The sequence below is a fragment of the Rissa tridactyla genome, chromosome 3 (genome assembly GCF_028500815.1).
Source record: "Rissa tridactyla isolate bRisTri1 chromosome 3, bRisTri1.patW.cur.20221130, whole genome shotgun sequence".
NCBI lineage: Eukaryota > Metazoa > Chordata > Aves > Charadriiformes > Laridae > Rissa > Rissa tridactyla.
In genome coordinates, this window is record NC_071468.1 from 120,396,890 (window position 1) to 120,501,276 (window position 104,387).

At 46.1% G+C, this 104,387-nt stretch overlaps 3 protein-coding genes across 5 annotated transcripts in view; 1 reads left to right on the forward strand and 2 right to left on the reverse strand.

The window, feature by feature from the left end:
* The first annotated feature begins 38,952 nt into the window (after positions 1-38,952).
* Positions 38,953-90,410, forward strand: ADGRF5 (adhesion G protein-coupled receptor F5). Of its 2 annotated transcripts, XM_054196105.1 has the most exons (22): positions 38,953-39,343; positions 58,272-58,413; positions 59,914-60,044; positions 62,260-62,320; positions 63,506-63,676; positions 65,001-65,213; positions 67,729-67,856; positions 68,326-68,384; positions 69,090-69,232; positions 70,026-70,226; positions 71,523-71,759; positions 73,112-73,276; positions 73,412-73,630; positions 73,887-74,105; positions 75,328-75,480; positions 76,782-76,978; positions 78,707-78,883; positions 80,303-81,673; positions 82,613-82,654; positions 82,753-82,812; positions 86,762-86,846; positions 88,009-90,409. In XM_054196105.1, exons 3-22 carry the CDS (start codon positions 59,940-59,942, stop codon positions 88,086-88,088), a joined length of 4,086 nt encoding a protein of 1,361 aa, XP_054052080.1. In that variant the 5' UTR covers positions 38,953-39,343; positions 58,272-58,413; positions 59,914-59,939; the 3' UTR covers positions 88,089-90,409. The 2 variants fall into 2 exon arrangements, with proteins under 2 accessions (XP_054052080.1, XP_054052081.1); XM_054196106.1 differs by lacking the exons at positions 38,953-39,343; positions 58,272-58,413 and having other exon boundaries at positions 58,476-60,044; positions 88,009-90,410.
* LOC128907340 (mitochondrial import inner membrane translocase subunit Tim9-like) lies at positions 53,200-53,467 on the reverse strand. The gene has a single exon (XM_054196107.1). The coding sequence runs from the start codon at positions 53,465-53,467 to the stop codon at positions 53,240-53,242; it is 228 nt and encodes a 75-aa protein (XP_054052082.1). The 3' UTR covers positions 53,200-53,239.
* A 6,828-nt stretch (positions 90,411-97,238) lies between the features above and the next one.
* The window catches only part of MEP1A (meprin A subunit alpha), a 16,452-nt gene continuing 9,303 nt past the window's right edge, over positions 97,239-104,387 (reverse strand). For both annotated transcript variants that reach the window (XM_054197297.1, XM_054197298.1), the window contains 5 exons: positions 101,447-101,662; positions 100,082-100,540; positions 98,720-98,893; positions 97,929-98,136; positions 97,239-97,563 (listed from right to left, as the gene is read on the reverse strand). In XM_054197297.1, the coding sequence (XP_054053272.1) occupies positions 97,416-97,563; positions 97,929-98,136; positions 98,720-98,893; positions 100,082-100,540; positions 101,447-101,662 (1,205 nt within the window). In that variant the 3' untranslated portion in view covers positions 97,239-97,415. The remainder of the gene's footprint in view (positions 97,564-97,928; positions 98,137-98,719; positions 98,894-100,081; positions 100,541-101,446; positions 101,663-104,387) is intronic.

Here is a 104,387-nt window from a genome sequence, read left to right on the forward strand (position 1 = left end):
AACAAACAAACAAACAAACAAAAAAAGGGGTGGGAGGGGGTGGGGGTGGGAAAAAAGCTGCATCGTAAGAAGTCTGTCTGATTATACTTGCAACTACTATGCTCCCGTAATGAACAGTCTGTACTATGCTCAATTTGAAGAAATCATGAGGGTGGCATGTGCTGCCCCGTGGGAAAGGGTGGGAGTGGGGGAAGAGGGGGGAATGAATTGAAAAATTGCCTTCCAGTGTACTAATTTATTAATAAATACTAGGTGTTTGTTACTTGACATGATTCTGTGTTAACCTCCTTAACAGCTGCCTCCGCACGGGGACACCTGGCTCGGAGCAAGGGCTGCTCAGGGTGGCTGTGGGGAGTGAAGGGGGAGATTTTGGGGTTTAGGGGTGGTGACGGGGTTGTCTGCTATAGTTTTGAGGCCAAAATGTGATTGCTTTCTGTTGACAAAGCAATCAGGACAAGGGGTAACGGGCACAAACTTGTGCATAGGGAGTTCCACCTAAACATGAGGAGGAACCTCTTTACCCTGAGGGTGGCAGAGCCCTGGCACAGGCTGCCCAGAGAGGTGGTGGAGTCTCCGACTCTGGAGACGTTCCAACCCCGCCTGGACGCGTTCCTGTGCCACCTGCTCTGGGTGACCCTGCTCTGGCAGGGGGTTGGACGAGATGATCTCCAGAGGTCCCTTCCAACCCTACCGTTCTGTCGTTCTGTGTGACGGTGCTGCCCTGAGTCCCCAGCGGCGCTGCCGGAGCTCTCTGCAGCCGGGGGTGGGCGGGGGGGGGCGATGCTTCCCCGCGGGGCAGGTCGCCGCGCTGAGCCGGGGTGGGGGACGTGTGTTAATCCCCATAGCGGTGAGCGGATCGGATGGCTGCTGGGGCTTCCAGGGTTGGTTTTCACGCGCTCTGAAAGGCTGTGCAGGCATTTTTTTGAGGGGGCTGAAATATTACTTTTGCAGGATGCAGCTGCTGTGCTGAGTCACTCCTGAGTGAAGGTCTTGCAGTCGCAGCGTTTCTCTTGCCCTGTTACATTACTGATGTCCTTAAAATCTCCGCTTCCAAATAACTCATCCCTTGTTATTCTGTCTATGAATGGAAACTTTAATGGGACAAAATGCTTCTGGTTTATAACGCTGTCATTTTGTATACTTAGCTCTGGAGCGTTTTCCATTAACTGTACTGTGTTTTCTTTCTGGCTGGCGCTGAAAATTGCTGTTACGGGACTATACATAGGTACAGGATTAAAACTTTTCAACACATGGACAGATAAAATATAGCGCAAAATAGCAAGAGCCGTTACCGGGGGCGCTGGGTTTTCCCTCGCTGGCAATGGAGCATTGAGCCCTGGGTGGCTGCAGCGTGCCTTCAGAGCATCACGAAGAAGTAGTGAGCGTGGCTCGTGTGCCTGGCATAGACCAGGTTGCTAAATGCAATATTTGGAGCTGGAGCCCAGGACCACCCTGTTGGCCAGTGGGTGGTTTGTTGTCTCTGTGTTGGGAGGGGTGGTGGTTGCTGTCGATCAGCTCGGGCGGGAGCTGGCGAGCGGAGGGGAGGTGTGCCATCCTGAGCTCGATCGATAGCTTAAGGCAAGCGCAAACCGCCGGCTTTAAATCATCTTTAAGCGGGTCCTCGGAGTGAGTCTGGCTGGGAAACTGGGGATTTGTCCTTTTCTGATGGTCCAGGCGTTCCCAGCCAAACCCAGGTGTTGTAAAAGCTGGAACCATCCCGACACCCTCCCAGGGCACCGCCGGACCCGTCCCGCAGCTCCGCTTCCCATCGTGGCACCCACTTATGTTTTCTGATGGGGTTTGAAGGTAAAGCAGAAAACCAAATGGGTCCTGGAAAGAGGATTTAACAGCCAGATGAGGAAACACCGCGAAGTGGGCATGTCGTGGGGGTTCCTTGGCCGGGAGATGCCAAGGAGACACGAGGAAGCTGTAGAAGCGGAGGCGGGTGGGTCCCCGGGGCCGTTCGGACACATTTTACTCATCTTGGTGGCAGGTCGTGGGACAGGCCAGGATTCGGGCAACCCTTGGCTCCTCCATGTGTGCTGTGCACGCTTCCAGCATCGCTCCCTCCTTTGCGCCTGGATGTCGGTCTTGTCCCCGGCTCCATCGCTGCCTATTTCCTAGCCGTGACCTCTAAGCAGCCCTTTGCTGTGTGCATGTTTGTGTGTGTGCAATATGTTTATTTATTGCATATATTCAATATATATACAAATTCTATGTATTAATATATGCTACATAAATATTTTGTATATTTCATGTCCTTCATATATTTTAAATTAATTTTATTATGTATTTATATATGCACATAATACATATATAATTATTCTGTGTATCTGGGGGCGTGCGGGGGAAATGTCTGAGAGCAGCTGAGCCACGGGGTATTTCCTGGCCGTGTGGGAGGTGTGAGGAGCCGCAAGCCCAGCGCTCCCACCCTTCCTCTGAGCCAGCTCTCTTACACCTTAAGAAAATAAACCAGGCATAGATGGGTTCGTGGCCTGGAGGCATAACTCCAGGGGGAGGAGGGGTTGTCCTTGTCCTCATACGTGATTTATTTGAGGCTTTGGGGGCAATGCACAAATCTTGCACGCTGCAACAGGGACTCTTCATCAGGGCGTGTAGCGATAGGACGAGGGGTAACAGTTTTAAACTGAAAGAGGGGAGATTTAGATTAGATATTAGGAAGAAATTTTTCACTATGAGGGTGGCGAGGTGCTGGAACAGGTTGCCCAGGGAGGTTGTGGCTGCCCCATCGCCGGAGGGGTTCAAGGCCAGGCTGGATGGGGCTTTGAGCAGCCTGGTCTGGTGGGAGGTGTCCCTGCCCGTGGGAGGCGTCCCTGCCCATGGGAGGAGGGTTGGAACGAGATGGTCTTTAAGGTCCTTTCCAATCTAAACCATTCTGAGATTTTTACGAACGCCGGTTGTGTGCAACTCGAATGGATGAAGCTTTTTGGCTAAATGGGTTTAGCAAGGCAAAGCTGTGCATATAAAGACTTTGATACGTACAAAAATGCATTTTGCCTTTTATGCAAAACATGCATTAAAAAAAGTACTCTCAGGTCTGCGTCGTAGGTGGGAGGTGCAGGTTTGAAGCGTGTGGCTTGGCTTTGCCCCCTGTCCGGCCTTGCTCACTCAGTCACAGAATCATAGAACGTGTTGGGCTGGAAGGGACCTCTAAAGTCCATCTAGTCCAACCCCCCTGCAGTCAGCAGGGACATCTTCAACTAGATCAGGTTGCTCAGAGCCTCATCCAGCCTGGCCTTGAATGTCTCCAGGGATGGGGCCTCCATCACCTCTCTGGGCAACCTGGGCCAGTGTCTCACCACCCTCATTGTAAAGAACTTCTTCCTAATGTCTAATCTAAACCCACCCTGCTCTAGTTTAAAACCATTGCCCCTCGTCCTATCGCTACGTGCCCTTGCAAACAGCCCCTCCCCATCTTTCCTGTAGGCCCCCTTCAGGGACTGGAAGGGGCTCTAAGGTCTCCTCAGAGCCTTCTCTCCTCCAGGCTGAACAACCCCAACTCTCTCAGCCTGTCCTCACAGCAGAGGTGCTTCAGCCCTTGGATAATCTTCGTGGCCCTCCGCTGGACCGGCTCCAACAGGTCCATGTCCTTCTTGTGCTGAGGGCTCTAGAGCTGGACATAGTCATGCTGTTTCTCCTTGTGTGCTGTCCTCCAGCTGGAGACAGCTGGGAGGAGGGGGATTTGGGTGCTGGGGTGGCCGTCTTGGTCGGCAGAGCCTGCTAAACCTAGAGGGGACAGAAAGCAAGAGGAGAGTGCAGCCGTGCTCTCCTCCTCTGCCTGCCGTGGGCATCTTGTGAGCATCAAAATTTCTTATGTCAATCACACAAAGCATCACTGCTCCACTCCTGCTTGCTGCGGGCTTGGACACGAGGCATGAAAATTGCGTCTCCCCCCAAGGTCACAGTGTTTGCTGGGACAAAACCCTCCAGAGATGCCTCCAGCGTGGCCTGGCCTCCTCAGGACTGGATGGCTCTGCTGTTCCAGGGTCTTCTAATTCCTCCAGTGCAAATGAGGTTCAGGATTTTTATTTTTTTTATTATTCTCTTTCCTTTCTTTTCCCCATGAATTGCAGGTGCTCCCTCCAGAAGAACAAAGTGTCCGGTGCACTTCCCTCCTACCCCAGCCCAATTGGAGTTTATCCTGAGGGGGAATTAATGGCAACCCTCCGGCTTGGCTGCTCAAATTCCCGGTTGGAAAAGCACCCGGGGTCTCGTGGGAGGTTTTTCAGCCCTCCGGCTCCTTTTACGTCAGGTAATTGCTGGTGAATTGCAACACGGTCTGCGTGTAGGAGGAGTCGCCTGTGCGGCCTTTGTGTGAGTAACCTGCGGGGAGGTGGGTGGCGATGCCGCCCGAGGGTGCCCTGCGGGCTCGGCGTGGGATGCGGGGCTTATTTGAGGGGGTCCGTGCCCATCCCTGGGGGTGCGGAGCCAAGCCCTGCAGTGTGTGGGAGGGAGGCAGGTCGGCACAGGGATGGCTGACACCGAAACCTTCCTCCATCATCGCCTGGCCGTGAGCTCTAAGTCACGAAGGCTTTGCGGTTGGGTTGGCTTCTCTTGGGCTTTGCTCCTGCGAGTACAGCGGCGGGGAAGTTTCCAGAGCAACTGGGTAGGAAATGGGAAGATGGAGGAGAAGTAAGAGGAGCCGTCGCTTCTGTGTTCATCGAGAACATGCCGAGTGGTGGCACCCCCTGACGCGTTTATCAAACCAGCCTTCAGGGCACGGCTGCTGCTTCACCCTGTGAGCATTTATGAGGTTTACAGTTCCTCCCGCTGTAATTTAACTTTGCCTTCCAGCTTCCCTCCCTTTCTCAAGCATTTTCTTAACCAATATAATCCAGAAAAAGGGAAACACACCCCCCTCTCAAAATGAAACCAGAAGCATCTGAATAACATTGTTGATGAAGATGCTGACCAGCAGCTCCAGCAGGGACTTTGTGGGGTTTCCTAAACTCGCACCAACCTTTCTGTGGATTTAGGTGCCGTTACAGCCGGGCAAGGTTCTCCTCTGTTCTTTAGGTGCCTAAAATCCTCTGAAGTCACTTAGGCGATGTTAGAGATGTTCCTCTCTGCTTCTCATATTTGCTTTGGCTGCGTGATTAACCCATAACGGTGATCTAATTCCAAATCAGAAGGTAGCCTTTCCTCTGATATTTTTTGGGAGGAAAAATATTGATAAGTTTATAAAATGTTGCAACCCTGCGAGTTTTCTTTTTTCTTTAATTTCTTTTTAATTTTTCTTTATTCCTTTTTTGTTTTTTTTTTTTTTTATTCATGTTTTCCTGATGCTGAAGAAGGAAATCTCTTGCTTGGGGCATGACTGAAATCATAATAATGATTAATAATCATAATGATGATTAATAATCCCCACGTTAACTCACAGCCGGTGACTTACAGACACAAATGCACAAATTGCAGCACTTTCCCTTTGGGTTTTTCTTCCCTGGATGCGCATGAGTCCCTAATTTGGGGATCTCACTCTGGGAATGGCTGGGAGAGGTGTGGAGGTGGAGAAGATCTCTAGGTTTGACCCTTTTTAGTCCTAACATTGGGAGTAAGCTGCCCTGCACAGGCAGGATCTCCTTGATCAGCAGCAGCAGGTCTTGGTGGGGAGCTGAGCCAGGAAGGGCTCCTGCCCAATTTTTTGTATAAAAATCAGGTGGTTAGACCACGGGGAAGGATGGGGGAGATGTACATTTAGGTCCTCCTTAGCCCAAGGGGAATGACTCAATAACATCCAGGCCAGGCATCCTCTTGTTTTCCTCTGGCAATCTTCTACTCTTGCAGGTCCATGGATCCAGCTTCAGAGTCAGGAGGGGAAAATGCCCTTTTTATTGTTGGAAATGTCACTCTTTGGCTCACCTCATCCTTAACCTCAAAGCACCTTGTGTCCAAGATGAAAGACTTTATGTTTCACTGCAAAAATCAGGCATGTTGTCTTGGTTTCTTCCCTTCTTCTTCAATAGCAGGTTTGGAGGGGGTTGAGGTTGTTCACCAGGAGCTTGGGGTCTTTATTAAACTGTACGGAGGCCCTAAGTTGAAACAGGAGAGGTTCCAGGTGGGTATAAGAAGAAACTTTTCCACCCTGAGGTCAGTGGAGCAGGTCAAACAGAGAAGTTGTGACCAGATAAAGCCATGAGCAACCTGGTCTGACCGCAGAGCTGGCTCTGCCTGAGCAGGAGGTTGGACTGGAGACCCATGAGGTCCTTTTCAATCCCAGTTATCTATGGGCCTGAAAGTTACAGTGGAAAGTGATGAAGTTGGTTTTGTTTGTTGGTTTGTTTGAAATGTTTATTATTTAAAATTGTGTGACTATTGAATGTTACTACGAGAGAGCAGAAAGCATTTGCACCTTCCTCAAAGACAGCTTTCTCTGGGTTCCTACCTACCTACCAGCTTGGACATCAGCAGTGAGCTTGTGCTTCACTCTGTGATGGATGTTTATCAAGAGTGCTCTGCTAAATATCAGGAACGTATTTCGATGGGCCCCCAATAGTGCAAAAGGTGCAACCCAAACCCAGTAGCTGCCTTGGGCTTTGCCCAGCACTGTCCAGATCCTCTGGGCAGCAAAATGGCTCCACACCTTGGGCAGACCACTGGCACGTGAGATTTGTGCCCTGCACAATAAAAGCAATTTCCAATTAAACAGTTAAGAGGATTTAGGAAGAGATGAGCAGCCGTATCTGAGAAGAGTGTTTCTGGAAGGCATTTTCTGAAGTGGTAGTTTCACAACACAGTGACTTGGATGGCAAAACCATCCAAAGGACCTCCTTTTCCTGGCTGTACCGCTCCACCTCCGTGGTGTGGTTCACCTCCATGGTGCCAGGCCAAGCTGTGTGGATGCCACAGGAAAGCCCAGACTAGTCCATGGAGCTGCAGAAGGAATGAGAAGCAGTGGTGAAGCTGGTGTCAATCCATAAATCTCTGAGGTCAAGGTATGGTGAACCAGTATAAATAACCAGGAGAATAACTCCACAGGATCTCAAAATGTTCCAATGGTCTACTTTAGGATCATTGGATAATTTAGAGCCATAAAATTAACTTAAGCTGGGAGGGACCTTTTAAAATCGCCTGGTCCAGCCCTCTTTTCAATGCGGGGACAGCTTCAAAATTGAACCTGCTCTCAGACCAAGACCAGGTTGCTCAGGGATGTGTTCAGTTGAGTTTTGAGCACCTCCAGAAATGGAGACCCCATATCTTCTCTGGGCAACCATCCACAGAAAAGGTAGAATTTTCCATTTTTCCCCCCCATTTTTGCTACGGGAGAACTAGGAGGTTTATGTATCACTTCACATGAAATGGTCTCAGGGAAGGGTCCCCTGCATGAAACTCCATGTTTTGGAGTGGTCCTGGGCACAGCCTGGGCTTCCCAGCAATTCCCAAGCACAATGCTGGAGCTCGCTCTGGCCACAGATCCCTGCCAACAGCAGCCTGGATGTGGCCACCCTGTCTTTGATGACTAAGAGGGTCAAACGGTATGGAGGTTGCCAAACCATGCCAGCTGGCCTTAGTTGGACCCCGTGGAGCACCTTTCTGCCACCTCACGCAGGCTGTTAGACGCAGATTTGTGGAGATACCCAGTACGCATACACTGAAAGTTTGCTCTGCCTCCCGCTCCGCCCCTCTCCCAGCTGGAGGACCCAGCCCAGCCTTCCCTCTTGCACCAGTTCTCGCTTCCATCGCACCTTTGGCTGAACCAGTTTAACACACTGAAACTGCAGATCGCGGCCTCCTTTCTTGCTGGGGTGGTTGGGAGCAGAGGGACCCGGGGGGGATGATGGGGGATCTTGCTTCTTTTGGCAGCTGTGGGTATTTCTGGCAGCTCACGGTTGTTGCACGTACCCCAAAGCCCTTGAGCTTGCTGGGGCCAGGACAAGGCACTCATATATCTTTGTGCTCCTGCTGCCCCATTTCTGCTCCCAGCCCTGCAGGGACTTCTTGGCTGTTACACCAGCTTCACCTGTCTGCTCCCTTCCCAGTACAGATGAGAATAACCTCACTTTAATTTAATTTGAAGGGAATGAGTTACTCTGCGAGCATGCTGGTCTCAAAATACATTTCTGGGTGCAGGAGCTTTTGCCAGGACCTGTCAGGCTCGGCAGGAAAGCAGGGCTGTGGGCAGGACAGTCATCTGCCTGGCCTGGTTTCTGGCAGCTCAGATCTTTCCAGGCTAACACTTGGCAAGAATTAGATTGATTAAATCATCGGTCTTCCAGGATGCTTCGATCGGCTGATGGGTGCTTCTCGTGGTAGCTGCTGCTTCTCTTTTACTGATAATATTAATTTATTGTGAGAATAGCTCGTGAGTTGTCTTACAGTTCTCCCAGTGAGCAGAGCTCTGGCTGCTGTACAGCTTAGGCTGGCAGCTTTATTGTTATTTTACAGGTGGGGAAACTTGAAGGATGGAGATGAAACTCCCCATCAGCAAACCGATAAAATCAGGGTGAAATTCAGAAAAAAGTCTTGCCCCTTCGGACCCCACACCACCCTCCATCAAGGTTTGAAGCCCCAGCAAGCAGGGAGGGTTGGAGACAGTGTTCCCAAACCATGCTCTCCATTAATTATATTTGCCTGTTAAACTAGTTTTTGAGCTGGAAATAAATCTGTGGCTGTGCTGTCTCCCCGGTTAGACCGTCTGCCTTCCTCTTGCCCCACCTCGCCGTATGCAGCTGGGAGGAAGGGCCGGCTCTGGAGCTGAGCCAACGAGCCTGTCCTCCGTCCTCTGTCCCTCTTCCCCCAGAGAAAACCACTCGCTCCTGCCTTTTGCCCCAGCCCGTCCTGTCTCCCCGGAGCAGGGATGCTCCTTCTCTCTGCCCCATGCGGGGGCACGGCGTGGCGGTGATGTGCCCGTATGGCTGTCGATGGAAGAAAGATGTGAAATCGGTGAGAAGACCTCTTGGCTTTACAAGTGAAGGGATTCCATGTAGCGTGGGGATTCAGAGCTGGAAATCACAGCTGGCCACAAGCTCCCTCAAGGGAGGGAAAAGAATCAAAGCCGTCGAAATGCAACGTCGCAAACAAAGATTTCAGCTGAGCATTAACAATCTTTTTCCTCCTTTTGGTTTTTTTCCTCCTTTTCTTCCTTCCCCAAGGACCTCCTCCCCTGCATCTGGCCATCATTTCTGCAGTGGGAGGATGCAGGAGCAGGGACTGGCAGTGATGGGAAGAGGCTGGTCTGGCTCTCTGCCCGCCCCGGGATGGGGGGCACCTCCAAACCCCCCTGCAGGGAGGGAAGTGGGTGCCCTCAACCCCCTGAATGGGCCCTGAGAGCTGGCTGTCAGCCTGCGAGTTGGCCTGGGCCAAAATTTGGCTTGGGGACCTCTTGAAAAATTCAACAGCCTGGACAGTAAAGATGAATTAACCAGCCCAGATGCAGTCAGACCACCTAAAGGAGGTGTCAGGACACGGCATCAACCCTTTTGCCCACCCCTGCTGTTGCCATCTTATAAAATTTCCTTTTTTAAAATGCCATTTAATCTTGAAAACAGCTTTCCTTTTTTTTTTTTTTTTTCCCCTCACCTCTGCTTTTTTCTGCCCTAATAGCTGGGAAGTTTCCTCTAATTAAATGTATCCATGGACAGATAATCCGGTTTTGCTCTTGTGTCAATATGGCCCTTTAGCTAAATTAAATATTTTCCCTGCCTGATGTTTATCCTTCCCTGTCCGCCCCTTGGCTCCCTCCTGGAGGCGTCTGAAGACCGTGATCTGAAGACTTTTAAAATATATCCTAGGTTGGGCTGTGGTTTCAGATTAATACATTCCCTGATGGCTGGGATAAAAAAAAAAAGAAAAAAAACTAAACCAGAACACAGTTCTGCTGTAATCATTCAAGTTTGAATGGAGTTTGTGGTGAGTGAAGGGCTTTTTTTCTCTGTCTGTTGCTTTGCAGAATGAAAAACAACAAGAAATGAAGGAAGATCTCTCTACAACTACCTGAAAGGAGCTTGTGGTGAGGGGGGGGTCAGTCTCTTCTCCCAAGGAACAGGTGATAGGACAACAGGAAACGGCCTCAGGTTGCGCCAGGGGAGGTTTAGATTGGATATTAGGAAAAACTTCTTCACCAACAGGGTTATCAAGCGTTGGAACAGGCTGCCCAGGGAAGTGGTGGAGTCACCATCCCTGGAGGTATTTAAAAGATGGGCAGACATAGTGCTTAGAGATACGGTTTAGTGATGGTTTCTGTCAGAGTTAGGTTGATGGTTGGACTAGATGATCTGAAAGGTCCCTTCCAACCTAGGCGATTCTATGATTCTATGATCCCATTGTCTCTCTTTTCTTTATTCTGGGCTCAGGAAGTCAGCTTTTCTCAGGGTTTTGACTCATCCCTGGTCATTTAAGGGGTTCCCATCCTCAAGCATCTGCTCTCCCTCTCTGGATGCTTTCACCCCTGTAGCAGAGGTGGGAAGAAGGAGACAGGCATCTCCCCCACTTGCCACAGCTAAACCCAGCAGAAACCACAAGCCAGAGCCCCCTTTCCTTGGGTGAGTGAGTCTCTCCTTCCCTGTCGGACCCCATCCAGCTCAGCCCAGCTGCAGTGTGGGAAATCAGGGCTGAGGCCGGCACTGCTGCTGCTCCGGAGCTCAGAGTCATCCTCGGTACCTCCAATGCATGGAGACAGGCACGCGCCACCAGCACACGTCACTAATGAAAGGTGAGATAACATCCACCTCTGCACTAACCTTGGGGATCTTCCTGCAGCTTCCCTTCAGATTTCCTCCTCGCTTTTGCCTGGCTTGGGGCAATGGGTGGCAATTTAAGAAGTTAAGTATTTGTCGAGTGGCCGCCCCTGTTTTGGGGCTGCACTCGTGCTCATCTGGAGCCCCACATTTCTGCATGGCATGGTGGGTCTTCCTCCTTGCAGCTCTTTGACATTTGATGAGCTTGGTTCCTGGCTTCTCCCCTCTCCCCTCCCATTGTGGACATCCAAGGGAGGGTTCTTGCCACGGGGAAACCCTGGTTACTGTAATTCTTCACAGTCATGTTTATTCCTTGTATCCTTGAGATGGTGAGTAAACTCAACAGGACCAGGGCCAGCTAGTACGGTGTGACACCAGCCAAAACATTAACTCTTACCCTCTTGCATGGGATGACTCCATCCAAATTTCCCCCAGGGACAAGGTGATATCCCTGTCTCATTACCCCAAGCAGACCTTTGGGAGGGTGTGAGCTCTCCAAAAGCATACCAGGGATGGTCCTCACACTGGTGGCATTTGGAGCCAGGTTCTGGCGATGCTCAGTTTGTGAAATCAGGAGCCTTCACCATGCCCCTGCATTTGCTTACGCTTTCACTTCACTTCCATCAACCGCCTTGTCTGGACTAATTCAGCTTTCCACTCCTCTAACTTTCCCTGATTGTGATAAATAATTTATGCAACAGGCTGAGTCAGGATTTGTTGCCTGGGATAAAGCGCACAGGCTTCTGCAAAACATGCCTTGGTCTTGCTGTTCGCCTAGAAATAGGGCCACTAATATAATAAACACGTAATAGTCCTGGCTCTTCTCCCTTCTACAGTGACATAAATTGGAGGTGACACTCGCTCGGTAACTGCAGCTTCTCAGTTGCGCCATGAGCATGCGGGATGAAGTGTCAAAGAGACAAACCTAAGAGGTTTTCTGGATCTGGCAGGGAAATAAAAGCTGATCCAGCAGGGACCAAATCCTGGCAGGTCACCGGCAGACGTAATCTTTGAACTCATGAGCATGGGCACGTGCTGTGGAAGAAGCTCAGTGTGCCCCTAGGGTACCTGAGCAATTCCATACTGTGGGGGAAAAAAAAGCTGTTTTGATGGGAAAAATAAAAGTAACCTGGTTTCCTGCACTTCATACTGAATTTTCCCTTCTTCGTCACTGTCCTTTCCCACTCCCTCTGTTTTGCTCCGCTTTCCCCTGCTCTGTGTCCTACAGCTGCATCCCTGGAGGACCTCAGTGGGGAAGGATGTTGGGGTGGGAAGGGCTGGTGAGGGGGGCTGTTTTCCTGCATCCACCCCCGAGGTGATGCACTCCTGTACATGATCCCTGTGGACAAATAATGCCAACAGTGCTTTGCTGACATGGGTGGCCATGCGGGGCTCAGTCTGAGCCTGACAACCAGAGCCACAGGTGCTCTGGCCCATTCGAGACCCCTCTGGAGGAACCAAACTAGAATGGGATGCCAGATTTTAAATGAGCACACACGCATCTGTGGAAGAGTGATACAGCATCTGGCTTGCATCCTAAAATAGCATTCAGTTTCCCTAATTTTGGCACACTTGACCCAATGTACAAGAGCCACGGTGGACTTGACCCTCCAGTTTTGAGTCTGGGTCTTCAAAGAGGTGAAAATGCTTCTCCTGAGGGCAGAAAACCTTTCCTTTGGGGTTAATGCTTCTAATGCTGCGCTGGCACTTGGTGCTGCCCTGGGGCTGGGGGTGGGTCCCCAGGCCAGGTCCCAGCTCCCTTGTCAAGTGCCACCCACTGGGGTCTCCATACGAAGCCCACAGGACCATGTTTCAAACTCTACGAGTGTTTCCCCAATCAGACTAATTGGGTACTCGCTGTAAAAATCCAGCGCTGCCGTTACAGGGCAAACCTGCGCTCAGTGGGGATGGACGGACCTGGGGAAACTGCATGATGGACGAGCCACCCGAAATAACCCCCGGGTTGTCTGGCGTCCCAGCAGCTCCTGGAAAAGGATCTGCGAGATTAACACTGCGGCATCAACACACGCTGACGCGGCACTGCTAATTATAGAGCCGTGGCTCAAGCAAGCGCCGCACAATTAGCATTTCTTAGACGAGGATGCAAAGAGGCGTGAGTGCTGCTTGGTGGCCCAAAACCTCCTCCAGGCTGAAGGTGACAGCAGGATGCCCACCAAGAGCTGCCCCACCATGGTGATAGTCCCATGGTGAGCGGCACGGATTTACACCCCACGGCTCCGGGGGTGATTTGAGGGCTCAGAGTCCAACCTTTAATATTGGAGCAATAAATTGCACGTGGTTTTTAGAGGAAGGCCAGATGCTCCCCACTGCTCACTGAAGCAGGAGGGAGGGAAGTGGCCAGAGCGTGATATTAAGGCTTGCAGTGCCCGTCCTCTGCGTCATTCGTTCGCATCGTTCCCCGAGGCTCTGTTAAAAAGAACAAGGTGTAATTTTCAGCGCTGAAATGCCAGCGTCTTACCACCGCCCATCTCTAAATGTACGGCCATTTCCTTCCAGAGGAGACATTTTTCTGAGCATAAAAAAGAAATGCGTATTTTTTTCCAGAGTAAGCAGTGATTTTCCTGTGCTTGCTGGTTTTTTGGAACATTTGACAAGCCGACGTTACCACATTAAAATCCTATTTAACATAATCCTTACTTCAGCGCCCCATAGAACGCCCCCATCCTCAAGCTCTGGGAAACCCCCATGACCAGCACCACTAAAGCACCCAAAATTCCTCATTAAAGGCCAGGGACGGTCCCTGTGCCCCAACACACGATTCCCAACACTGCTATGACCTAGGCAGCAAATCCAGGCTGGAGTTTGAGGAGATTAAGTGACCCTTTTTAGCAGGGCTTGTTGTGCTACGACAAGGGGTAATGGTCTTAAACTAAAGGACAGTAGATTCAGACTAGATATCAGGAAGAAATTTTTTACAATGAGGGTGGTGAAACACTGGCCCAGGTTGCCCAGAGAGGTGGTAGATGCCCTATCCCAGGAAACATTCCAGGTCAGGTTGGACGGGGCTCTGAGCGACCCGATCTAGTTGAAGATGTCCCTGCTCATTGCAGAGGGGTTGGACTAGATGACCTTTAAAGGTCCCTTCCAACCCAAACTATTCTATGATTCTGTGATTTCTGATCAAAGGTTTGAGCAAGACTTGCAGGACCTCCTTGTGGGATGTAGGTGCTTAAGTCCCATGCCAAGGACCTGCACCTGCTGTCAGCTGGGGAGATGGTGCAGGAGAAGCACCATCAAGCACCATGTGCCTCTCCTGGGACACGTGGTGCTTTGGAGGTCACCCATCCCCATTGCCGCAGTGAGCAGGCTCTCTGCTGGTCCCCATCTTGCAGACCTGGTCCCCATCTTGCAGACCTGGTCCCCACGGGGTTTTGCTGGGGGTTTCGGATGAGCTCAATGCCCAGCACATCTCTGCATCGCATCCCACACCTGCACGTTTTTCCACTGCTTCCACGCCGGTGGCTCGCAGCAGCGCCGGAGCTGGTTAATCAGTTCAGCTGAAGAGTGTGATATTTAACTCGTTTCCGTGGCCAGGCGGAGGCGGGAGACGTGACCCAACGAGGTCTCGCCCTATTTCAGCCGGGAAAATCACGTCCTGTTCTTTCGGCGGGGAAGAAAGTTTGGCCACAAACACATTGCGTCTGGTGCACTGGAGGCATCTGCTCCTCACCCGGGCTGGTGTCACCTCCCCTGACCCCTGCTGCGGCGGGCTAAAAGCTGGCACAAACCCACCAGCACAGCACCGTATTGACGAGCGTAACTGCCGGGGCTGTTGCGACTTTAAAGGGTGGCCGGCACGGTGCTCGTATAACTTAAAAACAACTCGCCCTGCGCCTGGGGTTGGGCTTGCTCCATCTCACCCCAGCGACGGTGTTGGGTTCGTGCCTGCCCGCGTGCGCGATGGCACATCCCCCCATCACAGGCGGTTTAATGACTCCGAGCAAACGAGCACAAAAACATCGCGCTGTACCGATTTTATGTCACTGCCCGGTTCTGCACTCAGCTTGGGTGGCGGGAGCCAGGGAGATAAAATACAGCTCATTTTGTTGATGTCAGTGAGGTTTAAAATTCAAGACAAATTAATTGCGTCTGTATTTTTTGATCGGCGAAGGCAATTTCGTGAAGCGTTTGTTAAAGATGCCACTTAAGGAGGAATTTCCTAACTGCAGAAGTTAATAACTTTAAAACTGCTGCAGGCTCCCTGCAAAGGGGGCTTTGTGCTGCAAATCTCTTTGAGACTCATAATTCAATCCTATTTAGAAGCAAATTTCTTAGATTTAGAGCAATGAATATTTAAATACTACCAGTTGAAACGTTTTCAATTTTGAGATCATTTCAAAGCCAGGCGAGTTTATAGCATTCGGCTACTCCGCAATCCTTTAGCGTCTGAATCGATCTGAACTGTGGCTGAATCTTAAACAGCTTAAACAGCTATAAAGCGTTAGAGTAGTTTAAAGGGTAGTTTAAGCAAAATATCATGTTTTCAGAGCTTTGGTTAAAGAAATGGGAGTTCACAGGCTGTCAAGCCGAGCAGCTCCAGATGAAGGACCTGACAAGCGTCGTTAGAGACTCTCTGAAGCACTCGGCGTGTTCTCTGCTTTCAAACCTTGTCTGCTTTATTTTTTCTAAGGAAAAGAAAAAAAAAAAAAAGAAAAAGGAAACGAGCAGCTTGAACATTCACACAAAATGCAGAATAAAGGCAAAACGCTTGGGAAATCCTGTGAAGGTGGGTTTGCTCTGACAGCAGGCTTGTTGCTGCTCCCTGTATTTGACGCTCGTTTTTCTTCAGTACAAACCACTTCAAAACCCGGTAACGCTCTGAAAAGTGGCAACGACAGAAGCACATGGGCTTGGCGGTGCTCACGCTTAGCCCCCTCGGTGTCAGATACATGCAAATTAAAAATTGAAAGATGGAGCTTTTAAAAACTCTTTTGCGAGCCCAAGCCGGTTCTGTATGAGCGTTTGGGCAGGATGATTATTCCAGATGGGAAAGAAGACAAGGGGAGGGGGAGGTCTTTTTTTTTGGTAAGATATATTTACGCCGGTCCTAGCCATAGTAAAAAGCCCCTGTGTACCATCATAATGTATTCCTCTCGACTAAAAGCCATGCATATTCCAGTACCGTTGCTCCATCTGTGCTGTTAATGCTGGACTGTGCAAAAAAACCAAATCGGGATTCATTGGATATGAGAGGCAGCTGGGGCAAAGGGAAGGCTCTTAGCTTGCTGTAGGGAAGACGGATGAAGGCGGGGGATCCATTTGCAGGTGTTTCTCCAACTGGACTGGCATAAGGACAGCGTCTGTGCTCCAAAAGCAAGGCGAGAAACGGCGCAGCCGAGATGAGCCCCCAGAGGCTCTGCCCAGGGTTGGTTCTGCTGCAGCTTCTTCCCGTCGGTCGCAGGGGTGATAAGAACGGGACGGGACCGCTGCACCGGGTCACCCGCACGTCCCCGTCACCCGCTGCCCTGTCGCTCGCCAGAAGCAGATGTCTGGGAAAGGCATATTAACAGGTGATGACATTTCCTCCGCAAACCCTCCTGTCTCTGACCATTTGTGGCCTGGGGACGCCTGCAGCAGCTGGGGTCTCTGCCTGCTGGGTGACCCTCCATGGTGTCTCTCCCCTGGCCACCCGGGCTCCTCCGGAGAGAGCAGGACCAGCCTTTGCCACCCCAAACCTCCCTCGCCAGACTTTGTACCAAACACCTGCTGATTTGTCTGTTTCGAGCCTGACAACCTCAGCCGATGCCTTATTTATTTTATTTTATTTTATTTGAATTTTTCATTGGATGAAGCAGTGAACAGCCTGTCCTCTCCCCATTTCGTAAGTCTCATCATGCTTCCCCTCCAGCCATCTCTTTGCAAAGACAAGGAGCCCTCACCTACTCCTTGCAGGAGCTGCGTGATCTTCCCTGTGTCCCTTCTCCCAAATTCTCCCCTGCTGCCCGTGGTGCGCTGTGACAGCAGACGAGGCAGGACCACATCCACACCAGGATTATACCCTGACAGCATTATTGCTGCAGAAGAAAGTGCCAGCCTTGACCAAATGTCCCCTTTGAGGCTATTTCCAGGGATTTCATCAGGGATGGGATATCTAGCACCACCACGGTAGAATCCAGGCAATCACTCAAGCGTAAAAATAACTCAGGTGCCATGTAATGAGATCTGACAGAAACATAGCAGTAAATGATTTAATTACCCAGCCTATTTCAGTGATGGTGCCAGGATGGACGCAGAGGTGCTGGGTCCCTCCAGCTGACGGCAGCATCCTCCCGCCTCCCTCCAGCCTCCCATCTCACCATAAATATACTATAGAATTGAATTGTACTATATAGAGTGAGTATACTAATGGTATAACTGATATGTATGTGTATATACACTGAAATATTCCTTACACTGAGGCCCCCAGCAGCCTCATTTCTCCTTCAGTCACTTTCCACAGACCCATTTCCCATCTCCTCACCCCCAAACTGCTCCTATGTCATTCCATCTTGTCTCCATACCCTCTCAAAACAGTGTTTTTTTCAGCTGGGAGTGAGCAATATCCTCTCTGTCCATGAGTGTGATATTCCCCTCAATTCTTGCTTTTCCAGTTCCTTTGGAGACACATGCCAATGACGTGTTTTTCAGAGCAGACACTCAGCGTTTCCCAAGAGCTGGGGCTCTTCAACATGTGGCAATGTCTGTGTTGTCCTCAAGAGCATCCAACCCCTGTTTTAATACTGGCTCTCCTGGGACCCATTTCTCCATCACTTTGGGCTCTGGGTTAGGGTTAGGGAGGGGCGTGCTCTGATCTGGTAGGATTTTCTGCCCCCTCTGAAGCTGGCTAGTGGCAGATCCCCTTCTTTCCTAAAGCACTTTGCAAAGAAGTCGCTTGTATGTCATACGGAAAAGGAGCATAACGTCGGCATCGGTAGCATTAGGACTTTCCTGCATGGCCCAGGATTTCTGGCTTGGGAACCAGCTCTTGCGGCAAGCCACTGAAAAACTTCCCACTTGATGTAAAGCACCAGCCGATTTCATCATCCCAATGGTTTTCCAGGAAGCCCTGAGTCAGGAGTTCGTGTTCCCCTTCTCTCACCCAGCCCATCACCCCGACCTCCGCAACAGTGGTCAGGCTTGGGGGCCGGAGACGTCATCACAGAAAAGGGCCGGGAAACGCCCGATCTGGGGGGAATTCCTTATCACGGGTCTTTCTGCTGTGGTTTTGTGAGCAGATCGCTTCCAGCTTGGCTGTAGCTCTTCTCAGAGTCTTTTTGAAGGGTGTTCGCCCTCTGGAGGCTAAAATTAGGAAAGAAAAGGCGAGAGAGAAAAAGAAGAAAAATGGCTCAAATCTTACATTTGCAGAAATGCAGGCCCATGAGAATAAACCTGCAAAGAACTGGTGGGCTTCAAAGTGCTTCTCCTGAAAAAATGACAATGGGCAAGGACAACTCTTGCATAGCATTGAAAGCCTTAGTGGGACCAGGAGGTGTTGTGCTCAGCCTCAGGCTTCCCATTCCTGCCATGACAGCACCAAAAAGTGTCCAGACAACGTTGAATCATCCTGCCTTGACAATTCTGGATGAGATTTTCTGATCTTGCTCATTTTACAATGATTTTATTCCCCTTTTTTCTCCCCCATCTTTGCCATAGGTTGTGCACCATAAAGGATCACACAGGGGCTGAAATCATAGAATCATAGAATCATAGGGTTGGAAGGCACCTCTGGAGATCATCTAGTCCAACCCCCTGCCACAGCAGGGTCACCCAGAGCAGGTGGCACAGGAATGCGTCCGGGCGGGTTTCGAATGTCTCCAGAGTCGGAGATTCCACCACCTCTCTGGGCAGCCTCTGCCAGGGCTCTGCCACCCTCAAAGGAAAGAAGTTCCTCCTCATGTTTAGGTGGAACTTCCTATGCTCAAGTTTGTGCCCATTACCTCTTGTCCTGTTGCCGGGCACCACTGAAAAGATCCTGGCCCCATCCTCCTGACACCCACCCTTTAAGTATTGATAATTGTTGATAAGATCCCCCCTCAGCCGTCTTTTTTCCAGACTGAAGAGACCCAAATCCCTCAGCCTTTCTTCATAAGAGAGGTGTTCCAGTCCCCTCATCATCTTCATAGCCCTTTGTTGTCCCCTCTCCAGCAGTTCCCTGTCCTTCTTGAACCAGGGAGCCCAGAACTGGACACAGTACTCCAGATGCGGCCTCACCAAGGCAGAGTAGAGGGGGAGGATGACCTCCCTCGACCTGCTGGCCACACTCTTGCTAGCTAGCAAGTGCTAGTGCTAGTGCTAGCTAGCTAGCACTCTTGATGCACTCCAGGATTCCATTGGCCTTTTTGGCCACAAGGGCACATTGCTGGCTCACGGCCATCCTGTTGTCCACCAGGACTCCCAGGTCTCTTTCCACTGAGCCACTCTCAATGCACATGACATTTCCAAATTTTCGAAATTGAATGTTTGGATATCCTTCAAAATTCCTATAGTTTGTCCTCATAAGACACAGCTCTGCTCTTTTGCCTGCAATTAGAAGTAGGGGAGAAAAAAAGTAGTTTTTTCCTTGATAAATAAATACTAGGGGGGAAAGGCTGGCACTGAAAGCCAAGGCTCAGGTTTGGTTCGCATTGGGCTTGGTCTAGCAGTATCTATACATCTGTTTGATTTTATTTCCCTGTGTCTTTCTGCCATGACTCAGTCCCAGTTCCTTGGAGACCCTGATAGCCTGTGAGGTCCTCCTGTTCCTCTGCATTTTTCCTGCCAGCCTCTAGCACATCCCCTGTCAAGCTAACTAACACGCAGCTCAGCCTCATGAGTCTCAGCAAGAACACCAAAAGTGCTGTTCATGGAGGCACGATGCCAAGAACATGCCCGGTGAAGGCCATTTTCCAGGCGTGGGTGATGTGATTCAGTGAGCTGGAAACAGAGATGCAGAACGTCCCCTCCCGACCGATGCTCCCACGCAGGACATCCTGTGTGTTGTGTTTGCACTCTTCCAGCCAGGCCAGGTCCTTGCACGTCTGACAAAATGACAGCTTGAAGCCAGATGTAGGAAAGACCTGCGGGCACCCAGCTCCTACCAGTGGCATGAACACCTGCAGGTGCTGACACAGATTAGGAGCTTATACAGCAACGTCTGTGTGGACCTATGTCTTGTTTGCAGAACACAAAAGACATGACAGATGTGAGTGGAAGCAAGGAATATTAGATTTCCATAGCTGCAAAAGCATTCACCCACTGCTTCTTACACCTACTGTCCGTTCATCAGTAAGAAGGAGTTGCCCACCTATGACCACCTTAAGAGCTCAAAAAATTCCCATATTCTGCCAATATGTCACAGGTCTATATCACCACTCATGGTTGGAAGAGAAGACGTGCAACACCATGAAGCAGACAAGGGCCCCACTCTTACCCCGTCCAATCTCAACGAGGTGCCCACCTCCACCTCCACAACATTCATGTGTAGTCCATGAGACTTCAGGGGAACTCATAGCCATTGTAGAATCATAGAATCATAGAATGTGTTGGAAGGGACCTCTAAAGGTCATCTAGTCCAACCCCTTGCAGTCAGCAGGGACATCTTCAACTAGATCAGGTTGCTCAGAGCCTTATCAAGCCTGGCCTTGAATGTCTCCAGGGGTGGGGTAGCCAGGTACTGGGGTAGCCAGGTACTGGTGGCAGGTAGGTCCTCCATGGGATCTCTTTGAGAGTGTAAACAACTATTTGGTGTGAGGAAGCGTGCTACTTAACTGCGTTTGCTCCCAGCAATTCCCAGTAAAAGAACTGTGGGGGTGGGAACGTGGAGGTGGAAGCAGCCCCAGTTCCCATTTTATGGGGCTTGGGGGAGACTTTGACAGGACAGCTCTCTGGGCATGGCACTGGTTGTGGGTGAGTGGTGAGAAAAGAGATTTCCCCCTTTTTTCAGGGATATTGCGTAGTGTCAATGAACCAAGTTACATTTTAGCAAAAGATTTCACGTATTTCGATGCTGTTGGACATCTGACCAGAGAGACCTGTCACCACACAGCAGAGGGACAAAGCTGGGACAGGAGACACTTGTCGCAAAAACCCCACCAGTTCTGGGTGCCAGTAGAACAGGGGGCAGGACGACAACAGTTAAACCTAACTGTCGCAATACCCGTGCAGCCCAGCACCTCCTAATGCAAGCAGTACCATTTCCAACTCCTGTAGGCAGTAAATTACTTAATAATTTAATACTGTGCTCTACAGCAGAGGTAAGTACATTTTGGTGGAGGCGTGGAGGTAAATGCGTTTTGGTGGCGGAGTACATCTGATGTGCACTGAAGTTATTAAGTGGCAGCAGAAGCCCGAAGGGCGCTTTCGTAGCGTGCGGTGAGAGCGGCGCAGTCCCGGGGCTGTGATCATTTCTGCAGATTCGGGGTCGGCTTTTTCAGCGCTTCACAGGGAACCCAGGAAGGCGCCAGCGATGTTTTGAATTCTGTCTGCAGGGTTGGGATTTGTACAGCTGAACAAGTTTTAATGGGATGTTTACCGAGGCGATAGATGTGGAAGCCCAAAGTGCCACGATTACGAAACTCCAGTCCAAGCAGAGGCACATTTTAAATAAGCAATAAAGATGCGAGAGCAAGTCAGTACCAAATAGCAATTCCGCTGAAAGATCACAAAGCCATGACCAGGCACAACCTGATTTTTTTATGCCTGTTAAAGTAATTGGAAACTTGCCTTGTACCTGTTCCTCATCTTATTAAAAGATCTGTTGCTATGAGGACACGTGGAGTCATTTTTCGATGTTGCTAGCACTCTGTACAATTTCTTGGCTGGGTTTCACTGTGTGCCAGTAAACAGTTACCTGCTTGTTTACTGGAAAAGCAAAGATTTCAGACCTTCTTTGGAAGATGATTTAATCTTTTTGCACATAGTTTTGCACTTGGATAAGCAGGTCAGCAACCCAGGCTTGAACTGATAGTAGGGTCTACCTTCTGCCTGCGTCAGCACCGGTATGCAGGAACAAGGAAACCAAGGAGTGCGCACACATGGCTGAGCCTCTGCAGCTTTTGCGTGTTTCCTCATGCCTGGTGTGCACATGCCGTGTTAGCAAAATGCGAAAATTTGACTCAGCTTGGCCTACGCTGAAGATGAGTCGGAGCCCCAGCAAGTAAACAAACCCATAAGTCATTCTCCAGCCGAGCTGCCAAGAGGCTCTTCAATACCCGGGCAGAATTTAGTGGGTGCCAGGATGCCAGACGGCGTCCGCAGTCCACCGCTGGTAAGGAAGAATCATTGCAGTTGAGCTCTCCTTGGGTTCACCTCAGTGTACATGGAGACCTAATTCTCAGCTGGCCCAGCCACAGGAGAAAGAACGGGAAGGTCATTTTAGAAAAAGCAGCACAACTTTGCCTTGCTCAGCCTGTGGTTGCTCACGAGGCTGAATTGCACCATCTCACCGTGACCCCAACGGGTTGCTCCAGCGATGCTGACATGCCGCGCGACGTCCAACACATTTCAGGAAGCAGCTGGTACTTCCACTTAGTCCCAAGAACCTACTTTTGCCGTGCTCGTGATGAACACTGAGTTGTGCCTGCTCGAGTCATCACCCGCTGGGTAAGAAAATTGGTATCTCTGAAGTCAACAATTGCTTGTGAATAACTCGAAACCCAGCCTTTCCCAGCTGGGCAGCTCGTTGCCTGTGCAGGAATAAGAGGAACCGGCTCTGTGTAAGAAGTGAAATCCAAAACTAGGAGAAAGAAATGATGCTTTTCACCATTTCTGAGCTGGCTCTGAACCATCACCAGTTTCCAGCTCAGCCCTTACGTGTCTGCTGTGAGAGTTGAGTGAAGGCAGCTGCCTTTGCCTCTGCTGGGGTGTCACGGCTAACCCAGCTGCCGTCACCCCTTGGCTGGGAGCTGCAAGAGTCAATACAGCTGGGCAAATGGGATTTTTTTTTTTTTTGTGAATGTTTTACCCATACCTCCCGTCCTGCATAGCACCTGCACATCACGTGTTGCGCTGTTTGCCTGGCCCGTGAATGGGGCATGTGTGGTACTTCACACCGCTTGAGCAAGAACAGGGACAGGAGGAAAACGGCATAAGGAGGGTGGAAAGGCTGATGGTGAAAAAAAGAGAAATACGAAAAAAACTGTGAAAGAATGGAGAAATATAAGAGAACCTCTGTAGAAAGCTACAGCAGGGCTCAGCAAGATGATGGCACGGCTCCCCCTGGGTTCATTAACCACTAATAGGATTTATGACAAAAATTTGTCACACACTTAGGAGTATTTAGAAAAGTGAAAAAAATAATCTGGAAAGAATCTTACACCCTATAAACATCTATCCTTTCTAATGAACACTTTATGCTTGTTAAGAGTGGAGGAAGTAAAAGGAGCCAAGTGGAAGTCAAGCAGGGTCCAGTTTGAGATGAAGCCCCTGGGCTGTGTGAGAACCTGGAGTTCTTGGCTCACACAGGTGTTTAGGGCTGTATGAGGTGCCCTGAGCATCTGGCCTGGCCTACAGACACCACTCAGTGGCTGTTGATGTCCCACGTGTTGCACCTGGAGCCCATATCTATGTCTCCGATGCCCATGAGCACCTCAGTGATGCTTGGGGCCTTCAGTGAAGCAAAGCAATGGAGCTTCCATGGGCAAAAAAGGTATGGGTGCTGCAAATTATGGGCCAGGCTCAAGGGCAAGAAAGGTCACATCCAGTTGCAGGGGGATACCACAACCTGAATGGACCAAAATCCTCCACTGTAGAAGGGACAGTCCAAAATGGCTGCTGGGGTCCCAGGAGTTGCTCGCCCTTGCTTGGGAAGAGAAGCACCAGGCAATGACCTACCTGAAAGCAACTGTGCCACCAAAGCCAGGACTGGGAACACTTAGGCAATTTCTGTTGTGCCCCTGACTCCCCCACAAAGCCGAGCTTCTTGTGGTCGTCTTCTTTTCTTCTGGCCTTTAGGAGTCCTAAACACAAACCAGTAAGTAATGCCTGACGCATTTTCAATGCCCTGAGCAAAATCAATCTGATAATCCTTAGCTTTCAACACAAGGTGGCAGGCTGTCCCCAAGATGAGGAGCAGCCAGGCTGTTTGAAGTGACCAGAAATGGTCCTTTGTCACCACAGAAAGGAAAATGCTGCTCCTTTTTGTCATGTCTTAGAGGAGGGAGGAAGGACACAAGGTTTCTGTGGGACTTCTGGTGACTTAGGGAGAGCTGTATGTGGTGAATGAAGACTTATTGCTCTGAAAGGCTTCCTCTGAGCCTGAGCTCTCGTCCAAAACCACCTACCAGCTTGGGAGGAAGGTGACTGAGGGGTGCCCGCAGTCTGGTTGTGGTGACAGTGGGATGCTGCTGTGGGTGCATCTCTCTGCCTGTAAATTAGGTAATGGCAGCACCCTCAGCACACCCCACTTAGTGGTTTGGTTACCAGGACTTGGAACCAGGCTGGAGCGCTTGGGACTAGTGCTGGAGTGTGTCCAGAGGAGAGCTACCAGGCTGGTGAGGGGTCTGGAGACCAGGGCATATGAGGAGAGGCTGAGGGAGCTGGGCATGTTTAGCTTGGAGAAGAGGAGGCTGAGGGGAGACCTCATTGCCCTCTACAACTCCCTGAAAGGAGGGTGGAGAGAGGTGGGTGTTGGCCTCTTCTCCCAGGTGAATAATGACAGGACCAGAGGAAATGGTCTGAAGTTGGGGCAGGGGAGGTTTAGGTTAGATATTAGGAAGAATTCCTTTACTGCAAGAGTGGTCAGGCACTGGAACAGCCTGCCCACGGAGGTGGTTGAGTGACCATCCCTAGAGGTGTTTAAGAAACGTCTAGATGTGGCACTTCAGGGCATGCTCTAGTGGCAGAGATTGTAGGTTTTTTGGTTGGACTCGATGATCTCAAAGGTCCTTTCCAGCAATGAAGATTCTATGATTCTATGGAGATGGCACAGCTGAGGGCTGTTTCCCATCGTTTACACCTGCCTTGCCCATATGGATTTGTCTGGTGACCACCAGGCTGTGTCTGTGATTAGGCCTGGTTACCTCACTAAGCCTAATCCTGATGCTGACCCTGACCTGTAGCTTAACCTTGGACCTGCCTCATCACTTAAACTTGCCTGAGGACCTGGACTCTTGACTGATCCTATCCAAGTCACCACCATCTCAGGACCTGCAGCAAAATTGCACTGGCCATTTTGCTAGGGGAGAAATGAGAGATAGGGAGGTGCCTTTGGAGACTGCCCAGGATTACCCCAGGGGTTCACATCCCTATGAGAGTGGGGCACTCTCAGGGGCTTCTCCCTGCTCCCCACCATCCACTGATGGAGGAACGCAGCACCCACATGGAGCACAGAGCTCCCTGTAGAGCAGAAGCTTTCCATGGCTCCTGGCGCTCCTTGCCCTGAAGTTCATTCAGTGGGCAATTTAAATTATATTGCACAGAGTGACTAAGCATGGTAGGACTGTGGAAAGAGCAGTCTAATCCACCGAGTCTTGCATCTACAGTAGCTGTTGGCACTAGGTGACTGGCGTGCCACCTTTGACACTGGCGTCAGAGCCTGAATACACCACACTAAAGTCTGGATGCTCTGCCTTCCCCACATCCAGCTGGGAGCATCCCCAGTTCATTAAGCCGATTTGCATACATCTATATATGAAGTCATTAAAAAGTGCTAGATGCAAGAGCGAAACTGGATGAAGGCTTCACCGGTGGGAACAATCAAAGGAAATCCCAGTGCTCGAGCTCCAGTTTGCTCAACAGAGGGGAATTCAATTAAGGGCTGATTTGATTTGTGTAGCTCAGAGAAAAGCCAGCTGACTGGGTGTTGGACATATTTTTGGCTCTGAATCAGCCATAAATACCAAGGATTGTTTTAAGCAGACTGGAACAAACATGCTGGACCAAGCCCATCTCCGGCTGCCAGCTGGGCAGCCAGGGTGGGCAGCACAGGAGGCAGAATTGCCCCTCACTGATGGAGAGCTGATGTGTAACTGCTCGCAGAGGTCGTCTTCTCCATGTACCCCTCTCTAGGAAGAGACCCTGCAGATTTCGGCTGTGCTGGGTCTGTCCTTCCCTCCCCCACAGCTTGCTCATGCCCCCCAGCCCCGCGTGCCGCTCCACCGTTAGTCCTCAGAGACCTGCACGGTTCATTGCACTAGAAATGCACTTTCTCACTTCAAGAGCTTTTGATCTCGCAATTGCCTCCCTGGGGACACCGAGATAAGGACAGTAACCAGTTATGATCAAGCCTTGCAGAAGTGATTCGGTATCCTGTGTTACTCTTTATCTTCCTGTTATCCTTTTCTTTTCTTCCTTTGAAAAACTCCTGTTTGTTAAATCACCCGATTCATCCTTTGCCAACGCACTGGATGAGCAGAGCCCAGTTTGGTTTCCTTCTCCCAGGTTTCTGTCTGGGCAGACTCAAGATGGGTGGTTTCTTAGTGATCCCCCTCGTCTAAGCCCACCTCTGGTGGGTACCTATTAAATCCTATTAAGTGCTGACTACTCAAAGCCTGGAGGAACTCACGCTCCCTGCGAAGGCATAGTTCCTGCTCACGTTGGGAGCAGAAAAGCTGCGCTGAGCTGCCTGCAGCTCCCCAGGAGCTACATCCATGGAGCAGGGTGAGGTCTGGAGGTGCAGCCGGAGCTGCTGCTTGATCCCTGCAAAAAGCACGGGGCAAATGGAGCAGCCCTGGGTAGCAGGCAGCAAGCACCGCTCAAAGACTAGTGCGAGCAAGACGTTAATTAACTCCCTTAATACTTCACTTGTGCATGGGGAATTAGAGGGTCCTTCTTGAAGGAAAATTCTTTTGCAGTACAAAGTAGTCCCTTGGGTTGACAACGCGGAGCGTTTTTTTATTTGCTCAGGGAGCAAAATGGAATTTTGCTCCAAAAGGGAGCAATGAACTGATTTAAAAGGATTTGTCCTTCACATCTGAAGAAGGTAATTGGTGGTGTGCCTGTGGCCACACGAGAAGTGTCTATGTGAACCTCTCGCTGGTCTGCATAAAACAAGGACTTCTTGGTAGGACTGGGCAAAATTCCTCTCTGAATAAAATATTTAACTGGGGAAGATACAAATAACTGGGGATGGGGTCCAGGAAGCACCGAGGAGTGATTGTGCTGTTTGGAAGAGCCGCGTCCCCCAAAGACTTGTGATATTGCTGGTAGCTTAGTGCTCCATGCCTTAGTTTCCCCAATTAGAAAAGATGCCAAAGGCTGGCTGGGGTTGTCTGGGCAAATTTTGAGTCTGGTACAATCCTCTCAGGATTTCTGTAGTAATTCTGATACAAAAGTGGACAGACAGGCTTATCGCTAGCCAACAAAAGCAAAAGCTAAACCTATCTTTTTCAATACTTGGCAAAGACTGCATTTAATACTAAGTAAATATTGCATTCTTGGAACCATTTCCCTTTAAAATGAGCAGGCTGGATGAAAGGCTTCCCTGGCTCTCCCAACCGCATAAAAAGGCAAGATTTATTTTCTCGCTCAGCTGAGCGATGCTGGTGGACAACCATACCTCAGGCTTTCCTTCCTGCTTCTATCATGTCTGCTTATCATAAAGTATCACCTGTTTACTCAAGATAAGACAAACAGAGTTTGCTCATCTGAAGCCTCTTAGAGACACCCTACAAGTATCGTTTGCAGTCTGAATCGGACAATCTGCAACCGACAGCCCCATGGGCACGCAGCTCAGGCTCGTCAGATTTGCCGGTGTTTTGAGCTAGATCAATGTGTGATTTTGAGCAGAACCAACGTGAAAGCTGGGCTGTGCTCCACAGGGAGCATCTGACCAACTGTAAAGCTTTGAAACAGAAGGAGAAAGCAAAATCTTCTCTTCTCAGAAAGCAGTGGCAGCTGGCGCCCGTCCCATCTGACCTTGATTTTTGGCCATGGGAATGGGCGCTGTGGTCATGTGTACACTGATCGGCGTTGTCCCATGGCCCCTTGTAGTTGGATGTGAATAAATGGGTAAGCATGGGCTGGTAGGAGCTTGTAGCCCTTGGCAGGACTGAAACCCATAGGCTCTGGTCTATGCTGTCTGGTGGGAGGAGGAATGATGTTTTTCCTTTGGGACACATCCTGCAACAGAGAGCATCAGTGTCGAGAGGTCCCACAGTGACCACAGCCTGACCATCTACTGCAGGACCACAAGCCCTGTGCAATCAGCGGGGCCAGAGGGATGCATTTAATGAAGTCTGCACTTGAGGCACTTGCCCACACAGCTGCCAAGGCTGTGCCTACACACCAGCAGCCTCCGTCATGTGTATCAGCAGCATCACATCATATTGTCCCTTGCCTGATTGTGCTGGGACCATGAGGATGGTGGATTTGGATGAGCCAGCAGCGTGCTGAGCCAGCTGCTGTGCAGGGGATCTGGGGAAAGGAGAGAAAACAGGGGATGTGCCGCATCCAGCCAACAAAGTCCCCCTCCGCTGTGTCTCTTACACCTGCTGCCAGCAGCCTGGTCTGGACCCCCTGGGAAACCCCTCTGAGGCATGTCGGGTGACAGCACGTGTCCCTCTGCATTCCTTGCTGGGGTTAGGATAGGGCCAGTGCTTTCAAGTGTAGACTAGTCCCAAGAAATTTATCTTGCCAGCTTCCCTTTCGTAACAGGAAGGATAGCTGGCAAACAATAATTGCAGGAAATGTACAACTGACCCAGGCAAAGGTACAAGGTTTGCTGCGGATCAGCCTTGTGTGCAGATGGGAACAAGGAGAAAAGCCAACGCTGAAAACTTGTGGGTCTTCTTCGTGGACCTTTTTTTTTTTTTTTTAACAGAGAAATGCTGTTTTGTCACAAATGAAGTATTGTGGAAATGTGTCTGACTCCACAAAACTATGGATGAAACACTGGCAGGGTCATGTGTGCTAGAAGCCAGCCCGCTTCCTCACCACCTGTGAGCCCTAACCACCACCGGTGATGCCTCCAGGGAAACTCTGCCCAGCAGAGCTCCCCCGTGCTAAGGGTCCTACGGTGTCTCAGACCCCTGCTAGGGAGCCAAGGCAACTTAGATACCTGGGATCCACAACTTGGACACCTGGGGTACTCAACATGCAACAAGAACTACTTCTGGGCTTAGTGAAAGGCTCTCAACACCTTGGCCCAGGGCAATTTTCCTCCAGTGCTCAAGTTCTGTAAAACTTGAGTATTCACTGATTTGGCTGACAGCTAGCAAAGTTGAGAGACACCATCAACACCCATGGATAAGCCTCTGTTTCAATCCTAGTATCGTTTATCAGACAATTAAAATTAAGAGTTTTGTTTATTTCAAAATATTTTTTCCTATATTTCCTTCTCTTAGAGACCCTATTAGAGATTCTCACTTAAGGTCCAAGAGCAGGATATATGTTTTACGGTATGTGACGAATTTCAGCTGTAGGGAAAGTCCAGATTTCAACCACCTCTAATCTCAGCTGTCTTCAGCCTCCATTGCCCAGCCCCTTGGACAGATTGGACACTCCAAAAATTGGAGCCGGGGAGATCCTGCGATGCATCAGCCCTTCTGTAGGGATCAGCATGTTCAGTGATCTGGGACTTGAGGAGGAAGAGTCCCAGAGGAGGGCCTCCACTTGCCAGTGCACAGGTCTGGTCCTTCTCTCCATCCACCCTTGCAAAAGGAGGATTTACACTGGTGCTGATGAAATTATGTTGGTGCAAAACAGGTGTGAGAGGAAATTCAAGCTGAATATTTGCTGTCCTTTCTGTTCAGCTGGGACCAGTGAGAAGGTCAAACCCATGCCCAGCGTCAGCTGAGCTTGCTGAAAGCACACTCTAACCTAAGATTGGGGTTTATTTTCATGTACACAGTCCACTGTTGATATTTCTTCTCTGTTTTTGTGCTAACAATTAAGAAAGAACCACCTTTGTGCTGCACTAATAAAAGGGCCAGGTGTGCTCGTTAATAAACAAACAAACCTTTTTAATCCATAAATGGCATTTTCAGGATGCATTAACCTGATATTTCAGTATTCCTCTGTCCTGTCTTCCCCTTTCTCACTTGGAAGGGTTTTGGGATGTGCAGCAAGAATTTTCTCTCCAGATCTGTTCTACGGGTGATATGTCGGTACTGGGCAACAATCCCACAGGCTTCCCCGATATTTCTAGAGGTGAGATCTGAAAGGCTATTGGGAGAAAACAAGTCTGGAAGAAATCAAAAAATGTACATGCAGCCTCAAGATCTTTGGCTTGGCCAGGGACAGCTTGTATTCCTCATAAATGCCTCCTTAAATGGACGATGTCTGGACGTGGTCCAGGTTGAGCTCCTCAGGGAGGGACTCTCAGAAACATGCAAAGCAGAGCATGGATCTACGCAAATAAGTACTGAGCAGGCAGAGGTATCTACAGGTTTAGGCAATGGCTAATGGGGACTTTCAGAGTATTTAAGAGGGGTATTGATAATGGATACAGAACTTGGCACCTGAAGTGGCAATTAAGTAGTCACATCCCTACGGGCTCTTAGTTCTGTTGAGGGAGTTGTCTACTTTGAAAAGCACAGGGACTTGCCAGCAAAAACTGTTGATAGGCAGAGCACCTCATACCCGTATCCATTTTTCCTCAGAAATACCAATACAATGCAGTCTCAGCACATCGAGGAGATGTGCATGAGGCCGTGCCACTCTGCTTATCTCGCCCAAACCCTTTCAGGTTCAGTTTGCAGTTGCTCAGCAACACCTGCATCAGCTCTGCATGGGTGGCAAAGATGCCGAGCTTAGCCTAAGGGATCAGACCAGTACGACTGCATACCACGGAAGCATTTTTGGTGTTGGCAACTGAGAGAACTCAGGGGCCACACAAAAGCTAAACTTTGATCTCATATCTGGGGAACTGAGTTGCAAATCAAGGTTGTGTCTGGCACGTGACCCCTTTGGCGTCTACTCCATTGGCCTCTAAAACTGAGGTGTTTTCCTTGAAAAGAAATTATTTTTTTGGCTGCTCAGATCTGTCTTTCTCTATTAGTCTCTCTCCTTTTTTTTTCTTTCTTTTCCAACACAGAAAGCACAGCAAACTGAAGCCATTAGTGCAACTGAGGCCTCCAACCAAAGGAAAAGCCTTTAAACGAGGCTGCTGAGAGAAGGATCTCATATCTAGCAAGGAACAAGACATTTGGTACTCAAATACCACCCCTTTCTCTTGCATTTCACTCCTGCTTCAGATGGATCTGAGCCCCAAGGCAACCAGTCCTCCTCCTGTGTAATGGCAAACCTGGACACTGAACTGAGGGCAAAGTGTTATGGTAGAAGCAGATGCTCTTACCATACCAAGTTAGATATTGCCTCTTCATGTTAAGTCTAGGCATCTTTGAGTTCTGTAATACAACTGCGTCTCTACGCATTGAAATACTCCCAGTAATCAATCCCTATGGATTCAGACGTCTAAGGGCAAGTGTCGTGGCCCTGAGAGCACTGACAGGCTTTGCAAGCTCTTTCCTCCTCTTTGAGGTTTGCTTGCCTCTACCCAAGGTCAGCTCTGCAAGGGTGCAGCTGTGTAACCAGGGATCCGACTGCTGGGAAGACAGCTAAGGCGTGAGAACAAGCTGGGAGATGTCTCATTAGAGGCCCCGCCTTGGCTCAGGAGCCACATTTAACTTTTGCCCTTGTCCTCAGCTGAGCCACGTTGTGCATCTGCAAGGGCCCAGCCTTGTACCTTGCTAATCCCAACACCGACTTGCTGACATGACCTCCTGGATTCACCTTGGACCTGCACCTTTGCTATGGGCTTGTTTGGGGGTGGGACTGTGGCTGAACCCAGTCGCTGTCACCAGACCCTCTCTGCTTTCCTTGTTCAGGTGCCATGAGATTGTACCCAGCAGTGTGGGCTCTATTCCGCCAGATCCTGGCTACTGCCACGAGGAGCAGCCGGCTGCTTCTTCTCCCTGGCACTGCATCTCTCCTTCCCCTGTGGGTTAAGCTTCCACCCAGGCAGCTGTAAGCCAAGTCCTAGGTCCCTCAGCATGTGTGTTTCCATTGGTTTTCCTGGGAATTTGTCAGTCCTTGGAAACATGCTATTGCAAGTCAACCAGAGGCTGTGCTGGAGACTTCCATGCCAATGGAAAGCACTTGAAGGTTCAGGGTAACCTGAAAAATAAATGCTGAATATCCAGCATTTGGGATATCTGGTGGTTCCAATCTGCAAAAGAATTCAGCTCCTTCTGGCTCATCTATCTTGAGCCAAAAGCAACTAATGGGCCGATGAACGTCATGGATCAGGCACAAAGCAAAGATACTTGGAGGACTTTTAACCAACCACCACAAGAACATGATAGTGCAAAAACTCTAACAGGTGTTGGATGAGAAGGGAGTGTTTTCGGGAGGGGTGGGGGTGCCATTTGTCAGCATTCCCCTGCTAAGCAACTAAATTGTGCCAGATTCCTTCCACTCTACCGAGAAAACAAACTGCACCCTTCCTTAATGCTGTTACACGGCAGAGATTCCCCATTTCACAAGGCTATAAGCAAACAAGAAAGTCTCTGATAGAAGACAGGAATTCAGGCGAACCACCTCTCCCCTTCCAGTAGCACTGACAAAAGCCTGCTTAAAAGTTCCTCTGCTGGAGCCAGGGTACCTTTCCCCACTGCTCTGGCTCCACACCCAGGATGCTGGCTTGGGCTTCTCTCTCCAAGTCCTTAGGGTGCTGGGAACATTTGGGACTCTTCAGCAACCTCCCACCCGCTTAGCATAGAACTGTAAAAAGATAAAGTTGTCTTATGAACCATAGAAGCAATGAATTTTTTTCCCCAGCTTTATATCTGACACCGCCTACTGCAATATCATAGAGTCCGGCCATATCATACTTACCTTAACAATACTCAAGGCACCACACCTGCCCTAGACCCTACTGTAGTCCTTCTGTGGTCTCTCATGCGTCCGTTCCCAACTCTCTCTTGTATTTCCAACAGACCTATCCCTTAGCTCCCCGTAGTGCCCCCCCAACTCATTTCTATTCTCTCCCTTCCTTCCTAATACCATCAGTCAACTCACACGTCTCCTGCCTGGCTCAGCCTGGCTGTTGGCCTAACAAAAGTCTTTGCCATATAGCTGGCAACCACTTCACTGGTGTTTGACTAGCTGGCCATCTTTTCCAGCTGCTGAGCAGCCAAACAAAACATACTTGTCCTTTAAGTATTTGTCCTTTAGCCCAGCCTCTGTCAGTAAACATGTAGGTATTTATTATCGTTGAGATTACAAGAAATGACAGTATCTCCATCCTTCGGAGAAACTGTGCGATCAGTCTGAAAGGTGGTAGTGAAGGAATTACAAACATTGCAATACACAAAGCACACTCATGGCTAAAAAAAAACCCTTCCTCAAATTAGTTTGCTTATCCCAATACACATGGTGTTGTCTCTTTTTCGTGACATTAAAAGTGCCGTGGTTATCTGGCCAGGGGACCTTTGCAGCAACATTGACTTCTTTTCAACAGCAGAAAGAGTGCTTCTTGTCCCAGAGCGAAGTAGGACAGCAAACAATAACTTGATTTATTAAAAAAGTAGGCCTGGGAGCTGGACCTGTGGGTCAGAGGAAACATATGGTGGCAAAAACATCTCATTCATGTCTGCTAAGGAGAAAAAAGACCAGATTCACACAGGAAAAATGCCTTTCACAAGGAATTGTACCAAATACAAAGGTTTCTGTATGGTCAGAAGTTTCTGTTTTGCCTAGTCATTTTCTATGCAAAAGAGGCTTGCTGAATGAATGGACTATATCTATATATACGGACTCTATGCAAGCTGGAACTCATAAAGCCTTTTTGCATCTGCCTTTCTTTGGGCTCAATTACCTCTGGTTATCCATGTGGTGACTCCATGATTTCATGGAGAGATCTGATCTTTGCTGTCTCATGCCTGCCTGGAATTTGCAGTGAGCTGATGGACATGTAGGGCAGAAGGGTGGCTGGGAAGAAGCGGTGTGACCAGGATGTTCTGTACCAGTAACCCACATGATGCATAAACAGGTTCTGACCAGGTTGAAAGGTTTCTTTTTACTGGAAAGAATATGCAAATCCATGAACTAAATATACATGCAACCCACTGACATGTACTTCAGCCAGCACACGTTAAATGTGAATCGGTAGTAGTTGTACAGCTTGCATTCTTTCACCTTGGAGCCTCTCACAGATAGCAGATCCCTTCTTCTTCACCTGCATGAGCACAGAAAACACTTTGGAGGACCTTATTATCATGTATGTACCTTAATATCGCGTGTGACATTTGCTGTGAGAGCAAGGATTTTAAAACTATGTCTTCTTAGGCAAGTTTATTATCCTAATGTCTACCTACGTAAGGCTTCCTCTCTCTCTCATGCATAAATTGAGTACTAAGTAAATAGATCACTAGGTGAAAGGGGCATGAGAACATAAGAAAAGGCAGTACACATGTAGCCTATCTCCACGCTTTTGTGCCTGTCGTCAGGACAAGATGAGAAGAAAAGCTTCTGGAGCTCTTTCCCTTACACCCTCCCCTTTGCCTCAGAAGAATACCGTATTTTTGATCATAATCTAACACATCAACTTCCCCAGCATGTTGGACTATGAGCCACAATTGACCAGACTTTCAAAAGAAAGGTCTTGGCCCTGAAAACACTCCCAGCTGGGTTCTTCAAGAGCATGCATGAGGTCACTCCCATGCCAAAGTCTGTGTACCACTGGAGCTTTAACTCTTCAAGAGCTCCCATTCGTGCCCTGCCTAAATCCTGCAGGTTCTGCTCAATTCCAGCTCTAGGAGATATCCTCTTCCCCCCCATCCCTGCCTGGGTTCTGGCCATCTCACTGATGGCACCACCTGGCTGATGACAACATTCTTCCATCTCCTTCTGCTGGTGTCTGCTCTTGCACACATCATGTCTAGCCCGAGCATTGTCCGAGCTTCTCCCTTTGACATGCCAGGACCACAACCTTTCCTTGTGTCCCTGTCCTGTCCCATCTGTGTATCTTCAGCTGCTACCTGTCCTGCTCTTCAGAGCAAGAGCTCTGGGTCTGTACACCTTCAACACAAAGGTATCCTCCTGACTGCTGGGCTTCTCTGCGTTGTTACTATTACTTCTATTAATAACTTTTATGTGCAGATAATACGTGCTGTATGGAGCCCTCAAGCCCTGTGTTATGTAGGGTACAGCTTTGCAGAGCTCTCCACACCCAAACCCCTCAGGTGATCGCTTCTGTTTGGTAAAGCACCGTTAAAAAGCATTTCCTTCATTGTCCATTGCCAGAAGAAAGGATGGGGAAAATTAGCCATTGCCTGGAGACATCCATTTTAAACAGGGCCCAGCTAACCCAAAGAAAGCTGCCTGAAGTTTCAGAAAGGGATGGGTGGGTTGCACTTTGTGGGTAGGGACTCAAAAATCCCTGGAGGAATTACCACGTGTTTTCTGCTAGGGGAAATCCAACAATCGCATGAACACAAAGGCTACCAGTTACAGGCGTTTTCCACTTCCTTTATTGGTTTTCACAAGAGCTCAATGAGTTCTCCATCATTTTGCAGAAGTTCCTACTTTGGCCTGTGTCTCCGCACTGGGATTTCCTATCAGCTACGAAGGCCCCTGGTTGCCTATTGTCAATACTGCTTTTAGCGCATGAAGCTTTATATAACCCGAGACAAAACTTGTCGTTAAAACCACAGTCCACCAAAGCACCCAGATCCCTAATTTAATAACAAAAGAGCTCCAGCCATTCCAAAGGCTGAAAGAGCAGGTCCTGCATTAGGCATGTCGAACAGCTGTCTCTCTATGCTAAGCCCAATAATGAAGAACAATGAAGCACCTCATGTAGGAAAGCAGTCAGCTGTGATTATAAACGTGTCAAGTATTGGTGAATCGCACGGAAGTTTGCATGTATGGTTGACTGCTGGCATTATTGAAAATGCGGACCCTTGCTTTTAAACTAAACTTGTCCAGCTTCAGTTTCCCACATTTGCTCTTTCTGTGCTTTTCTCTAGAAGATTAAATAGCCATTTAGGACTTTGTGCCTTCTCAACACGATGATTACATTGCACATTATTGTAGTCATCATTCTGCTATGACGAAACTCATACAAGTGTGGTAATCAGCCTAAAAAAACCCCACATTATAAATGCAAGCCACTTAAACCTAAAATAAACCCATAAAGCTGGGTAATGGTACAACTGAAGTATTCCAAATATCCACATTAATTGTTCTATCTGTGTAACTGAAGTACTCCAAATACCCACATTAATTGTTCTATCACTGCAACGAATTCCTGGTGCTTCAGGAAAAAAAGTAATCTTCAGGGACATTGTTCAGGCAGATAAATAGTTTCAATTGACCATGGTCTGCTGTGAGACAGTCCAGAGCACGTCGCTCCTTTTGGTATAAAACCGTGCAGCCTTCAGCGCTACTGTCAGTTCTAAATATATTCAAGTCAGATGTATAATGAGACATTTCATTACTTCCTTCCTTCTCAGCACATTAGAACAAAGTGAGTTCAGGATTTGCTGTCCCCGGTATGAGCAAAGGTTAATTCTTCACTCTCTGCCAGGAACACCAGGACAACTGAAATATCCCTTTGCTGTCCCCATGGACATTAGAGCACTGCAGCTCATTTGGTGGTCGTGATGCTCCTTGATGACGGGACAGGCTTGTGAGATACCTGCTATACCATACTTCTAGTGACCCGTGGCATTTAATGATTTTATTGGATGTAGTTATACTGAGATGCCCCAGCCAGCTTCTGAGCCCCACAGTGCTCGGTGCTGTACAAATCGCACAAGCTTTGCCATGCAAAGACAGAGCACAAGATATAGAAGAAAAGCTGATAGGACTCTCCTGAGGTCCTGCAAGCCTGCCCTAATTTCTAGAACAGATTAATACAAACCATGGCACAGTGTTCATTTACTGACGCCTGCTGAAGTATCAAGAGCTCAGGCTTTCCTCATTCCCTTCACAATGTGTATGTCCAGCCTAAGCACCAGTCTGCACCCTGGCAAACCGAATTGTTGTTAGATGGTGCTGTTGCTGAACCACTCCTGTCAGCTCTTATCTTGAAGTCCAAAGAACCATTCCATTTTGCATAATATAACAACACATTGATTGCAGCAAGGTCTTTCCACAAAGGGTACTGTTCATCTCACTGCACTGGAAATGCCAGCAACGTAGATACCTGCTCCTGAGCTGGTCTTCCAGGCTCCCATTAGTCAATAGAGAGAATACACATCTCTAGCCTGAACCAATTTAGATACTTTCTTCTGAGCTGTTTTTGATATTTATCTAACTGTTTAGTGCCCATTTCTCTCCAGTTCCCGGATGTGACAGTAAAATCTGATCCAGGCTTTCACGAAGATTTTAAACTTACCTCGATGTTGAACAGGAACAGTTCTGAAACCATGGAAATTACCAGGGGGAATGGAAACCATCTTCCACCCACCAGCAAACTGCAACACAGATGGAAATAGAAGTCAGGAAAACAAGACTGAGCAATAAGCATACTATGAGTGCTTTCTATACACTTTCAAAAACAATCGCTCAAGTGCTCTGCTTTAAAGAAATAATCATTCTGTCATTCTAATTGAAGTATCTCAACAGCATTTTCTTTCCTAGATGTCACAACCATCATATTTTATTCATCCCAGCCAGCAGAAGGAGATAAGTGGGAATGAAACTTCCAGCTCTAGCCAGACAAAAGCAACTGAAACTGAAAAGCCCACTGAGATGAAGTGACTGCTGTTAAATATAGAGACTGCTGTTAAATGTAAGGAAATATGGATTGCGCTCAATAATTGAAATCACGCAAAGATGGGGTACGCAGCCCTTCTCTGTCTCTTTCTCTCCTCTATCTCCAAAAAAAGTGTATGTCAGTGAGCATGTGGGTGAGGTGTATTCAGCAGTGAAATGTTCCAACGTCCGCTCTTGCTTGTAAAGTATGAACTGCATCATGATAGAGTAATTAAAAAGTGATCCTGAGCGGAGATCATAGAATCATAGAATCTTCATGGCTGGAAAGGACCTTTGAGATCATCGAGTCCAACCAAACAACCTACAATCTCTGTCACTAGAGCATGCCCTGAAGTGCCACATCTAGACGTTTCTTAAACACCTCTAGGGATGGTGACTCAACCACCCCCCTGGGCAGGCTGTGCCAGTGCCTGACCACTCTTTCAGTAAAGCAATTCTTCCTAATATCTAACCTAAACCTCCCCTGCTGCAACTTCAGACCATTTCCTCTTGTCCTGTCATTATTCACCTGGGAGAAGAGGCCATCACCCACCTCTCTACAACATCCTTTCAGGTAGTTGTAGAGGGCAATGAGGTCTCCCCTCAGACTCCTCTTCTTCAGATAACTTACTAAAATAAATTCTTCTTGTGTCCAGAAAGAAGGATGCTATTAGCTGTAGAGTCTGAAGTCCTAGATACAATTTTGCATTTTAAGACATCCTCAGAAAGATGGTCCAGATACACCCCACTCAGATCCTGAAGAAGACAGAGACTAGCTGTTCTCAGCTACTTCCACAGTCAAGAAGAAGAAGCTGCAACCTCCAGAAAGCAACACTCCTCACAGATGGCACGTGCCCTGTGCCATGTGATGGGTTGATGTTGGGCCATGGTGCCATAGTGTGTTACCTCGTAAGAACCTCAGAGATGATGCAAAGCCAGGAGAGACAAAAGCAAGGAGGCCGTTACAGTGTCCGTCCTTTTATCAGATTAACTAGGACTGAGCCCTTGGGGAACGACCCCCATCTTGCTGGGATGTGGTTGTTTGGTTAGTGCATGAAAATGCCCCTCTGGGACCCCCGGTGTGAGGCAGCAGGACCTTCCCAGCACAGTTTAGGGGTCATTCCTAGGGGTAGCTCTCCTCCTGGATGCATGAGCCTGCCCAGATTCCTTCTGCACCTTGACAGGGTTCCCTTGTGCCCAGCTGCATGGCTGGGGTGCTGCTGAACACGAGCTCCATGTGGAAGAGGCTCTCCTAGATGAAATTGCAGAGTATCTCAACAACCCTTAGCATGAAAGGCACCATAGCTGAAAATCTGAGAAGCACCTACACAACTTAGGCTTCAGATTGCTGTGTATGGTGACAACTGAGGCTCTTAGAACAGTTTAGCCTAGAAAAAAAAAGGTAATTTCTTTTACTTCCACACCTCTGATGACCAAAGAAGTGTTTTCCTCATCTCAAGCACCCCCGCCCAAGCGTCGCTTGCATCCACTTTGCCCCCAACGGCAGGAAATCACTTAGAAAATATTTCCCAGGTTCCTTCCTGGCCAGAGGTCATCTCCGTGTTTCAGACCAGCAGGAATCACCGTGTTCTCTGACACAACAGACGGAGAAGGGAGACTTGCCCTGCCCATCCAGCATAGCGCTTTCAGGCTTGTGTTTTTTAGCTGCAACTCCACCCCGTGCTGGTGGAGAAGGGATCGGTTCCCACTGATCGCAGGAAAGGGAGGTCACGGGGTTTGCTTGATTAAATCACCACAAGCCAAAAGGTTCTCTCTCTCTCTCGCTCGCTTACTGAGAATTGCTCACAGGCTGTTTAATTTGTTCCAAAAAGAAAAGCAAAACAAAAAACAAACCCCAGAGCCCAACAACCAACAGCACACGGGGAAAAGCAGGTGTGCCTCCAGCTCTTGGGAAAACAAAGGGCAGAGGCTGAGGCAGGAGTTGACACTTGGATGGGAAGTTTTCTTCCCAGCGCAGGAGGACACGTTTGGAAAGGACTCCGGCACGACCAGCACTTGTTGTCCTACAGGTAAGGATGATGTGTGTGATGTGTAGCATCGGTCTCCTCATGCGGTTGAACAGTTTGGGGCAGGTGAAGGAATTTTCAGGGCCAGATTCTGAGGTAGCGGTGCAAGCTTTGCATTGACTGGTAGACTTGTTGCAGGTTTCTGCTGGTAAAACTGCGATCGGCGCATGTTTAATTTTTGTGGTGATTAGTTGACAGTTTTCTGTAGGATGCTTTTGGCTTTCCAGGGTATGAATTAAGCCGTTTAAGCTTCTGACAAAGTGCTACTGTCTGTTAGCTTGGCTAGTGAATTTTAATAGAAGCTATAACTAGTCAAGTTAAGCTCAGGGCTGCAGAGATAAAGAGGGATGTGCACGGAGATACCGTGCAAATCTGGACTGTGTTTATTACCTCCTAAGGCATGCTCCGCAGTTTCATGAAAAAAAACAACAACAAACAGATCAACTGCAATAGCATTTGGATTTTTTCACCTTTTTTATGCTTACAGTGGCTGGGGTTTGCAATGCAGACAACAGGCACAGTGGTGTTGTCAGCTGTATAAAATGATGGGTTCGTTTCTTTTGAGAGCAATCTCTTGCATCCCCCCTCAGTTTCATGCTAGGTGACCCTTGCTGCCAGAGGAGGGGGGCTTGGGGCACCCATGGCCACAGGCTGAGACACTGCTGGGTACTGTCCTGGAGTGTCACATTTATCTTGTTTCCATTCTTTTCTACCCATGTTTTGAGCTGCTTAAACGAAAGCCAGTTTTACAGTGTTACGTTGGAGTGCTGGACCGCTTTTGGCAGTGCTCGGTGTCAGGGGGGATGCAGGCATGCTTTCTGATGCTCTCACCTGCAGTGATGTCTGTAACCCCAAAAGTTCTGCTCCATCCAAACATCTCTGGTGCAGCAGTATCCACTGGTCGCTTAAATGATTTGAATTCGGAAAAAAACACAGCTGCGGTGTGACCTAGTACAGTTGACCGTGTTCCTCTCTCCCCATCAGTGGGAAAGTGATGCTCACCTACGTGCACGGGGAGCTTTCAGACTGGGGGGAGAAAGGTGTAATTGTTTGAATGCTGTAACTCTCGCTTTCAGTGACAGTTTTATGGGAGGCAATGAGCTTGTAACAGGCAAGGGAATAGCAAGGGAAAGGACGTTGTGAATTTGGAAGCCTGAGGCTCTGTTTCTCCTTGCTCCATCACTGGCTGTTGTATGGTGAAAATGGCATTTCTCCACCCGTAGATCTTCCTCTCACCCAGAAAATTCCTCGTCTATTTCTGACTTAATCCGTCTTGCGCTGTCCGGCAACATTGCAGAATGAAGTGATACATCAGAATATTTAGGGGCAAATCTTTAGCATCTGTGTAGCAGTGACACTTGACTGATTCAGTAATGGCGCGGCCAGCTCAGCAGGAACCCGGTGTATTTGGCATTTGTCATTATTTAACTTCCTCAGACTCCTCTGAGTTTGCCTCCGGTGATCCAGGTTTAAAAAACAAACAAACAGAACATGCGTAGGCTCTGGGAAGATATCTTTGTCCTAATCTCCTTGATTATTTTTATTTTTTTAACACCTCTTAGACAGGCTTAATAAAGCAGTTTTCCAAAGTCTGAATTGGAGACGTGGGAAATTCCTCAAACTAGGCAGAGCTTCCTCTAATTGTTAAAACACAAAAGACCAGTGCAGCCTTTACTAGAGTTCCTTTTTTAACCCATTCATCTTGATCAAGAAAGCCTCCCTGCTGCTGCCACCGTTCACGGCTGTGACTTCGTAGTTTGCCAGAAGAAACGAGGGCTTACAGTAGGCAAGCGTGGGTGTGAATTGCATCATCTGTGAGGGCATCATTAGTTCTGGGGCTATATTTGCACATCGTAAATTAAAGGTACTTGCATTTGAAACTGAAATGATTTGCTGTTGGAATTAATCACAGAATCATAGAACGGTTAGAGATGGAAGGGACCTTAAAGACCATCTGGTTCCAACCCCCCTGCCCTGGGCAGGGACACCTCCCACTAGACCAGGCTGCTCAAAGCCCCATCCAACTTGGCCTTGAACACCTCCAGGGATGGAGCATCCACAGCTTCCCCGGGCCTTCCTAGCCTTGCGTAAGGTCATGACTTTTTAAGATCAAATGGGGTAAATGCACAGTAAAACCAAATCCTTTCAGAAAACAATTATCCAGTTTTCCATGAAACAGACTTTTAGGATTGTCATCTCAAAGAGGGGTCCAGCTGTGATTAGTGAGCTGAGTCACTGTAGCTGCCTGGTTATGCAGAGTTTATTTCGCAGATGATCTTGCACACTGCTCAGCACGCCTGTGGGCAGTTACCACCCAACAACTAAGCTGATCCCGGTACCTGCTGTGTCTGGTAAAGAAGCAGCAGCCTGTCCCCCTTATCTGCGCTCAGCAGCATCCTGCATAAGGACAGGAATTGGGGGGCTGCGATTGTTGCCCTGCCGTGGGCCGGAGGGGTTGTATTAGGCACGTGGGCAAGATGGAAGGCACAGGGTGGGTGTGCAGGAACAGGGAGCATGGGAAAGAGCTTGGAAAGATGATTTGCAATGGTTTGTTTCTCTCTGATAGAGGAATGATCCACTCCACGTTTTCTGCAGGAAAGAGCAGTTCCTGCAGAGCAGCTACCTCACTGTGGCAGGTTGTCGAGTAATTAGAGTACTACATTTGCATGTTATAATGCTGCACCGGTGGACTTTGTTATGGAATTTTTGACTACATTTGCAGCCTATTCTAAGGGCTTGTCTGCTTATGGTGGTGGCCTGTAAGGGAGACTTCACTCTGACAACCATCCTATGACATGGCATGGATGTTGTAACCTCAATCCATCATTTCTGCACCCAGTCGCTATCTTCTCTCCAAACTTCAGTTTATCCCTGTGGAAGCCTGTGATGAATTCCGCCCCAAAGCCCTCCCCTCTCCATCATAACTCCCATCTGAGCAAGCCGAAAAAGATGGTGCACTGTGTCTAGCTGGGATGGAGTTAATTTTCTTCATAACAACCCATAAGGTGCTGTGTTTTGGATTTGTAGCTAAAACAGTGTTGACAGCACACCAATGCTTTGGCTATTGCCGAGCCGTGCTTGCACAGCATCAAGGCTTTCTCTCTTTCCCGTTCTGTCTCTGTAGTAAGTAGGCTGGGGGTTGGGAGGGGCTATATCTGGGAAAGCTGACCAGAGTTCACAGAAGGGATATTTCAAGCAATCTAACATCATATTCGGCAAGAAAAAAACAGGGACGGGGGGCAGGGTTGTCTTCCAAGGTGGCCATTGCTTGGGGACTTGCTGGACATTGGTCTGCCTGTGAGAGGTGGTGAGTGATTGTCTTCCCATCACTTGTTTTTCCTTTCCTCTTTCCTTATTAATCTGTACTTACCTCAACCGACTAGTTTTCTCACTTTCGCTCTTCCTATTCTCTCACCCGTTCCGCTGGTGGGTGGGGAATAAGTGAGTGACTGTGTGGGTGCTTAGCTTCAGGCCAGGGTCAACCCACCACAACAGGATATCTAGCCCACCTTTTAGACACCTTTTAATGGACCACTTTTGAATAAGAAGAAGGTTTTTCCCAGCCCAGAAAAAAACATTATCTCCCCTGTGTCATCTCAATCAGCTGATTTACACACAGTAATATTTGTTTTAGGAAGAAGTCAAAAGTCACCTAAAATTGACCACTCCTGGAATAGAAATTCTTCCTTCTGGATGAAAGGGGAGCTGTGCCTCTTTTGCCTTCTAGGTATTTCTACAGCTCTCCCTTTATCAGGGTGAGCACTGATGGGTTATTCCTGCCCCAGGCTCTCTCTACACCCCCTGTGACAGCTGATAACATCCCTGTTTGGCAGCAGGGAACTGAAGCACAGAGGGTCTGCTTACATGGTTGGCTGCTGTCAACCCAGGCTCCACTTAAACACACCTCAACAGGAGACAAAGTGCTGTGGCAGGCCAGGTTTGAGGATGCCTGTGAGTAGCAGACCTTGTACGTATTCCCCATTTAAATCTTAATACGAAACATTAATTTCCAAATGCCTTCCCCAAAAACATAATAGAGCTGTGATCTAGTATGTAATTTACTGTCCTCGGAAATTCCTCAAAACGGCAGAGCTTCCCCCAATTGTTCATGCACAGAGGAAAAGCTCTACTAGAGTTCCTGCTTCAGCTCGCTCCTGTGACCACAGGCTTGGCCCTTGACAACCATCAGGCTCAGTGTGTAAAACCCATCTTCATTCCAAAGCTGTCCCTACGTGCCTCATGACAGGCTGTTCACAGCATGCCCCTTGCTCCTGAAATTGTTTTACTCTTCCTTCTTCAGAGAAAAATTCTTTAAGTTCCTGCATGGGGTCCTGAAAATCTGAGTCTACTGATCCTATGGCTGAGATCCCGGATGAGCCTGTGCATGCCTCAGGTCTCTCCGGCTGTAAAACAGGACTGATGGCACTTCCTTCCTTCCTCTCACTATCCGTCCTGTTTCAAGCCTATGGCGTTAGAAGTCCAATTGCTGTTCTTAACCACTGGCCCTTATCTCAGCAAGGACACAGAAGGTGTTAGAACCATACAATCTTAGGATGGTTTGGGTTGGAAGGGACCTTAAAGATCATCTGGTTCCAACACCCCTGCCATGGGCAGGGACACCTCCCACCAGACCAGGTTGCTCAAAGCCCCATCCAGCCTGGCCTTGAAAGCCTCCAGGGATGGGGCATCCACAGCTTCTCTGGGCAACCTGTTCCAGTGTCTCACCACCCTCATGGTAAAGATTTTCTTCCTAATATCTAATCTAAATCTCCCCCCTTTCAGTTTAAAGCCATCACCCCCTCGTCCTATAGCTACACTCCCTGATAAAGTGTCCCTCTCCACCTTTCCTGTAGGCCCCCTTTAGGTGCTGGAAGGCCACTATAAGGTCTCCCTGGAGCATTGTCTTCTCCAGGCTGTCCTCATAGGGAAGGTGTTCTGTGCTATTAATGAAAATCTGTCTCAAAAACTGCCTGCTCTTTTCCTAAATGCCTTGTTTCTGGGCAGCCTTGCAACGGTGGCTCCAGCACTGTTTCAGCACCATAGTACCAAACCCAACAAAGACCTAATCCATCTGACAGCACTTAAGGGAGGCTTCCCTTGTCCCTAATGTAAGTGCAGGTGCTTTTGAGGGTGATGAAGCAGAGGAGATTCCTGCTGAAGTAAGACTTATGTTGTCTGTACAGTCAGCAGAGAGAAACGCAAGTGCCTCTGAAGATTTGCTGTGGGAGACGCCACCAGAGTTAGGCACCAGCCTTGCCCCATTGAGCTCAGAGGTGCTGAAGAATATTCCTGAGCTTGAAATGTGGATTTTACCTTAGGCCATGCTAGTATTAGGAGAAACACATGCAACAGCAATAGCGCAGCATGAGAGGCTGGAGTTGTTTCCTAACCCTGAGGCCATCTGTCAGGGCACAGCTCACCTCCACATGCCCAAGCTCTCCTTTTCCTCTAAAACAAGGCAGCCCAGGCTGTGCTGATGACTGGCCCATACTGTGATTTGTGTCATTTCTGTGAATCTTGGCATTGGCATTGACTGAGAAAGGGTAAAGGCTAACTATTAACTAGGCCTCCTAGAAAAACAGGGCAGAAAGAGACCTCAGCAGGTTACCTACTCCAGCCCTACATCTCATGGCAGGTGTTTGTTTAAACTTTCTGAAGGCACCCTAGGGCCTGAGAAATGCCTGTCCTCTGCCCAGCTCAGTATTGGACATCATGAGCAAACTTGCCATCAGGTGAAAGTTGTCTTTGCCTCGCTCTGCTTTTATGCCTTGTGAGTCCAACGCACGCCATGGGGGTTCTCAAGGCTGGATCATCCCTCATCTATATCTGAAGTGTGGTGCTATTTTGAAGCAGGCCAAGCAACTGTCTGAAGTCTAATATTCCTTAGAGTCTTCTGAACATTAGTAAAACAAACTAGTCCCATCCATGTTGATGATATTCTGTCTTGGTCTCACACCTAATGCCAATGATGAAGATGAAAGAGCTCAGATGATTTTGAAAACATTGTAGACAAGTTTAGCCTTCAAAGAAGTTAAATGCTAGCACTATTTATCATTTTTGAGTTATCCTGTGCTCTGGAAGACAGACTAGTACAAAAATAATAAAGCTGGAAGTGGAACAAAATATAAACAATTATTTTTTTCTCTGAGGCTTGATCATTACAGAAGGGAATTTTGAGATATGGACAACAGAAACCTGCCTTCACTGATCTAGGTGTTTTCCCTCCATTTATACAATTCTTTGAGCAAAAGGTGGATGCTGTTTTGTACTTCTGCATTTTTGTTACTAGGTGTGACAGGCCAGGCCCTCAGGCAGGAAACTCCTGCTGTCCAGAGCGGGATCATACAAACTCCAAATGGCTGACACCTACACAACTTGGAGTAGCTTCCCATACAGCCAGCTGTGCTTGCAGCAATAACAGGAAAAAAATCAAGAGGTTAATAAACCGAAATGAGCAGGAAGCATGCAGTCATCAGACTTTCTAGTACTTCAGTCTATAGAAGTAACCCGTGGCTGGCCTGACGTAGGGACCTAATCCAAAACTCATTGAAGCCCATGGAAATTCCACTGCAACGGATGTTGTTAGGCCTCACTCTTCACTATATCGATATGGGAGCACATGGGGAGTTCCACCTTCCCTGTACTCACACAATGCTGAGCTCCAAATCTCTTGCTTTGCTGCTGCTAGCTGTGAGATAGGCCTGCCAGTAGTCACAGAATCACAGAATCACAGAATCACAGAATGGTAGGGGTTGGAAGGGACCTCTGGAGATCATCTAGTCCAACCCCCTGCCAGAGCAGGGTCACCCAGAGCAGGTGGCACAGGAACGCGTCCAGGCGGGTTTGGAATGTCTCCAGAGATGGAGACTCCACCACCTCTCTGGGCAGCCTGTGCCAGGGCTCTGCCACCCTCAGGGTAAAGAAGTTCCTCCTCAGGAACTGCAGATGCTCCAAAAAGGATGAGGAGAAGAAGAAGGGAAAGCTCATAGCTACATCCCTTCTCCCATCCCAGCCATCAGAGGTGAGCAAATGTGTGCTGGCGTGTGCTTTTCCACAATAAGGTACTCGGCTACATGCAAAGAGCTGGAATAGCAGAGGGGGACTCATTGTTTCGCAATTTCTTTTTTATTTTTTTCTTTGTTCCTTCTACAAAACTCCAATACAAAGGTCATGCAGGAGCCTTTAGTTGGAATTGGGAAAAACCTCCTGAGCAGAGGTGAGGAAGAAACGCCAGGAAGAGGGCAAGGACTGGGCAGGACTTTCTTTTTCCAGTAAAGTGCTGATTTAAATGCTTTTTTCACTTTGGTACCAGCTACTACTATTTTCAGCCTGGCATATTGATGTGCCGTGTGGCATGGGGAGCATTCATCCCTTCACTTATGAGTGCCATGGCATCTGGTTGCATGCAACTAACTCACAAAAAAAAAATAAATGCCCCCCTTGAAAACTAAACCTCCGCTCAAGTCCCGCAGATCCTTTAGCACAGCAGGCAGCTCAGCCCCCTGCACCATGCTAGGCACAAAGCTGGAATAACACAGCTCCTCAAACATCACCCAGAAAATACCTCACAGCCTGTTTATTGCCTATTTGAATCCTTATCATTCAGCCGTTCAATTTGGAGTCCTTGATTAATTTGTGTTTATTTTCTTTTTGTTCGCATTCAGATGTGTTATCTAAGGTCAGTGCAACTTCCCCTGCCCCCCCTTTCCCTTTTAGCCAACTCTCCCATGAAATATTGTTGTGCCTGGGTGTGTGTTTCTTAAAGTCATTGTGTGTTTTATGCCTGAAACAAACATTGTCAGATCATCCAACTTATTACGCACTACCCAAAGGTCATGTTTTATGCACAGAAAGGAAAGCTCTTCCATTGTGGCTCAGGAAGAGCAAACTGGATGGTCACTGAAAAGAAGGGTTTTAGCCCCAGAGATTGAGTGTTCGAAAAAATGCTGAGTGGTTGTTTGAAAAGTGTAAAACAGGGCTCAGCTGCTATAAGCTACTGGGCAGCCACGGAGCTGGACTCTCTTGTGCCAGCCTCGTATCTGCTTCCTTCACACCTTCTAATCTTTAGCAGCTCCAGGTTCCTCTCTCCACGTGTCCACCTCCACACACCTCATGGCACCAGAGGCCTTTCATCCAAAGCCTAAAGGGAGGCAGAGCTATTTAAACCACAGGAAAACTGCAGGGGGGTTGGACTAGATGACCTTTAAATGTCCCTTCCAACCCAACACATTCTACGATTCTATGGTTCTAAAATGCTGGCATGGGGACAAGTGAGCTTAATAAAGTTCAAAATAGATACAGCCCAATTGGAAAGATGCAGAGCAGAACAAGTGCCGAAGAGGTGGGGTGGCTGCTGTGCTGGAATGACATAGGAGGCTTCAGCCTAGACAGCTGATGGGGAATGTAGAACTGATGTATGCTGCTACAAGGCCATGGAGAAAATACACCATCCAGTTTGATACTTAAGGACCAAACCTGACTCCGATGAGTGGCAGATTCGAAGCAAGCAAAGGAGATATAGACCTCTTTCCTCCTGGATGTTGTGGATGTTTGATGTTTTCCTGGGTTTTTCTTATAGTTTCCTTCATTTTGTGTAAGTTTAATAGGCTGTTAAGGGCTGTTAAACACCAGGGTCTTGCCTCTGCCTCCAGAAGTCCCTGTACCTCTGACGGACAGAATGTTCTGAAGATGTGCTGCTACAAATTTACTTTACTTTTATGAAACTCTTCCCCTGGGGCCTCTGCTATAGCCCACGTTGGACAAGAAGGGACTGGGCTAGAGGATCCTTGGATCCAATCAAGTGTAAATCTGCTTATAGCGTTAAGCAATAGAAAGGTTGGGGAACAGTCTCTCAGTGTGAACAAGGGAGGAAAACCACACAATTAACTGCCAAACCAAACTGGCAAACCTCTTAAAGCAGAATTTAGGAGGCCAACCACACAGGGCAGTCATAGGCTCAGTGACCCAGGATGTGTTTTACAGCCCTGGGAGAGGGCCAAGAGCGGAGGCTGTGGCCTAATATCCAGTTTCAGCCACAGGAATAGGAAGTCTCTATCTGTAATGGCTGCACGAGGATGGATAACTCTGTGTATTCTAACAAATAAAGGCTTGTTTCCACTTACACTTCTGCATTCATAATCCCTCACCAAAGATGCCACTCTAGGGTGGGTACTTCTTTAGTGTCCCTCATCAGCTGTTTATCATTGACAAGGTCCCCTGTGCCTTTCCTTTTCCAGGCTAAACAGTTCCAGCTCTCTCAGCCTCCCTTGGCATGACAGATGCTCCCACCCTTTAATCATCTTCATAGCCCTTTGCTGGACTTACTCCAGTATGTCCATGTCTCTCTCATACTGGGGAGTCTGGGAACTGGACACTGTGCTTCAGATGCATTCAGAACCAGGAAATCTTCCCATTATTAACGCTGGTATCAAATGAGAAATGTTGTCCCAAAGACTCTAGGAAAAAGACACGACTGGGCAGGCTAAGAGAGGCTACCAAATGTGTCTGCCTGGGAGAGGCAACAGAGTGGAAATCTGGCAGTCAGACAGAAGGATAAGGTGGAATAAGCCAGGTCCTGCTGAGTGAACAGAGGTTACCTGAGCTGGGGTACTCAAGTAACAAGCCACAGGGCTGTGAGAGTGTCTACAGAAGCAGTCTGGCCACCAGACATGAGCTACCAAATCCTGCTGCAAGGGATAATACAGCATGTCAACAATATATTATTTCTGGCTCTAGTACAACCCGGGTGTCTCTGCACCATGCTACACAGGTAAAGCCATAAAAGCCATGACCTATGTGGGCATCGTTTCCCTGCCAAAGACGGAGGTATGTACTCTGAAGAAAAGTTAGTCCTCAGCAGGCCTTTCCTATCCCAACACAGGGAAATGCCTGTTAATGCAGGCGAACATTGTTACCTAATCCCATGGGAGAGGCAGGCCAGAGGTCCAGCATTAATGTGGTGTCTTCCCAGTCGGGTCGGCTGTACAGTCAGCAACCAGGAGAGTGCTAACGTCTTGCCAACTACTTCATACCTTTCTCCTTCCCTGAGTTAATGCTTCACAGAATCACAGAATCACAGAATTTTTCAGAGTTGGAAGGGACCTCTAGAGATCATCTAGTCCAACTCCCCTGCCAAAGCAGGATTGCCCAGAGCACATTACTCAGGACTGCATCCAGACAGGTCTTGAAAATCTCCAGAGAAGGGGACTCCACAACCTCCCTGGGCAGCCTGTTCCAGTGCTCTGTCACCCTCACCGTAAAGAAGTTTTTCTGTGTATTTGACCGGAACTTCCTATGTTCTAGCTTGTGCCCATTGCCCCTTGTCCTGTCACTGGGAACCAATGAAAAGAGTCTGGCACCATCCTCCTTCAACCCACCCTTTAGATACTTATATGCCATAATAAGGTCTTCCCTCAGCCTTCTCTTCTCCAGGCTAAAGAGTCCCAGCTCTCTCAGCCTTTCCTCATAAGGGAGGTGCTCCAGTCCCATAATCATCTTAGTTGCCCTTTGCTGGACTCGCTCCAGTAGTTCCCTGTCTCTCTTGAACTGGGGAGCCCAAAACTGGATGCAGTATTCCAGTTGTGGCCTCACCAGTGCCGAGTAGAGGGGGAGAATGACCTCCTTCGACCTACTGGCCACACTCTTCCCTATGCAGCCCAGGATTCCATTGGCCTTTTTGGCAACAAGGGCACACTGCTGGCTCATGGATAGTTTACTGTCTACCAGGACCCCCCAGATCCTTCTCCTCAGAGCTGCTTCCCAGCAGGTCCACCCCTAACATATACTGGTGCTTAGCATTCTTCCTCCCCAATAACTACTTCAGTTAATGCTTATTCATGTCAGAATACCCTTATGATCCGGCAGATTGCCGTTCTCCACTGACAAGCAGTATGTCCAACTGTGAACTGTTACGGGAGGGCTAGGATGGTGTACTGTCCAGACTACGTTGCAATCCTCGTGGAAAGTTCTGTCGGTTGCACTCAGAGCATTAGAACTGCTTGAAGGATGTGATAATTTGGCCATTCGGCTGGGCAGTATTTTCTGTGCTCTCAGTTATCTGGCTGAGTGGTTCCTATCCCAGCTACTGTGCCTTGCAGACATGAGTCTTGCAGATTTATTTTCTTCTTGCAGGAAGTCCTGCTTCGTCATGGTATGATTTGAGCCTGATCTGCAGATAGCTGGGACTAAATTATTTTCATTTTCCGTGTAGACTGTTTGAGTATGTAAAAAGGTCATCACCAATTCATGAGAAGACTTACAGAGGAATGTAGGAATTTAAAGTCATAGGTCAAAAAGGAAAAGTATATGCTTCATAAACAAGGATCGAAAACGTGACTTGATGTAGAAGAGGGTGTGAACCAGAGCCCTTCTCTGGAAATATCATTTTGGGGAAATCCTTGACAAGGCTGTAGATACAGTTCAGCTCCTCTCTGCTTAAACCAGTAGGAATGTTGTGCTGGAGTGGTCCAGAAAGGAATGCTAGCACTCGTCTAAGATGGTACAGCAGGGTCCAAACACAGCTCTGAGTACACCGATCGGTGGCCTCACATGTCTCCTCTGAAACTCTTTGAACTCACTCATTGCACAGAAATTGAAGCGGTGTAGAGAAACAGAAAGAGGTAATTGGAAGAGGTCAACAAACAATCTTCCTGGTGCCCCATGGCCACAAACTCACACAGAGGCAGAGTCAAGGGCTCTCTTCCGTGTCAGCAATTTTATTGTCTGTTCTTAAAAATCTACACTGAAGGGAACTTTGCAGGTGCCCTCAGCAGCCTAATTCAGTGCCTCTAACCTTTACAGTTACACATTTTCCATAATCACCAACGTATTTATCTTTGTTTCAGATTGTGTGATTTCACATTGTCCTTCACCCAGCTGTCCCTGTGAACATTTGTCTCAGTCCTTTACCAAGTGACGGACTGTTATCGTGTCCTTACCTGAATCTTGTCCTATCTAAACCAAACCAGCATCCACCTGTTCACAAGGTCGCACTCCGCTCATGTCTTAGCATTCATAAGGTTCTCCTTTGTATGTTCTCCAGTACAGCAACATCTGGACACAGCACTCCAGCCAAAGCATCAAGTAGAGCACTTTAATTAAAACATCATTAAATTTCAACATCATCATGCTGAGTGGATTTAGGTAGCAATTTGCTAGGACTCCCCCCAGATTCTTTTCTGCAAGACTGAGGTGGGCAAAACTATATAAAGTCACATGAGACAGATAATAAATGAAGAATCGGGCATTGCCAGATTCACCTCAAAACCTTTTACCTTAAAGTAATCCGCCTATTAGTTCCAATATGCGTGGGATTCATTCTGTCCTCCCATTTCTAAAACACATCTGTCTGAGAGGCCGACCATGCAAAATTCAGACTCAAAAATAATAAGAACGGCAAACCGTGTAAGAACATGCAGTATTGCATCCAGCTTCTGAGAGGTTTTGCCATCTGTCCTGGGTTGAGCGACACAGGATTAAATTATCTTCTAATGCCTGGGAGAACTCCCTTTTGGAAGACTCTACTATCTGAATTCATGAAAATATTTATTTTATAGCCAGCCATGCTACATGGGATTCAAGGTCTCGGTGTTTTTGAGCCTTGCCAGGTGCAGGGAAGAGGAGGAGCGAGACCTGGGCATTTGACCTAGGATTATTTCATACCAACAGGATTATTTCACACCATGAACGTCACATTCAATATAAATTAGAAAGTTTGCTGCGTATTTTCTCTCTCCCTTGTTGGTGGTGGTCCAGAGAACTTCTTGCCCAGGAGCCGGACCCCTGAGCCCTTCCCTTCCTCCTGAAGCCATAGCTCTCGTAGTGTCCAACATTTGTTGTCCTCTACTGGGAGTGCACAGCTTCCTGCTGATAGAATGGGCTGAGTATAATTCTTGTATACCTTATATTAGTATCGGGATTAATACTGGTTCTTTATTATTATTGTTAATTATTTAGTCTTATCCTATCAAATCTATTTATATTTCAACCCTCGTGTTTCCTTGTTTTCCCTGATTCCCCTTCCTGGGTGGGGAGGGGTTATTGGGTGATAGCATAATTGTCTAAATGACAATAAATTGTTATGGGTTTTCTCAAACCATAACATCATCTTTTTCTGAGTTTGCCATTCAATTTGATTTTGTGTAATTCGATTACACAAATTGCTGAGGTTGGATTCTAGTGATGAGGCTGTAGTGTTAACAGCCAGGACTGGAATGACGATGGGTGAGTGAAGAGGGCTGTATCTTGTTAATTTAATTTCTGAGTTGTTTCCACGTTTACTTTTGCTTTGAACAGTATCTCTCAGGTTGCACCTATTTAGGAACGTTTACCCCGGTCTATTTTGTTCATGCCAGATGAAATGTGTTCATACGCTTTTGTAACAGCGCATTCCCAGTGAGTTACAGGATCAGCGTACCTCTGCCTTGTTTTGGATGAGTGCTCCTCCTTCAGAGCAGATATCTTCTAGCAGACCTTTTGTTCGCTTTCTTGAGCCTATGATGGCTCTCTGAGTGCAGTCTCGGATGTTTAAACTAAAAGTGCTCTCGGGTTGAAACTTTAAAATCCAGGAAGTTCACAGTTTCTGGTGACATGACAGTACATGATGAACGCATACAGGAAAAAACAGCAGCATGGTCAGGACATCCCCCTGTGCTCACATACCAAGTTGATTACATACCTAATGCTCTGACATTGTGCAATTTTCACATTCTTCTGCAAAGTGAACCAATATTTCTCATACTTTTAAGCTGTGGTTTGATGACACAGTGCCTTGAACAGAAACCCTCTTTAAAGGAATCCTTCCACCTTGCTGACATTCTCTTCCATTCCACACCCCAAGGTGAACAGAGCGCTCTTGTCTAATGAGGTTGGCCAAGCAGCCCTGCTTTAGCTGCCAGAGCTTCATTCTGCTGAAATATGGCACTCCTGAAATCTCATGGAGATCCTTTGTGCCGTTTTTAAATATTTCTGTAGGCAGTGGTCTGAGCAAGTCATCTCTTCTGGTTTAACATCTCTGCTAGTGAAATCCTTTATGCAGACCAGGAAGCAGTTTTCTGTAAGTTTATTGCATGTTCCGAGAAACTCTTTGAACTTCTTGATCTGATCTGATTCTGATATTTGTCCAGCCATGCTCTACAGCCTGTGATTCACTCACCTTCTCGGCTGCTTTTGGTACCATTGGTTAAAATTTTTTGAAAGCCACAGCAACAAAACAAAACAAAACAAAACAAAACAAAACAAAACAAAACACACAAAAAGAGGGAGGAGGAAGGTTTAAATTGGATGGGTTTTCCAGTCAAGGGCTGGCAATGTGAAAGGTGTGGATTGACCACAGCTAACTCGGTCTCAGACAAGGCTGCCCTCCCTCGTCTTCAGCTCTGCTTGTCCTAACCTGAAAGGAGACAGCCAAGGGAGCGACACTGCATGAGAACTACACAATGGTTTCTGTAGAGATAGACCATGGACTCATGTGGAGCTGCTTGACAGGGCAGAAAGGAAGAGGTCCTCCTTCTCCTTACCCTCCTGCCCATCCTGCCCACCTCTGTTCCTCCCCTCTTCCCTGCTTAGGGCCACATATCTGCTCCTCTCCTTGCTCTGGCCCAGGCACTTGCTGGGCACTTCTTTGGGATGATTGAACCGATAGAAGCAAGCTAGATGCCTTGTTGCTTGTTTACTGTTGTGCAGTGAGCTAAATTGTCTCAGAGAGGGGTCTGGAAGGCACCAACAGTAAAAACTGGCTGCAGGGAGAGAGAGAGGTGGTTGCATTTAGTGCTGTAGAAGTAGCCTCAGTTTTCTACTTGTTCAGATTCCTGAACCAGCTTGAGTGGGCAATAAACCAGACCGACGCTACTTCAACAGTGGGGAGAAGGTGACCAGGTTTGCAGAAGAGGGGCCAGGAGCAGGCTGTGTTGCTGCCAAGGACAATGCACCCTTGAGTGGGCTCATTGAAGAGAAGTTTACAGTCACATACTGTGATATACAAACCTTATGAGGAGCGGCTGAGGGAGCTGGGGGTGTTCAGCCTGGAGAAAAGGAGGCTGAGGGGAGACCTTCTCGCTCTCTACAACTACCTCAAAGGAAGGTGTAGCAAGGTGGGGGTCGGTCTCTTCTCCCAAGTAACAGGTGATAGGACAAGAGGAAACGGCCTCAAGTTGTGCCAGGAGAGGTTTAGATTGGATATTAGAAAAAACTTTTACACTGGAAGTGTTATCAAGCATTGGAACAGGCTGCCCTGGGAAGTGGTTCAGTCACCATCCCTGGTGGTATTTAAAAGACAGGAAGACATAGTGCTTAGAGATATGGTTTAGTGGTGGTTTTTGTCAGAGTTAGGTTGATGGTTGGACTAGATGATCTGAAAGGTCCCTCCCAACCTCGGCAATTCTCTGATTCTATGATTCTATATCCTCAGTATCCTTAGTAAACGTTGGCACCTGCAAAGGCTGCAGGGCAAACTTTGCTAAACACACATTTTTCTTTCTATGACTCAGACATAGCAAGAGGCAAAATGCTGTGACCTGTCTTAGGGCTGTTAGAAATGCAGCAACCAGCACTTTCACCACAGACAGTTGATAGAGGATCGAAGACCTGGTCCAAGCTCACGGTGACACAAAAATGACCACTACTACCCTAGACCAAGGGCACAACCCAAACTCTGTCCAGTGCTGCCATGACAGCTATCCCTTCTGTTCCCCTGAAATAGTCAATGTCAGCTGGCAACATGACCCTCGTGTAACTGTTTGACCAGCCCCAATGTCACAACCCCTTAATTTGGGAAGTAGTGTCAAAGTGAGAAAGGCATGTCACCTTATCAGGCACGTCACCTTATCAGGCACTTTATTGACTTTTTGGTTTCCATTTTCCTTCTGTGGTGTGACAATGAGTGGCATTTACAGCTTGACTCATTTTCTACTTTGGGGATGTGTGCCCTTTTGGGATGCCCTGGTGTGTCCCACCTGGCCTTCAGCTCCTGCACGGCGTCCATGGAGACCCTGGGCCACATCTGCCTACCCCATGAGGCTATCACCTCCCCATGGACTTCTCATAAGAAGTCAGGATCTCCACAGGGACCGTTTCCAGTCTTGGGGGGAACAGGAGCTCTTTCCAAAGACTTGTCTCCTGAATTAATCACTGCTTAAAAAATAATACTCCACAGCATGAGTTTAATCCCAGGCTTTTCCACAGAAATTGCATGAGCTGAGTGAGTCACTGCATGACACACAGCGCTGTGGAAACAAATTCCATTGACAAAGCGGCTGTGATCGAACGCTGTAGGGACAAGGGCCCCATTGTCATCTGGACAGATGTCCTCTGTTTCTGCAGGGGGTTTCTGGCTCCCGATTTTGTTCAAGGTAGAAACATACATAATGCATCAGAGTTTCCCCTGATTTCTGGGAATTTCCTGCTCTTCCCCACCTTCCACAGAAGCCATCAGGGTCATAGGTCTGCATCTCCGTGCAGCTTCTCCAAGGACATCAATGCCAGGTCCAGCCCACAGCTAGCAGGCTGCCAGCTCAGGTAGAAAAACTTCAGGGTTTCCCTCACTTGCTATTTAAATCAAAGCCTACAAACATTTTGCCGTAGCTACAAAACATGATTTTATGCCTTTCAGTCCTCAACACCTTCCTTTGTTAGAACAAAGCAGGTGAGTAACAGCAGTGGAACAAGTTAGTCCACTTGATAAAGTAATCTGCAGATAAGACACTGAAGGACTTGGATCAGCGCAGGGGGAAATAATGAGTACTGCCTGATGAATGGTATCAGGAAATATCTCCTCTTGAAGCGCCCTGTGGGTTTTCTGCAGTGGCATCTCTGGTCAGCCTCACACTTGAAAATTGAGTGCAGGCACTAGAGGCAACTTGTTTTCTGGGCAGTAATAACATGTTCAGCTAGCTATACAAGTTCCTGCATCTTGGTTTCCCTTTGAGACAGCAGCCTGGGCTGTAGTAGAAAGCAGAGGATCTTTACGATGGATCTAATTAGAAGATCTCTTTGAATCACCTGAGAAGGTAAACCATATTATATCTCTGGGTGTCGTCTTTATTTTCTAAAACATATAAGAATAGACAATACTAAGAATAGACAATATAAGAATAGACAACTATTATGCTGGGTGGATTTACAAGAGAGGGTGTAATTATTTTGCAACATTTATGAAACAGAGAAACTTACAGAAAAATTAAAAAGGTGGTCGTGTAAATCACCTATGTCCTGGGTTAAAGTGAGACCTTTCTATTTACCTCTAGGAATTTCTGCACTTTAGAGTTAATTTTAAACAGCAGTTTTCCACCTGAATGTTGTGGAGAAGACATTTTGTAGCAAATCTCGGCTTCTTTAGCCCTCTGGGGCTTTACATATCAAAGATGTTTATTGCCTCCTAGGAGACAGTTTGTATGAGAAACGATGAATGCGTCCACATATCTTCTGTTTTACCAACTGAAGGTAGATAGGCACTTGAGAAATTGCTCGTTGAAAAATTTACAGCAACACTTTTTTCAATGAGACATTAAATGAACAGAGGGAACAGCCACACTACTTGAGAAGAACATTAACATTTTTCCCTCTTGCTATTTGATATTTATTTGCTAGTTTTGTGATTTGCTAGGTACCGGTTGGGGATTTTTGGACTTCTAACTAGCTATTAAAGCCTGAATAGCAGCATGGTTCTCGTTTGCATGAGTTGTCCTCTCTATATGGTTTCTTATGTATATGATTAACAGGGCATTTGGTCTCAACTACAGGTTGCACAAAGGCTGTATTTGAAAATAAAGGCAGACCCACAACATTTGAATATGGATGCAAGTTTGTGAACAGTGCAAAAGATACGTGCAAAACTGTAGCAGATGCTGTTTGTCGTCATCATAAACTTTGTTTAATGACCTTTTTTCCTTCCTACTATCTGTTTTATCAACCCGTTATCAATGAAGTACAAGTTCTTCGTACAGACCAAGCTATTGTACCATGTGCTGCGAGAATATGCCGCATATTCAAGACTATCAGAAATCTTTGTTTTGTTAGTGTTCTATTATTAAGTCAAGTCATGTCGCTATCTCAAGGACTCATGTCACATCTTATAACATGGCAATATTTCCCTCTTGATCCATTTTGATCCATCCTGGTCTTGGGATCAGCCAGATCCATGGAAGTCTTGAGGTTGTCACAAGTGGATGATGTCTTCAATATATCAAAATAATCTTTTACGTAGAATGCTTTTACATAGAATACTTATGGACATGCTTAGGAAACTGAGGAAACAATTGCTTTTCCCTACCTTTTTTATTTTATTTTACCTTATCTTTTCAGTTCTGCCAGCCATTTATCCATTGGATAAAAAAAAAAAGCCTTTTTAAGTGGATTTTGTGGTGCAGTGGGAAGATATTCTGAATCAGTGATATGTCTTGCTTTCTAGCTATTCCTACATAGGAGCATAACGGCAGCCATACTGAGTCAGCTCAAATGTCTAGATAGCACAGTTTTCTGGTCTGGTGTTTTTTTTCCCTCCATTGTTGCCCTAGAATATCTTCAAATTAATCTTCTGATTTTAATTGCTCCTCAGAGTTCTGTTGACATTTTCTCAGACCTCAGTTCTGAGTGGTAATAGTCAATTTAGAGTCCATCACAGAATACATAATGTCAAGATCATTTTTTTCTGCCTGACACTTATCGCTGCTGAATTTCATTAATTTCGTGACCCAGTCACTCAGTATCCTGAGATCTCTATGCAGAACTTCATAGGCAGACTTTGCTTTTGTTAGTCTCAATCATTTAAAGTTTTCCACAGTGTTGTATCACTAATGACTGTCTTTTCCACATCACTTGAGAACAGAAGGTAAGACAGAGGTTTACACGCACTTGCCTGCGAAGCTCTGGTGATGAGATCTCTCGATTGGAAAAGTAAATAATTTCTTCCTGCTTTTGTCTCCTATCTTTTAACCAGGCCAGTATCCAGGTGAAGTCTCTCTGGAGATGAATCTCTCTAAAACCCACCTTTGCTGAGAAAACCTGATAAATCCCTGCTGGATACCCACGTCGGTGACATCAAGTATATTGCTTGGCTATAAACTCATTGCTGTCAAAAGGTGAGACCACAGGTCATACCCTGGAGGTATTTAAAAGACGGGTAGACCTAGTGCTTAGAGATACAGGTTAGTGATGGGTTTAGTCAGTGTTATGTTGATGGTTGGACTCAATGGTCTGAAATGTCCCTTCCAACCTAGGCAATTCTATGATTCTGTATTATAATTTTCTGTCATGGGCTATTTTGAGCAGGAAAGTCACAGTGAAACACCCTGTCTCCTTGGGAGCACCAGCTCTGATACGCAATGTGGTGGCAACAGGCAGCCACTGCCAGCGTTCATTATCATCTCAGGAGGTGCTGATTTTTCTGCTTTCCCCTGGTGATTCACAGCCTTTCAAAGCCTGAGGTCCTAGCGGGCTTCTATGAACAGCCTTTTCAATACAAAAAGATCATAATTTTACAAAAGCTCATGATTTCAGTCAAGCTGATGTGATTCACTCAGGTACCGTTCAGTGCTATTCTCAAGTCTTTTCTCAGTGCTTTCCTTTCTTAAAATGATTTTCACAATCTGCTTGAGTTCTGCCTTTTTTGATAGCTCTCTACTAGCTATTAATTCTGGAGTAGGGAACTGCTTTGTTAGGAATAATTCGGCTCCCTTTCTCTATTCCCTCTGGTTGTATAGAATATGTGTATTTTATGCATATGTGTATATATATGGGTCTACATATAGACCTGCTATAAGGGTTCGTGCGTGATAAGGGTTCGTGCATGTTTTGCCTCTGCCTTTATGTTTCGTCATCCAATCTACTGCATGAGTAAATTAGCTTAGGTACTAATGAGCTGGAAAAGGTTGATGGTTGTGGGTTTTGACTTCATGGACCACATTATACTCCGTTGTGTCAATATTCTTTTGTTCGAAGTTATTTACTTGTTAACATCAGTGCAATTAATGGAGACGTATGTTAAAATCTCAGACTTAGTGGTATTTTTTCCCAGAATCACTCTTCATTGTTTCCCTTGTTAGCCAAGTGGTAACAAACATATGGAAATTTCCAGCTGAGCCCATGGTGCTACCACAGCTCCCTCCAGAGTGGGACATGGCTGGTGGCAGAGCTCTCCCTGCTGCAACGGGGCAGGTCCCCACTTACAGCAACATTTCTAACTCTTCCCTCATGTTCTGGCTGTGTGTTTCCCAAGTACCCCTGCGAGGAATGTTTGAAGATCCAAAGTCAGCTTTTCTCATGACAGATGGATTTCTAGCACCTCGCTTGTCCCTGTTAGGAACCTGCTTAGGACTCCAGTTTCTCCAAGCCATTTCTTTCTCCCTCTGTTTTGAGTAGGTACAGCTGACGTGAAAAAAAGGAGATATGAGGGAAACAGCCTGGTGACAGTGGCAGAGGAATAATTACAGACCTTGTTCCGTGCTTTGTCTTGGATGGAGTGAACAATCAGCGTGTGCTGAAAAAGTCTGAACATACTGTTTTTGTAGAGTGTGCTGGTATTTCCTACTGTGTGAGTCAGCTGAAAATTCCCTGATCCTTTTGCTTCTTTTTCCTCTCAGGCTGTACAGCAAAGTCCCTGGACAAAATGCCACCCCCGATTAATGCAGGACTCCACTGCCTATTTCTACTGGTCACAGCATGTTGCCAGACATCACAGGATTCAAACTTCAGTCCATTCATCCAATACATAGTAAGTATCCTTTCCCAACCCCATTGGTTTTCATTTCGTCTCTGCTTGTAGCACCCAGCTGCTATAGCTCTCCTTTACGTCCACAAAACCAGTCAGTATAAGATCAGGTGAGGAAACTGAACCCAGAATCTCCCCAGTGTTTGAAAGAGATGGAGAAATCCAGGATCTGGGCTCTTCTTGCTTCCCAGTCTTAAAGCCTCTCCAGAAGGAACAGAGTAAAACTTCTGGTTTCTCACTTGTGTTGTTCTGCAAGGGATTTAAGTTGCTGTCCCTGGAGCTAAGTCCAGGTAACAGTTACACGGGCACTATTCCTGAGTGGGATTCACCCATCCTATGAGAGAGAGAAACCAAATAAGTCAACAAAACTAGCTCAGGCACAGAGGTGCTTACAGGCAGGGGACAGGAGTCTCACTGCTCTCTTGACAGTACGACATGAGTATGCATGACCAAAATGCCACCCCTGAGTGACTTGTGTGTAGATGTTGCTCTTGGACTCAGGCTTTACTTCATTTTCTCACTTTTTCAATAATTGAATAATAACCTTTTTTGCTTCATCAATAGTGTGAATTATGGAAATCTGTTTTGTGCTTCGTTCTGTGTATGGGTTTGGTAACAGACAGTTTCTGCACAAATAGTCCCTAACTCGAAAAGAGAAAAGAGGAACAGACAAACAAAGGGATTGACCAAATGGAGGTTAATGTAGTCTGGTAAAGAAAGCTAGTCTACAAATCTACCAGCTCTTGGTCTACCACAATTATTATTAGACCAGAAAATACTTCTTTTGTCATCTACACTGTGAACCCTACCAAGCCAAAACAGATTCCAACATCTATATTCAGCCCCTAACACCACAGGGGGCCTTAGTTCTGATGGACTGACCAGAACACAATGGGCTTTTTTGAGCAGGTTGAAAACAGGCAAGGAGAGGTGAAGAGCAGGAACTCCTTAAGCTGTTTCTGCCCCTGTCTTGGCAAACCAAGATATAGCTGGTTCCAGCAGCCCCATCTCTCCTTTGGCATATGTCTAATAGTGACCAAGTACCTTGTTTGCTCTTCCAAACTGTCTCCAGCGCAGCACTTTTAAACATCTTCATGAAAAGAGTAACACTTTATTTTTTAGCACCATTCATCCATGGTTGATCCTGCAAAGGAGTCATCACTTAATGGTGTGAAATATGTGAAGTATTTAATGATGTAGCAATACCCGTAGTTGTTTGGGAGAATGATTAAGAAAGAAAACCAATGAGACCAAACCTGGGGGAAGAAGTGGATCATAGTGGGCTTTCTGTAACTAACTAACTAAAAGCTAACTTTTTCACCTCTGAGGTGAAAGGTCCTACCACAGCAGTGCAAAAATGCCAATGCACCTCAGGATCTTCACTGCCAGCGCAGCTGCGATACGAAGCCCAGCTCTAATCACACGCCAGATGGTTCCTTTATGTAAAGAGATGACTTAAGAGTTGCCAAGCTATTCACCCTTTCTGTAAATAAAGATTTCAGTAGGACTCAAGAAACTGGCAAAGCTGCAAATTTCCTGCCTACGTCTTTGCTTGTTCTTTAGCCTTTCTTGCTAACTGTGGTGCCAATGTATTTTTAGGGCATGATTAAAAAAATAAGATGGCCTGCATCACACTTGGCTGCACCCTGCCTGAACCCAGTCATACTGAAATCGTGCCACCACTGCCCCGGTCAAATACATGCTACTGATGGCCCACAAAATAGCTGACCTGACACCTGAGCTGAAGCCAAGACATTTCAATCCCTTTTCTACTCCTACTCAGGGTGGCTTTGCTGGAAGCTCAGAGCAAAAAGGAAAGCAAAGGGTAATATAAGCCCACTTTCCGGATTCAAAGGTTGAGTGGCCAGGTCCCCCAAACAGTTTCCAAAGCTGGCCCAGGACTGAGAGCACTGCATCAGCCCCATGGCCGGTTTGCAGCTCAGATGAAGAATTTCTGCTAAGCTGAGACAATTGCCTTGCAGAGATATGCAGAGAGAGACACCTGCAAACTCAGTACATCCCTCCATTTCCCTGCTTGGAAGATATAAATATTCTGTTTAAAGAAGAAAAAGGGCATGAGGAGGGGCAAAGATCGGTGGCGGGGAAAAAAATTATCTGTGTCGGTATTTTCTTCACTAATTCTTTCATGCCAACAACAGCAGCTAAAGATTCACTTTTTTTTTTTTTTCACAGTTCTTCATTCTTTTTTTTTCCACAGTTTGACAGTCCGCTAGGAGAGGAAAGCTTCCAGTCAGAGATGCAAAGGCAGAAGCGAAACAGTACGTACACAAACGTATGGTAACAGAGCATGTTTCTTGTAAGCCAAGGGTGAAATCACTATTGGGGACAGCATCTCTTGAGGTACTGAACTGTGATCATCAAGGGGCAGTAGCTGTTGTGGTTTAACCCCAGACAGCAGCTAAACACCTCCCAGCCACTTGCTCACCCTCCCCCAGTGGGATAGGGGACAGAATCAGAAGGGTAAAAGTGAGAAAAACTCGTGGGTTGAGATAAAGACAGTTTAATTGGTAAAGCAAAACAAGGAATTCATTCACTGCTTCTGATCATCAGGCAGGTGCTCATCCACCTCCAGGACAGCAGGGCTCCATCATGTGTAACAGTGGCTTGGGAACACAAATGCACTAACTCCAAATGTCCTCCCCTTCCTTCCTTCTTCTCCCAGCTTTTACTGCTGAGCGTGATGTCATATGGGGTGGACGTCACGCTCCAGGTCATATGGTGTGTGACATCATATTGGTCAGCTGGGGTCAGCTCTCCCGGCTGTGTCCCCTTCTATCTTCTTGTGCAGCCCCAGCCTACTCGCTGGGAGAACAGAGCAGGACAAAGAGGAAGCCTTCATGCTGTGTAAGCACCGCACGGCAGCAACTAAAATGTTGTGTTATCAACACTGTTTTCATCACAAATCTAAAACACAGCCCCCTACAAACTACTGTGAAGAAATTTAACTCTACCCCAGCCAAAACCAGCACAGTATTACAGGCACAAAGAAAAGAGGGGGAAATATTTGTCCGGTCAGAGTGTGACGTACATGAGTACAGCTTCTATGCAAGATGAAATACACGGTGTAGAAAAAAAACCCGAGCCTCTTAGCGGGACAGGGGTCACAAGATAATCCTGTATGACTTCAGTCTCTGGTCGATAACCCGTCCACTTGCTGAGTCAAAGGAGAGAAAGGATGAGACAGCTTTTCTCTGTATATAGTGTGCTATTTACATCAGCTTCCTATTGCTCTGAGACGAAAGAAATCTGGCTTTTGTCAGACAAGCAGCGGATAGAACACGTGCAGAATGTCTGCTGAGTAGGAATCAAGAAGATTTCCTAAGCAGAAAGCCACACTAAGCTACAATTAAATATCAACAGAGTCCAAATGCTGAAATGGAAGCCCTCCATTTATGACTGATCCTCACACACAGCTTTGTGTTCTCACGCTATTTCTCTTTCAGTGATTATTTTTGACCTTACCCCTGTGGAGTACACTGTTGACATTGAAGTAAGCCTTATGGATTCATCTTCTCTGGAGCCTGTCAAAGACTGTTTAAAAAACCTTAGTCTTTCAGTTTCAACAAATATTTCAAATGTAGAAATGAAAGTTTCAAACATCAGTGTTACAACAGGTGGGTTGGTTACTTATTTTCATATTCTGGGCGATGCGTTTTTTTGACGGTATTTGATCTCTCCCAGTTTTACCATCCATCACGCTTAAAAATCAGCAAAACTGAACTGCCTGTGCTGCCTGCTGAAAGACCCGACAAGACCGAAGCTGTAGCACGCAACAGCATGTTTTGTTATCTGCATCCCACGGCTCCTCTTTATGTAATGTTGGCAGTAGGAACAAGCCCTGAACGCTTTTCTTTTCCTAAGGAAGGGACAAAGCCAGAGGAAGCCTGAGCCAAAGGATTTTGCTCCAGTTTTACTAACAAGCAGTCTGAGTTACTTTCAAGTTTCAGGAAGCTGTGACAGCGGTTATCAGACTGTTTACTTCCCTCCACTTGGATTTGGAACGTAAACCGCTGTAAGAGGCTGTACTCCGACCCTGACAGAGACAGCCTGCGTGAGATGCCGTCTTTTCCTGGTATAACTCACAAAATGTATTCTTGCAGGGCAAGATGTCAGACAGGTTTTATTACCTGAGTTGTGGTTGTGCAACATCACATCCAAGTAACTAACACAGCGGAGGATATAGAAACACACCAAGCATTTACAACAGTAGAGGAGGAGATTTGGTGCCTTCTTATCGCTGGCCCATAAAGCGGTGAAAGGAAATGTTCATCAGTTCTCAAAACAACATGCAAATGGAGCTTTTAAAGGCCTTCAGGGTCACATGCAATGTGTGAAAATCACTTTGTTAATATCTTACGTTGCCAATGGCACGTTAAAAGCAGAAAAACTTACAGTGAAGAGTTTTGGGGTGTTTTTTATTAGAGAGAACGTACGCCTTGAAAGCACTTTGTGATAATGTCACCTTCTTTCATGCAGCACCTGTCCGGGTACAGTCAGAATGACACAGCACCTCACTATCCACTGAGACTTTGAATGGCCATTACATGCTCTTACAATCTTTAAAAGCCTACACATTTGCTTTCGGCCTAGGCAATATAGAAATATCCAGTCTCAAAACCGTCACAGGACCCTGGCCAGTATGCCAGGTAAAGTTTTAGGATCAGGCTTCACGTCTCCGTTCAATTATTTAAAAGTAATTGATCAGACTTATCCTAGTACCAGTCTGGTTCCCATTTCTGCTTAGTTATTTATAATTAGTATAGTAATATTTGGAAGGCATCAGATCATCACATTCGCATCATCCAAGTGAACTCAGAAGAAGAGCAACATTTAGTTGAGATCACTGGCATAAAGATACAGCAGGGTAAATATATATCACGCGATACGTTATGCCCCGTTTGCCATTCTCATCGTATTTCTCTGTCTGTCTGACACTAGTCTGTCTGCCCAGTGGTGAGAACAGCAGCTGTTGTTCTTGTGAAAGTGGATATGCCTGGCCAAGAGCGGTGTGCGGTGACTTGATAACCTGCCCTTCTGCTAGCCTAGCACCCAACCTGACCTGCCCTTCTGCCAGCCTAGCGTCCAACCTGACCTGCAGCTACATGAGGGACATGCCTCTCAACGGGACTTACTGCAAGCCTCAGACTGCCGGTAAGGAGAAACAGCGCTGAACCTCATCACTGTACAACTCATATACTGGTTAGAAGACAGAACAGTGTTAAAGGTGTGATAAAGCAACACGTCAGGATTGAGCTGGCTACCACATTGCCTATGAATGTGGAAAGTCTGTAGAGATGGTCTAGAGCTCTTCTCTTTGTGATGTGGGTCCACCTTGACCCAAGTACTTGCAGATATTTAGTGCCATGCTGGAGCCCCAACTTCTGGGGGCACTGATATGCCTCTTTGGGACTTCCAGCTTTCGCTAAGCAAAGAAAGTTTCATCTCGTCAGATTTTCAGCAGAGGAACTTACAGATGTGATCAAAGTATGCCATAGTGCTCAAGAGAAGAGAAGGAACAAAAAACACCAGCATGTATCTTTTATTTGGTTGTATTTCACGACTCTTGTGACAAGGTGCCCGTGACTTTTTAGGAATCTGACTGATGACTGGACATTTAGGCTTGGCAGCAGTGGGGTGGAACACCACCTATTGTTTCTGCATTCCGAGACAAACCCCCACGAGGCTCTGCCTCTTGTGATGGAGCAGCAGGTAGAGACCCCCAGAGGCAGCTCTAGGGCTGGAAGTCCAGTGCTGTCAGCATGCCTGTTCTAATCAACGCTGCTTAGAGGCAATGCTTTTATCACAGGGCAGCCCCATACCATCGTTGCTATACCATTGCAGGACTAGAGCTAGTATCACTTCCGTGTGGAAGTCCCCCACTTCTTAGAAGTCCAGGGCACTGGGTACAATGCTCCTCCACTGCATGGTATGAACATTTCCTTAAATGAACCCATCTTGGAAATTTCCTGTATCTCTCTAAGCATTTTATATCCTTCTGTGGCCATTGATAGGTCTTCATCCAGAATATTACCCTCCCAAAGTCATTGAGGATTTTTCCATTCTTTTCAGTAAAATATAGGTGGAGATTCATCCCGTGTAACTTTCACTATGTAAAAGTTAAGAATCTGATCTAAGTTATTCATCGAAACTCTCTATAACTGGAGCAATGTAGCAATTTAACCATTGTAGGGAAGCTGTCTATCACCTTCTGAATGTATCACCTTTTGAAGGTGTCTACAGCTTTGTGTCAACTGGAGAGGGAGTCTAGATGTCTAGCAGACGCCAGGCAACTAAATTAGTTACAGAAAATTAGGGGAATCCCAGCTTTCCTACTATACAGATGAATCTTGGCAAGTTGTAAGATTTTGATTTAGGATGAGGACGGCTTCACCAAGGGCAAATTGTGCCGCACTAGTCTAGTGGTCCTATGGGATGGAGTGACTGCATTAGTAGACAAGGGAAGAGCTACAGTTGTCCTCTACCTAGACTTCTGTAACCCCACAACATTCTTGCTGCTAAATTGGAGAGATACAGGTTTGACAGATGGACTGTTAGACAGATAACGAACTGGTTGAATGACCACATCCAAAGAGTTATAGTCAATGTCTCAAAGTCCAAGTGGAAACCCATAACAAGTGGTGTCCTTAAGGATCTGTACTATTTAATATCTTCATCAATAACATAGACAGTGGGATTGAGTGAATCCTCAGCAAGTTTGCAGATGACACCAGGCTGAATGGTGTACTTGATTGACTAGAGGGAAGGGTTGTCATCCAGAGGAACTCTGACCACTTGAGGAGTGGGCCTGGGTGAACCTCATGAAGTTCAATGAGGCCAAGTGCAAGGTCCTACACCTGGGTCAGGGCAATCTCCGCTATCAACACAGGCTGGAGGATGAAGAGATTGAGAGCAGCCCTGTTGAGAACAACTTGGAGATACTGGTGGATGAAAACTGGACCCGAGCCGACAATGTGCGCTTGCAGCCCAGACAGCCAGTCTCCTCCTGGGCTGCATCAAAAGCAGAGTGGCCAGCAGGGCGAGGGAGGGGATTCTGCCCCTCTACTCCACTCTGGTGAGACCCCACCTGCAAAGCTGCATCCAGCTCTGGGGCCCCCAACATAAGCAGGACACGGAAATGTTGGAGTGGGTCCAGCGGAGGGCCATGAAGATGATCAGAGGGCTGGAGCACCTCTGCTATGAGGACAGGATGAGAGAGTTGGGGTTGTTCAGCCTGGAGAAGAGAAAGCTCTGGGGAAACCTTATTGCAACCTTTCAGTACTTAAAGGGGGCTTGTAAGAAAGATGGAGAAAGACTCTATTACCAGAGCCTGTAGTGACAGGACAAGGCCAATAGCTTTAAACTGAACGGGGGTAGATTTAGATTGGACATAAAGAAGAAATTCTTTACTATGAGGGTGGTGAGACGCTGGAACAGATTGCCCAGAGAAGATTGCCAGAGAAGCCCCACCATTGGAAGTGTTCAAGGTCAGTTTGGATGTTCCTGCTCACGGCAGGTGGGCTGGACTAGAAGACCTTTGAAGATGCCTTCCAACCCAACCACTACACGATTGTAAGATTCTATGATTAAGTTAGAAAGAGCTAAGAAATCACTTTGTAAGCATTGCTTTTGATTATTTTTACATTTATTTTTATGTTTTTCCTTACAGAATCATGTGGTATGGGAGAGCCCATTGTAATGGAAATGTCAGTCAGACTCGACAAAGAGTTTTGTGATGATCTCAGCAATTCTTCTTCTGATTTATACAAAAAATACAAATATGACCTTGAAACAGCGGTAATGACTTCATTTTTCCATCTCTGAAGATAGAAAGCCCTCTAAGAAAGATCACATTTAACCTAAGTGTCGGGGAAATAGGGTGCACTGTCACTGTCTCTGTTGGGGAGCTGCAAAGCATGCAGCAGTGGTAGCCACGAAGTGGCTGATCTCCGTTGAAAGGCAATGACAATATTCCTATTCATTTTAATATGCTGGCCAAGAGGGAAGTATTTAGGAACCTTTTGCATCAAAAGTATGAAACAAAAAAATCACATTATTGGTCCCAGCTTAAATCCACATGAGCACACATAGAATGAAGCAATCAACACAAATTTATCCCGTGACAGTGGGGAGAGCACGAGTCCTGGTCTATCAGCTATGCCACATGCCCTTACTCATATCAGTGTTGAATTGAGAGTTTCCTATTTTAAGCATGCTAGAGTAATATACAGAGGTCTTATGTCATGTAATATGTTTTTGTTTACAGTTTAACGCTAGCTACAGATGTTTACCAGGCTTTGTATCAGCAACAGTAACTGGTTTCATGTAAGTAAACAAATTCATTTTTTCCTGGAAGACACCAATCTTTTTGTCCAGTCTCAAGGAGACATGGGTCAGCAAAGACTACATTCTACTAGAATGTAGACAGAGTAGTCTACTAGACTACTCTGGCTAGAGCCCATGCCCAGTATATACAAACTGAGTAACAGTATAATAGCTGCAAAGGGAAGCCCAGCTATTAACAGGGAAATAGGATTGCGGGTAAAGTTCACTACTGTGCAAAAGTCCAAGAAACATAATCATTCTCCAGCTGGATCTAAGCCTTTTGTGGGAAAGACTGAATTGCACCCAAAAGGGGAAAAGGATGCGATTAAACCTAACATCATCTCCCAGGTCATCAGGAAGACTAATTAGTACATTGACTCTGGATACAACATTGGGTCTGGATAAAAGAGATATAAAGTCCACACATATTTAAATGCAGCTGTATTTTAGGTTTTCTAAGGGAATTTTACTAGAAATAGACAGCAGATGAAGGAGATGTCACATAAAGGTGTTCTTACTTTGGGAAGAGCTATAGCACAACCTGCTTGTTTACCAGAGCAAGTCTTGAGTCACAACAGGAGCCTTCACAGGTGAGCCCTGTGAAGCCTTCCTAGCCATGCAAGATGGGTCACCACAACATAGAAACCCCTCTAGTTTTCAAGGATATTTAATTCTGGTGCTTCTCTCGTTCTTGTATCTGTTTAGGCCTGGAAGTGTTTTTGTGAACTACGAAGTAAAAGCGGGAGCAGCAAGCTTCAAACAGATAGCAAGTGCCAACAGAATTTTACCACAATTTCTAGATCCATTCTACCAGCTAAACCAAGATACCATCACAAGAAAAATAACTAGTAAGATTAAAGCTCTCTCAGTATTTTCCTTCGTCTTTTACTTTAGTATTTCTAGCCTGAACCATGTAGCTGCCTTGTACTGTTGATTATTTGACACTGGACCTTCAAAAAACATTTCTTTCTCTGGCTGTTTTGTTCCACCCTGTGCCACCAAAGCTGAGAACTTGCATGAGATGGCCATGCATGCAGTACCTCCCATGGAAAAACCAAATCCTTACAGATACTCCACTGAACCCTGAGACAGTCACCCCACGGGAGAGAGATTGAACACCCTTGAGTTCACCTCCAGAACTGAGGCAGCTCTTAGCATATCGGGCTGCTGGCTCTTCCCACTTCTTCAAACAAAAAAATAAACCCCTTGCGGTTTACATGAAAACAGGTTCCCTCTGGCTTCCTTGGCACATTTTCCATGCTGCTGCTGGAGAGTGTGTTAAAATTCTCTTGCCTGATGAAGTGCCCCGGAGGTGCCGTGCTCTGAGCGCGCTGAGTGCTGGACTCTCTGTCTCAGAGGATTACTTTAATCCGGTTGCTTCTCCTCCCAGTTTACCTCCTTAGAAAGTAGTGGTGGTGTTAATAATTCTGTCTCTCTTCATAAAATCTTCAGGGATCTTTGGCGGACAAAGATAGTAGAATAATACATTGCGGGAAAATCACATAGCTTTATCAGAGCCCTGCAACTAATGCTGCCTGCATATTAATTGTGAAGCACCTAGGATTCCCATGAGATGAAAGACACCACGTAGACCTGAGTGGAAATTACAATAATGCAGAATGTTCCTCGTTGTCTTCCCAGATCAGACAAACTTCACTGTGATTCCTGAAGACATTTTTGAAGGAGATACGGTAAGACTGATTTGTGAGATAAATTCAACATCTGAGAATGTGACCTGGTATCATGGCGATCAGATTATCTCAACCAGCCCCCCAAACTCAACGGACAGGGGAACCTCAAGGTCGATTCTTGAAATTGCCAACATTACAAGGAAGAATTTCGGTATGTTATTCTATCGTTAAAACAGCAGACGTAAATCTCTAACGTGTCTACTGTGGCTAGTTCTATAAAAAGCAAAGAGGAATGCAGTGACTGCATTTTCCTAGAGTAAATGTGAAAAAAGCACTGTCCCTCATAATTTTCCTGTTGTTTGGTTTTTTTTTTCCTTTTCTTTAATGAACTACATACTGACTAGCATTGCCAGTAGGATGGGAACAGACTGAAGTGACTATACAGGCCTCGGTATTCTCAGTGCCAGGTTTCACTGCCATATCACAGCAGACAGCGGTGACTACATGGCTGTGAGGCCTTCCCACCCTTCTGGTGTGGTAACTTGAGGCTGTGGTTGAATTGGCCCTTGATGGTCCTTTGCCCCCTTTGCAAACATAACCTAGCTAATCAGAGCTCGGAGTTACAGTTTTTCAAGTGTTCATATTTAGAGTTTTTAAGAGGTAAATTGGTGGCATTTTGCTGGGAGGAGTTATCAGGGAAGTTATCATGTATTAGCAGAGCTCCCACTCAGTTCCTCTCTTGGGACCATGAATTTTACATTCAACTTCAAAAAGGGTAGCCAGTGACCAGGTATTTGGGCATGTTTATGGGTGGTAGGAGTCTTGGCTCCAAACTTCTTTGGGCTAAGAATGCCCTGAACCTTGGTGTCTCCACTCCTGTGAAAGTGGCCTACTCGCTTGCTATCCCAATGGGGAAGGGCAACCCACGTACCTGAAGTACGAGGGAAGTTTGGAGCTCTGATTACCAATTTCAGAAGGAAGCCTGGCTGCACCCAGGAGACGAGTGCCTGAGAAAGCAGCTGATAAATACTCCGCTGTCTTTGTCAACACCTTCTGAGCAGTGTAGGTGCCTGCATTCAGAGTGCCAGCTCTTGTGGAGTCCACCATGGGCCCCTCTCTCTCACCCATTCTGTGTAGGAACCTTTTGCACAGTCAGTCTACATTCTCACCATGACATATTGCTGCCACGTGGGCTATGGGCAATATACAAATCCCCAAAATACACACTCAGCCAGATTTTAAGTATCTCGGTCCCCGAGTGCTGTCTTCACAAGTACCCATCAACACTGAAGCTGCTTAATCTGGATATGTTTGGCACCAGCAGTCTGCAGAGAGCATACTGCGGCTGACCTGGGGGTATGTTTTGATTAGAAAGTAGCAAAGCCACTGCAGAGCAGGGAGATGTGAAAACCAGGTGTGGAAGTAGCTCCCAGCTCCTATCTCCAAATGTAGAGGGAAAAACAGCAGAACGTGTTCTTGATGTTAAGATGCTGCCTATGCTTTACAGGTTCCTACAGCTGCGATTTCACAAACAGAAATCATCAGTTTCACACACTGTTATACCATGACACGAAAACAATAACAATCTCTCAGCTAAACATCACTCGAAACGTAAACAACATCACTGTTGTATGCAACCGTCCTGAAATGCAGAATAACAGTTCTCTGCTGTCCTGCTGTATTGATAAACACTTACCATCACTTACTGGTGACTGGAAAGTAAACGGAGAAATCAATATTACAGGTAAGATTAACAAAAATTGTTTGTCACCTGCTAAGTCGGTTTGTTCTTCAAAGATCTCCTAGTTGGACACCCCAGAGGCCAAGTCCTAGGACGAACACAGGATGTGCTCTAAAGGGGGTGTGTGGGAAGGATGTTCATCCGAACAGTGTGGTACAGACTCCATGCGTCTTGTACAGGTGCCAGTGGGATTCTGGCCATCTCCATTCACTGTGCAGACATTGGTGCTTAAAACTGTGCCATCCTGGATAGAAACAGCTGCCTGGACCAGCATCATACCATTTGTTTTCCAAAAAGCTTATTTCTGCGTTTCCTAGTCTTGCGAGCAAGGATGAGTGCATCAGTCTCTACCACTATCTCCAGGATCCGCCTTGGGGTATGAAAAGCTTCTGTGTGCCACATACCAAGATTTGGCAACTGAGAGACGCAGGTGGTACGCTTTAAAACAGCTAAATAGCGACTGCACAGCTTCCCTCTTCACCTGTAGTTGTGATACATCACACGCCAGTTGAGTCAGTGGCGTCCCACAAGGCTTTACTTATAATGTGAATATAGCGTTAATAAAGCGCCAAGTAAATGTGTTGCAGAGTTACAAAATAACATTGACAGAAACGCTCATAAATGTCTACGAACCATAGTCATAAACAGTCTATTGCCCTCTTAATATTTTATAGGTATGGATGAACTATTTACTGTTAACCCTTTGTTAGAAACAAAATTTATCAGAAAGCTGGGCAGGAAAATGAGAGAAAAGCTTCAATCCTGTAATGAGCTGTTTTGGCCTCGATTCCCTGTGGCCAGGCTTCCCCCCAGGAACTCTGCTCTCATGCCAAATGCACGTCCAGCTGCAGCATGGGGCAGCTTTAGTGGGATTTTCCCCTTATAGCTAACCCAGCACTCTTCAGATTTAAAGTTGAATGACTGTCAGGTACCTCCAAGTGTTTATTTCAAAATAAGATTACCCTGAAATCCGTAGTATTTGCTCCTGTTTTACTTATCTTATTCATCCTAAATATTCCAGATAATGAGGTTAGACTGAACCAGAATATTCTTCATTTTGGCTTATCGTGAGGTATCCAGGCAATGTTGCTACTCTCAGTTAGACTGGTTTTGGCAGTAGGTGCCCAGCAATGCGCTGAGAGCCATCTTCAGGCCTTCGGAAGACCAACTGTGAGTGTTGCCAGACTAAAAGACATGAATGAACTTTAGCAATGATGAGTTAAAAATGCCATCCTGTCAAAGGTTACATAAAAACCCACAAGGTTTTCCTTAGCTGGAGTGATTCCGCCTGAGTTCCAGAGCCCTGGTATTTTGGGACACCCGTAGCCCTTCAAGGAATGCTTATTTCTCTCTAGGACAATCCAGTTCCAGTGGAAATTGCACTGAATACAAGCTCAACATCAGGGAATCACTGTGCCCACCGGAGAAGTCAGATACAGTGACGACATATACGTGCGAGCTGCAGACTGGACACGGTGCCAGGAGCAGTCAGAACATCAGCGTGAGGTACCTCCGGGCAGGTGAGACTCGGGTAGCACCAAACAGACCATCAGCTCGTCAATGCCTAGGTGGCCTCTGTGGTACGTGTCATTTGCAAGCAAATGATTATAACAAGTGACTCTCGATAATATGACATTTATCTTGTGTTGTCTTAGCCAATGTAGCAATATCTTCGAGCGTAAAATCATCAGTTTCCGAGGGATATGAATTCAATGTAATGTGTGAAAGTGATATGAGCAATTATGAAGATATCAGTTGGAAAATCCAGTCTGGAAACGAGATAAAAAGAGTCGACTGTGATAAGTACATCACAAATAACAGATCTGCAGGCACATCTCTGCTCAAAGTGGATGCTGCCACACAGGGCTGGAACGGTGAGTCAACCTGGTTTGTATTGGCTATAAAAGCAATGAAATCCCCGTACCAGATCATTACAGCATCCCTAGCCCTGCAAATCACCGTGAAGCCTGGCCACAGTAAATAAAGAATTAAAATTATGACTGCTGGAGGGCAGCAAGACGTGATGCTGCCAGCAACACTGTACTTGCTCAGTATTGGGGCTCATGACCATGCAAAAGCTGAGGGGCACTTCTGTCGACTGAGACGTAGTTTCTGTGTCGCTTCTTTCAGGCACCTACATCTGCACATTCTCCCAGAAGTACTGGAACAGTTCTGCCAATATGACAATCGAGGTTATTTCCCTGCCTCCGAAGCAGAACATCCTGATAGACCCCATTAGAGCATATATACAGTGCAAAGTGCAGCAAGCCCTTCAGTGCTGCATAAGTACTGACACTGCGGAAGACTACACTGTTAAATTCGTGGTTCAACAAACTGAATTTGACACTGGTAAGGAACAATAAACCTGCATAGTTGCACTATGTGTCACAAAACCAGAGGGTTTCTTTTTTGTTTTCAGTTAGGTCCGTGTAACCAATTCATACTTACTACTATTATGACAACCCACAAGTACTCCTGAAAGTGTGAGAAAAGGGAAATGGGCTTTTTTTAGGATGGTTTCCATGCCTGGGGAGCATGGCTGAGATTAATAGAAGAGCAACTGAAGCCCCTGCTGTAGAGATAAACACATAATAGGTAAATTCAATGTTTGGTTTGCCTTGCCAGGCAGTGAGAAGTGAGCATCCTCATCGCTGTTCAGATTACAAATTGATGAACTCCATTTATTTGTTTTTATCTTCCACTCTACCACTTTTTTGAACTGAGTATCAAGGCAATGTTACTTAAGAAGATGATGTACTAATTCATGAAAAATGTAGAGTGACACATTAAGAACGCAATTCAAAGAACTATTCTATTTTCTTCAAGGATACAGGTAGCATATCTTTAACAGCACAAAAGTCCAAGCTTCTATGTCTTCAGATTTAGGACAGTTCTGCAGCTTCCCTGGCATGTTTTTATAGACCAGAAGTTTTCAGGTGGGTTACAAAACAGTTAATTTGAAAAAAAAAAAGAAAAAAGCAATGAAAAACCACCTAAACTACCTCACAAAACATCCCGGAGTGCCAAAACAACAAGGCTGAAGTGTAAAGCAGGTGGAGACTGAGGGGTCCTTCGGTTGCTCAGAAAAATGCCAAGATCTTCTTGGAAAAGATTGCAGTCAGGAGCCCTCAGGCACAGGCACGCTGAAGGCAACGGGAGTGGGGTACAGATCCTGATTGGTACAATCTACAAATTCAAAAGAACCATATAAGCACAGCAAAAGAGTATCCTACCCTAAATGAAACGCATTTGGCACAAGCAGAACCAAGAAAAGTCTTCTCCAAAATGGTTTCTAAAGCAAATTTCGGTTCCTGTGCAGTAAAAGAGGATTTGGCCAGGATTTGCTCATATACCAGTGATTGAAAAGGTACTGATCATGCAGCAGCTGCCAGAAGATTTATTAAGTGGTGAGTAAGAGACAGAGATCAGTATATAGAATGGAAATTTTTCCACAAAGGAAGGGTTTTTTTCTCTAGGACCCGCAGAAAAGAAAGTTTTGCAGAAGCTTTCTGCTGTCTGCTCGCCGATTGACCCCAAATCTGTCTTAACCTACCTTAATCCTTCCATACAGTGAAAAAGGAAAAAGGAAACTCGACTTGCTACATGTACAATTACACAGAAGCAGAAGGCAGCACAGACAAAAATCTCACAGCGTATTGCAAGTTTATTAACCGCATTGGACAGGAAGTCAAGAGTAAAAATATAACACTGCAGGTGATATGTGGTAAGAAAAATGTTACTATTTAAAGCTGTTAAATAGGAAATCTCAGTACCTTTGTTAAATCAGATGCCACAAATTTATCACCGGTGACAGCTAACAGGAGCAGGTTTTGTTAGCCATGAATTTTTGTTTTCTTTTTTGACAGGAAATTTTTAAATACAGAGGAAAATATCAATTTTGCTGAAATTAAAATAAAAAAAATAAATTCACTGTATTTGACAGTGGCCTCGGTATGTTCCCAAGCAGTTCTAGTTCAGTCATCTTCTGTCCCTACTTCCTTCTGGTGCAGTCTGCCCTAACCAGCTTTGTCGCCTGTGTTGAAGGGTGGTCATGCATCTCCCAGCTTGCACCAACAATTTAGCAAGGATAAAAGATTGGGGTGCTTCGGGAAGGAGTCATCTAGCTTGGGAAGTCAGCCTGCGGGGCAGCATATCTACTTTAAACACAAGAATGCCAACCTCCATGAGGTGCTGCAGAGACTTGGGCAGACCCAGCTTCCAGTCAGCTCTGCAGGAGATGTTGGGTAATTAGAATTCAACAATTCTAGAATTCAACAATTAGAATTCAAGAATTCAACAATCAACAATTCAGGCAATTGTTAAATCCAATTTTGATGTTTAGTTTTGACCAGAGTTTGGATATTTCAGCTTCTTATTCTAAATTGGAAAGAAATAAATGTTGGACATCCACATAATGCAGAAATGCTGGGTTTTTCCACAGCAGTGGTTCCTACTGTTGAATCACTATATCTGGCCAGATTTCACTCTCTTAGGCAATAAAAATGCAGACAGTTTATTTACTTTAATCAGCAGGTACTTACTGATATGACTAACCCAATTAAAACCAATTAGCAAGAATAATCAGTTCATCAAAAAGGTGCCGGGGCCTCACTACCAATATCTTAATGAATTTCCTATTAGTGCTACAGCAGCACTGAGTCCCTTAGCAGAATAAACTTTGTGTGAATTACTGTTCACATCATGGTCAATACAATCCCACTCCACCCCTACCTAACCTTATAATCTAGCAGACATATCCCACAACTTTGGGTATAGGTTTGTTGATTTGATTCAATATTCAAAACCAAGGGGCTTTATTCAATTTACTTTCTAATTTCATGATTCCAAAAAATTGGGAATGCAAGACATATACACCCTGAAAGGTCATAATTAATGAAGAGAGCAAGCTGAAATTCTAACTAATTTAAAGACCTCTGAACTTTGGGAGATCACAGGTTTGATGGGGGTAAGTTATTCATCTCCCTGCTTCTTAGTTTTCTACCTCTATGCTTTTTCTCCATACAGGTACCAAAATTTCCTGCTCAGGCAGCATTGGGATTGGAAGAGAAGGGGACACATCAGTAAAGCCATGCTATGACTCAAATAGCCCAAATGGTTTTACCCAAGGCAATATAACTTACAAGTGCTCCCACAAATCATGGGAGCTTCAAAGCAATAACTGCCTGTCTGTGCCAATAAGCGGGCTGCTGAGTGGTGCCGAGGTAACATTTATGAGTTTTCTAGAGGTTGGGGGTGGAGGTAGTAGGAGAGAGCAACAATTTTTGTTGAATGGTTTTTTGCTTAACATAACCTAAAATATAGGAAGCATTCAAAAATCAAAGATTTAATTAAAACTGTCTTTTAAAAGATATCAAGAATGATTGGCTATATCTACACAAGTCAGCAAAAGAGGCTAGGTCCCCTTCTCTGGCCCAGAGGGCACGTGATACTGCGTGGCTAACATCCACACACATGAACGTTCTCTCCCCCAGACAAGGTGGCTTTATTTGTAGTGTCCAGCAGGAGCAGTGGCTGTCCTGGGGTGTTCCCTGAACCATGCTTGGGCACCACCTCCGTGAACGCTAGTTAGCACTAGCCCAAACCATGCTACAGAGTACACCAACGATACAGTAGGGACAGCTCTGGGCCACTGCCCAACCTCAGACCCAGGCCCTGTTCAGTGTGCCCCATTCCACCACTCCACTTCAGATAGGTGCCAGGCCTCAGTTTTCAGCCTAGGTCTCCTATCATAGTACTCTTCCCTTCTACAAACCATCCAGAGTCACCCTTCTCTCAGTGAGGTTAGATGAGAACAATTATCTTTCTTCCATCAAATACTTACTACGTTTATTTTAGTAAATTATGCGCAGCAAGGTCCCAGGCAGAGGTACAGCTACTTAATTATGCATTTTCTTAACTTGCCAGATTTTTCCCTACTATGGTTTGGGCCCAGGCCAACTATTTTCTCCCAAAAAATTTCCAGGAGCAGTCTGCGAGTTAGCACAGAGAGACCACACTCAACAGGCAGTTGGGATACCATGTTTGGTATCCTGTCGGGACAATCCTCATTATCAATACAGGCTGGGGGATGACATGATAGAGAGCAGCCCTGAGGAAAAGGACTGGGGGGTACTCGTGGATGAAAAGCTGGACATGAGCCAACAATGTGCGCTTGCAGCCCAGAAGGCCAATCGTGTCCTGGGCTGCATCAAAAGCAGCATGGCCAGCAGATCCAGAGAGGTGATTCTGCCCCTCTACTCTGCTCTGGTGAGACCCCACCTGGGGTCCTGTGTCCAGCTCTGGAGCCCTCACCACAAGAAGGACATGGACGTGTTGGAGCCGGTCCAGCGGAGGGCCACGAAGATGATCCAAGGGCTGGAGCACCTCTCCTTTGAAGACAGGCTGAGAGAGTTGGGGTTGTTCAGCCTGGAGAAGAGAAGGCTCCGGGAAGACCTTATAGCAGCCTTCCAGTACCTGAAGGGGGCCTACAGGAAAGCTGGGGAGGGGCTGTTTGCAAGGGCATGTAGTGATGGGATGAGGGGCAATGGTTTTAAACTAGAGCAGGGTGGGTTTAGATTAGACATTAGGAAGAAGTTCTTTACACTGAGGGTGGTGAGACACTGGCCCAGGTTGCCCAGAGAGGTGGTGGAGGCCCCATCCCTGGAGACATTCAAGGCCAGGCTGGATGAGGCTCTGAGCAACCTGATCTAGTTGAAGATGTCCCTGCTGACTGCAGGGGGGTTGGACTAGATGACCTTTAAAGGTCCCTTCCAACCCAACACATTCTATGATTCTATGATTCTGGAGGGTCAGAGAGTTGAACACTACCAGCATGTCTAGAATGACCCTGGCTCTCTTTATTTTACTAGTATAGGGGTAGCCATTTTGAAGGAGGATCAAGTTCCAGGCAAATTGCACACAATGTAATGTATTGTTATTTTCTGTTCCAGTCCTTGGTCAGCAGTCCGGACAGAAAACAAAAGCTACCTGGATACCTTGAACAGCTTAGGAATACGACCAAAGAGGAGGAAAACACATTGAACCGTCCTGCAAACCTAGGCGCAATCGTTGACATCATCGATATGATCTCCTCTATCCCAGTAAATGCAGAGAACAACACTATTCATGTAAGGTTTTATTTTAAGTCTTGCCTATACTTATTAAGCCCTTTGTCCCCCTTTGTCACAGAGGATGACATTCTCCCTGAAAAAAATTAACAGGGTCAGAAGCAGAAAAGTATTAAGGGAATGAGATGAAATGACTGCAAAGATGAAATGACTGCAAAGATACAGAAGAGTTTATAAAAAGCCAAAATGATGAAGACAAGGAGCTTATGCATGAAAGACAGACTGCTGTATGCTTAGCAACTAGATCTTCTAGGGACCCATAAATGTCTCTAGCATTCTAAGTTAGAGGAAAGGACAAGGAACAATGGCTGAAAAATTAGACACGTGGCCACGATGTGCGTTCACAGCCTAGAAAGCCAGTCATATCCTGGGCTGCATCAAAAGCAGAGTTGCCATCAGGGTGAGGGAGGTGATTCTCCCCCTCTACTCCAGACTGATGAGACCCCACCTGCGGTGTTGCATCCAGCTCTGGAGTCCCCAGCACAAGGAAGCAGGTCTTCAGGAGGGCCACAACAATGATCAGAGGGTGGAGCACCTCTGCTATGAGGACAGGCTAAGAGAGTCAGGGTTGCTAAGCCTGGAGAAGAGAAAGTTCTGGGGAGACCTTATTGCAGCCTTTCAATACTTAAAGGGGACTTATAAGAAAGGCAGAGAAAGACTTTTTTACCAGAGCCTGTAGTGACAGGACAAGGGGCAACAGTTTTAAACTGAACGAGGGTAGATGTAGATTGAGCATAAAGAAGAAATTCTTTACTGTGAGGGTGGTGAGACACTGGAACAGATTGCCCAGAGAAGTTGTGATTGCCCCATCATTGGAAGTGTTCAAGGTCGGGTTGGATGTCCCTGCCCTTGGAAGAGGGGTTGGACTAGATGACCTTTAAAGGTCAAAACCATTCTGTGATTCTGTGGTTCTATGAGTAGGAGCAGAAATAGAAAATAAGGGACAAAATATGGATCAGGATCAAGCAAGGAAAACTAATTAGATGTTAACAACAAATGAATGGCAAAAAATATCTTAGAAATACTTGGAAACTTTGATTGTGTGGTGCAGAGGAAAAGCACTGCTCTGAGCAGAAAAGTGCAGAGACTTGATGTTTTGTATCTGGAGAACACTGCGTGAGAGAGAGTGCGAAATCAAAGATAGCACAAAGGCTGAAAAAGAAGGGAAAGAAGGCTGGAGAAGAAAAAAAGTACTAACTAATATGTAAAAAAAGTCACACAGCTCCACTTTTGGAAACCTTAATTTGAAAATAGAGTATGCAGAGGGTTAACAACTGAAGGTTTCACATGGATTGAGCAAAATAAGAAAATGCTGGGCTTTTTCAAAAGGCAATTCTGGGACCATGCAGAAATTACCATCAGAAGCAAAGATAATTTTTATGGGATTTCAGTAACAGCATTATTCTGTTGTTATTCCAGAATTTCCTTTCCACTGTGGACTTTATTGTTGCTGATTCCACACATAAAGCTTGGGAAGACCTGAATAAAGGGGAGGAACCCAAAAGTTCTTCATTGCTGAATTCAATAGAAAATTTTTCCCAGAACCTCCAACCAGTTAATAATAACATCCCTCACGTCTCTGTAAAAACCCTTCAGCTACAAGGTATAGTTGTCACAGAAAAAAGCACAGATTATAATAAGACCTTCCGCAGTACAGAAAACCTCACAGTTAATGTGTTCATTGGTCAAACTGACGTTCAGACTCTAAACAAAACCTCAACCATTGTCAGTGTGATGTACTCAAACCTTGGACCTATTTTGCCCCGGAATAAGACCCAATATGTGAACGGCTTACTGATAACAACAACTGTGGGCAGCAACAAAATCCAGAAGTTTGATATTAATATGACCTTTGCAAAGAAAAACACATCTCTAAAGACACCCCAGTGTGTCTTTTGGAACTTCACACTCAACGAACAAAGAGGGGGCTGGGATACTCAGGGTTGCACAGCCACATGGGAAGAAGACAATTATGTCAATTGCTCCTGCAATCACCTGACATCATTCTCCATTCTAATGTCAGGTGATACAACCCGCCCGGATAACATTGAAAAACATATTACCTACATTGGCCTGGCCATTTCAGTCTTGAGTTTGGTGACCTGCATTATAATTGAATCCTTAGTCTGGAAATACGTGACAAACAACACAACCTCCTACATGCGCCATGTCTGTATACTCAACATAGCTACATCACTCCTGATTGCTGACGTTTGGTTCATTGTCACTGCCTCCATCAATGACCAAAAACAATTGACGAGCACAGGTATCTGTGTTGTGGCCACCTTCTTCATCCATTTATTCTACCTGTGTGCCTTTTTCTGGATGCTCAGCCTGGGCCTCATTCTTTTCTACAGACTGGTCTTCATCTTGCATAACACAAGCAAGACCACTCAGAAAGCAGTGGCATTCTGTCTGGGATACGGGTGCCCCTTTGTCATTGCAGTCATCACCATTGCTGTCACACTGCCAAGGAACAATTACACCAGAAAGGGTGTCTGCTGGCTCAACTGGGAGGACAGCAAAGCTCTCTTGGCCTTCGTCATACCTGCCCTGATCATTGTGGTCATGAATTTGTTCATCACTGCAGTTGTTATAATAAAAATACTAAGACCAACTATTGGGGATAGGTCAAACAGGCAGGAGAGGAAGTCTTTGTTTCACATTGGCAAAAGTATGGCCATCTTGACACCACTGCTAGGCCTCACCTGGGGATTTGGCCTTGCCACCATCATCAAAAACAGCCATCGAGCTTTCCACATCCTCTTTGCTCTGCTCAATTCTTTGCAGGTGAGTTACACATATGTATAGTTTTGTTTTCTCTATGACCATTTAACACGTAGTGACATTCTTGCAGTGCTGTGCTTGGAGGGGGAATAAAAACAGTTTGGGAAAGCTCTAGGTTGCCTTACACATCCTTACTCCCAAAAGGCTCTTTGGAAAACCATTCCAGGAATTCAGTGGTATTTCATGTTCTCAGCTGCCTTAACAGATGTGCCTTATAGATAAAGCTGACATAAAGATAACATCCAACTTGGCCAGTAGATTTGGGAAGAACTTCATTCTGGAAGATCAGGAAAATAGCCCTACTATGTTCAGGTGGGAAAGCTTTAGCATGTCTGGTCTCATTTACAGTGCATCATGTTATGCTCTTGTGGGTTCAAGTAATGGAGGAGTATGAGCAACAGGAAAGTCATCAAGAACAGCTAAGTAGTACTAATGATAAAGAGAAGAACTAAGCAAAATACACATAATTGAAAGTTTTCAGTTAGTATGACTTTTACAACAACATATTTAGGTGGCCAGTAGGATCCCAATACAACAGGATTTCTTAAGGACACAAGTTACATATACTCTGTCTCTTAAGAATGGCCTCAAAATTGTATACTCCAGATCAAGCTCTCTTGCCTTTTATATTGTGAGCCTCCTAGCTTACCGGGGGGTATAAGCAGGGCATGTCTTCCATACACAAAGGTCCCTTGTTCCAAATATGTTTAGTGCTAGCACACTACCTCTGTCACTTTTGTAGACTAGATATGCACACAGTTTAAAGAGACCAGGCCTGGAGAACTCATCAGCAGTCCATTAAGTAAGACACAGTTAGAAAATGGCCTCTATCAAAGAGTTCAGAGTTTAAATAGTCAACAGGGACAATGTGTGAGATAACTATGAGGTACTACAATTAAAAGGTTGGTGTCATCAACCTGCATGTAATTATCTGTCTCCTAGGGATTATTCATTTTGGTGTTTGGGACTCTCTGGGACAAGAAGGTAAGAATTCTAACTATTTCTTATATCATGTGAAAAAACTGTTGGAATTTGAACATAATAGCTGTATTTACTGATTGATTATTTTTTTTAACAAATAGATACAAGAAGCCCTGCTGAAGAGGAATTCAATGTCCAAATGGAGTTCACAGCAAACAAAGGTTAGAACCTTGACCTAAGAATGTATCTCAGAGTTACTTGGAGGAGTCTAACATTCTCCAAGTGTCTTTTAAGTCAAGTGCACTTTATATTCTGAATTATCTATTAGAACTAGTCAGAGAAAGAGAAGACACTAGCAACATAAATATGAATATACCCCCTTTTTCAAAGTTCATTATTTCACCTATAATTGGTAAAAAATGAGAAGGAGCTTGGTGAACACTTGCTGTAAATTCAACAAGAAATAAACCACAAAAAGTAACTGAAACTTTAAGCTAGAAAACAGAAAATTTCAGCGGCACCATTATTCATTCACAATCTAAGAGAAATGCAAAGGGAACTTTCTAGGGGAAGATGCCCATCAGCTGTGAGCAGGAAAGGATGGAGATGTCACAACTTGAACTCCTGAGACAAGGAGACAGTTTAGTCTGCTCTTTATGCTGGGAACAGAAAATGGGAGGAAGTATGAAAATTTTGTCAAAATCGTGTCTATATGCAGCAAAGACTCAGATTTCAATGACAAAAGATAGAACATAAATGAATGTGGTTCTGGAACCGAGTGGCCTGGACACATTCCTAGAAGAGGAGAGACTTGGTTCCCATACCCAGCAAATTCCTGCATTTAACCCAAAATATTGAGTGCCTGAAAAAAATGAAATAACGTTGCAAACAGGGACTGAATTCATAAGGAAAATCCTGGAAAGATTCTCTTCCTTCTGTAGAGACTTTCTCTGGCCCAGTGACTCTTGCACTCATCTCTGCCTTGAAGCACAGCTTGAACGAGCATCTGGAAATCCCTCTGCTCAGGATAAGGATTCGCATTAAAGGGGAAACCAGTTCCACGACCATCTTTAGAAGAAATACACCATCCAGTTTGATACTTAAGGACCAAACCTGGCCCCGAAGAGTGGCAGATTCAAAGCAAGCAAAGGAGACATAGACGTCCTTCCTCCTGGCCATTGTGGATGTTTGATGTTTTCCTGTATGTTCTTACAGTTTACTTGATTTTGTGTAAGCTTAATAGGCTGCTAAGGGCTGTTAAACACCAGGGTCTTGCCTCTGCCTCCAAAAGTCCTTCTACCCCTGACGGACAGAAATGGAAAGAACATTCTGAAGATGTGCTGCTACAAACTCACTTTGCTTTAGTAAAACTCTTCCCTGGGGCCTCTGCTATAGCCCACGTTGGACAAGGAGCAACTGGGCTAGAGGATCCTTGCATCCAACGAAGTGCAAACCTGCTTATAGCGTTAAGCAACCACCACCCACTAGAAAGGCTGGGGAACGGTCTCTCAGTGTGAACAAAGGAGGAAAAACACACAATTAACTGCTTTTACAATGAGGCTTGACAAACACCTTAAGGCAGAAGTTAGGAGGCCAACCACACAGGGCGGTCATAGGCTCAGTGACCCAAGACATGTCTTACAGCCCTAGGAGAGGGCCAAGAGCTGAGGCTGTGGCCTAATATTCACCTCACAAAGAACTCTGCTGGTTGAAGACATGTTGCAGCTACAGAGTTGTTTGTTATCCTCTTCCCGCCGATGACAAAGGTGTGTTCATCTCTACAGGAATAAGATACCTCTATCTGGAATGGCTGCATGAGGATGAATAACTCTGTGTATCCTAACAAATGAATGCTTGTTTCCACTTGCACTTCTGCATTTATAAACCCTCTAAACCCTCACCAAAGATGCCATGCCAGGATGGGTAAGGGATTGATGGCATCATAATCTAACGACGGTCACTTGGGGTAGAAAAAGAAAATCATCATATATGCTAGCATCATTCTTATATGACAACAGAGCTTAGTCTTATATTGGTGTCTGAACAGGGTTTGTTCAGAAAAGCCTGTAGAGGTATTGCTAAAGAACTGGGAAGCAGACTTAACAACCAGGATAATTAAGACGGATGGGTACATAGCCTCAAAGGAATTAAGGAGTCCATTAAGGCTGGACTGTCAGCTCAGAGGAGCAGCATTGGCTCAAATCACTCCAACTTCTACAAGAATCACAGAATTGCTGAATTTGGAAAGTACCTGCAGAGATGACTGGGTTCATACCACCCTCCCACTCAGAGCATGGTCAGCTCCAAGGATGGAGACTCCACAATCTCTTTGTGCAGCCTTTTCCTGTGTTTGACCACCCTCACAGTGAAAAAGTTGCTTTTTAAGTAGGATTTCCTGTGTTTCTATTTGTTCCCACCACCTCTTGTCCTTTCGCTGGGCACAAATGAGAGAAGTCTGGCTCTGTCTTCATTCCCATCGCCTCTTGTCCTTTCGCTGGGCACAAACTAGAGAAGTCTGGCTCTGTCTTTACTCCTCTCCAGTCAGGAGGCCCTCAGCTTGTCCCGGTGCATGGGATTGTTCCTCCCCAGGGACAGGAGAACTTTGCATTTCCCTTTGCTGAACATAAGGTTTCTGCCATCCCCTTTCTCCAGCCTGTTGAGGTCCTTCTGAATGACAGCAGACTCATCTGATCGATCAGCCGCTCCTTCCAGTTTTGCATGACTTTGCACCATCTGCAGACTTGGTAAGGGTGCACTTTTCCCATCATCTGTATCATTAATGAAGATGTTAAACGAGTACTGGACCCAGTAGTGACCTCCGAGCATGTCCCCTCCAGCAACGTGCTGAAGGCCCTGGAGGAGGCAGCCTCTCATTAGCCGGGCAGAGCAGATCTCTAAGTTTTAAGTGCTCCAACCAACTGCCACATTCAGACCTTGTGTCAGGATAAGACAGGAAAGATACAGTTTCTGCCTTGCTTTTCTTCATTTAGGATCCCCAGAATCATCCACCTGGATTTTTTTAACTGGTACGCCAAGTGTTCCATCTTTTTCTGCAGGACGATGACTCCTGGAAATCCAGGTCTGGGAACATTTCCTAACACACTTTAGGAGCCATTTATCCATTCCTTCTTTTGGGCTTGAAAATGACTTCTGCTCAGTGTGGTGCTATTCTGACTGTGAGAAAAATTCTGTTTTCCGAGGAAACTAGAAGGAAGGCAGGAATAACTGATACAACTGTCATTAAGCATGTCAGTTTCTTCATTCCCTCCTGTACTGACACATCCAGCAGAATAAAGTAGAGACAACAAGTTGTTAAGTCTTGGACCCCGATTCTGAATTCCTTTTCAGACAGAATCTCCTGGGCCAGACGCTTCCAACTGTGGAAGCTGCTCCAGTCAGTGGGAACTGGCATATTTCCTTGGAAGTTCTGCTGATAAGGAATAAACAAAACAAGATAAAAGTCTTTGATCAAATTTTTTAGATGTGATTCATTTACCTTCTTCCTCTACCACCTTATGGTATCAGTGACAATGCACAAAACTGCCTAATTTCCCCCACATGGTATAACCTAATGAACAGAGAGGGACTGAACAGAAAAAGCTGTATTTTCCATGCTTTTTTTTAATACATCTTTTGGAGGAATCCCATTAAACTCTCAAACCACTCCAGAACTAAAAAAGAAACTTCATTTCACCAGCAAAGGTTTTCTTGACCATCCAGACTGCGGAGAGTTGTGTTCCAATGCCCTCTAGTGTGTCAAATTAGATTTGCGTCTGATTATCTCAGGCTATTGGCCTTCAACGACCATCCCCAAGCATATGAATCTTAGATTTCTGGCTACCTTAATGGATATACTCCTTCAGATAAGGAACCAGAACTCTTTACTGTCTAATAGGACAGACTCGGGAGCCTAAGCCATGTTCCCTGGCCAACAGTTAGAGACAGGCTGTTTGCATCCTTTAGTATCTTTTAAAGATTATCATCTCCTTCATCGCCATCACAAACACGCAAAAGGGTGAATTTGATGCCCCGCAAACATCTAACTTGTCCCTCTGGGGATTGCCTGCTTGTACTACTGAACAACATTTTATTGTAACCCTTTTTTCCCCCCTCAGTGTGGCTACAAAGGAAGTTCTGACCTTTAAAAAAAAGCAATTTTCTCTTTTACAGTCATCGTCCCTGATCCTGGTGACACCCATGCTTGCTATGAGCTATCCATTTTCAAGAACCTTTAACAACTTATGCGGGAAAACAGGTATGTGACAATAGATCTCTCCTACTCAAGCACAAACAAGGTTTTGCCTGCGTGGTCTCTCTCAGGGTCAGTCTATCCTGGTATCTATCAATCTGTTTGTCCGTCCATCCATCCACAGATGGCATTTCATCTTCTAGTCTGAAGGAACTGTAATAAGTCATTGTAATCACTAGCATAATTGCTCATGATTGTAGCATAATGCTAGCAGCATAATTGTCAACACTAAAAGAAGTGTTGGGTGGTGGCATGTGTCAATATCTCTAAAACACACTAATTGAGCTGTGTTTTGAGCTTAATGATATCATGACACAGCACTCCCCAGTTCATTTACTGTTCATGTACTCTTCACCACCTTGGAGTTGTATCTCTTCAAAAGTTCTGGCAGTTATTTTATGGATGTCATCATTTCAGTTATGACTGTATTTTGCAAGAAGCATTGCTGAAAATATGAGTAATTTCATTCTTCATTGTGCAATCTTTGCATCCAACCCTTGCTCAGAGAAGATGGCGACATTGGGTCAAAGTGGGATATGAAGGCATTTCATGTAGGCAAGCAACTGCTTTTTAAAAGTCTGTTTATTAGTCAGGTAATGGAAGAAGAAGTTGGTCCGTCACTGTGCTACAGGAAGTTACACGAGCACACTAGCCAGGTACATTAGATACACTAGATACACTAGCCAGATACACTTGGGAGACCACCCTCAAGAATGAGACGTGCCCACAACTGCCTCCCATGCCGCTGCCACTTGAAACTCACACATTATTATTAGCGCTCTCTGCCACACACTGTTCTTGGGCTCTGAGCACCTGGGTCTTAGTTTAGGGCCTCGTGGTCACATGAGGGAGGGAGCTGGGATTCATCTCAAGAGCACGTGCTCTAGACACGTGCCCATGCTCAAGGAAGACAACGGAGTCCCTCCATTTGTGTAAATTACTAACCTACGGCATGACAGTCAGTTCAAGCTGACATATTCTGGCTGAGTCATCAAACACGTTGATTTCTGTGATTGCTGGTATTGCTGTAATCCAGCTAGTATCAGGGCTGCAGACGAAGTCAAAGCCACCTGGGTCATGAGGACAGGTCTAACTGTCCTTATTTTGCAGTGCCAACATGTCCCACACTGTCTGTCCTTATGTCCAACCACTGTGCTTTGTTTTGCAGGAAAATACAGAGTATCATCTTCAGAGCCATCCAGCGCTTCCTCTGAAAACACTTCCAAGTCATATTCTTTGCTTAACTGAGGCACTGCAAATGCTAAATCACGTAATTCTGAAAGGACCTCTGCCCTTTCCAAGACACATGCGAAAAGCACCTTTGAGTGAGTCACCAAGAAGTGGGCTGCTTCACTCTGACTAAGCTGTGCCTTGGTGCATTCTTCTGGAATAATCATTTCTGGTTAAGGTGTAAGGCAGGGAAGCTTTGAGAAGTGGAATTTTACAGGGGCTGCCAATCCCAGAAGAGATGACAAGATGTTTCAAACTTGGAATGATTTGAAGGCCTTCAAGTGCTGGGAAAGACATTGGGGGTGAAGATTTCCCAGCCTTTAAGAGGGTGCTTAGCACTATGCAGTACTGAGCCATGAATTGTAGTGCTATACACAGCTGTTTGCCAGTGGTTTTAGTATTTCCGCTATCAACGCTCTGAATGATTCCAAAGGCCTGTGTAGATACACCAGTACCTCATAGCTTCTCTCCTGCCTTCATATTAGAGCCTGGAAAGGCCATAGGGTATAGTGCTCTCCACTTTCTACTCAAGATTTTCTGGAACCAAAGATTCACAGCTGAGAAAGTCCAGTTCAGATCTTCACTTTTGACTTAGATAAAATGAAGACCGTGATGATTCCTGCGTGGTCTTCTTTCAGATGGAATGTACTGCAAGCTCCATGTGGCACTTTTTTTTTTGAAGAAAAGGAAGCTTTATATCCTAACAATAATTGTCCTTCCCTTGATATGTAATGTGGTAAGACAGAGATGGTTGCTGCCCTCTACCACAGAGTGGACTGCCTTTATTTAATGCATAGTAGTGTTAAGTATGTCAGGAGTCTCTTGTGTAAAGTCTGTATGTTTGGGTCTCCTCTCAGAGGAGAATCACACTTGGAGTGCTCAGAAAGTCAACTCTGCAGTGAATATAAACCATCATGTGCCAGGCAGGATGAAAGGTTTTATATAAATTATTGCTCTAATACTACATTTGTGGAATCAGTTATTTCCAAGCCCGTGTACCTTTAAAGGCAGGACTCCTGTCCTAAGCAGAGGGCTATGAGAGCCCCTGCAAAGTATTTACAGCACACACAAAGGTTACAAAACTTAATGTAAAATATGAGAGACGGAATCATGAAGATTTAGATTTGAGGCCAATATCAAATACTGCTGTCACGTAGTACAGTCCCATTTGGTTGTTAGGGAATCAGGCCTATGTTTACCAGTGGGGAACCTGTTCCCAGGACTTTTGGATGAACCAGGATGGGAAACTGTTGCCTACTCTTGCAGGCATGTGTGATGGTTTGGTATGGGGACGTGATGATGACTGAAGACAATACACAAGCATCAATTAAATGTATTACATATTTTGAAAGCAATTTCTTTTTGCTTGAAGATGTAGATATAGTACTAGAACTAGAAAACAGAGATTAAGAAATCTTTGAAAATCCAGAATCTCTTTGAACTGCATGGCCAGTGGAAACTTGAAAATCAGACCTTCACACATTGTTCCAACCAAAATTTGCCTTTGGAGAGCCATTTGGTCTAACCCACTCTGGAATTACCTTATGCAATATTGACCTGCTGCAGAACCATTGACTCCCACTGAATTAGAATAGGCTTTACATAAACTGGGAAGTATGAATCCCTGTAGACGGCACAGTCCCTCCACATCTTACCTCTGTAGACAATTCACCTCCAAGGTTTCACCACGTTTAGCGAAGCATGGGTCTCAACTGTATGTGAATGAGAAATCAGGATGTGATGCTGAGCTGTCTGGCACAGAAGGGACATCTTTGGGTGGATCTTCAACGACAAGGTCCTTGCCAGTGTCACAAAAGACATGACAGTTCACAAAAGAGAAGCAGGTAAGAAATTAACTGTGCCAGTCTCAAAGACTTGGGGCAAAGGCTGCATTTGTATTTGTATATGGATCAAGATAAAATGGGAGAGAAGAAAAGGTGGGAGTACTGAATGGAGGAAGAATGGCAAACACATGGCAGCAACAACCCCATACCCCTCCTACCCACTGGCAGCAGCAAGATCTAAGTCTTTGGCACAGGCAAGGTGGGCAGTGGGCTCACCAATAGCTTAATCCCCTCAGGAGCCCGGAATTTTGGGAAGCTGGCTGTTTTTGGGTAGCTGGTCCAATCCTTCCCTTTGTCCTCATTAAAGCCCAGACCCCTCCATTCACCCTCCGTCCTGAAGTGAGGGCTGTCACCGGGCTTGTCTCCTGATGATAGCTGTCACTCATGGATCTCCCCCTGTTTAACTGGAAGGCACTAAATTAAAGCACATCATTGCAACAAAAACCTACCAGGTTCACCTAGTCTCTGGAAAGGGTGGGAGCTCTCCCTCACTCACCTTTTATAGCATTGGGTGGAGGACAGTCACTACTTTGTCACCTTCCTCTGATTTATTCCAGCTCAGGAAAAATAATGAAGGAAGGGATTGTGGCATGCAGGTTTCTGAAGCACAAGCCTGCCTTCTCTCACACTCCTTGCTTAGAGTTTTTGGATTGTGACAGTTGCTGAACAACTCTTAACACATGCTCCAAGCCCAGATTTCACTCTTCATTCCTTAAAGACTTTGGGAACCTTCGATATGAACAATACAAAGAGCTCAGGTCCATTTTATCCACGCTACAATGGCCAGTGAAAAATTACTGGGGTTTACAGGTGTGGAGTTCTGAGTCTTTTCTTTGGACCATGAAGCCAATTATGCTTTTGATCTCTGATGTTTTCATGGCTCAGCAGTCTGTCCAGCATGTTTACTTCCTCCATTGTCCCAGGAAACATGTTCGGGAAACAGCTGCATTTTGGAAAAGTTAAGTTAGGCAAGAATAAAGAGTCACCTCTCCGGCCCCTGTATGACGTGCCCAGTATGTAAGGTATGTCCAACTGCATGTTAACTGTGACCTCAGGTGAATTTGTTAATCCCATGAGCAGAAGAAATTAGGTTCATTTGGTAGGTCCTGTACCCACCAACCCTCTTCTATTTCCAATCATCCGAGTTTCCACATTCTTCCTCGCACACCCAGTCCTCACATATCTCTGCCCCCAAGATTGGAGCCTCCCTAAACCTGCCCCCCATACACGCAGTGCTTTCTGCTGATGTAACCTCCCTCACCCACTCTGTCACCAGCTGCTGGTAGGAAACTGGATGTGCCTTGGGGATGGCAGAGTCACAGAGGTGATCAAGGTCTGGCTGGGGCTCTCCAGGGGCTGGGGTGGTCACGTTCTGCCCGTTCCTCCCTCAGCGGCAGCTCTAAAAAACTCTACCAACCATCAATACTTGTGAACTCACAACAAGAACTTCTCTGAGGTCCTCAACAGTTAACAGGATTCAATGCTGTTGGGAAGACAAGAGGCTGACAGACAGATTCACACACGGACCATGTAATTTCATAGAATTGTAGAATACCAGGTTGGAAGAAAAGTCAAGGATCATCTGGTCCAACTTTTCCTGGCAAAAACACCATCTAGACAAGATGGCCCAGCACCCTGTCCAATCCAATCTTAAAAGTGTCCAATGTTGAGGAATCCAACACCTCCCTGGGGATATTCCAATGGCTGATGGTTCCCATTGTGAAAAATTTTCCACTTGTGTCCAATTGGAATCTCCCCAGGAGTAACGTGTACCTATTACCCTTTGTGTTTTCCACATGACTCCCTGTGAAAAGGGAGTCTCCACCTTCTTCGTAGGCACCCTTTAAATACTGGAACGTGGTGATAAGGCCTTCTTTTCTCAAGGCTGAGCAAACCCAGTTCTCTCAGCCTTTCCTCATACGACTGGCTTCCCAGGCCTTTGATCATCTTGGTGGCCCTTCTCAGGACTCTCTCCAGCCTGGCCACATCTTTTTTGTACAGCACGGACCAAAACTAGGCTTTTTCCTTAGGACAAGTAGTGCTAAACCTCCCACAGCCCCTTCTTGGATCACTCCTTCCTTTTTCCCCCCTCTTTGCAGGATAACGAGTGGCGCACATCTCAGCATGTCAGGTTTCTTATCGGGCAGAAAGGAGGCTTTCCCCTCCAACCCACCCCGACGTCCTGGCAGTGCCGCTGAGCCCTCCGGCCGTGTAACGCCAGCCCTGGCCTAATGCTCCTCTTCGATAATTAAACTGGGGAGTGACTCTCAGTCCCCAGACACAAGGGAGGGTGATCGAGCCAGGAAAGATGAACTGTGGGTGAAAGGCAGGGTTGGGACCTCTGCTCGCCTGCCGCCTTTGCCCTGTCTGCAGGGTGAGCGCGCCACATCAGCTGTATCCTGTGCTTTACCATGGAAACAGGAAAGTGCTCAAGCATCGTGTGGTCTGGGCGTGCCTCTGCCCTTGAAAAGGGGATGTGCATTCCATGGGGTGACACTGCTGGCTTCTTGCAGGCTCCGTCCGCTGTGCTGCAGGGTGGCCGAGGCAGCTCGCACCCTTCCCTGGGCTGCCATCCCCCTGCCATGGCCGTAAACGAACCAGCCTGGGGGCCAAATGAGAGCTTGCAGGATTTTTTCCACTTGCTGCCTGGCAGGAGCAATCACTCAAAGCAATGCTCTCAGGAGAGGGTCCTGGTTGCCCCCGGTCTGGCACTGCTTTGAGCATCACCCAAATCATTTGGCCTGTGCTGTCCCCAAGGCCAGGAGAGCCGGGGTAGCAAAGGAGGAGTCTGTCTGCAGACATCTCTGGAGTGGTGATGGCCAAACAGCCCTGCAGTGAGAACCCCCGTTCAACTGCGGGTCTGCAGCAGCCAGTCGCGCTGGGAAGAGCCAGCAAGTTAAGGGAGGTCATCCTCCCCCTCTACTCTGCTCTGATGAGGCCGCATCTGGAGTACTGTGTCCGGTTCTGGGCTCCGTGATTCAAGAAGGACAGGGAACTACCGGAAAGAGTCCAGCAGAGGGTTACAAGAATGATGAAGGGACTGGAGCACTTCTCTTAGAGGAAAGGCCGAGGGGATCTTATCAATGCTTATAAATATCTAAAGGGCAGGTGTCAAGAGGATGGGGTCAAACTCTTCTCAGTGATGCCCGGTGACAGGACAAGGGGCAACAGGTACAAACTGGAACACAGGAAATTACATCTCAACCTGAGGAAAAACTTCTATACTTTGAGCGTAACAGAGCAGTGGAACAGGCTGCTCAGAGAGGTTGTGGAGTCTCCTTCTCTGAAGATGTTCAAAACCCACCTGGATGCCTTCCTGTCCAGCCTGCTCTAGGTGAACCTGATTTGGCCGGGGGCTTGGACTAGATGATCTCCAAAGGTCCCTTCCAACCCCTACCATTCTGTGATTCTGTGAAGGATGAGGTGCCTTGTGAACAACAAAGAAAATATGTGGCCATGAAAACCATCTAGTTCAAGTCCCAGCCTTGGATGAGAGAACAACCACACAAGAGACGTCCTGTTGTACTGCTCTGAAGTGTTAGAAGAGTCTCCATTTCTTGCACCAGCAGAAGATCCGGCAGTGGAATGGGGGAACAGAGATATGTGGTGTTGTTTGTGAGCACCGGAGTCATTTAGATGAATTCTGAAATGCCCCAGCAATCACTGCAGAAGTCTTTTCTACCTTTTTACTCCATGGATCCTGGGCTGCAAATCCTGTTTTGCCCTGTCTAAGTAAGTGAATGAGGCAGTTTCACACACAAGGTATCAGCAACTGCCAACCCATGCCATGGTTGCAGGTCTCTAACCCACCTCCACAACTTGTGCAGGCCTGGGGCACACATGCAAGACTGATGTTCTGCACGCAAAGCCTGTGAGTGGAGGTTAGAGAGAAAGTGATTTGTCATCCCACAACAGAATTCCCACTTCTCATGAAAGTGGTGCAAGTCGAGCAAAGGACAATTGGCAAAGTTCTTTGCTTTTGGGAAAATGAATGCCCTAAATGCATGTTTGAACAGTAAACAAAAACCTACATGTGCTTTGGCCATGAGCAAATACCACCAATTCTTCAGCTACTGTTTGTATTTGCACCTAAAGCAAATTTTCTCCTTCATACAACACTTAGGTATAAAAAAATCTGATCTTCAGTTTCCAAAAAACGCTTCTTTAGAGAAATTACAGATGGCAGGTCAGGGTTCTTCTAGTTCTTCTCCTGAAGGGTCAGAGTTAGGAGGGCATCCTAGAACTGACCTGGTGTTCAGAGGTACAGATCAAACAAGGTCCCAGCTTAGAAACTGCATTTATTCAATGCTTCTGGGCAACTTCATACAAGTCTATTTAAGGAGCCTAAATATAGATTTTAAGAGCCTTAGAAACTCATGCTTTCAATATTCTGCTCCAATGACTGTGGCAAAGCCGCCTTTATTAGCCATGACGTTTAAGAGAGCAGAGAGACGCTGTCAGCTACCTCCTACAGTGGCTGAACACAGGAAGTATTTGAGTTAATTGCAGTGCTGATACACTGGAGAGAGAAACTACCTCAAACTACAGCACTTAGCACCTGGTTTTTCCTAACCTTGTAGTTTGTGGGCTGAGTGCGGCATTTGCACTTGGGAAACAGTTTACGCCGTGATGAATACTTTTATTTGAACTCCAGGAGTTCCATAAAACTGCACTTCACCTGGGGCCACGGCACCTTTCATCCATTCCCATGCTGCTTTTCTGGAACATCTCAGAAGCAGGAGAAGCCAAAGGCAGGGTCTGTGAGCCTACATTAAAAACGGCTAAGATGGCCTGGAAGCCAACACAGGAAAGACCAAGCTGCTCCCTGAGGCTGCCCTAATTTTTGTGACATGATTTTCCCCAACAGCAGTGAAACAAGCCGTTAGCCGAGCAACAATTCTTGTTAATTTTGCCGCTCTATTCCGAGCTTTATCCAGCACTGATGAGCGTCATGTATTGCCCATAATAGATTTCCTCTTTTGCTGGTAAACAAGTGTCCATTTGCAAGCAACAGCGACTGCCCGACATGGATTTTGTTACTAGTACAGAGAAAGCCTGTATCCTGGAGACGTAGGCTCCTAGGAAATTAAGGAATGAGCAGTGATGCTGAGCTACAAAGATCCTGGAAACTGTCCGTTAAGTCAAACACTGTTTAGGAGATATTTGGAGCACTTGTTGCAGGTAATTGAGCATCCCAGTGTACCCAGTACAACGCCCAGCAGATAGTGAGACAAAGCACTCTAGGGGTGGGGGGGGAGAACAAGGAAGTGAGCAGACTGTGTAGGTTCTTCTCGGCTTCTCCTTTTGGGCATCTTTTGGGAAGATTGACACTACCAGTCTTCAGATCCCAAGGAAAATGGACTGCGTGTAGAGTTTCCCAGAAAAGGAGCGGATACTGGAATGTTTGTAGAGAGTGACTCCAGCTATACTCTTGAGGTGTTTTTTCTGCACCGATGAGAGTCTCTGAACTCTGTTACCCTCACGATGAGGAGCCCGAGGGGCTAGGGACTAGCCGAGGGGCAGCTGGGACGTGTTCCTTCCCCAGTGCAAAGGCTTAAAGTAACATCATGCAAAGGGAGCAGGGCCGGTCCCTATCGTCTTTCCCAACCATCACATTCTGCTCTGAAGATGCAGGAGAGCGGGTCAAAAACAGCTTCCTGACATCGTGTGAAGAAAACCCTGGCCCATCCTCTAGCAGCTCTGGCAAGCCCAACAGCCTCATTCCAGGAGGAACTGCCATCACAAGGCGCCCTGGCAGAGCAGTCAGTGTGTGGTCTGGCACGGGCGAAGACACGGGCTCTGTCTACACAAGTAAAATGAACAGTGTCAGAGCCTACGCATGTTTTTGGAGTTAGTGGTGACAGCTTGCGGTTTTATTCTTGGTGTCCCTTTACTCTCGGGACACCAAAATGATATGCAGGATATGACTTAACTGGGATTTGCCTGGATCGTCTGTCCCTCATTTGTCTGCCTCACACATTGACTAGCAAGCTGCACCCCACAATTGTATTTATTTTTATGGATCCCTTGTCTTTCATTCCATAACCCTGTGACATTTATGAGCTTGTCAACTGGGATTGGGGAGTCCCTTGACCCAAGGGGGAGTCCCCTAATCCAGCTGGCAGAAGGTAATCAGATCTGTAACTATCTTTTACCTGTGGTGAGGTCCAGCCAGATAGTCAGACATGTTACAGGAAAAGCTGATATAAATGTTTGGTTTGATTTTACTCCAAATGCAGAGACTAAGAGGAACTGAGTAATAACTTGTCGATAATGCCTTCATTAAATAAACCATTATTTGGATGGTTTGTCCTTACTTAACGGGACTAATGTGAGCACCAGGATGAATCCAAGTGTAAAAACAAGCAGAAACCAGCTCCTTGTGTACAACCCACTGCCATGAGAGCGCGTTTTCCCTGGGCTGCCATCCCTTGTGAGGGGTATGTGATAAATACAAGGGTAGCTTCACCCTCTGCAATTATTTATCGTTTGCATTCTGAACGCTTTCTGTTCTGATATGCGGACAACAAGAAACTGCTTTCAGAGGAAACCTGGGCAACCAAGTTTCAAGTGTGGAAACTGTTAGAGCCCTTAAAAGCTGAGATCTTGGGACACGTTAGAATGGCTACTTCCTGCCATCTGCAAGAAGTTCTAGGGTGTTAACACTTTATCCAGCACCCACCAGTATCACAGACCCAGTCTTTATCTTCCTACACTCCTACCCCTCTCCCTGACTTGTCATTTCCAAAGGGAGATGAATTTAATAGTAACTGCTACAGATCCAATCCTATGACAACTGATGATCTGCTCCAATTTCATCCACTGCCTGCTGAAATCAAGGGAGCTTTATAGAAGTTTAAAAGAACTTCGGATTACGTCCAGAGAATAGATTTACACTTGAATATTTGAAAACGTTCTATGGTGAGGTCTCCTGGAAAGGCAACTAGTTTTGATATGAAATTGTTTCCTTGCTAGAGAATTGGCCAAAAAGACATAGTAGTATTTTACTATGAATTCTGTGTAATAGCTACTCAGATTTTGTAAACCAGCACAGCTCCACGGAAAATGAGTATTGATATACTGACTTACATTCCCATAGTTATGTACCCCTTAGATTTCTTGAGTAATCTCTATAGGAACATTTCTAGAATCTTAATATATGTGCTTCTATGTGATTTTTTCCAGTATTTTGAGACGTTCTATTGTTAAGATTAAATGCACAGACTTCCAGCACCAGCACTTGCTATTGGATGAAGAAATTACATTCAAAGAATACACAAGAGAGGCAGGATATGAACTTAGATTAGACAGCAGTTCTACGTGATGTTCTTTAATTGCCAAGTCCTACAGAGTAACCAGATTGCCGCCAAGATGTTGATAAAGCATTTCATCCATATGCTGACTGGTCTTCTACAAGTTGTATTTATCATTTTTCACTGAAAACTGATATCTTATGAACTATGGAAAAATACAAGGCTGAGATTTATTCCCCTGCAGCTCTTTATCTTCTAGACATCATGGAAATGAGGACGATGGTTAAGACCATGGTTCCAGCAATTACACCAACTGCCATTCCCAGGATGTTCCCATGGACCTGCCTTGACTGACATCTCTCACCCGTAAAGAAGAAGGCACGTCCTGATGGGCACCTGGAAAAATAAAGTACAGATTCACGTGGATGAGGATTTTTGTCCTGACCTATTGGCCCACCTCAAGGTCCTCACATGCACTATCCTGGATGGGCAGTTCCGATTAGAGGGGTTCATGTCACAACATCCCCACCTTGTTTGGAGGCTATTTACATCCCTGGGAAGCACCACAGAGTGGGGTTTCTTTGCCTCCCCATGAACCGGCTGCTACTAGAAACCAGTCACTGCAGTGAAGTGTTTTGTTCCTACTGTTTTTTGAAAACCTAGTGGCTCAGACTTCTGAGGTCTGTAGCTCTGAATACTTATTAGCTACATCATTTGGTTCAGAAGAAAGTCAAGGCAAGCAGGGAAGAGGTCTGTGGTACCTGCAGCTTGCTCTCCCTTTCACATTCACACAGACTCCGTCATTCTGGCAAGGGTTTGGGTCACACGGGTCTTGCAGATAAGGCATCCGGTCTTGCACGGGCTCCCTATCCTGGGCTGCCCTCTTCTGCCTTTCAAGAATGAGGCCTTCCATGAAGGCCAATGGTTCAGGTTCAACAGGGACTTCAGTTTTATTGAGGTAACTTATATCTTTTAAGAAAAGAAAAAAAGAGGAGAAAGACATCAGGTAGCAGTGAGTGATGCTATATGTAGTATTCTTCACACCAGGGGCTCACAGGGTGTTTTGTGGACTGCAGGGTACTCCTTGCCCATTTGCTCTTTACAGAGCTCTTGCCGTACCACAGCAAGTTCTGCGTATTTAAAGCACAAGACAGAAAATAATACTGACATTTTTGTAACTAGTTAGGTCAATCAGTGGTATTCTGTACTTTGAAAAATTATGCGAAGTGTGGCTGTTCTGTTTGAAAATAAACACAACAAGGATGGTCTTTTAGTATGTTCGACGCTTAGAAATGGACATAGCTATGGATAAAGTTGTCTAAGAAATTAACCTTCAGTAAATTATTGCCATTTAAATTCCTCTGAACTCACAATCACTTTAGCCAATGTCACCCACCTGAAACTAAGACACTGAAATGCTTTTAAAAGTTGGTCCCCATCAGAAGAGAAGATGACTCAGAGGCCGGTGGCAATAGTTACTTGAATGTGTGTAAAGAGATATAAAGGACCACCCATTTGTTTTTGTAAGGACAATCAGGAAGAGGGACTTTACCATGAAATTCTGCAAAAATAATCAGGTCATCATTTTTCAGGAAGCTTCTCCGTCTCAACTGGCTGTGGGATATGAAGTTAGTCCACCCCCAGTCTACAGTTCTATAGCAATTGCATGAAGCATCAAATTTCCCAGCAACTGATGGTCTCTCCCATATTAAGGTTCCATTAGCATCTGCAAAGAGAATATGAGTGATGAAAGAGAACCACAAAGTTCGGCAGCTGGAAGTATGATATGACTTTTTTGTGCATTACAGTGTTAAACGGGATTTATGCTGTAAAATCAAGTTCAGAACTGAAACGCCCGAAGGAAAAAAAAAATAAAAAAATCAGAGGACTGACAAACTATGGGTGCCAGCATATCCCTAGATACAGTCTGCCTGAGGACTCTTAGTCCATGTGAGGGCGTTGAAATTCCCCTTTCATTGAGGACTAACCAAATGCAAGTTAGCTCCTCATTGTCACCAGCTAAGAGCTCCCTCCTGTGTAAGGACACTCCCTTACCAGTTTTTAAGTACCTGTGGTTCAGAGTCTAGCAGATTTTGTTCATTGCTATGGTTCTATTAAACCTATTCATACCTAAGGTTTAAAACCTCCTACTGAAAAATGCGTACTAAGCTTCCACTGGAAAAAGCTAAGGGGGATGGAGATTCACCTCTAGTATTTTCTTCTGTACCAAACTCAGCATTGTCCTGTTGTTCTTATTTCTTTGAATTAACACATCCATGGGGAATCCTAGGAGCAGATGTGGAACCGTGGTGCTACACACTATATAAACTTGGAGTTAAAAGGTAGCCCTTGACCGAAAGAGTTTGTAATCTGAAGCCTACCCACAGCCAAGCAAGACAGGCTTTGTCTCGCAGCCTGATCTCACAGGCATTTTCAGGTATTTTTTTATTTAAATACAGCTACAATGTGAACCCTGTGCATTCAGACCACGTATGTTCAAGTTAATGAAGCCTCCAAAATGCAGTTTTAACCTAAATTATTGTTGATTTAGTAGTGGAATACAGCACCCTGCTGGCATTACAGCATCTTGTGGCGATATGTCACCTATCATAACGGGCAAACCACAAGTAGAATGGGAATTGACAGCTCTTAGGAGAATTCTGTATTTAGAGTCAAACTCAGATATCCTAGGGATTGTTCATAATAACACCAGCCTTCTATGTGTCACTTTTCAAACCAGATGATCTTTAGCAGACAGGAATTCCGAGTCATACACAGCAAAGTCATACACAGGAAAGTGTCCCAAACTGGGAAATACAGCCAAAGTTGCCCAACTCTGAGTCCTACACTCAGTCCTCTGACATGGATTCCTTGGCTTTCATTTTCGTCATTCCTCCAGGCAGACCCCACTTACCTGAGCTAATGTGGTCTTTGCTTGTGGTGAAGCTTCTGCTTGCGGACATCCTTTTCAAGATGTCAGGGTCCTGGTCCAGCACCGTGAGTATCGCTTGGCGGTTCAGAGCTGGCCACTCCAGAACACCATCGTTCTCTCCACTGCACAAGTGAAAGCTAATGCGAGTGTAGCCACTGATTCTGGAGTTGGGATACAAACTTACGCCGAAACCATAACCCTCAGGGCTATAAAACCGGGGGCTTTGAATAACATCGTTTGACTTATTTTCGAGGATTTGGCTGAAATTCCGAATGACCCACACGCCTGTGGGACAGGGGGTCTCGGTCAGTGTGACGTCATCGATCACAATCCCACCAGACGAAGAGCTGGGGTTGCCCTTTAGTCCTTGGAAGACGTAACGGAACTTCTTCTGAGCGTTGAGGGTTACGTGGGCAATTTTCCAGTTATAGTCATTATCCGCTTTGGTAAAAAGAAAACGAAACATTGCCATCAGCATGATCAGTGGTATTATGAAGCAGCTTATTCCCAGATATCCATTCCAGCTGCTTTTGGAGACAACTGGTTGTCTCACAGAGTCCTGAAGGCTAAAGATCTTAAGTTGATATTGTGATTATAATATTCTCACGTTGCCTTATCATTCTAAATAGTTTGGACGCATTGTATTAGGAACTCTTCACACATTAGTGAATGTCAGTCTCTAGTATAAAGGGAACAGGCTAAGGGCCAAGACATAACAAGTGGATGGACGTCAATGACCCAAGGTGTTAGAATTAACAGCTCCTGCCACTTTTCCAGGGACTTATCCTTCCCTGCAAACTGCTGCAGGTTGATATAGGCAGGTTATCGCAGGTCTTGGGTTTTGACAACACAAATGCATAGTGCCACAGTGGCTGAATTTGTCCTGTTTAGCAAAATCACCCGAAGTGGGAACTCGGTTTGCATTTCCAAAACCACATATGTTTTTATATTTCCAATCATATAAAAATCAGGCTGGGACTCTTATTGACTGCAGATGATCACAGGTATTTATATCCTAACGGTTGACTGTTAGATCATATAACAGCCATAACTAGACAATTGATCTCCAGCACAGTTTGGGGGCCCTCTCAATCACTGGGTGTAACAGTACATTATTCAGAACATTGTGACTTTTGCTGCAGAGCACTGAAATTACTTTATTACAACCCACAGTTTCACTGCTAAATGCCCTCTCGTAATACCAAAATCTTTAGCTGGATTGCGAGATATTCCGTTAGGTTCAGGAAAATCTTCTGATTTCTGAGCAAATCCACTGCATTCGCGGACTCAGTAAGACAACTTTTCCTCCCTTAATATTCTATATATTCCTCGTATTTCCAGAATTACCTTGGAAGGTTTGAATTTTCCTCATCTTGCGAACATTTCCAGTGCCATCATCCTCTTTAAGCCAGATGATCAGCTTGTCAGAAAGGCTTCCTGTGATCTTATAGAAGAACTGGAGGCACTGCTGAGTTCTCTTTGGATAAAGGATTCGAGACTCTAGGATTGCCACCTCGTCTGCCTTGCCGGAGCTGGTGCTGAAGTACATGACATAGCCAGCACCTGGGAAGAAAGCGTAGAGTGTCACTGTCTCTTTCCAGATATCCTGCTAGCTGCACGGTGTAAATTTATCATTGTCAGTTGAAATGATAAATTTAGTAGGCATAAACGTAGTAGTTAACATGAATAGTAGAGGAAATGGTATGTGATAACCGTCCAAGACAGACCAGGATAACAACAGGACTAGTAGTTTAGTGTACGTATGGAACTCATTGCTGGCAGCTTATGTCAATTTTGCATTACTTGGTTTAGTTGGAAGTTGGATGCACCGGGAACATCAAAGAAATGAGACAGAAGATTCACTGCTGACTGCAAGTAACTAGTAGACACATTTTTTTTACTTGATTTATACTGAAGGATAATCTAAAGATGAGATCTTAGAGGTCACATGCTATATTACCTTGTAAAGGGTAAGGTAATTTGGTAATTTCTTATCAGTGATAAAGATAATAAAAAAGGGTTGGACACAGAACTAGCACTCTCCTGACTTTGAACAGGAAGAAACTCTTTCTTACAGCTTGTTGAAAAACTTTTCACAACTCAGCTTCTCAGTTTGGGGAAAATATTTAAGAATTTCTGCCCCTCTAGTTAATTTCCCACTAACATTTTCTTTACTTTAAATTTGAAATGCCTACTTTTATCCTTATATTTACAAGGGATTTACTATTTGCACACGCATCTTGGTACCACATGGACTTGTGACATCTTATCTGTATTGCATTGCGCTAGTTATTCATTATAGACTATAATTAAATTGACAAGTGAAATTCTTTTAGCTGTTGTGTGAAAGCTTCCTCTGTTGGGGGCTGGTTCCTTGGACCTTTGTCCAAGCTAACATCTGGGCCATCATCAGTTAAACCTGTAGCTGGATAAACGCAGAACAGCCTCCTGCATGGTGAGTGAAGCTGTTCGAGGTGTTTATCTTGTTCACTCTAACCTTGTCAGGGGGATATTCTCCATTACCTACGCTTTGAATTCATACCCATAGAAACTTTGCCAAAAGATACTTAATTGCTGCATGCACATCTATGACACTTCACCGTAAGATAAATTTATGTTAAATATAAGCATGATCACTGTTGTTCCAAGTGAGAAACAGGGCTGGAAGCCTTATTCAGGTGCCTCACTTCATTGTTGAGCTTATTATGATATCAAAGCCCCAGATGATCTAGACTCTACCTCCTTTTTGATAATAAAGACAAATAATGGCAACATTAAGCATCTGTAGCCGTTGGTATATGGCCTTAGCAGACTTCAGCATGGGGATACAGGGATCAAATCCAGACCCAGGCTGCCAGATCCTCTCTAAGCCTCAGGCTGTTCTTTCCCTATTTCAGTTTAGGCAGTAATAAGTCAAAACCCAAAGAAGTCAAATTGTTTGGGCAAAATACAATTCTTCTGCGTTAGAAACCTGATATTAACCCCCACTTGAGGTCGTTGCAGAAGGAGTTCTCAAAAAATGTGTAAATGCCTGACGGAATCAATGACCCTTTGAAGGTCTCCAAAAGGAAAGGCACTCCCTACTCATGCAGTTCATCTAGGCACTCTGGCGATCCTCAGAGGCACCTAACCCTCTCCAGAGGGGTACTCTTCAGAGAACATCAATATTTATGTTGCACCAAGTCACTAGATGCTAAAGCATAAGTGCAAGTTAAGTGCTTACTTCAGAGAGATTGGATTTTACCCGATAATCTCAAGCAACTCAGCTGAATTCTTTTTTAGTTACAATTATACTATATGGAGGAAAAAAAAAAAAAGGAGAGAAAGAATGAAAAAAGTCAGATGAAAGTTAGGAGCGTGTACTTATAGAAGCCGTCAGATGGTTTTATTGAGTTATATTGCATTCTCGGACCCAATCGACAAGCATTATAAAAGGTTGAGGATCTGTTCTTTCCAGTGGGTGGGTCACATAAGGGGAATAGTCTACTCCTGAGTGCAGCAAGTCGAATATTTCCTTTATCAAAGAGTAACAAAGCACAACTGAATGTTCTGTAAGTCAGGATTCCTTCACTCTGAACTTGGGCAAAATTTATGACAAAAGTAATTATTTTTTTTTTTTAAAGTCTGTAGTAGCTTTTCCTGTCTAAATAACAATTCAGGCCCTTGCTTTTCAGAACTGCCTGTTGGGATTTAATCTTTATTGTCATTTGTAAGCTAGCCCACTGTGACTGGGGCTGACTCCACCCTTTTTGAGATTTTTCTTCCTTTGAAAAATGACAAAATTACCATGTGAAAAAGAAAATTATCCCTAAACTCTTCTCATAAAATACTTTGCAACTGCCTTCTACCCCCAGAACCAGCACTGCTCAAGATTATCATTCGCTTTGCAAACATTTATGAGTGGCTATGAGTGTTTTTTCGTTCTTATCGTGGGGTAACATAACTTTTACTCAGACTTTGGAAGTTGCAGTAAATCCTTTTCCAGGTTACATTTAAAAGGCCTCTAGTTAAGATTGTTCTTTGTCCCCTTTTATCTTGCTGGTGTGGAGAACTTTCCACTACGCTGAAAAATCTTAACGAGAGCATGAGTGCAACCATAAACACACTCCCAGGGCCAAGACACGGGAAAAGAAAAAAGGCTTTCTTCTTAACTAGAAACATTGCAACTCGGATGTTTGCTGGGTCGTGTCTTAAACACGGTCATTTAATCCTGTGTTTTCAGAGTAGCCAGTGCTGGGTTTTCTCAAGCATTGACCACAATAACAGGTTCACAGAAATTAAAAAGACG

Coding starts and splice junctions, on each gene's coding strand:
- ADGRF5 (XM_054196105.1), top strand. CDS start 59,940: ATGCCACCCCCGATTAATGCAGGACTCCACTGCCTATTTCTACTGGTC. Junction 81,674..82,612: donor CTCTGCTCAATTCTTTGCAG/GTGAGTTACACA, acceptor TCTGTCTCCTAG/GGATTATTCATTTTGGTGTT. Junction 82,655..82,752: donor GGACTCTCTGGGACAAGAAG/GTAAGAATTCTA, acceptor TTTAACAAATAG/ATACAAGAAGCCCTGCTGAA.
- LOC128907340 (XM_054196107.1), bottom strand. CDS start 53,467: ATGGCTGGACAAATATCAGAATCAGATCAGATCAAGAAGTTCAAAGAG.